The sequence below is a fragment of the Mytilus californianus genome, unplaced genomic scaffold, assembly GCF_021869535.1.
Source record: "Mytilus californianus isolate M0D057914Y unplaced genomic scaffold, xbMytCali1.0.p SCAF_15, whole genome shotgun sequence".
NCBI lineage: Eukaryota > Metazoa > Mollusca > Bivalvia > Mytilida > Mytilidae > Mytilus > Mytilus californianus.
In genome coordinates this window covers 4,840,141-4,962,036 of record NW_026262637.1, presented here as the reverse complement: position 1 = coordinate 4,962,036, position 121,896 = coordinate 4,840,141, and the positions used below count along the sequence as shown (strand labels likewise).

Here is a 121,896-nt window from a genome sequence, read left to right as displayed (position 1 = left end):
TGCTAATTCTGAATTTTGAATTTAGAATTGTGAAATTTGAAATCTGAATGATGCTTCATTAGACAATGGAACACCTGAGATCCGCCCACATTTTTGGTGGGGTTCGTGTTGCTCAGTCTTTAGCTTTCTATATTGTGTTGTGTGTACTGTTGTTTGTTTGTCTTCTCTTTTTTAGCCATGGCATTGTCAGTTTATTTTAGATTTATGAGTTTGAATGTCCCTCTGGTATCTTTCGCCCCTCTTTACAGATTTTTCTTACCATTCTATAATTCCCAGGTTTTTTTTACATGAGCAACATATGTGGAGCAGGATCTGCTTACCATTCCCAAGCACCTGAGACCACCTCCCGTTTTTGGTGGGGTTTGTGCTGCTCAGTCTTCAGTTTTCTATGTTGTGTTTTGTGTACTACTGTTTGTCTGTTGGTCTTTTTCTATTTTAGCCATGACGTTGTCAGTTTATCTTTTACTTATGAGTTTGAATGTCCCTCTGGTTTCCTTCGCCTCTCTTTTTCTGTATGTTTGTGACTTCAATACATACTAGTATTTCCATTATTGTGATAACATTTTTATATTATATATTTTTTTTTTATCTTATATGTAAACAGATGTATTTGCTTCTAAAATAAAATAATATAATATTAGCGGGATCGAGTTAATCTTACTTAATACTTTCCTGTAATATTAGCGGGATCGAGTTAGTCTTACTCCATACTTTCCTATAGTATTAGCGGGATCGAGTTAATCTTACTCAATACTTTCCTATAATATTAGCGGTTTCGAGTAAGTCTTACTCAATACTTTCCTATAATATTAGCGGGATCGAGTTAATCTTACTCAATACTTTCCTATAATATTAGCGGGATCGAGTTAGTCTTACTCCATACTTTCCTATAGTATTAGCGGGATCGAGTTAATCTTACTCAATACTTTCCTATAATATTAGCGGGATCGAGTTAATCTTACTCAATACTTTCCTATAATATTAGCGGGATCGAGTTAGTCTTACTCAATACTTTCCTATAATATTAGCGAGATCGAGTAAGTCTTACTCAATGCTTTACTATAATATTAGCGGGATCAAGTTAGCCTTACTCAATACTTTCATATAATATTAGCGGGATCGAGTAAGTCTTACCAACACTTTTAAATTATATTTACACAAGAATACACACGCTGAAATGTCTCGCCAGCTTACTGATTATGCTTTGCATTTAATGTTGAAAGTCCAACTATCACACATTTTCTTCAAGATCAATGACCATTATAAATATGTCAGATAGTCCCTGTCAGACGTAAATATACGCCTTACAATAATCCATCGGTATTTGGCACAACTTTCAGAATTTTCGGTTATTAATGCTTTTTAACATCGTAACATTTGATGTGGCTTTGCAACTGTTTTGCCTCGAGCGCCACTGATGCGTCTTTTGTAGACGAAACGCATGTCTGGCTTACCAAATTATAAGACTGGTATCTTTGATGAGTTTGTTTCTAAACACCGAATTTAGTTGACCATTTACTTATATTATCTGAGAATCCAGACTCATCACGAAAACTGAACGTTCACTAATGAACCATAAAAAATGAGGTCATTACCAGATTTTTATTGCCATGATTTTTTTTCGTTTATCCTTCTTTCAAATACTGAAGCTTATTCAAAAGTTGAATGTACTAGTATGTGGTTCAGTGTTAACTTTTGTGCAGTTTCGGATAGCACAACAGTTCCATATATTTACAGATAAAACCTTTCTTACACAAATTAAAACTATTTATTAGATGTGCTGGCTTATTTCGTTCGGATTATGCATTCAAAGCAGCTTTTAATCCTTCTATTTTGTCAGCCGATGTAACTTTAAATTGTAGTTGATTCCAATACCTAATGATCCTAATGACTGTCCATAGGCTTTGACGTTTTTTTCTTTCTTGGAAACGTCTTTTAAAGATTAATCTTGTTAATAGTATCATGAGATTTGAACATCTGTAAACTAATGTTTCCTGTAGTCTGGCAGTCGTTTGGTATTAACCATTGCTGGATGTCATTATCTTACAGTTCATGCTGTAAATGTTTAAATACCATACTAGGTCTATTGTATTATTAGTTCTTTAAGGCCTTCTCATTATTTGTTACGAAATGTTTGTAACACAGCCTGTCTTGTTCGTTATATGTAGTTGTTTTGTACAAATCTCACTGCTCGTTTTTTGTACTTTTTGTACTTAATCTATTATGAACATTCCACTATGGGTCTTAACATGATATGGGACTGAAATTATAGGTTTGGTTTGTGACCCGGATTTGTTTTCGCTTAATTGATTTATTGATTGATTGTTAGTTGCTTAACGTCCAGTGGCAACTATTTCATGCATATTCAGGACGATTTAATTGATTTAAGGCAACAGTAGTATACCGCTGTTCAATAGTCTTAATTGATTTAAGACTATTGAACAGCGGTATACTACTGTTGCCTTTATTTTTCGATCTGTTTGTGAGGATTTCAATAAAATAAATACCAATGTCCTATTTCCTTGCCTACAATGTTGTCAATTTGACGATCTCAGAATAAGTTATTACTGTTGAGTAACCCTAGGTATTTGATGGCTTCAACATGGTCTGATATATGTTCATGAATTTAGAAATAAGAAAGTGTGATTGCCAACGAGGCATATATCTTCCAAAAACAAAATGACGTAGATCTTAGTAACGATAGGTCAAAGTCAGGAGCCTGTAATTCAGTGATTGTCCTTGGTTCCTGTCTATCCTATTTGGTTTTCGTTTATTGTTTTGTACCTAATCAGGCAGCTGATTTTCTTGTTTGAAATGTTTTACATTTCATCATGTCGGGAACTTTTAATCTTACTACACTGCTACTTTTGCATAGGTACTATATCTGTACTAAAAATCTGTAGTACTGGAAATTTACTTTTAATATTAAGTACTATTTCTTTACTTTGAAATTCCTGTAATATTTAGGTACCTGTATTTTACAGTACTTGATTTGTACTTGAAATTTTTGGTACAGAAGTAATACCAACAGTGATAACAATATTCCATGTTTGAAAATCATAACTTTAAGAGATTTGAAATAGACAAACTTTCAAAATGCTGAAAATGTAACGGTGTAACCAAAATTTTGTAGTACTTAAATTTCAAGTACATATGAAGTACTGTAAAATACAGGTACCTAAATATTACATCTATTTTAAAGTAACAAAATAGTACTGAATATTAAAAGTAGATTTCCAGTACTATAGACTTTTGGTACAGAAATAGTACCTACGCAAAAGTAGCTGTGTATACGGTATTGGTTTTATTCAGTGTTGAAGTCCGCAGGGTTGACATGTACATATGACATGTGGCGGGATGAAATAGGTTTTCATTCGCTCAGCCGTCCTAACCTAAAACTTTATTGTAAAAGCAAAACATACAAAAAATATCTGTAAAAAATAGCTTAAAAAGGTTTTAATTGACACAAATCACAAAGCAACTGACAAAGAGACTAAAGACACAAAGAAAGACGGATTTATCTTGTTTCCAAACTCCTGTATAGTGTATATCAGATATTTGTTGAATTTTATTTAAACTGAAAGCACAAAGTATCGATCTAATAGTGCTCGCAGTTACTGAAAGCTAGTTCAAAACCAATTGCAACTTATGAATAAATAATTTTTGTCGGATTAAGATATTAATCAGTACAAATAAAATGGATTTGTATCTCAATTTACGGGCTCTATAAAAATATTCACGTAAAATGAAGATGTGTCATCCCGTTTGTAATAAGTTACATAGCGTAAGATAGAGCCATAGGAACATCACCGTCCAAAAAGAAACATTGTAATAAGTTACATAGCGTAAGATAGAGCCATAGGAACATCACCGTCCAAAAAGAAACATTGTAATAAGTTACATAGCGTAAGATAGAGCCATAGGAACATCACCGTCCAAAAAGTAACATTGTAATAAGTTACATAGCGTAAGATATAGGAACATCACCGTCCAAAAAGTAACATTGTAATAAGTTACATAGCGTAAGATATAGGAACATCACCGTCAAAAAAGTAACATTTATAATAGGGAACAAAAAAAAGCGTTTCTTTTGTTTTTACACCTTACCGCTATTTGTCCGCCATTACTGGACATCACAAAGGTTCCCGTAAAATTTTGACGTCACAATAGAAAATACCTGACGCCGCAATGAAAAAGTGATTGTTGTATGACGTCAATAGTTCAAGAGGCGCAGATTTCCAAATAGCGATCAGGTCTATGAAATATTCAAATTCTAAAAAAGGACAGATATTGATAGCCAAATTAGATTTGTTAAAAAAAGTTTGCTCCATTTGATATGTTTATAGAGATTGTAGAATGCTTTATATCTTGTCTGTTTTTCTGTGTCTCTCGAATTATTATGCATTTTTTTACATTGAAGCTCATTTGGCTTTGACAAGTATAAATAAAGCAAAAATTTATTTGTGTACTTGTTATTTGTACAATAGTTAGTTGATTGCAGAATAAATATTTATTTAAGGCGTAAAACTTCAACAGTCAATATACGGTAGGACACGTAACCAACTATAAGCTTTGTTTTTAAACAGTGAAAAGAAAGTCAATAATTATAATATCATGCTATGTACACTTACAGATATTATGCGTTGAAATACATATTTAACTACTGTCACATTTTCTGTCAGCAACTGTATATACAATAGCATGATCTTTTCTGTAGTCATTATTGATGCAGAAACTTATGCAATACAATTAATTCTTAGTAATAATTGATGCAGAAATTCGTGCACTGAAATGAATTCTTAAGTCATCTTATGTGATAAAATGAATTCTTTAATCATTATTGATGCAGAAACTTGTATGATAAAACAATGGATTTATTTCAGTAAAATATAAGAAGTAGAAACGGTGTTTTTTAATCACCACAAAGGAGATTTAACATTGTGCAATTGATATAATTCATTATCCCCGGCTTAGTATATTTCTAGGATTCTGATTGGTTAACGCACGTCGTTACAAAACCCATAGCCCCTGGGTGTTGCTAACCCATATCCCCGGACGTTGCTACCCATTACATCGGGGAATTTCACGCGCGTTTTCCTTAGTTCCATGGTTGTTCCTTATGAAATATCGAATTCTGTAGATTTTCCATGATGTCTGAATAATTAAATATTTAATCCACTAACGATTTTATCTTATTATATCGATTATTTGCACTCATTTTAGTAAATGCATCACTATGCAGCCACATTGTCAATGGATGGTACTACTGACCTAGCTATGCAAATGACCCACGTTGACGTCACACCGTTTATGATGTAACTCTCACAACATTGCGCGCCAAATTCGCCCCATTTCAGTTTCTCTGTCTCTAATTTAAAAACGTCTTATATTTGTCTACCTGTAGGGTTCTACCAAAGGTAGTACCCTACACCCCGTTAAAAATATGTCAAATTCCCAAATTTCAATAAAAGATATTTAAAAAATGAAAAAAACGTTGCTTTCACGTTTAACTTTGTGGTCGAATTTCTCTAAAAATCGCCAGATTTAGACTAAGACCGGGGATAAATTCGTTATCTACGTTCATATCCGTAGATATGGATATTTTAACACCCTTCAGTACCCTGTACACCCTTCGGCTGCGCCTCATGGTGTACTTGGATACTTCAGGGTGTTAAAATATCCATATCTACGGATATGAACGTAGATAACTTATATTGTTTACTTCCTTGTAAAATATGCATGTACATTATATACATGTATACATACTTATTAAATAGTCAGTTTTCATCGATCTAAGGACTCCGTTACACATAAGGTATGTTTAATCTTAGACAGATTGATGTTTTATATACTGGTATATTTTTGACAATGATAATCGATTTTTTAATATAAAGCTTTACAATTATCGTGTTGCTACAGCTCTCACGAACAAGGTACCATGGTATTAATATCTTTCAGGACAGGGTGTCTTAAAGATACAAGATGACTTTCTGATTGTTAGTTAATTAAATATAGATATAAATGAGAGACATCCTAATTACTAAATTCGTATTTCGGAATTGACATTTTCTTTTAAATCTATGGAGGTTATATCTCCCATGCCATTCGATACGATGGTCCAGAGTTTGCATTTCCTATCCAGATTTCCTCGATAGAGGGTGCTGCTAACAATGAAGCTATTGAAGAAGATTTTGCATATTTGCCAATCATTGCTTTTTGTAAATTGTTTTGTTATGAATTAGGCCGTTAGTTTTCTCAATTGAATTGTTTCATATTTTTCATGTCGGGGCCTTTTATAGCCTACTATACGGTATGGGTTTTCTCATTGTTGAAGGTCATACGGTTGCCTTTGATTGCTTACATCCACTTCATTTGATCTATGGTGGATAGTTGTCTTATTGGCAATCATAACACGTGGATAGTTGTCTTATTGGCAATCATACCACGTGGATAGTTGTCTTATTGGCAATCATACCACGTGGATAGTTGTCTTATTGGCAATCATACCACGTGGATAGTTGTCTTATTGGCAATCATACCACGTGGATAGTTGTCTTATTGGCAATCATACCACGTGGATAGTTGTCTTATTGGCAATCATACCACATCTCCTTATTTGTATACTGTTGGTGATATTCAATAAGGGATTTTCCGGTTTGAATTTTCCTTCAAGTTCGGTAGTTTTGTTGTTCTACTTTTTTATGTATTAGTTTGACTGGATTTAAATGACCACCCATTGGTGACCTCTGCATTGTGGTGATGTTAATACCCTCACAGTTGTGCACTGGTCCAGAAGATAACTTCTACAAAATAGGATAATTTTTCTCCCTTTTTCCCGAATTAAAGTACTAATATATTACTTGTTTTATTATTTCTAATCAATACATATTCTTAAAGCTACTAATTTGACAAAAAATTCAAATATGATTTGTTTTGTTTCGAACATTTATAAAATCGGAATTATGAAATAATATTTCGCTATAAGCAGTCAATTTTGGCTCAATTTTGTCAAAAACATCGATGATATGCTAAATCTTCTTAAACTCTGTATTTCTTCAAATATGTTAAAATATCAAAATATTTTTCGCAAAATAATTGGATTTAAAAGTCATATATGCACAGAATTTTCCTTCTAAATGGTTATTGAGATATTTTCCCCAATCTTTTAAAAGGAAAGTTGTAAGTTTTCTGTTGTCTATTGGTTTATTCCGGTCTAGGGATTAAGGATATTATTGATCAGTGAAATATGTCTCTGAGGAGGACATAAACCACGAGGGGTTCTTTGACTCTTGTAACTTCTAAAAGGCATCATGTAACAACGGAAATTAGTGTCCGATTTTTCTATTCTGTAATAGTATTTTGTTATTGCCTTCATGATGTCGAAATATGTTGGTAGTTTTCCAAACTCAGTCAACATTTCGAAGATTGTGCTTTTTGGAAAACCAAGAATAAATTGACAGAGTTTAGTCTAAAAGGAAGGTTTGATGATATGATCAAATACATGAATGCTCGTTTTGTTTACAGGATGCAAAGATAGCAATCTTTAGATGACTTAAAATAGGCCTTTAGAGCATTCTTATTTGTAACACCGTCCTGTTCCACTCTAAAGAAGACAAAAGGAGAAAAATGTGTACCCAAATGTTAATATGTATCAACTTTCACATCTTTTAAGATAAAATCATATTTGATAATCTATCTGCCTTGTTGAATAGTATAAGCTTTGTTTTGTTTGTATAAAGCCTTAAGAACCAGTCATTGCAGTAATTGTGGAATGTATATAACTTCATTTGCCAGCCGTTCCTTATTTGATTTGAGAAATAAATGAGTCTGCTTACTGAGAAATTTTTAAAATTAGTTTTTATTGGTCAAGTTTTATTTCAATCCCTTTGACGTTATTTTCATTTCTTGAATTACATGCCATAGTTTCTACTACGATCCTTAAGATCACGGCAGAACAGGGACACCTTTGACGAATCACCTATTCTAACTAAATGGTGAAGAAATCCATTCAGTATATAACGTCTTATTTTAGTTGATAAATAAGTTGCTGAATCCAACATGTTGGAGAGTTTGACCTAAAAGAACAAATACAATTCAAATAACTATTTAGGAAATTTCACTTCGACAGCGTTATCTATGATGTATTGTTTTTGCCTGAGATTTATGTAAATATATCGATTTTTATATGTCCTTTTTGGTCTGGGTTTATGACTAGATTAAGTATATTTTTATTGCAATTGCTTTTGCCTTTAAGCTATCGTAAGACTTTTATATTTATGACCAAGGTTCATGCCTAACCGGTCAAAGTAAAACTGAGATTCTTCTTCTGCTATATGTAAAATAAATATCCTCTTTTTTAATTTAATGTATTAGAATAGTTCAGTTAAAGACAATGGTAGATTAGTGAAGTTTCAAAACATTAATTTACCGATGTATTTTGCATTTTTATGTACGGATTGACTGTTTAATTTACGTTAGATCAGTGCCATTATTTCGTTCTTTAGATTTTTTCATCGACATATCGAATTATGTCATTTGTTGATTATATATTTTAAAGATACGAATGACAAATCTCTGATCTAAGTATATTTAGTTTAAACACATCTGTTTTGCAACAACATTTTATTAAACAATATTATAATCCTTGATCGGGCCTTCACACGCTTTGCTGTGAAATTGCATAACTGCATCACGAATACACTACTAGACTTGTTAAAATGCCAGTTGTGTGATAAAAAAAAATAAAAAACATGGCCTATTACATTTGAAGACTTGTCGTATGTTATTTCAAAGGAACAACTTTCTATGCAATGAACTCGAACTATTTTCTTTCACTATTGGCAATCGTAACTCGAGCGTTCATCAAAAGATTATAACTTTCGGCAAAATAAATGTTTTACTTCATTAAAACATGCTTATAAATCCTTGAGTTGACGTAGGAAAATTTACAAAGTGTAAACAATCTATGACGAGCAAGTTGGAAATGTATATGACGTGTTAATTGTTCTATATACTTAGGATTTCTACAACCGGAATAGATTATCGTAGCTGTATTTGGCAAAAGCTTTTGGCATTGTGGATCCTCAATGATCTCCAACTTCACATGTAAATTGCTTTTTAACTTTTTTGATTTGATTTGAGCGTCAATGATGATTCTTTAGTAGACGAAAATCGCGCGTTTGTCGTCTACAATTAATTCTGGTATCTATGATGAGCTTACTTATTTAGAGATTTTAGATAAATATTAAGTTTGTGCGAGTTCAAAGAAACGGAGATTTGAGGTTTATCCTAATGCGTAAGCATCCCATCTTATAATAAAAAAAAATGAAAACAGGTCACTGCCGGAGATCTTAGGCAGTTTTCTGTTCACAGTTTAAGAGTAAACAAATGCTGATCAACAGAGTATAATTGTATAGTTTAGTTTAAACATATTTTATTTGCTAAATTAGACACACGTAAATAATATTTATGAAGTCTTTTCCATAATACAATATGAATGTATGCAATAATAGTATGATGAGCATGCATGTAAAGCAAACAGTTTATAGAATATAATACGAGCAGGATCTGCTTACCCTTCCGGAGCACCTGAGATCACCCCAAGTTTTTGGTGGGGTTCGTGTTGCTTAGTCTTTAGTTTTCTATGTTGTGTCATCTGTACTATTATTTCTCTGTTTGTCTTTTTATTTTTGGCCATGGCGTTGTCAGTTTGTTTTCGATCTATGAGTTTGACTGTCCCTCTGGTATCTTTCGTCCCTCTTCTATAGGTAAAAAAGAAGAGAAAATAAAAATAGAAGGAAAGATTGAAAAGTCATTATTCGTATAATAGATATATAATACTATGAGACTCTCCATCAATTATATTTAACAATAATTTGAACGTTTTATGGTCTTCATTAAAATGTAAAATCAGGACAAATGAATGTACTGTTTTTACAGTAATATGGCAACACAAGAAATGGAATCACAGTATGAGAGTATCAACAGGACGCAAGAGAATGAACATCCCTATGACACATGTAAGGTCGGTAACAAAGAAACAGGTGACGATGCAATGGAAATGAAAACAAAAACGGATGGGTCAATAAAAATCAAAAGTGTAGACCAATCATGGAAGCTGTGGATTAAAATAATTCTTGTTGTGGCGATAGTGTCATTGGTGTTCTTTTGTATTTCTATAACAGTTACTGTACTGATGAAAACAAAGAACGGTAAGCTTTTCAAATAAGTTGAATGTAGGACTGCATTAATACTAATGTATCATGTATATTATATCAAAACACACAACATTTACCAGGTTTATAATCTCTAACGTAAGACGCGCGATTCGTCTTCATAAGACTCACCAGTGGCGCTCGAATCAAAACAGTTTAAGGATCATATCAAATACGCAGTTGAAGATATTAGAAGCGCTTTAAGTCAAAATGATTGTATTGAGGAGCTCCTAAAATATTTCAGTACCTTAGTAATTCGAATTCAGAATATCTATAAAGCATGGAGGACCTCCTGAAATATTTAAGGACCTCCATAATTGGATTTATGAATATCCTGCAATCGAATTGTGGAGGTCCTGCAATTTTAGACATTCATGAATATTAAAAGATATCCTGACATTAAATTGTGGAGGTGCTGAGGTATATTATAATTATGGACCTTCTTTAATATAAAGGATATCCTGAAATATTAAAGTACCTCCTTAAATGAAGCAATTTTGACCGATTAATTGAGGAATTCCTGAAATATTTTATTTATATATTATATACCAGGATTGAAATTTTGTATTTGCGCCAGACGCGCGTTTCGTCTACAAAAGACTCATCAGTGACGCTCGAATCAAAAATGTTAAAAGGCCAAATAAAGTACGAAGTTGAAGAGCATTGAGGACCAAAAATTCCTAAAAATTTTGCCAAATACAGCTAAGGTAATCTATTCCTGAGGTAGAGAAGCCTTAGTATTTCAAAAATTCAAAGTTTTGTAAACAGTTCATTTATAATTATGACCATATCAATGATAATTCAAGTCAACACAGAAGTGCTGACTACTGGGCTAGTGATACCCTCGGGGAATAAAACCTCCACCAGCAGTAGCATCGACCCAGTGGTTGTAAATAAACTCATCATTGATACCAGGATTGAAATTTTGTATTTACTCCAGACGTTCGTTTCGTCTACAAAAGACTCATCAGTGTCACATGCTATGCATGTATGCGAATTAACACTCAGTCAAACTATCATAATCGGGAATACACTCAGTCAAACTATCATAATCGGGAATACACTCAGTCAAACAATCATAATCGGGAATACACTCAGTCAAACTATCATAATCGGGAATACACTCAGTCAAACTATCATAATCGGGAATAGAACACGATCGGAAAATTAACAGACCAAACGACTACACTGCATTTTAAAGATCTAAGACAGCTAAAACATGTTAGTAGTGAGTTGAGACACCGACAACTCGGTCAACCAATTCGTGCTGGTAACCGTAAAAAGTATGCAACCTTAACTTCATTCTTTCAAATATACAAAAATTGGTTCGGAAGTTTGAATACAAATGTTCATAACCAAATAAGAACAAACTGTTAAATTCAATTGAAAAGGGGTTTATCTATTCATCGAATCGGCACTAAACACAAAAACGAATATTCAAAATGCTAACTACACAAAGTACCAGCCTAAGAGTACCCACAGGTACTAAACCTGTAAAAGATCATTCAAAGCCTAATTTAAGACCCGATTGAAGATAGTCATGTAGTAATTTTTTTTATTCGTGCCTTACCTTTAACTAAATAAGGGAAATGAGAAAAAGTGACAAATGTCCATTTATAAAGTCATATTCAAACCTACGTTTTAGGTACTAGGTAACGATATTGGCTGCTTGTAACTCCTTGTTTCTTTAAAATGGTAACAGAAACCTTTCATAACTTTTAAAAAATGTCAACTTGATTTGCATCTATTGATAACTTATTTTTTCAGTTGTGTTGACGTCATGTGTACTACACAATAAAACTTACTCAAGCTATGAAACAATAGTATTTCCATTGACGATAACTTCAGACGGAATTAGCAACATAGAAACCTTCGAAACTACAGGACAGTTTACATGTGAGACTCCCGGATTTTACATGCTATCGGTGTTCATCACGTCAAGCACAGCAGATGTTAGGTACAAACTGATGAGGAATTATGAGGTTATATCGAGAGTTTATATGATTGTAAACACAAAAGACCTGCATGACTTCCGCACAGGTTCAGCTACCGTGACAGTTAAACTGGCAGTTGATGACACTTTGTATGTAAAATCATCCAATTTAAATGTGCGTCCAAGCTCTGATTCTTGTCTGACAATCGTCAAAGTTGGATGATATCGTACGTCAATACAATACAAACAAAAGTTTAACTTTTTCAAAAAGATATGACTTCGGAGAAAGCCTGTACCCTGTCAGGAGTATGATTGTTGTTTTCCATTCGTTCCGTTCCTTGATATAGTCGAGCGTTTGATTTTGTCCGTTTTTATGGACTCCCCCTTTTTGAATTTACCTTAGAGCTCGGTATTTTCGTATAAAAGTTGTTTTCGCTATATAATAAATTCAAGTCAGCTTGTATTTTTTTTGGGGTGATTTTCAGAAGAAAAAAAAAGATATTTGTTTGATTCAGAAGTGTTTTTTATTTTAATGTTTTGATACTTTTATTGTGGTTTCAGTTTCATTATCAGTAATTTGATGTAAAAAACTACCTTCCCGTTATTACTGACTGAATATTTTTACTCTATTGAGTTGATTACCGTCTGACAGGTATCTTTCTGGTTGATACGCACGACTTCAACGTCACCTGAAGTACACAGCGAGAGTATCTAATAAATTGATGCTTTATTTTTTATCATGTTCCGAGGTTTAAATGTACAATGTTGACTTTATATACCTGTGTGTTAGTTATTTTCTTATACTGTTATATAAAGTGCCGTTTTAGGCTCATACTTTCTAAATTGTATTACCTGCTATCGTAACAAATAAAAATATAACAATTGCAACCGATCGAAATAACACACAAGGGAACAGAGCTATATCAATATCCTATTATATGTAATGACTTATGATGATATTAAAACCATACACAGTTATGCATAGGAAATAATGTGAATAAAACAAATCGTTTTATACAGATGAAAGCAAAGGAAATGCGTTATAATAAATGCATTAATTTTTACTATCAGCGCTTATCCAACATTATATGATCCAAAAGCAACAAATTCATCGTTCGGATCTCGAATACCCATACTGTGAGACCATCCGTATATAATTACTTCTCCCCTTCTTAATGTTTTCTAAATTTCGTAAATCATTCAAGCCCATAGAATATTAGCTACACCAATAAACAACCTATCAGAACGATTTTTGATTAGTTATGAGTCAAAGATGGCGTGTATATCGACTAAAACTAAGCAAAGCAAATATACGGGGACGATAATTTGATGATCAAGTGGGTGGCAGGATGATTTGAAAATGAGCGAGCTGAAATTGTAACTATCAAAAGCTAATAATCTTAATTAATGCAGCTTAAAACAATATCTTCATCCAAAAATCGTTGGAAAATGAAAATTGAAAATAAATAAATATGCATAATTTTCTAAAAAAATAATTAATTGTTCCTCGGAACAACCTATGCCCTGATACTTACAAAGGAGCATATTATCATCTTAATTTCCAGATCGAAAATTATTAACTAGCACTATAGCTAAGCAAACTACCATCTCAGGCAATGTGGATGTTTGACGATTTTGGCTATTCTTTTAATGCCCTTATGTTTTCTATGTTTTCGATTCTTTTATATTTTGACCTTTCACATTTTTATCTATAATGTATCTAATAGAGGTTAATCTATCAATATATACGTGCCATGTGCACATAAATAGGTAACATACATTCTTTTAAATTACACCCCAGTTCTATTGTTATACTTCATAGTTTCTATTTCTGAAACAAGTGTAAATTGAATAGATCTATTGTTACGAATAACAATGGATTTTGACAACAGGGTGTGACGAGCGGGGTTTCTGGAAACCCCTGCTTCTACATCCCGCAAACAAAGTCCATTGTTATTCGTAACAATAGAAATTGATTATTTTTTAAATAGCATGAACATAAGAAATAACTAATAGTGTTCACTACAAATTGTTTCAAGATATTTAAAAAAAAACACATTTTAGGAAATTCCAATAAGCATCTATATGGAATTCAAAAATAATCCTTTAAATACTCTTAATTTCTTAATTTTGCTTGAAGGTATTTTTTTTTATCCCAGCCATATGTCTCTATTCTAAAGCATTGATCTTTAAAAAAATGGGGATTCAAACTCCCGTACCCCCCCCCCCCCCCTCCCCCGGTTACCCAGTGGCCGATCCGGGGTTGGGGGTTCCGCGGGTTGAACCCGACTTTTATTTAAAAGATCAATGCATTTGAATGGTTGGACCCCCTTTTTCTCTTGAGTTGGGAACCCCCGGCTTGATCAGCCCCTGATTGCCCCCCCCCCCAAAGGGAGTTCCTCAATATTAAATATTGTATGTTGAACGTGTCTGGTAGTCGGGTTTCTAATGCAGACACACATATCCCTTAGTATGTTTGAATATGAATGTTTGTTTATTCTAGAGAAGAGGGGGTGCGGGGTTGTTTTTGATAAAATCGTAAGATATAAAATACAGTTATGATTACCTTTATTAAACTGATACAGGTAAGTTCTTTGGGTTATAATATTGCCTTTATCTTTAGTCTCTTCTACCAAATCCATCGCTTGCCACAAAATGTCGTCCGTCTTATACCCGTCCATATTGACAACTGTATACCAGGAGCATGATGTATTTTTTGTTTGTAATAAGAATACACGTAACACTCAACCTTGACCTGCTGATCCATATTAGCACATGGATTTAACGGGAATATACAAAACAACTTTACATTTGTAAAATATACTCACTTGTCAAAGTTTGAACGAAGATAACCAAAGAAAGGTTACTAGTGGGGTTTCATGTAAAAAATAAATATTCTAATAAATCATGGTTTGATATTGTCAATAAATATGCTATCGTTTTTTTTTTTTCGTTTAATAATCAATGTTAACAAATATAGGGTTTAGAATGGGGTGTAAGTTAGTTATACACCTCGGGATACGGCGTGTCTGGATAAGAAACCCCTCCGGCCTCCGGTCGACGGGGTTTCTTATCCAGACACACCTATCCCTCGGTGTATAACTATTACTGAAATCTCTTTCGACATTATATCCATCTACTATTATTCTATCAGCGGTAAACATCAGGCACTAGAGTAACCCTAAAGTTATGAATTTTATTTCATTTGGTGAGGAGAGGGGTTTGATGTTTAATCGGTTTCCGCATATCCTTATGATCCACAAGTACTCCACTTCTCATGTCACCAACAATACCAATACAATAGCTGTTCGGGATATATAGATAAGCAGCAAAGTCCGATGACATCCGTAGGGTAAGTGGGACGCTCTGTGTTCATGTTAAAGGAACTGTCCTACAACTCTTTGAGAGATCTGTAGATGGTCTGTTTCTGGGCAGAATTTTCCAAGTTTACCGTTCAATCCACTTAGAGAAGCTACCGATAATTTGTTTTATTGTTAATTTGTTCCTAGTATACTTTAAATATATTGGCCACTTGCATGTTCACAGCAATAAATCAACCAATCAATCAATCTTTAAAGTGTCAGTATTTCCGGCAAAAAATAATCTTAAGTTAATTTTATGTCACCGTAGTATTTATGTGTATAATTAAATGTTGATTTGTCATTCATCAGTTCATTTATTTCATTCATTCCATTTTCTGTTTCATCATACTCATTATGACGTTTGACTGAGACTGACGACATTTCTAATACACGTCACTGCACAATTTCATATACACGTCACTACACACCTGAACGGTTTAAATAGAATAAAATATAGTTGCACGCACGCGGGAAAATAAATGTACGCCTTATATATATAGATATTTAGTATTTCATTAACTGAATAACTGCCTTTCTGTGTGGATGCTTAAATGCTAAAGCAATATTTGCAGGTTAGTTAATTTTGTTATTTGAAAAGTTTTATTTACAGTTTCTCGATAGAATTTCATTCATTAAAAGTTATATGGAAATATTATGATAGTTTTATCATAAAAATCTACAATAAGATACTATACGGCTTTTCCGTACTTTTTACATAGTTTTATAGTAAGTTCAAAATTACTGAATTGCAGCTATAAATTGTCTTATTTGCAGTATTAATTCATGGCGTAATTTTGAAGTGTTTTGTTGAATTCATTTGTCCGTCAGTTCTTGTCTCTATTTAGTTTGTGGTTTTATATTTAGGTAATGAATGAATGTAATTGTTTTCCGAATTTGTTGAAAGATTTGTATATGTTGAAATAAATATGTATTTGCAGTTAATAAACGTGGTATCAAAGTCACTGTCTGATATTAGCCATCACGATAATTTGGTGTATGTCCGGTTCACTGTGACAAATGGAGCCTTCAGAGAGATAGGTTGTGTAGTCTGGCTGAAAAGCGACTTCATAATATCGTTCATCCTAAGATAGTATATTTTGTTGCCGGGATTCCAGATATATGTTCTTTGGTGCGTATCAAGAACGAAAAATATGAAGAATCATATCTTTATTTAGAGAAGGATCATGTTGCACTTATACAAGAAGCTATGTCAGATGTTGAGAAACGTATGAAAAATATAGGATGTAAAGTTGTTTTCGCAACTATAACAACAATGAGTTTCCAGAAATGGAACACTCAAAGGAAATTCATTGGTAAAACTGTCCGCCTGAAATATGAGTCTGATTACGAGAGAATGCAGGAACAATTAAATATAATTTTACACTCAGTGAATACATATATTGTACAGAAGAACTTAGAAAATGGTGTTGTAACCCCTTTCTTACACGCTTTTGTTCATAAGAGGTGTAAAAGTAAAATTCGTTATATTTATTTAATGTTAGTTGATGGAGTACATCCTACTCAGGCATTGAGATCCTCATGGGCACGTCAAATGGAAGCCACGATGGATAAAAATGAGCGTAATTTATAAATATTTTGTATAGGGTATTTGCCGATATACATTCTGCGATAATTCAGGGATGAATTTTTTTTTTGGTGGGGGAATATGTCACCGTCGTATTTATGTGTATAATTAAATGTTGATTTGTCATTCATCAGTTCATTTATTTCATTCATTCCATTTTCTGTTTCATCATACTCATTATGACGTTTGACTGAGACTGACGACATTTCTAATACACGTCACTGCACAATTTCATATACACGTCACTACACACCTGAACGATTTAAATAGAATAAAATATAGTTGCACGCACGCGGGAAAATAAATGTACGCCTTATATATATAGATATTTAGTATTTCATTAACTGAATAACTGCCTTTCTGTGTGGATGCTTAAATGCTAAAGCAATATTTGCAGGTTAGTTAATTTTGTTATTTGAAAAGTTTTATTTACAGTTTCTCGATAGAATTTCATTCATTAAAAGTTATATGGAAATATTATGATAGTTTTATCATAAAAATCTACAATAAGATACTATACGGCTTTTCCGTACTTTTTACATGGTTTTATAGTAAGTTCAAAATTACTGAATTGCAGCTATAAATTGTCTTATTTGCAGTATTAATTCATGGCGTAATTTTGAAGTGTTTTGTTGAATTCATTTGTCCGTCAGTTCTTGTCTCTATTTAGTTTGTGGTTTTATATTTAGGTTATGAATGAATGTAATTGTTTTCCGAATTTGTTGAAAGATTTGTATATGTTGAAATAAATATGTATTTGCAGTTAATAAACGTGGTATCAAAGTCACTGTCTGATATTAGCCATCACGATAATTTGGTGTATGTCCGGTTCACTGTGACATTTATATATACATCACATGGAGTTTGGACTTGTTCAAGGAATTATAATTAGCATTTATGAATTAAGTAAAGAGTTTCAACAAGTTATATTTTGTTGAGGGGAAAAATTGTCTTTTAAGTAAGTGGACGGTACCTTCAAATACAGCCTATAAATTACATTTCTTTAAGGATAGTTTTACCAAATTAGGTATCAATTGGCCGACGGTTTGAAATTGTTTTTTCTATTAATCAAATGTTCATTATGATCAATCGCCAGATTACGTGCGTGCGGACAATTAGCTCAAACTGACCAGAAAGGTGATCTAACATGTTTGATAAGAGTTAAAAGAATGTATCGTGAAAGACAGCAACAGAATGACAAAAATACACGAATTGTAATTCAGTTACAATCTTTATACCACCAAATAGAAAATATAACCGTTATTAAAAGATCAATCAGAAAAAAATTGTGTTAGAAATGCAGATCGCTATTCTTGTCACTGCTCTGAGTTTATTTGAAAATTTGTAAATGCAATGAAGTCATATTTCCTTCTTCACTCTCTCTCTCTCTCTCTCTCTCTCTCTCTCTCTCTCTCTCTCTCTCTCTCACCCGACACATACACATATTCACGACACCCTAACCCTGTCGAAACAGCCTTTTGGTTCTATACTTATTTACTTGAGTTATCTTCCTTAGAATGGTATACTGGTATCGCAATGATTATTGTTTCTTTAATTACCGTAATGCATAGTTTTTCATCAATGACCCATGTTTTATATCAAAGATTTTAAATACGAATTTAATACTTTATGATTGAACTTGTTATTATTTTAGTACAAAAGAAGGAATTTGAATTGTTATGTCTGTATACTATTTCTTATTGTTTATGCTTAGCTGTGTAGAAAGAAACGTTCAACGGGTTTAATGTTCTCTAAAGGTATTTGAAATTTAAGACGTTCAACAATCTTTTCGATTTAAATATTCCACACAAATTTGATTTTAATTGTTAAGTTATTCCATTTTTTCGGAATATAAAAGAGAACAGCTACCAACTCAACACTTTATTGAAATATGTTCTGTTTATAATGATCAAATGGCTTAAATAAAAAACATGGCTCGTTTGATTATGTACAATACATTATCGAAAGTGTTTATATGCTGGAGCATTGCAATTCTTTCTACCCAGCTCAACAATGAATATGTTTGTTCGGAACACATTTCCTCATCATTAAAAGTGAATCACTCAAGCTGCGAAGGTAGACCTAATGTCTCCCAATGGAATAAGGACAATTTTCCGAATCCGCAAACTGATACAAAATTGGACTACTGTGGACGGAACTGTAAATCCTCATGGATTTGTGATCCTGATCATATACTAAGTCAAGAGGAAGGTATGTGTGGTGACATTGTATATGATTTTGGCTATATTTTTCAGGTTCATTTCGACCACATAGCTCCTCAATGTATTTATACATCCCCGGCTTTCAAATGTTAGGTTTGTAGCGTTCCTGACGAAGGTTTATTCAGACAAGTATTTCGGATGCACCAAATTTGTAAACTGTTATTTTGATTTAATGTGTCTTCCCCACTGAAAATTGACCCAAAAGCCTTGATTTAAAACGACAAAAAGTTTGTAGGCCATAGTATTAAATCGTAGATTTAATTACTGTAACACATAATATTGGCTTACAAAATAAATGAGACCGAGACGATTACCGCAGTGACATGACAAAACAGGGTAAAAAATAATCAAAAGCTGAAATCAACAAAAGTCTGAGAAAACAGTCAACAGTCCAGACATACATGTATGATATTATAAGATTGCATTCAAACGACGAACTACAGATATTATTAGATTCTATTCAAACGACGGGCATAGGATATCATTAGATTCCATTCAAACGACGGGCACAGGATATCATTTGATTTCATATAAACGACGGACATAGGATATCATTTGATTTCATTCAAACGTAGGGAATAGGGATATCATTTGATTTCATATAAATGACGGACATAGGATATCATTTGATTTCATTCAAACGTGGGACCTACTGACTAGGATATCATTTTATTTCATCTAAATATATATTTATGTTCATTTACTCATATCACTATAATAAATAATTTAATTACTTACTGTAGTAGCAAGGACATTTTGAATCTACTTTAAAATTTATAATATATAGTTTGTTTTATTTTCTTGTTTAGTTAGTGGTCATCTTTTTGGTTGTTGCACAGTGCAGTTTTTCTTATTGAGTCTAATCGGTCGTACTTACACGTGCTTAATATATCCCATAAGGACATATGTGTGATAATACTTAAATTTTGTCATTTGTTACAAAAATTTTTTTTTTTTTGCCATTTTTCGACTGTTAAATTTCCATAAATATTCAGTATACTTTAAAGATATTACCAGTTTAAGCTTTTCAAATACTTCACAACTATTTTCAATCTAAAATCGTCTTTTTTTGTTATTCATTTTTGTACTCAGAGTACTTCTTCTTATATAAAAAAGGGTATAATGTTCTGTTGCAGCTGATAGCATAGATAATACCATAAATAAAACTGCACAGGACTTATTCCGTAACTGTTCCAGTTGTCCAAATGGCCAAGGTTTTTACAGTATATCCATAGGAGTAGTTAGACAGATAGGAAATGATAATATGTAAGTATTTTAAGTTAATTATTTTCTTACATGCAAAATAGGCAAAATATGCAAAATATATGCAAAAAATATGTAAATGAAAATAAGACAAATCGAAAGGTGAAAGGTGAAAACGTGTGTACGTATACATGCTGTTTAATGCTTTTTACAAATGACTGGATCTAGTTGGGAAATACGATAAAGGACTATGATGTGTATTTTGATTAACAAAACGTTTTTTTTTACTAAAGATTTAACCTGTGGCTTAAACATTATTTTATTAAGTTACTTTGGTAAAAGTTACGCTTCTTGTTTTTACTTATTTTCATACAGTGGCAACTATTCTTTATATATCATTTGATAATTTAGTTTATTGAAAAATGTTAAGTATATGGTAAAGAGAGAGTAACCAAACGCGCGAAATCTAGGAGTAACTTCAACATTCTGTCTTCAACTTAAGAACATGTCACGCTCTAAATTTACTCAATACTAGGCCTTACTGAATGTTACAATAATCATATACACGACATCGACTTATATGATGAATGTGGATGTACATAAAACATAAAATGTGTGACGTATACTTTAATTGATGTACATTCCCCTTATAGACTTTTTTCACGATAAACAAAGAACTTACTAATACCAAACAACTCGAAAAGACAGAATGAACGATTTATGTCATCGCATTTGACAAAGAGCGGTGTAGATGATGAAACTAAATGCACATTTTTCCACCTTGGAGGATTGTTTTATGTTCGACTTATGAGTTGGAATGTCCCTTTGGTATCTTTTGCCTCTCTCTGCCATAAAATGCAGATATAGAGGGACTTCCCAGTCAAACAAGGAGGATGACACGGGGTGCCCATTTCCAAAATCCGACTTATTTTGTATTTTTTTCCCACTTCCCACTTGTTTTCCACTTTTCCCCAGATCCCACTGTTTACCCCTATAAACCACACCCCTACTTTTTAAACCCTTTACCCAACACCCAAAAGTATGTCATACCCCTCTGAAATAAAAACCGACGGCATTTCACATGTTTTTTTTTCAAACTACTTACGTCATACAATACTGAATAAAGAAAATTCGACTATAACGAAGCGATAACGCGTAGATAATGAAGAACACAAATAACATAAAATATTTCTTAAATCTTCAGATATGAATCAGTTAGGTTACATTTTATTATTTATCAGGAACCTTTCCGATATAGATGAATTAGGCTCAGAGTTTTCAGACCATCTGAGGTTACAGAAATGGAAATTCAGCCCATGTGATAGTGACGTGGTTATTGTGTTATCACAGAAGGACAGGCTGGTGAGATAGTAGGATTATTTTTTAGGATTTTAGGAGTATAATGTATTTACCTCCAGAATCTTGATTTTATTAATTGCTTGATATAATTTCCAATAAATACAAATAGGCAATGCAGCTAAATTAATTTCGATTCTAACCCGAGACAGTTAACGCTACAATGTATCGAAAGGTTGGAACTTTATTTGGCTATTGTATTTATATCTCGCCACCTTCTTAAACATTCGTGGAGAAGAACACGTATACTAAGTAGATAAAAAAAATGATTTTCAAACAAACGTGAGGCCGCAATTAAAAATATCTTTGTTTCCCCTTACCCTACCCCCCACCATTTTGGAAGTGGGTAGGTAGGTAGGCTTTTTTTTTTTTTTTTTAGAGAAAATCTCTTGAATATATCTAACATACAGGAAAACACAGAAAAACAACAAATTGAACTTTATTGATACTAAAACAACATACTGTATAACGTATTATGCATGACTAGAAGACCTTACAATTTCAGACTAGAAAATGTTTGTAAATATCAATGTCTTTGTGACTTAGAGTAGACCACATATAAATTGAGACACGGTTCTATATCTTTCTTATAGTTTTATTAATTCAATTGAAAATATAAAACCCCAATGAGACTGCTACCTAGTAACATTCGATGCAAAAAATATGTACACTTGATTTTCATTTAAGGAAATACTAGACGCCACAAACCGTGATCCAAGCGAGTATGACTACGCCTATTAAGGCTTATTCTAGAAAACTATGAATTTATTTTTAACAATAAACTTTACCATGAAACCTTGGGCGTGCCTATGTGCGGATCAGCATTCGCTGAGTTAGCAGACCTTACAATGTTTGTTAATTCTTGAACACATTTTACAACGCTTTCAACACAGAGAAACAAAATGATAATGATAGTTGAAGTTCACCTACAAATTTTCCTGTAATGAAACAATATTCTTAGACACTGTCATAATTATACAAAGGAGAAAGATTCTTTAACGAAGGCATAGTATGATACAAGACATTAAAACCAATATCAAACCAACTGAAACATATCAATATCTGCACAGACACTGCTCACACCCAAAAAGTGTTTTCATTGAAAGGATTTATCAAGGGTGAAGTATTGAGGTATCTCAGAAACACAAGCAGCAAAACTGATCTTAAAAAAACAGTAAGAAGCTCAAACGAGGATATCAAATATCTGAAATCAACGATTTTTTTTTTATCAAACACAAAATACAGAAAGGGAAACCTTGCTAACACATCGCCCAGCGAAACGGGAGCAACCGCTTGTAATGTTAACAAAATTCAACCCATCTATACAGAAACTGAAAATATAATAATGAAACACTGGCATCTTATTTCACAAAACCCGGAATGTGTGACCATATTTAATCATCAGCCCATAATAGCTTATAAAAGACATAAGAACTTACAAGAACTTTTATCAAAGCATTAGCTGGTATAGTCATCTCGACTTTTCACAACACAATATGATGCTGAGCTCGAAAAAAAATCAACTACTATTTTATCCAAAGACAACTAGTGTATGGTCCAATATCACATACGAAATGAAACAAAATAGCATAAATAGCACGCCAATATACAACTTATTGAGTCAACCACTGATAAAGGCGAACTCAGGGATTTACCACAAACACGACAGAAACACCGGGCCTAACATTTTAAGCTCAAGGGTGAGCTCGGATGCGCAATCGTAACTACTCGGCCATTCTCGCTACGCATTTTGTTATTGGAGGCGTAGCTAGAATGGAATAGTAGTTAAGATTGCTTGGGTGCATTTATTTAAAACATTATTCCATTCCAATTTCAGTATCCTTGCATACGTTGTTTACCCTTTGCTGCAAACACACGGGCGACAATGATTTCGCGGAATGTTGAAAATACGGACCATTCAAGGAAACGAAATTAAAAAACGAACTTTTGAGCGAAACGAAAAAAAAAAACAACAACGTGATTTTCGAAAAAAATTATTTCAGTCGGCGGATTTTTAGAGGGTCGGTCGGGTAAGGGGAAACAAACTTAATTTTGATTTTGGCCTGAGTAAGAAATCAGAAGGCACCGTGAACGGAGCATTGAATTCTCGACATTATTTGTGTTTTTGACAAATCGGTTTTAGGCTTTCTCCGCTAACTGGCCGAGTCACATCGTATTAACACAGTCCTTTCTTCTGTCATTCATTTTTTTACGCTTTTCCGTACTACTGAAAATCAAACAGTTCTGTACACAAATTTCGTAATGCTGCAAATTGATTTTAATTTTAGTACATTAGAGTGCAATGGTGACTTACAGATCGAGATTGCTTTTCATTAGGGTTGAATGCCATTTCATGGAATGACGGTCTTTAGACTAAGAACATTTCTAAGAATACTTTATTTTTCTGTAATTTTTAGAATTATATGCAAGTCTAGAGTTTTTTTGGTAAAATGTGTATCATAATTTAAGACATAAGTTTACCTTTCGTTCAAGTTTACACACTTCTGGTAGAATAACGTCCCATGGACTTCTGAGAATTTGCTTGAAAAAAAGACTGGTCCGAGCTTTTTTGTAGTAACAAGAAAAGACTTAGACAAATACAATTCCATTTAAATAGCATTACATTTACTAATTACCGAATTTGTACTTCATTTTAACCACACTGGGAATGACACGTGTGGAGCTGAATCTACTTACCCATCAGAAGCATCTGAAATCAGCCCCGTATTATGTGGTGTTAATTTTGTCTAGTCATTAATAATCTATATATTTTTTTTTCTTTCTTTGGGGCATATATTTTCAATTTTTCTACGACTTATAATGTTTCAATGTCACTTCTGTTTTCTTTTTACAAACAATACACCCGTAATTATGTGTTAATTTGTCCAAAGTAGCATTTTAATAATTTATATCAAAATTAAAATAAAGTTTTTATGTTTGCCCCGGGAAGATGTACCTCATGTGCCTTAAGGACATAACTAAATCTTAAATTCAATTGCCGTGTCAACGAAGCTGTCTTAGGACTAGGACGTGTCTTAGGATGGTCTTAGGACACGTCTTAGTCCTAAGTCAGGTTAACGAAAGACTCCTAAGATAAGATATGTCCTAAATTTGGCCCTAATGTTAGTATATATTCCAAGGTGTCTTAGGATAGTCCTAAAATTACGATGTCCTAAATCGAAATAAAAACAACAAATATGGCCTTTAGTCAGTATTTGGAGAATTTATCTCTGTGTAGATACAATACCATGTCTTCTCCTTAATATTATTCGTCGCCACATTTGTTTGCTTGCTGAATAAAATTCCCCTATGCTTATTTACTTTGGCAAGCAGAATTTAATAATATTTTTTTTTTTTATTTCAACAGGATACCATATTTAGTCCAGAGACTAGTTTACAATAAGGTCCTGCATTATATACATGTATAACAACATAAAGTGTCTAATAATACTGCCCTTTTTTAAGCTTAAAAATTCTATCAACATTAGAAACATTTTTGCACCTGACCAAATGTACAATAATTGAAATGTGGAAAACATTTGAATTTCGGTTTCGGACTTCTTTTCTTACTAAGGCTGATTCAATACATAGCCTTATATAGCTTAAATTGCAGCACGGTGATAGCCTCTCACAAAGTTTTGTGACAATTTAGTTTAGTTGTTGCATATTTATAATTTTTAATAGTATAAATGATAATGTATCCAATTAGTATTACGTAAAAACATTATTTTGTGTTATTTTTTTCCCATAAAATATGTAACCTCTCACCCTTTACATATATACTGAAATACATAAAAATATATTTCATTTAATTCTCTACATATTTGTATTAATTGAATAAATGTGTTAGGATGGTCCTAGGACAATCATACTTAGAATGTAAAACAAAGACACCCTAAGACCAGTCTCAGACACGTCCTCAGACCATCCTAAATAATGTCATAAGATATATCTTAGGACATATCCTAGGATACTTTCATTGACATGGCCCCTGCCTTTCACCTTGAATAATACCTATGTTTTTGAGTCAGTAGTAATTATATAATTTCAAATAATGAATTCATTAGATATAATATTAAACGTTTCTTAGAAACTAAGAGGTGAACATAATTTTTTTTTTCATTTCTCATAAAAATAAGGAGATGTGGTATGATTGTCAATGAGACAACTATCCACCGAAGTTCAAATGAAGTGGATGTAATCAATTATAGGCAACCATACGGCCTTCAACAATGAGAAAACCCATACCGTATAGTCGGCTATAAAAGGCCTCGACATGAAAAATATGAAACAATTCAATTGAGAAAACTAACGGCCTAATTTATAACAAAACAATTTACAATTTATTTATTCTAACTTTTATCTAATCTAGATATGGCTTTCAATTGGAAGTATGGTAACACAAAATCTTTCAAGCTCTTTCTTGGACAGAATACGAAATGAAACCTCTAATATGTTGAAGTCTGGATTGTATGGTGAAGCCTTATTTCATGTTGTGAAGGAATTAGGGTATGCACTTAATATTTACTTTCTTTTCACGAGGTTTTGTAGAAAAAAAAATAACGTAATATGTTTTTTTTTTAATTTTTGTTTTAATGCAAGACAACTCTATAGTAAAAAAGCTACACAACCAATCACAAATATATCACAGCTTTCGAGTACGATTATTGTACTTGTGTTTCGAGCATTTTGTAATCCGAGTACTGCGTAATATCTTATGACTGAAAGGCTTGATGCGGATCTGAATATCTGTTTTCGAAAACTTTACATAGTGATTGTAAAAGCTTTGCTCATTAATAAGCTGGAAACAAGAAGACAGTAAGTGTATCGTAAAATTACATCAATTACTACACCACGGCACTGCACAACAGTACATTCAAATGTAGAGTTACATGACATCATTTACTTCATGGATGCACGTCATGACAATACGTCTTATAGTGAAATTACATCAATTATTACATATATAGTAGTACATGGGGTTTCTTGTATGGCGTATGAAAAGGAATTGAAATAAATCTCTTTATTTTCATTTTCCTCTAGGGAACTGTTCTCTAATGGTGGTCGAACTTTATCATATAAGTGGCATACACAAGAAGCACAAGGACTGCCATCCGAAGCTTTAATAGCAGGAATCGTTGTATTCATTGTCATATTTGTTTATGCAGCTTTCATGATACGTAAAGATTTAAAGAAAACCTACGAAAAAGAAAACCCATCTCATCGACAAAAGAAACGCAAAGTCTATCTCAAAAGTCGGAAAGAGAGAAACTTATCTCGTTTGGCAGTGGAAAGGGAAAGGTTGACTAAAATAGACACAGAAGAGACAACGGAGGTCAGCTCAGAGCAACGCCCTGCTGATAACCATAGTATTAATATGTCAGAAAGAGCGGAGTTCAGCATAGAGCAGCACTCTAATAACCCTTGTATTACCATTACAGTTACAAATGTCGATGGAAGTTGCAAGGATTTTGATGAGCATGCTTTATAGGTGAAACGAGAGAGAGAGAGAGAGAGAGAGAGAGAGAGAGAGAGAGTTTTAAATTATCAATCTGAACTTAAAAGTAGTAAAAAGACATCGTTGTCATAAATATATATATAAAAAAGAAACAATATAATGATAAGTCGCCAGCTTAAAGGTTAAGGAACCAAAAACAAATATTAGCTTAAAGATATTTACATGTAAATTCTGAATTCAAGATCAATCAAATAGTCTCTGTGTCCTCGTTTCCTTGTGAACTCTTTATTCTCTATGTACAATACCTCCGTTTGTACAAGACAGTGGCGGATTAAAAAAAAAATCATTTTATGGTTTAAATAGCCAAAAACAAAAGATCGCATCGCTACGCTCGGCGGTATTTTTGACAATATCGCCATTCCTCTTTCCCTGGATCCGCCTATGATAGATTAAATGTTCTTGTTTTATTGATATATCCCGGCTGTCTTTTTATTTGGCCGCTTACTAGTCTTTTTTCTGATTGCTTCAGCAGTGTTTAAAACTGAGTGTTGCTATTTCATTCAAATGGAATCCGAATTAACAGAAACTTATTTTACAGATATGATTTTTCAGTCATTAGATGCATAAAATAAGTACGAACGTTCATTGGAAAAGAATGAACATACTCTATTAGTTTATTCATCCATCATACAACTTCCCTATATGCAAAGCAACGAAAAAGCGCATTTGGTGCTGTTCTTCGTCTAAAAATGTGTTCTCCCCCCACAGGTTGACATATGAACCATACAAATGGATAAGAAACTTTAATGGCATATCTTCATTTTCAGAATGGAATCTTCCATTTCCCATAAATCAGAGGTCTTCGTTATATAAGTCAAGACATTGCTAACAATTAATTGGAATGTATATTATATACGGTAATTATTAATGTAGTGATGATATAATTTTAGTAAATTAGAGAATATTCAAACAACAGTATATTTTTATAAACATGTACATATGTCTCAAGTACAGTACAAAACAATGTACAATCATCATTAAAGGATTTATGCAAATCAATTCAAGTATCAAATAATAATATAAAATAACTAGTAAGTATTATTTCAATATCAAAGCAGCTGCTCGTTCCGCTATCATAATCGTAGCTGCATTTGGGTGATCTGTTATTTCGGGAAAAACTGAGGCATCCACTACTCTCAGGTTGAAGACTTCTTTCACCCTGTAACAAGAACGAATGTGCTGTATTGACATCTTTTGCAATGAATAACAAATAAATTCATAAGAAAGTTTAAGTTCTCTTATCATTAGTCCTTTATCGTGATGTGTACTTAACCATACATTATTTAATACCCAGGAAAAATCAAGAGAATAAATAAACTCATCATAAATACCAGGCTTATAATTTTGTACGCAAGAAGTGCATTTCGTCTACAAAAGATTCATCCGTGACACTCGAATAAAAGATGTTATAAAGGAAAAATAAAGTACGAAGTTGAACAAACGTTGTTTAAAAATTAAGGCATAAGTATTTAACCGACGTTCAAATGTAACGAATCGATTAAGAAGACACATAAAAGTAACAAACACAAACTGAGAGAATCACATGAAAGACAAAAGGAGCGAAACCCGGTGCGTCGACTAAGTAAGCGTGTCCTGTAATGCATGCACTACCCGCCAAACAAATCCGCATTCAAATGAAATTGTTAATTAAAAAAGTGTAGATGAAATTCAATTCTTAAAATCTAGGGGTATCAGAATCACTGTTTTATGATAGACGTTTTTATTTTATAAAGTACAAAAAGAACGAATGTGTCGACAGGGTACCTTATTTTGCTTTGCATTCCTTATTCAGCATCCAAATACAGTTCTTATATTAAAAGAGAGGCGAAAGATAGCAATGGGACATTCAAACTCATAAGTCGAATTAAACTGTCAACGCCATGGCAAAAAAAAAGAAAAAAGAAAAAGACCAAAACAGTACACAAAACACAAAATAGAAAAACTTAACTCTGAGCAACAAGAACACCGCTAAAAACCGGGGCTGATCTCAGGTGCTCCGAAAGGGTGAGCAGATCCTGCATGTGGCACCTGTTATGAGAACATCCCTGGTAATGAAGTTTCGTATAATGTAAAAAAACTATCAATAGAGATATGTAAACGCCATATGCTGGGGCAGAGAGTGTGTATCTACGATAAGTTGGTAAGGACGTTGACATTGAAGAATCTAAAATAGTAACGTTTGTAATTAAATCCTAAATTAAAGTCGTCCTAATACGAATTGCTTTCAAGAAAAAGATCCGGATATTAAGCAGGGACTTGGCAAATTTACCTGAGTGTATTGTCAACAACAGATCGAACGTCGTTGAGAGCACCCATTTTACAGGTGGAGACTGGATGATGTCCAGGGTCAGAGAAAGTTTGTATATAACATCTCCAGTACAGATCAGAATCGTACTTAAATTGTTTACATCCCTTAAAAGGTGGTTCCATCGTAGCTCCTATGGACTGCATTATTGGTGTTTCAATGATTGATTTTACTATTTTGATACCTGCAAATGTTAAAATAAGATGGTTTAAGGATTAAAGCATCGATTATGGTTGAATTTGAAAAAAGAGACGTAAAAAATTCATTAATAAATATGAAATAAACCATTTTTTAAACCACCTAACAAGAATGTATTGATTAATGTATGCTTCCTTTTAGGTGCGTGTATTCAGCACACAGAAGCAAAATAGAGGATTGTTCTATATATGCTCTGCTTAAATACTGCATGCCTTGAAATTCAGAATAGATATACATTAAAGTACTAGGTTACCTACTTTTGCTTGACAAATATATTCTTTGCAATATACACATATGGGTATTTACGAGATCATATCTTGGGGTCTTTGTCAAATTTACTACCAACTGCAACACCTTTTTGTTGGCGTCTTTGTAAGATGTATTTGTATGTTTGTATGAATTTTTTAGTCAGTTGTGTTTTGCGTCTGTGATGCATGTTTACTCAAGTACAGCTGCTGGATCCCAATTATGATCACATTAACTATTATATATGTTTAGTTTGCTCACCCATCTTGTCCATATAATAGAACTATTAACAACTGTCATACAAGTGGGAGGTTTAGCTAGCTTTAAAACCAGGTTTAACCCACCTTTGTCTTCGGAAAATTCTTCTTATAAGTCAGGAATATGACAATTGTTTTTCACTCGTTCTGTTGGCTGATAACGTTTGATTTTTTCAGTTTTTATAGACTTCCCCCGTTTTGAATTTACCGCAGAGTTTGGTATTTTTGCTATAATTATTTTCCTGTACTTGTCATGACGTTGCTGAATAAAACATGCTTTGAAAAACAGCCGACAATATCACAGTGCAAGATGTTTTTTTTTCCATTTGTATTAACATATGGAAACCCTAAAGGACCAATAATAAGTTTCACTTAAATAAATAAGTAATAAGTAACAATCACAACCAACTGACTAGATAAGACAACGCACAACTGCTGTAACACAGATTATATAGAAACAAAAATGATTTCAGTGGTCTCGCTTTGTACCGGCAAAACTGGTGCGTGTAACTAATTTTTTTTTCAGGGTTTTGAAACCTGTCACTTATCTTTCTCGATCATATGATACGAGGAATAAACAAATCATAAGTAAGAAAAAAATTCTACCTTCATTTAGTGTTTCAATATCTTCAAAATTTGACAGGTATTTAGGATCAATGAACGGCATTTCATTAGGATCCGTCGAATTCAACCAAAGATGACCTCGACTTTTCGGATGAAGGAGTTTGACGGTTAATGTTATGCCATCTTTCTTTCTACCAAAGGAATACCAGGATTTGATCAGCTGTAATAAATCAAGACATTATAATTATATTTACATTATCATCGTGTTATATGTATCAATAGGTAAAGTTGTGCATGTGAGCTTTGTAAAGTGAAAGAGCAAAACGTCAAATAAAGATTTTGTTAAAAATCTAAATTGTGAGTAAATTCTATAGATATAAAGTAATGTGTCTATTTCATTCATTAAAAAAAATCTTACGCTGAAGAAATTCTATGCTAATACCTGAATGTTTTGCTTTGATAAAAACGTTGTACTTGAAAAAAAAATTTACTCAGCTTAATGCTTGCATACTTTGAATATTCAATTGGAGTAATTAGCAGTGATTTTCGTCAAACCAAAACAAAATACTGTACAACATACAGTAATATTCCTATCATTCGACAGTGAGATTCCGTTTCGAAAAGCAATTACAGTATGACATATCAAGTACGCAAACTGTTTACATTTTGTTGGGAATCATATTGCGCGTATTTTGCCTGAACCATATCGGTAGTCTCATTGTAACAATTTCGCATAAATAACAGGTGTTTGTGAGTTTCATACCCGCTTATTTCAAGCAGAATATTTTTTTAATGATTAATTATTTTGCACGCAGCTTTTAGAAGTAGGAGAAACACTGATCGGGTAGAAGTAAGATTATTATATGTCATCAGACGACTTCATTATTAACTGTTTGATGAACTAGATACATGTTAAAATTGCCACAGGAAAGTAAAAAATCCATTCATTCATGATTTCCGCTTGCCTCTTTAACCCTTTTGTCCTGCTTTTGGACAATCATATGGACATTTATTCTACAAGCAGTTACCTTCTCATCTTTATTCATGATTCGTAGTAACTTGTGGTCATGGTCAGCTAAAGTAGATTTAAACGTTAACTGTATGTCTGGGTAGGGCAATTGTTTAGTTTTATTTGTATTTGCGAAAAGAAAAGCCTCGCTTCCACCAATAGATGCCATTAGACCTACATAATAGATAAAATAACAAGTTAGAATAACACAGGCAGCAGTGTTTACTGACGTTAAAAGAGGGTCTGGATGGGGGTCCTTCATTTCCGTATTCTTTAATTGTTAGGCCATTTTTCTCTATTATTTATATTTTGTGCCCATTATTCTCTAATCTTTATATTTTAGCACCTCATTATTCTCTATTCTTTATTTTTTTGTTCCATTGTTCTCTATTCTTTATATTTTTTGCCCATTATTTTCTATTCTGTAAACCCCATCCACACCCTCTTAAAAGTAGGACAGGGTAAGCGTCTCCAGATAAACCTGCTTCACCGCAATGCGAATCTTCATTCCATCATAATGTATAAACCATAGAGAAATAGGACTCAATTTGTAAATTTTCAAATCAGACGACTCTTCTGGTAACTAAAGATATAACCCGGAAAAATATGTCGCTGGTGAATTGAGACACGGACTCGTCGTACACGTCAACAAATTCTCATTTAGTAATTCGTAATTTAGTAAAGCCATCAAACAAATACATGAAGCACATGTGTGGAAAAATATATGCGGTATTATATTATATGCTTGGTGTATGCAAATAATCTGCGATGAATTTCATAAAAAATCTTACAAAAAAAAGAGGAACATTTCAGTATAACTTACGACCAAAAATTGTGTGAATATGGTTACTGTTTCTGTACTGAAGAGCTTCATGTAGCGTTGTGTCAAAGATTCTAATACTCTGCAACTTGTATTTTTAACCTTTACTATTTAGTCCATTTTTGGTAATATATTTTTGGCGTGGCTCGGTATTTATACATCCCGCCATTGTGTAATTGTGCTTTGATTATTCCTTGTATTTTTGTCTTTCATTTTTGATTGATTGATTGATTACTTGGTGTTTAACGCCACTTTCAGCAATATTGTGCTATTTTTTGGCGGTCGGTTTTTATTGGTGGAGGAAGCCGCAGTGCTCGGAGAGAACCACCGACCTTCGGTAGGAAAACTGACTATCTCAGTCAATAAAGAATGGAGTCAAACGTGCGGGATTCGAACTCACAACCTATGTTGACAGGCTAGTGATGTAGTAGTTCGACTACTTAGACAACTCGGCCAGCTGCCCCCCTTTTATTTTTGCTTATGTACTTTGTCTATAGAGTGTCTATATGCCTTTTTGTTTTTCTTTGTTGACATAGATGTTTGTTTTTATAGTGATTATGATTAAAACACGATGTTGACTGCTGTACCCCAATTTTTGACATTTTTACCAATCATGTCTGTTTGTTTTGCTCACACATCGTTTTCAATATAATGGAATTAGGTGCGACTGTCATACAACTGAGAGTTAAGCTAGCTATAAAACCAAGTTTAATCCACCATTTTTCTACATAAGGAAATGTCTGTACCAAGTCAGGAATATGACAGTTGTTATCCGTTCGTTTGATTTGTTTGAGCTTTTGACTTTGCCATTTCATAAGGGACTTTCCGTATTGAATTTTCCTTGGAGTTTGGTATGGTGTTATTTTACTTTTTAGTGTATTATAAATACATTATGTGAGTGTGACCCAATATCAATGATTATCTTTTTTGATGTAATTTTTTCAATAAAACTAAATTTGTTTCATTTTTCTGATTTCGGACATTCCCTATAGTACAGTAATAAAGGTAATTTTTGTTATATAAATCTACAACTTCACTAAGATGATGGCTATGGAGCACTTTTATTGACCCAGTTTTGTCTTTTGAATGCCTGCACTAAAAAGATATTCACCACAATGTCAACTCTTACCTTTCCTTTGATAGAAATACTGATCGATCATTAGTCTGTCAAGTTTCAAATTAGGTTTTATGGTAGAAACATTAACAAATATTCGGATGTCAACAGAGATATGATCTTGTAAATTTTCTCCAACAGGTAAATCAGCTATCACAGGAATCTGTAATATTTATTTTCTATTAACATAGTATTATCCTCAAAACGTAAAGAATTTTTGTGAGAATTTTGAACAAACTGTACATTCTTTCAATCGGTTTAACTGTGTTCTGGAGCTGGCATGTCAGTAACTGCTAGTAGTCCGTTGTTAATTTATGTATCATTGACGTTTTGCTTAGTTTCGTCTGTTACCTATTCTCACATCGGACTCGGACTTCTTTGAAACCGAGTTTTACTGTGTGATTGCTGTGTGTTTGTTTATTCTACATTGGCTAGAGGTAAGGGTAGGGTTGAGATCTCACAAAACATGTTTTACCCCGCCGCATTTTTGCGCTTGTCTAAAGTCAGGAGCCTCTGGCCTTTGTTAGTCTTGTATGTTTTTAATTTTAGTTCATTTATATGTTTCGGAGTTTAGTGTGACGTCCATTTTCATTGAACTAGTACACCTTTTTGTTTAGGGTCCAGCTGAAGCCCGCCTCCGGGTGCGGGATTTTCTCGCAGTGTTGAAGACCCATTGGTGCCCTTGTGCTGTTTTCTGCTCTTTGACACATTCCCCATTTCCATTCTCAATTTTAGTCACATTGAAGTACATATGACATAAGATCTAAGAGATATGTTCTTGTTATATAGTAAACTTAAGATTAATCTTTTGCAAAAACTTTTTAATAAAACCAAGCTTGTAATTTATTACGCTAGAAACGCTCGTCTACATAAGACTCATTAATGTCTCTCGAATCAAAACAGTTCAAAGGCCAAATCAAATACATTGAAGAGCATTAAAACCCGTAGTTTTAACAAATACAACAAAGTCAATCTACGAGCTGTTCAGTCTTCTAGAGCAGGTTGGCATCAAACTTTTTGTTTCTGTTCTTGCATTAAATGCAATTAGCCAGTCTTTTCTGCATAAAAATGTGTGAATGTCAGATAAAGGCATCAGTAGTATACCGCTGTTCGAAACTCATAAATCGATAGAGATAAAAACAAATCCGGGTTACAAACTAAAACTGAGGGAAACGCATCAAATATAAGAGGGGAACAACGACACAACAAAAACACAACATTAAAATGTAACACACACAGAAACGAACTATAATATAAGAATGGCCATTTTCCTGACTTGGTACAGGAAACATGTGCCAAGCGCCTGCAAACGGATATTTACTGTTCAGTTCATGTTACTATTAATGAGCCACATCCACTAATGATGGACTATCAGCCCTCAAGGGTAACATCTGCCAATTAACCGGAGCTTTTTTTGTTGTTGGTACTAACCAGATGAAAGCAATGTATACATTGCGTTTGTATAATTCCAGTCCCCAAATTGTATCCTTGAAAAACATTAGGGGTTATACGGCAAAGTTGATTTAAGAAGCGTTTGGTTTTCTCTTTTAAATGCTTACAAAAGTTTTTTTTCGATCATTTCATTTTTTGGCCATGTTATTGGTCTTTAGCGTGATGGGTGAACATTAATTCGTGAACTATAGTGTCGTATGCACGGAAATCGATATTAAATGTTTATTTTACTGCCATTTTGTTGGTACCACTGCACGTGGACTAGATATTAAATGTTTATTTTACTGCCATCTGGTTGGTACCACTGCACGTGAACTATCAATTTAAGTGAGAATCACTAGCTAGTGATTCTGAACTGCTTGGATTTATAGGATATTAAAAATAAATCCAGTTTTTCAATATAGCTGTACCTATATAATAATGCGGTCAGGAAAATTTGACGACCTCTTTTTACTGCCTTGAAACAGGTTATATGTACATTTTTTTCAAAAAATATTGGTCTATAATGTGTGTCCGAAATCGGAATTATATTTTCATTGTTAACAGTTTCATGGCATACATGTCTTCGTTCACAGAAAAACATGAACATATACATTTGATTTATCGTGTGTAGTGCATTTTTAAATTTAGTTACTTGCAAGTGGTAAAGTTGTTCTCTTGGTCCTATTCCAGACAAGAATAATATCTTTGGAGTACCATATGAGCCAGCAGATAGAATAACTTCATTTGATGCTAGAACTTGGAATGAAGCGTTGGAAAAAATGAATTCTATACCGACTGCCTTTCTACGGGCAATCAAAACCTGCAAATGAAAAAATATTCATAAAATCAAGTATGCATATAGTATACGTGTGTGGTGCTGTTGCACCACTGTCCCAGGTCAAGATGAGGGTTTGGCGCCAGCAAATATGTCTAACCCCGATACACTCTGTATGTGCCTGTCCTAAGTCAAAAGCCTATAAATCAGTGGTAATCTTTTACTGTATGTCATCTGTTGATTTCGATTATTGTTTTGTAAATAAATCAGGCCGTTTGGGTTGTTTTACATTTGTCATGCTAGGGCGTTTGTAGCCTGCTATGCGGTATGGGGTTTTCTCATTGTTGAAGGCCGTACGGTGGCCTAAATTTGCTGCTAACTTCTACGTCGTTTGGTATTTTGTGTAAAGTTGTCTCTTTGGCAATCATACCACATCTTCTTATCTTCTTTTATATATAAATGAAATACCCTGGACCTATGCTATCGAAACGATACAAATACACTTTTACCCGACAAACCATATGTGTAATAATAATTTGCATTATCCACTTGTAGCAACTATTGACTGACATGCAGCTTCAATAAAGGTCCTAATTAAAGACAACGTAATTAGAAACTTACTAACATTTGATTTATGCCATAAAAAAATCAAATTGCTGTTTAATCTTTTGGAGAAACTCTCTCCAGCACGCTACTACAAACGTCAGTAATGACAGTATAACAAACAAAACATTGAGAAAGCATGAGTTATGTAAGTTGGCTAACTTAAATTTACACTGAGACTTTTCCCTTTTAACGTAATAGTCGATATGCAAACATATCTACAGAGGCCAAAAAACGTGTATATAATTATTAATTGGGGAATTCGCAATTACAAACGAACAACTATATATATAGTGACATAATTTTTCACGTGTTATGGTGCTTTACCCTTTGTATATAAACAAAGGAAAACACATAGTCCTTAAACTGACTTACCCTTGACACCAATGCATTTGTGACAATATTTAAGTTCTGTCGTCCCCGTGCTTCCTTCAGATAAGCTTTAGCAGTGGTCAATCGTTCACCTCCTCGTATGTTCGTTTGAATCCGACATATTCCTATCAAGTTAAAATCGTTTTACTCTCAGTTGGATATTTACAAGTTTTAAACAAGAACATTCAAAAGTAACATTCAACTTTTTGTGCATTGATCATAGCGTTATGTTATGTTGATACTTTTGTAGTCAATTATTTTTATTTGTATAGTATATATCACATAAATGTTTGTTAATTAATATAAACAAAGGAGAAAACAGCTGTTTTGATGCATGCACCACTACTAAGTCTTGTTTAAATAAAAAAGCATCGTGTGCTTTAAATAATAGGCTTGGTATCTTTGGTGACCTTTTCTTTTAACAATAAAACAACTTATAAATTTCCCAAGAAAGCAAGATAACTTTTTTTGTTTTGATGCGTTTACTTTGGTGCCACATTTTCCACTAATACAATGTATTAAAGACGATTTAATATGATCTTGAATATGATGCCAAAACATGCATTATACATTATGCAAATGTGTAACGAAGTTACTTAATTTTGGATTCGAAAGGGTTGTATTAATGACAAGCTTTAGCACTTGGTAAGTGGTTGTTTCTTACGTTTTTCTTCTCCTTTATTCAGATGAAGGGGTTGATTTTTTTCGATCATTTGTTTAGTTATCATGGTTACATTTTGCACTATGTCAGCGAACGGAGCCCTTGTGTAATTTTAGAATGAGCACAAATTTGATTTTGTAGTGTGCCTTAAAGTGTATAATAATATTTGTGTTGATTTTGGATGAATACTTTTATTACAAATATTGGATTTACTCGAAATTATGTAACGACAATGTTTGATTAGAAGGGTTTTCCTCATTGTTGAAGGCCTATGGCTGACTATGATTGTTTCCATCTACTTCATTTGAACGTTGTTGGATAGTTGTCTCATTGGCAATCATACCACACCATCTTATCTTTATGTATAATGTTTTTATCAGTCAGAATACTTAGTATGATGTTGATCTACTGTTATTTTTCTTTTCGCCGTTTGTCTTAACGTGCACAGTTAAAAAAACCAATCACGTCGTTTTGATGCATGTCATAAAATTGTAGGACATGACCAGCAGGATATCTATGCATTTTTTCTTGAAAATATTCAAGTTTGGGTTCTGTGGTAATCAATTCATATTAAAACATATTTGTAGCACTTTTTGTGACAGAAACATTTCACTTAAAATTAAAACCTTGTTAGGACCTACTGACATTTTTAAGTTCAAGTTTGAGTTTTGTGTTAACTAATTCCTATTATCATTAGAGGATTGTTATAAAAAGATATGAACAGTTACCCTGATCTTCCTTTTCGTTACAATTGATGGTATCATATCCTAGACTTCTTGTTGCATTGAAATACACGTTTAACAATGAGGTAGGCTGTAACGTGGAAACTGTCATTGGTCCACAAGATCGGTGTAAATCTGTAAAATAATATTCAAGAAAAAGGGTGAAAGATAAAAATATGACGCCACCAAGGGGTAAAGCATAATGAATGATGGAGCATATAATAAAGTAGTCCAGAAAGAGCGATGCTACACGAGTTGTCTGTTATCGATAGTGCAGTTTTGGTCATCTTTACCTCCCATAAACTACTGAGTATATTTGAAGGGAAGAACCATTCAATGGTCAACTAGAGAGATGTTAATTATTGATAAATCCTCAATAATAATTATAATGGTGTAGGATGCATCGATGGAACAAGTGCACAATAATCTTTAATTGTATTTATTACATTTTATTAGAATTGTAATGCAGATATATTCAACATATCAAATGAATGTTATCGAAATGGTTTGTAGTTGGAAAGATCAGTCAATGGAAAATAAGAGAGTTTTCATCGTATATCATTAATTATGCTAAGCAAATAAGAGGGTTAACATAACACTGCCAAAAGTTAAATTTGTTGATGTCTTATATCACAATACTAAAAAACAAAACATTTCATCCAGAAATTGAAGAGTTTATAAAATAACCCTATCACAATGATCCCAATTTGTTTTTTCTTTGGATGTCAAATACGCTGTTCTTGAAATAAAGCATACTAAAATTAAAAAACAAAATCAAAACAAACATCAAATTTTGAATTTTGTTACTAGTAACTTGCCAAAAAATTCGAAGTAACTGCATGATCAAAATCTTTAATTTTGATATACTTATAATTTATTATTAAACCTGGCTGCTTACAAACTAAAGAAAAGTTCATAGAAAAAAGGAGTTATTTGTTTACTATTTAAGAGCTACAAAGGGCAATATTTTGATACTTATGGTTTATATAATTATCTTTGTATATTTCCATTAAAACTGATTTGTGTCAATTGCAAAATATAGGAGGAAAACCAACAGCAAGGGATCTTAATCCTATCTTATCATTATTATCTTTCAAGTTAAAGACGTTTTGAGACTTTGTCCGTTCATTGGTATGATAGTATCAATTTTGAAACATATATCTATACTTTGCATCAATTGAGATAATTTATTTTTACTTATTAACATACCTGATTTAGACAACTCTATCACTTTTGTATCTACAGATTTGCGGAAGTAAGGAGCGACATGTTTGAATCCCCATCCTTTAGCCCCTTTCTCCTCCCATTCATTATATATATCTGGACTTCCTCTCTGATAAATCATATCATTCATTGCAAACGTACCTCCTATTACTTTACCGCTAGGTAAGGCAGCTTGCTGGAAAAAAAGTACTGTAAATCTGAGAGGCAATTCCTAAAATATTCTATTGTATCAAGACAATACTGAAAAAATGACACGGAAATTCAACAACCAAATCATGATGGCGTCCATGAAACTGTTATTGAGATGACTCTTATTGAGATTACTCTTATTGTGGTGACTCTTTTGTCGGAAAATTTAGTTATCAAGCGAACGTCATGGTCAATTTTCAGTTGTAAAAGAGAGGCGGGGGATACCAAAGAGATCTTCAAATTCAAACAGAAATTACTATTGCCAAACATATCAACGAAAAGACAAGATACAGCCTATAAAACACTTCACAGACACCAGATTGAGCAACACGAACCCATCAAAAAGTAGCATTCGATGATGGTATTGTGGCTATAATTGGAACATTTCTGTGATCATCTGTGACACAGATATTACATAATAGTTAACCAAATTATGATGGCGTCCGTTAAACTTGCGAATGAATGAGTTGAGATTTACCATTAGGAACATTTAGTCAAATAGCTTCTTTATAAGCAGAAACCCTTCTAAGGAAATCATTAAAGAAAAAGTACGCCCTGGAATATAGTGTCACCTGGAAAATATGCGCCATACGTGGGCTCTGCTGTGATGTTACTAGTACATGTAAATGGGAAATTCACCATTGGAAAGATGATGGATTCCTTTGCAGTAAAGTTTTAATCTCGACCGAACATCACAGTTTCAATTCCTAGACGATTTTCAAGATACGAAGCAGCAGATTAAGAATTAATTAAGAATTCAACTGTGACGATCGAAGATATGAGATATTATTACATGTGCACTTCATCTTGGTGTGTTTACATATGACGATGTTTTCTCAATGAGGACATAACAACATCCTGAAAAACCATATGCTATATTAATGGGAGAAATACAAGTACATAATATAGTAAAAGGAGCAGCCTAAGGTCAGAATAGAACAAAACGCTGTAACTGGTCCATACTTTTTGTAGAATTTCTAACCAGCCGTTGTAGTTTGTATTTGAATTCCGAGGAAATAATACCTTATTCTTATAACCATACAATGCATTTTCTTGTGGATGTGTAAAATATTTCCAGTCTACAGAACTATTTCTGAGTTGTTTGGCTAGCCCCGGTGTAGTAATGAATGGTGTTTCTGGTCTGTCTGTGTCCTTGTCTCCAGCTTCTAATAATAACACTTGAACACGTGGGTCTTCTGATAACCTGGCCGCTAATACAGAACCGGCGGTACCAGCACCAACTACTCAATAAATTAATAAAAAATATAATTAAATGATTATGAAAATTAAAATGTATGTTTTTATAACGTAAGTGTGAAAGACCGTTTACACCTTTTAAGGACAAACGATAATATAATATAAAATCGATTTCCGTGATTAAAGCACCATGTCAGATCAATGTAAAAATATCTGGTGGATAATTGTCTCATTATCAATCATACATGATTTCCTTGTTTTATATTCTAGGGTCAAATATTGGTTTCTTGCTTTCATTTTGCACTGAATTGAATAACGAATTCAGATTTGCGATCGTGGCTAAATATCAGTGTTTTGGTGTATATATTAGATACACCTTGAGGGCTTTAGTCCAAATGGGTGTATATAATTTACTCCAAGATAATAGTCGTCAATGCACATTGATAATTTTAAATAATTTAGGAAAGGGGGAGGGGGGATGGGGGTTGCTCTTTCAGGGATTTAACCAAATGTTATTGAAAAGCATGATATCCAATTTCATTTAACGACATCTTGGTGTAAGCCTTGATATTTATGAATAGAAGTTTTCTTCGGTCTCTGTAGTCATATAAAAGAGCAATATATAGTTAAACATTGCCGGTATGCAAAAAATTTAACTAAAACTATATGATAAGTCAACATCAGGAAGTGATCATAAATATCTATAGTTAATATAAATGTACTAATAAATGATAATTAGATCTGTTTGAATTATTACCTTTATATTAATGATAGGTTATGTTATACTGAAATAAATCAGGTGATTAATCACTGGGGTCAACAAGGGTTGCTAAATTTTGGTTTAATTGGGTTTTTTTTGTAATTTCATACATTATAAAAAATAAGGAAATGAGGTTTGATTGCCAATGAGATAACTATCCACCAAAGTTAAAAAAAAAGTGGATGTGAGCAGTTATAGGCAACCGTACGGCCTTCAACAATGAGAAAACCCATACCGTATAGTCGGTAAAATGAAAAATATGAAATGATTTAATTGAGAAAACTAACGTCCTAATTTATAATAAAACAATTTACGAAAATAAAATATGACAGACATGAACCAACGACAACCACTGAACTACAGGCTCCTGAATTGGGATAGGCACATAAAAGAATTGTTCTCATTTGAACCAACTACCACATCTCCTTATTTTTATATTCTTTGTGATTTATTGAAATATTGACCAGACACCTGTCTACTATTGAAGACGACTGCCTTTTCCTTCTAGATGTCTTTTAGTTTTTCGTGTAGTAGGGTTGCAGTTTCATTGGCATGTGTCCCACATATTTTGTACTTTACCTTAGGTTCAAACAAAATTTGTATTTACTTGCCTATAATGTAATCATACTGGGTCCTCATATACTCTGGGCAGTCTTGTACTAATGTTAAATTTGCCTATAATGTAATCATACTGGGTCCCTATATACTCTTGACAGTCTTGTGTTAATGTTAAACTTGCCTATAGTGTAATCATACTGAGTCCTTAGTTACTCTGGACAGTCTTGTACTAATGTTAAACTTGCCTGTAATGTAATCATACTGGGTCCTTACATACTCTGGAAAGTCTTGTGCTAATGTTAAATTTGCCTACAATGTAATCATACTGGGTCCTTATATACTCTGGAAAGTCTTGTGTTAATGTTAAACTTGCCTATAATGTAATCATGCTGGGTCCTTATATACTTTGGACAGTATTGTGCTAATTTTTAACTTGCCTATAATGTAATCATACTGGGTCCTTATATACTCTGGACAGTCTTGTGTTGATGTTAAAATTGCCTATAATGTAATCATACTGAGTCCTACTATACTCTGGACAGTCTTGTGTTAATGTTAAACTTGCCTATAATGTAATCATACTGGGACCTTATATACTCTTGATAGTCTTGTGTTCATGTCAAACTTGCCTAAAATGTAATCATACTGGGTCCTTATATACTCTGGACAGTCTTGTGTTAATGTTAACTTGCCTATAATGTAATCATAATGGGTCCTTCTTTACTCTGGAAAGTCTTGTGTTAATGTTAAACTGGCCTATAATGTAATCATACTGGGACCTTATATACTCTGGATAGTCTTGTGTTAATGTTAAACTTGCCTATAATGTAATCATACTGGGACCTTATATACTCTGGATAGTCTTGTGTTAATGTTAAACTTGCCTATAATGTAATCATACTGGGACCTTATATACTCTTGATAGTCTTGTGTTCATGTCAAACTTGCCTAAAATGTAATCATACTGGGACCTTATATACTCTGGAAAGTCTTGTGTTAATGTTAAGTTGCCTATATTGTAATCATAATGGGTCCTTCTTTACTCTGGAAAGTCTTGTGTTATTGTTAAACTGGCCTATAATGTAATCATACTGGGACCTTATATACTCTGGATAGTCTTGTGTTAATGTTAAACTGGCCTATAATGTAATCATACTGGGTCCTTATATACTCTGGACAGTCTTGTGTTGATGTTAACCTTGCTTATAATGTAATCATACTGGGACCTTATATACTCTGGATAGTCTTGTGTTAATGTTAAACTGGCCTATAATGTAATCATACTGGGTCCTTATATACTCTGGACAGTCTTGTGTTGATGTTAACCTTGCCTATAATGTAATCATACTGGGTCCTTATTCTTGTGTTGATGTTAAACTTACCTATAATGTAATCATACTTGGTCCCTATATACTCTTTACAGTCTTGTGTTGATGTTAAACTTGCCTATAATGTAATCATACTGGGTCCTTATATACTCTGGACAGTCTTGTGTTAATGTTAAACTTGCTAATGTTTGTCATACTGGGTCCTTATATTATACCCTGGGCAGTCTTGTGCTAATGTTAAACTTGCCTACAATGTAATCATACTGGGTCCTTATATACTCTGGATAGTCTTGTGTTAATGTTAAACTTGGCTATAATGTAATCATACTGGGTCCTTACATACTCTGGACAGTCTTGTGTTAATGTTTAACTTGCCTATAATGTAATCATACTGGGTCCTTATATACTCTGGAAAGTCTTGTGTTAATGTTAAACTTGCCTATAATGTAATCATACTGGATCCTTACATACTCTGGATAGTCAAGTGTTAATGTTAACTTGCCTAAAATGTAATCATACTGGGTCCTTATATACTCTGAACAGTCTTGTTCTAATTTTTAACTTGCCTATAATGTAATCATACTGGGTCCTTATATACTCTGGACAGTCTTGTGCTACTGTATTCAGTATGGTTATCAATAATAAACTCCACAGCCAAATGATACACATCTCTGCTGATGAAGAACCTACAATTCAGCATAGTTTTTTTCAAATAGTTATCTCAAAATTCTAAAACATTTAGCTTTCATCTCCACTGCTTTAATTATAAACAAAATAACAACGGACCAAGTGCAATATGGGAAAAAGATATTATTTTATTTATTGATATATATTCAATTACGTGCGAAATTCAAATGATAAAATCAGACCACAGGAACTTTTTATTTTTAGGTAACAGCGGTATACAAAATGAAAGAAATAAAAAATATGAAGTTTTTAGGCAAGTGAAAAACATGCACTGAAGATACTGAACAGGTTCATATGCCATATGTTCATGATGTTTAATGTTATATTTTACGTAAATTGAAATATTCTTGAAATGAAACTTTAAAAACTTCCATATTTTTTAGATAAATAGTTCAATTTAAATTTATAATTAACAATTGACCATACATTAAAATGGATACACATTATCATTATAAATATCGTAAAAAATAGTGAGTTAAAATTCTTACTTTGATAATACCAAACTTCCGTTCACATAATCCAACAAAATAATTATCATAAAAACATGTAAAAACAATTATCTTTATCTAACAAGACAAGTGAATTTGTACATTAAATTAATTGTTTTACAAGGTAAACGGCTTCTTAAGGTAGAAAATGTAAAATTGTCTCACCTGTTGTGTTTTTGTAATCTTTCCTAAAATATTCAGTTAAGAAGAATAATGTTTAATTATACTGTTATTATATCAAGGTTTATAAACAGACACGTAATTGATGTGTGACATTAAAATAATTCAAATCTGGCATTTATAGCAATTTTTTTTCTCTTTTTTTAATTTAAAAATCAGAAAAAAAATAAATGTGTTGTGTTATAAAAAAGACAAGTCATTGTATTGTATCATGTTTTCTTCGCGATAAAGGAATTATACAAATTCTACCACAAAGTAACAAATAAGTTTATTATAGTTAAAACTGTATAAGACTGTGAGAAAACATATTTTATAAATATTGACTAATGTGCAAAGTTTTCAAGTAGTTTGTCATTATATGAAAACAAGGAAAGCATTATGACAGTTAAGGTTATATGACGATGATCGTGTTAAGTTTTAACCAGGGTTTTGGGCCTCAAGTGTATATTTAATTTATAAAAGACCACACATACCACTATCACCCAAATCCTCTGAAAAAGTTACAGATAAAAAAAAATAACCACAACGAGCAACACAAGATCGAGCTACTGCAACAAGTGTGTTACGATATTTCTCCACTCGAGACAGTTAAATTTTAATATCTAAAGCGCGAGGCTTGCCGAGGTTTTTCAAATAATTAAATTTTAACTGTTAAAAGTGGAGAAATATCGCAATGCACTAGTTATAGTGGTGGAATTTCTTCCCTAATGATGTTATCCTTCCTTTTCAAAGATTTGCAGAAAGTTGTGTTCTTTATATGTGACATAGCCAGAAATTAGTAGTACTTTTGCTAATTAATATTCATAATATGTAGATGAGAATTGTACCACGTGATAATAGTTTGAACTGGACTGGCTTGATATCATTAAAATCTTTAAAACACGGATATTATAAGTTGCCCGTCACAGAGTCCTTGTTTATTATCACTCTGATATTTCCGTAAAGTTGTCAGGCGGTCAAAATCAAAACAATGAACGCGAATTTAGTGAATTTTTCGTGTTTTCGTGAGTTTATTCTTCTTGAAATAGGGGCATTTTAACTTTACGTGGGAACCTAGAGTTCAACGACTACACATACAAGGTTTGGACTTGCTTATTCTTTGGACATTCAAGTTTCAAGTTTCATCCCCGCAACCTTTTTTTGTAATGACCTTGTTAGCCAATTTTCAACACGAAGTTTGCAAATTTGACGTTTCAGCCATTTTAGCCTGTATTTTATACTGCAATGTTAAAAGCCTCTCGCTTCGATTTTTAAAATAGCTCAGGAACCTTGTATTTTGCAACGACAGTCTTTATGTTTCGTTTAAATGGTGTATATTGTTGTGTATATTTATTTTCTGTCCCCGCAACCTGTCTATCACTTAAATTAAAGTTAAAACAGACATTTTTTTTCAAAATTCCCTATCATTTCAATATAATTTCCGTGACCCGTATCCGATTTCTTTAGTATAATATTCAAATAAGCAAAGTGGCGTTGATTTCTGGATATGACGTCATCAGACATGGTCGCCTTTTTTCATGACGTCACAATAGGAAATTCAGAAGAAACCAAGAAGATTTGACGTCATATTTAAATTTCGACTAATCATTTGCCGAGAAAAGATATTTCACTGGTGAGGAGAACAATTTTTTTCACAATCGGTTTGGAAACGTGAAAATAGAGAAAAAAAATAGAGAAAGCCTGACTTCGTACAAGCAAAACAACGCGTTTTACTTACGCACAAATTTCTCCCCCTGCTTATCTCACCTATCTAAACTATATGTCGGAAAATTTATACATCAATATATACCAATGAAATTTATCTTCTCAAACTTATCCTACTAATCCATAATCTGTACATAGATATAGCCGTTCCCTTGAGACTTTGTCTTTTCTAGATCCGTTTGTTTTATTGTCTACGATTCTTAGTTTGTACGATGTGCAAACAGTTGCAATTTCTCAGTTAAATTATTATTGTGATTTCTAAAAGATCTTTTTTTAAGGATTTAGTTAGGTGAAAGTAACTAAAAAAATCAAATTTAAAATTGATACTATAAGCCAGAAGAGCATTAGTTAAGGAACAAAATAAGCTTAAAATATTGATATGTTATGGAACTCCTTTTTGATATATTTGTTTTTTTTTCAAAAATGGCAGGAAAAGTCTGACTCGGACTTTTACCTTATATTCAGCATTGGCATTATTTGAGTCTCAAATCGTAAGAAAAAAATCTAGAATCTGCTTAAATTTTAGTAATGACCTTTGAATGAGCTATTGAAGTCTTCTATGAAAAGAAAAGTGGGTGATGTGGGTCAAAATATTTTATCCTGTATAGTAGGAAAAAGCCAAAGGAGTCCGAACATCTGACAAAAATTCGTAAACCTGATCTTACTACATCCTTACCGACTTTCACAATAATATTTGTATATCAATACGGAGTAATAGTAATTGGGTAAACATTTTGAAAAATTCTTTACTCTGATGCTATTTGTAAAAAAAATCGAGTTCAACGGCAGAATTTAAGAAAAAAGGTATTTCGAATTCAGCTTTTGAAATATAAATCATATTTCTTCAAACACTTTTAAACACGTCAGAGTTTGCACGGACCTGAAATATTGTCTTGCAAGAGTTGTTGCAAAAGTTCTTTAAAAGTGCTGAGAGCGTTGAACTCTCCTATCACGAGTCATCGGATTTAGAAATGTAAATATAAACAGTAGGAAGATGTGGTATGATTGCCTATGTTACAACTCTTTTCAAAGATTTGATATCAGTATTCACAAAATAATTTCAGATATCGTGAAACGAAAAACCAACATACCCTTAATCAGATAATATATTATTTTCCCGTGGGGGGATTTTGCTATCACAAAAAAAAATGCGCGAAAATGTCCCCGCCAAGAGTTTGTATACATCCATTATATTGATGTGAAGGACGAACGAAAAGTTTATGCATTGGAAACGTGAAAATATCCACATTTACAGTATCATTGTCTTATTGGCAGTACATTCTGGATTTTTCATAAATTTATATTTTATTTCCAACAATACGAAGATTTTTCGTTTGCATTCACATAAAAGCATTCTAGAAAATTCCAATAGCCGTAATACCCCACCACTTATAAGTTTTTATACACTTGTACAGTTGTAGGTTTGTTTAGCAGATTAAATAAAATCGCTAATTTACGGACTTTTTATGACCGCTCCTCATTCGTGGTGACACCTGGTACTTCATTTCATTGAATGTCCTATCAAAAACGATTTATTTTGATATATTTATGATAGATTTAAGTTAATTGTTCTGTTATAAAATTATGGATTACTGAAAAGAAAGGGATGTTGGCTTTTTGGCTCTTCTTTTCCTTTATATATGGTAAGTAAATAAACTTGGTATTTACATCATATGTATATTTACTTATTTTAATATAATAAAACTCCTCAACAAAAAATGCGAAACTGTGCGATGTTTATAAAATAGTTTTAAATAAATGAATTCTTTATACAAGTCTTTAATATTAGTTGTGTATTAGAAATATCTCATTCTTATCCGATGTATACGTTCTCCGACCGAATGAATATACTTTGATCAGCAACGTTCTTGGTTCTACATTAGTCAAAATTCAACATTTAAACGTCAAATATTCTTCCTCTCCTTTGATTCTGCTTTTGTGACGGCAAAAAAAAAGAGAGAAAAAAAGTGACCATTCTTGATGAAGTCTCGTAGGAATTACACAATCCGTTAACATGTCGTTAAAGTAGAGCACTTAAATTGGCCTGCATATTATTATTAGAGGAATAGATTGCACTTTCGTATCTGTTGCGATGTTCACCACTATGTATCCATTTTATTTCATTCGTACATTCAACACAATAAAACACAAAAACAAAAACATAAATTACTGATAATGCATGTCTACTTGCTAGTTAGATATGACGGGGATATCCCCCGAGAAATGCAGTTCAAGGAAACCTCATACTCCCTAAACCAAATATCCAATTGTTCAAGAAATCTTTTATGTATTCTGGACCATTCTTGTGGAACATTTTGCCTTTATCGTTACGAAATATTACAATTTTTAATTCTTTCAAATATAAAATACAAAAACAGATCGTTTATTGAAATCAACCAATTGAAAAAATATTGAATATTAATTATTTCATCATGTTTATTTTTTTATAACATTTTATGCAGTAGTATTAAACATTATCATTCTACTTGACTTTTATACTAATGTATCCATGTATATGTTTGCATATTTGTTTATGCTTTTCTATGATGAGGGCCTCAGGGAAGATTAGTTATATAGCTAACTGTGTAACCCTCTTAAAATAAAGTGTTGTTGTTGTTGTTATTGCTACAGAAGTTAACATTCGTTATCATGCATAAAAAAAAAGAACATAAACCAAAAAATATTATGACAACCGAAGGACAACTTGACAATGATAATAAGGATTAAATTGGACACAATTATAACTGAGCGACACCAGGACAACCGTTTTGTTTCTGGACTATCTTTCAAACTCACAAACCATGATGCTGAGACAGCAATAATATGTAAATATTTGGAATTTAATTACCAGTTATAGCCTTGAATGATTTTCAGATTTTGTCTTTGAATAAAATGTTTTAATTACAATCTGAGTACAGAGAATGTACTTTTATTAGCTGAGAACTAATGCAAATGTACGTAATAAATCACACTGAAGTCCAAAGATTATCCTGACTTACATTACATCAGCAGTGGAATTGATCCAAGATTAATGAATAAATTAAAAAGTGTAAATGTGTTGCCAAAAACTCTGCCTTCCTCTGATTAATTTAACGCCACTATCAGTCGCTATATCATGGTGGTCATGTTTTAGTGGTGTACTTAGAAATTTAGCAGGAGTACTGGGGAAAACACCGAACTTCGACAGGAAAACTAATAATCCTAGTCAATTAAGATTGGTCGAATCTTGAACGCACGTTACTACGAGCAGGATTCAAACTTGCAACCTCAGTGTTGAGAGGCTAGTGATAACTGTAGATCAACTACTGAGACTACTCGGCCACTGAGGCCCCTAAATAATGTTCGACGATGTACAATAACTATATAAATTTCTCTCATGAAAAGCACTCCATAATGTTAATACCCATAAATCATACCACTCAAACTGGTCGAAACGATTTAATGATTCCGCTCTGCATAAAATAATCTTTCGTTTATAAAATGTCGGAGCAATGACATGGGATAGATAAACACAAGGTCATCATATATGCCTACAAATTACATGTTAAATCTTAAGTTATAACGTTTTATTGTAGGTGTACATGCAGCTATAGGCAACAATGGGTGCCCGGATGATCCACCAAGCTGTTATACCTACTGTAATAAACAGAAAGGATGTTTGACCGGATACTGTTCCGTAAATAGCCTCTTCCTGATGTGTCAATGTCAAGGTTGTACACAGAAAAAAGACATAAGAGTAAGATAATCTATGAATGTTCTCTTTGGATCATTGTTGTCGTTGTGTTTCTGTCTCACTGACATTTCCTTTTCATATCTGTCAGGCTGCATCAATACACTATAACCGGACAAACATTGGTTATTCCTAATTCTATTTGTGTAGATATCAAGGGTGTATAACAACAACGTTTTAAGTATTTCGTTTTTCTGTGCCTATATAATTATGGAGATAAAGAGGAACTGAGATAAAATAATGTGGCATGTTGGCTTTATGTTTGTGCCTAGGGTTGACAATTAAGAAGAACTAAGATAAGATAAACAAAATTAACGAAAAAAGCTCTAAAATTGACACAACAAGAACCATGAAATTATGTTGTATTGTCTAACAACCTATGATCATTATGATAAATGATACGGTTTAACCATGTTTTGATTTGCTATTTCACACAAATCTATGTCATTTACCGTTAGTTTCGTATCTTTTTGTTTCAGTACAGGAATTACGGTTGCAGCAATGTGAAAGTTATAAAAACACCTGGAGGTAACATCACACACCAACTATTGAGAGACATTGTATATGGAAAACGTCTAAAGGCCAATATATGGCCCCACAAAAAGTAAAAAGAAATGGACTAATTCGCATTAATAAAATTGTTCCATATACTCGGAGTGATTTAGATCTTTCCATATGGTGTGGGAGGTTTCCGTAGTTCAAAAATGACGTTCAACCTATCAATGTCTTAATTCGTACACGACCAACACTTGAACAAATACGAACATAGTATTTACATGTTTTCAAGTGTTAAAACTTCAATTAATTTGCGTGTCTGTTACATCCATACATATAGGTTCAAAAACTTTATTAAACATCTAAACACACATTACATAAAATTGAGGATGGAAATGGGGAATGTGTCAAAGAGACAACGACCCTACCATAGAGCAGACAACAGCCGAAGGCTACATACATATAGGTTCAAAAACTTTATTAAACATCTAAACACACATTACATAAAATTGAGGATGGAAATGGGGAATGTGTCAAAGAGACAACGACCCTACCATAGAGCAGACAACAGCCGAAGGCTACATACATATAGGTTCAAAAACTTTATTAAACATCTAAACACACATTACATAAAATTGAGGATGGAAATGGGGAATGTGTCAAAGAGACAACGACCCTACCATAGAGAAGACAACAGCCGAAGGCTACATACATATAGGTTCAAAAACTTTATTAAACATCTAAACACACATTACATAAAATTGAGGATGGAAATGGGGAATGTGTCAAAGAGACAACGACCCTACCATAGAGCAGACAACAGCCGAAGGCTACATACATATAGGTTCAAAAACTTTATTAAACATCTAAACACACATTACATAAAATTGAGGATGGAAATGGGGAATGTGTCAAAGAGACAACGACCCTACCATAGAGCAGACAACAGCCGAAGGCTACATACATATAGGTTCAAAAACTTTATTAAACATCTAAACACACATTACATAAAATTGAGGATGGAAATGGGGAATGTGTCAAAGAGACAACGACCCTACCATAGAGAAGACAACAGCCGAAGGCTACATACATATAGGTTCAAAAACTTTATTAAACATCTAAACACACATTACATAAAATTGAGGATGGAAATGGGGAATGTGTCAAAGAGACAACGACCCTACCATAGAGCAGACAACAGCCGAAGGCTACATACATATAGGTTCAAAAACTTTATTAAACATCTAAACACACATTACATAAAATTGAGGATGGAAATGGGGAATGTGTCAAAGAGACAACGACCCTACCATAGAGCAGACAACAGCCGAAGGCTACATACATATAGGTTCAAAAACTTTATTAAACATCTAAACACACATTACATAAAATTGAGGATGGAAATGGGGAATGTGTCAAAGAGACAACGACCCTACCATAGAGAAGACAACAGCCGAAGGCTACATACATATAGGTTCAAAAACTTTATTAAACATCTAAACACACATTACATAAAATTGAGGATGGAAATGGGGAATGTGTCAAAGAGACAACGACCCTACCATAGAGCAGACAACAGCCGAAGGCTACATACATATAGGTTCAAAAACTTTATTAAACATCTAAACACACATTACATAAAATTGAGGATGGAAATGGGGAATGTGTCAAAGAGACAACGACCCTACCATAGAGCAGACAACAGCCGAAGGCTACATACATATAGGTTCAAAAACTTTATTAAACATCTAAACACACATTACATAAAATTGAGGATGGAAATGGGGAATGTGTCAAAGAGACAACGACCCTACCATAGAGCAGACAACAGCCGAAGGCTACATACATATAGGTTCAAAAACTTTATTAAACATCTAAACACACATTACATAAAATTGAGGATGGAAATGGGGAATGTGTCAAAGAGACAACGACCCTACCATAGAGCAGACAACAGCCGAAGGCTACATACATATAGGTTCAAAAACTTTATTAAACATCTAAACACACATTACATAAAATTGAGGATGGAAATGGGGAATGTGTCAAAGAGACAACGACCCTACCATAGAGCAGACAACAGCCGAAGGCTACATACATATAGGTTCAAAAACTTTATTAAACATCTAAACACACATTACATAAAATTGAGGATGGAAATGGGGAATGTGTCAAAGAGACAACGACCCTACCATAGAGCAGACAACAGCCGAAGGCTACATACATATAGGTTCAAAAACTTTATTAAACATCTAAACACACATTACATAAAATTGAGGATGGAAATGGGGAATGTGTCAAAGAGACAACGACCCTACCATAGAGAAGACAACAGCCGAAGGCTACATACATATAGGTTCAAAAACTTTATTAAACATCTAAACACACATTACATAAAATTGAGGATGGAAATGGGGAATGTGTCAAAGAGACAACGACCCTACCATAGAGCAGACAACAGCCGAAGGCTACATACATATAGGTTCAAAAACTTTATTAAACATCTAAACACACATTACATAAAATTGAGGATGGAAATGGGGAATGTGTCAAAGAGACAACGACCCTACCATAGAGCAGACAACAGCCGAAGGCTACATACATATAGGTTCAAAAACTTTATTAAACATCTAAACACACATTACATAAAATTGAGGATGGAAATGGGGAATGTGTCAAAGAGACAACGACCCTACCATAGAGAAGACAACAGCCGAAGGCTACATACATATAGGTTCAAAAACTTTATTAAACATCTAAACACACATTACATAAAATTGAGGATGGAAATGGGGAATGTGTCAAAGAGACAACGACCCTACCATAGAGAAGACAACAGCCGAAGGCTACATACATATAGGTTCAAAAACTTGATCTAAATACACAGTACAAACATAAGACAACATGATCATGCATTATTAGCAGCAATTAAAGTTTTTATGTAGACCCTTGTGGAGGGATATTAAGAGTAAGGCAGTTTAAATTCCATTTCCATTTATTATATTATTTCCATGACTAATCATAGACTATGCAAAACGCTACAAATAACATTTAAAGAAAACATTAATTGTACATTAACAGTTATGTTATAGTCATATAAGATGAAGGGAAAATAAAACAAAAAATAAAGTGAGGATATCTACATTTTTAAAGCAGCAAAAAGCACTTTCCTTGATTAAATAACGTCTACTTTCATTACACTTTTTATGAATTCACGACAGATGGCGCATTTACGAATGGCTGGTGAACAGTCTGAACAAGCACAGATATGTCCACACGGTAAAAACACAATGTTCACTTTATTTTCTAGACAAATTTTGCAAAGTTTACTTTCTTCAATCCGTCTATTTTCTTCAAGAATACTGTCTGTGTCTGAAAGTATGTAATATACAATTTATATAATATTTATTCCAAATGATAAGAAAAATAAACCTGGAAGCGTTAATCTAAAATTAAGTGATGCCTAAATACCTTTTTTTTCTTTAAAATGTTTTTATCTGTTAGTGATTTAGTCTTAAATAGATAGATAGTTAATCAAACCAGTTCAATTTATAGAGAATTATATCACGATAATGCCACACGAACGTACTTCCTTGACAAATAATCTCATTGGAAATCATATCATATCATTTGTATGACACTTGTGATGCTTTAATTGTCTTATATTCATATCCGTCAATTTCTTTCATTTCGTATAAGTCATTTTATCCAATTATTGAATGTTGAACTGTTCTTCAAATGTTCTCCAACCAGTTGAGGAAAGGAAAACTATACAATAAAAAAACATCCAACAAAAAAACCGACACAAATTGCTACAATTTCTTTCACTGAATTGGAAGAACACAACAGAATAGTCATAATTTCTTTGTATCATAAAAAAGAAAAACCAATAGACACAAATATCTTGGTTTAGGAAGGGGCCAATCATATCAAAAGTTTGTAGAAAACATTATTGTTCATACCTTCCTCTTTGTTAATAGGTATTCGTGTTTCTGGACAATCCGTTTCTATGTGCAACATCGATGAAGACGTTGAATACTGACTTTTATGTCTCTCCATAACTAATTTCAACAGATCTTCTGCACTGAAATTCGTGTGACCTGAATTATAAATTATATAATATTCGTCGGAAAAAAAGAGAGGTCGTTCTGAACATGCATGAAATATTTTACACTAGACTTAAGCAACCAGCAATCAATCAATCGGAAAAAGATTCAAAAAGAAAGATGACAAATGCGTCCGAATATCTATCCAAAGAATGTCAAATTCACAGCTCCAGAGATAAACATTGTAAATAAAATATTGGTTAAGAAAGTGAGACTGATATAAATTCTAATTTGAATTTCATTAAATGAAAATGAAGGTTAATTTCACTTCTCTAAGCTCGAAATATAGCCACTGTGCTTATAATTATCATACCATAGTGATATTTGTGTAGAAATTCCTATAAGTAAACAATTAACAAGATACAGTGTTGTGTGTCGCGGTCAAATAGATATAAGAAGATGTGGTATGAGTGCCAATGAGACAACTCTCCATCCAAGTCAAAATTTATAAAAGTAAACCATTATAGGTCACAGTACGGTCTTCAACACGGAGCCTTGGCTCACACCGAACAGTAAGCTATAAAGGGCCCCAAAAAATTACTAGTGTAAAACCATTCAAACGGGAAAACCAACGGTCTAGTCTATATAAAAAACGAAAAACGAGAAACACTTATGAACCACATCAACAAACGACAACTACTGAACATCAGATTCCTGACTTAGGACAGGTGCAAACAAATGCAGCGGGTTTAAACATTTTAATGGTACCAAACCTTCACCCTTTTTCTGAAACAATAGTGTAACATCACAACGTAGAAAGACACACTATAAAATATCAACTGAAATAGCTTAACTCAATCAAAGGACATATTAACACCATTGAACATACACTGAACAAATAAATTTGACCTATGAGACAATGTAAATACAAAATAGATAAACTAAGGGAAGAATAATAAAAGTAACATGTTATATCGGTAAGAAATATATATTTCAAGGTTATTGTTTAAGAGTTTGCCAAAAAATCAGGATATTATGAAATGTATACAAACCTTAATCATATTATGATTGAAAAGTTGAAAGAATAGAAGTTTCTAAAAGAATGTTATTCAAAAGATAAATTATGAAAAATTAAAATTCTAGAATGTTCTGTTTTGTCCAGTATATAGAGAGAGATTTAAAGAACACAAAGTTATCTTAAACTGAAAGTCGTTTCCACAATAACATACCATGTAAGTCGATAAAACGTTTAACAGCTTCCATTATATCTACTGTATGGTAATTATACTGCATCAGAGACTTGACGGCTGTGGTATGACATAAATCGTCAGAATAAAGAGCAGCCACAAATGGTTTATCTGATAAGAAATAAAAAGATAAATATTAATAATTATGATAATAATAAAAAAAAATATGATGATAATAGTTTTGTTGATGACAATAAAGATAGAAAAGTCACGACCTCGAATTCTGTTACTTATAACATAGCTTAAATCTAGAATGTAGTAATCTTTTGATCACAGATTTCCCGCTTACAGAAAAAAAAACAAATGTCACAATCTAAATAAAACTGTAAAACAATATTTCTATTGTTACCTAGACAAAATGTAAGGTTACTTTGTAGAACTCTAAAACAACAAATGCAAAAATCATCAAAATCAAACTTGACCTGTATTTTATGGTCCACTATGTCATTGTGTTCAAATTTCAAAAGAGGATCAAATAACTTAGGGCATAAATATTGAAACCTTTAAAATATTACTCCATGAGTTAGAGACTTTTGTTTAATGTTCAAAAATGACCCGTATTTCAGTCCATAATAATGTATGAGAATTTGGTTTTGAAATTAAAGTACAAGGCCGCCTAAATTCTAATTACAAACACATATTGTAGGTTATCAATATTGATGCCTTCAAGTCTAATCCTCTTGAATGCACCTGTTCAACTTCCCTATTCATATTTAACCAAACTGGTCATGTTATAACTGGTGATAAAGATATTGTCAACAACTCTTCGCTGACAAATATGTTAAACAAAGAGTCTAAATATCGTTAGCTGGAAACTCAACTTTAAAAAACTAACAAATTCAGTCGAAGATTACGTTAGAAGTAAAACGTAGCTACTCTTTTCAAATGTGTAACCGGTCTTCAACAATTGGCAAACACCATACCGTATAGTCCACCAACTTTGCTGACTTGTTTCTTTCTTCACAAGAGGCTGACTTCATACAGGAGCATCGCCGGAAAAATGAAAATAAGGTAATCATCCTTTAACTTCACGTTCCACTATGTAGAAACTTTACGACAAATAGGACGGTTCAGCTTTCCAATTGTTAACATTCCATTTCATCTATGTAGCAACATTCCAGCATCATCTGCATATAGGGTATATGTCTCCAAAATTGATACGATATCAAAGAGGATTCTTTTCTATCGTGATTTCCTTGATGCAAGATTGCTGTTAAACAAGGAGAGCTACTGAACCAAGAATTTCTATCAGTAAAGTTTAAGTCATTTCCTCGAAGGTTTTATGGACGTTTTCATGCGATAGTTGACCGTTAAGATACCACTGTGTCACCGATGATAACCGATAAGTTTCAATTGTCTTTGCAAAATCCTGTCATAATTTCCTTGATAGTGACATCACCAACATGAGACCTAACGCAGAATTTGTACTTGGAATGAGTAACACGATGGTTGCCACGTGTGGAGTAAAATCTGCTTAAGCTTCTGGAGCACTGGAGGTTACCTCTGGTTTTTTGTTGGGGTTCTAGTTTCTGTCTGTTTTTATGAAGTGAATTGTAGACTTTTGTTTGTCTTTCTGTCGTTTTTCTTTGTAGTCATGGTGTTGTCTGTTTTGTATATTACCCTGTATGTATTTCCAGTGTAAGTGGCAGTCTACTTTTTGAAATTGAACTGTCACACTCAATATATAAAATTATATTTCAATTGAGAAGGTTTTTTTGGTCGTAAATCAAATTCACTTTGCCACTTCATTTCCGCTATGATTTGTGTTGTATGGTGGTCTGTAGGTGTCTTTTGATTACTGTCTTGTGACATCCAATATATTCTTTCACTAATGTGTTTAAAGGGGTCATAGCTTTGTTTTGGTCGTCTCGGAGATTTATTCAGATGAGAATGATGAGGTCGATGTCAAATTTTATCACGGTTTAAATTATTAATTTATTTTAAGAGGATCGTTATTTTGTAGAAACATGGTAAATGTTACATGATTTAATTGAAGTATAGCCAAGATAACAGGCCAATATGATGACTTTCAAAAGTCGGACAGAATGTGCTTATTTTTTATACCAATTTTACACTTTCTTAACTTTCGTTTTCGTTAAGCTGACTCCTACCATTTGTCTTATTTGTTTTTTGTTTACTTTCCTTTAAGTGCATCATTTTCAGGAAATTTTAATGTTCAATTTTGCTCAAACATACCTTGAGTTTTCCAGGTTTTTCCGTATTCCATTATCATGCAGCAGACATCTACGAATGAGAAGTTCTGTTTATTAAAAATACACGTGGGGTTTTCCACAGATATTTATAATGAATACGAAAATTTTAGTTTCCTGTGTATAATTTGGAGTTTAGTATGACGTCCATTATCACTGAACTAGTATACTTATTTGTTTAGGGGCCAGCTGAGGGACGCCTCCGGGTGCGGGAGTTTCTCGCTGCATTGAAGACCCATTGGTGGCCTTCAGCTGTTGTCTGCTCTATGGTAGGGTTGTTGTCTCTTCGACACATTCCCCATTTCCATTCTCAATTTTATGCTGAAAGAAAAGATATAATAATGGTTTATAGAAAAAGTAACACTGATAATTCTGAAAATGGATCATATCATGGAGAAATTATTAGCACCCCCCCTGAAAAAATTGCACCCCTGGAAAATTAATCAAGTCATCCCATTGTAGACTTCTATAGTAAACTCCTATGTTCTAATTTTACCAATGGGGACCATGTTGGTTGTAGGGCAGGGTCATCGGATACATTTTCCAATGAAGATACTCTAATAATAATTGTGGCTTAGTTTTAATTCCATTTGGCCAAGTAGATTAAGAGGAGAAGATTTTTGTAAAAGATGAAAAAGATTTACGAAAAATAGTGAAAAATTGACTTTAAAAGGCAATAACTCCTTAAGGGGTCAATTGACAATTTTGGTCATGTTGACCTGTTGAACATTTTAACCCCGTTAAATTTGCTCTAAATGCTTTAGTTTCAGAGATATAAGCCAAAAACTGCATTCTACCTCTATGTTCAATTTCTAGCCATGGCGGCCATCTTGGTAAGTGGGTGCGGTCATCGGATACATTTTTTAATATAGATACCCTAAGGATGATTTAGGCCAAGTATGGTTTAACTTAGGCCAGTAATTTTGGGAGAAGATTTTTGTTAAAAGATTACAAACATTTACAAAAAATTGCGAAAAATTCACTTTAAAGGACAATAACTCCTTAAGGGGTCAATTGACATTTTGGTCATGTCAACTTATTTGTAGATCTTACTTTATTGAACATTTTTGCTGTTTATAGTTTATCTCTATCTATTATAATATTCAAGATAATAACCAAAAACTGCAAAATTTCATTAAAATTACCAATTCAGGGGCAGCAACCTAACAACGGGTTGTCCGATTTGTCTAAATATTTCAGGGCAGATAGATCTTCACCTGATGAACATTTTTATCGCCGTCAGATTTGCTCTAAATGCTTCAGTTTCAGAAATATAAGCCAGAAATTGTATTTTACCCCCATGTTCTATTTTTAGACATGGCAGCCATCTTGGTTGGTGGGCAGGGGCATCGGATACATTTTTCAAACTAGATACCCTAAGAATGATTTTGGCCAAGTTTGCTTTAACTAGGCCCAGTAATTTCAGAGGAGATGATTTTTGTAAAAGATTACAAAAATTTACGAAAAGTTGTGAAAATTTGACTTTAAAGGGCAATAACTCCTTAAGGGGTCAATTGACAATTTTGGTCATGTTTGACTTATTTGTAGATCTTACTTTGTTGAACATTTTTGCTGTTTACAGTTTATCTATATCTATTATAATATTCAAGATAATAACCAAAAACTGCAAAATTTCCTTAAAATTACCAATTTAAAGGCAGCAACCCAACAAAGGGTTGTCTAATTCGTCTGAAAATTCAGGGCAGATAGATCTTGACATGATGAACATTTTGCCCATGTCAGATTTTCTCTAAATGCTTTAGCTTCAGAGATATAAGCAAAAAGCTGCATTTTACCCCTATGTTCTATTTTTAGCCATGGCGGCCATCTTGATTGGTGGGCGGGGTCATCGGATATATTTTTCAAACTAGATACCCTAAGGATGATTTAGGCCAAGTTTGGTTTAATTTGGTCCAGTGGTTTCAGAGGAGGAGATTTTTGTAAAATTTAACGACGACGACGACGACGACGACGGACGACGGACGACGACGACAGACGACGGAAGCCAAGTGATGAGAAAGGACCACCTGACCCTTCAGGTGAGCTAAAAAAGCAAAACCAATAAAAACCTTTTGTTCGATGTTGAAAGTCTTCGCACCTCAAAACTACCCTTTCTTATAAGATAGTAAGGGTGAAGAATGGTAACTTCTTGTGTCATAAGATTTATTTTCTTATACCAATTCCAAAACCACATATGTTTAAATAAAATTTTACTTTATATCGATTCCAAAAATATAACGTTTCTATGTATATTCGCTTGAAATAATAGGGCTGATTTGCTACTTCCTGGTTTCATAATATCTCCTGGAGTCATATGAAACGCTATGTCACACTGATTCCACAAAATATGGCTTCTTGGGACTTTTTCATTAAACTAGGCCAAATCATGGCAAACTTCATTTTACACAAGTTCACTGCCGGTTCAAGGTCTGTAATATTTCTATTGCAAAAGACGTCATGTCTTTACTATATACTAATATAATGATATAACAAACTAAATCATGTATCGATTTTTAAAGGTTAGAAAACATTCCTGTAAGTTAATTTATAAATTCATGCGAACTAATAGCCAGGGTTGTTGTGTCAATGTGTATATGTTCATTCTAATGGAAGTTCATCTGGTAACATAATAATAACATAATATAACATAATTCCGAACAAATAAAAGTTTCTTCCAGCAGAAATAATATTGCAGAATATTTCTACCATTTAGAACTTTTATTATATTTTAAAGAAATTCTATTTCACGACAATAATGATGTCTTACTGAACTGAACCAGATCGTTTTGTTACTAAATTAACCCACAATGCAATAAAGAGGAATTCAGATCTTATATTGTTCTAGTTATTATACACCCGCTTTCTAAAGATCGTTCGTCCGCCCGTTTGTTCTTTCGTTCATTTGTTCGTCCGGTTCCTATTGTATCCGCAACTGCTCCTGAACTGCTGGACATAATTATATGAAAATTTCATATAATCTAATCTTAATCTTAATGTTCTTTTGCACTTTATATTTTTTTATCTGAATAATTTGCATTGTTTACTTTTAGATGATATGGACCTCGTCATATCTGCACACTATAGTAGACATTTGTGGTACCGGTACCTGTTTTGTATCCGCAACTTCTCCTGAATCCCATATTACAGTTTATTTAAACTTTTTTACACTCTTATTAAAGGGGCATACGAGATAAAAAAAAAAAACAAAACAAAAAACAAAAAATAAAATATGATTTTTTTTGTTCAATCATTAATGAAAGTGAAATAGTGAAATAATAATTTGCTTTTAGCAGCCAGTTTGGTTCAATTTTGTCAAAATAAGCTAAGAAACATCGCTAATGAATTATTCAACTTGCAAGTGAATAACCTTCAATTGAAACCCTTAGCTAGAGATGGGATACGCATAAACTCACGGTAAACTTATAAAGTATATAAGATATCTTACATAAAAAATATTTATAAGATATCTTATAAACTTTATAAGATATCTTACAATATCTTATAAAGTGTATACGATATATTATAAAGTTTTTAAAATATCTTATAAAGTTTATAAGATATCTTATAAAAACTAGATTTTATAAGATATCTTATATGAGTTATCTTGAATTTGGAATAAATAGTAAAACGGCTTGCCATATATTTCTATTACATTTCATTTTACAGGATTTTAATTTATGGATTTGAGCACTTAACGTTTAGAAATAGGTTTTTGAAATGCGCATAAATGCATTATGTAATCAGCATAAAAATAACCGCGCGGAGGCTTCTTTTTGGAAAATATAGCTGTTTCTACATTTCATTTTTGTATGGAACTGTTTTGTGTTTGAAGAAATTCGTTTTTATTAACGTCCGATTTGTTGTTCGTGTCATGCACAATTACCAAATATCAATTTATTTTTTAATACGGAATATACCTCATTTGGTTTCTGGTGGTAGTTGTCTCCTTGACAATCATTCCACATCTTCTTGTTCTTTAATTAACTGTATATACCTTCTCGTGTGTCATATAATTTCACAATTTCCTGTAAGCGACAGTTAAATATCTTAGTATGACACAAATCTTCAGAAATGAATTATTTATATAAAAAAGTATAAACAAAACTATCATTATACGTTTATTTTATTCTTTCTAAAAACAATGTAAAATCTTCGGAAAGTATTGTTTATTTCATTAACCTTTGTCTAAGGTATTCAAAAGCTAGAAAACTATTTCTCTAATTCTTCGTCAATTTATCCCTTTCTGCACCCATTGTATAAAAAAAATTTAATCAACGTGTGGTTCGTTTGATCTCAGTTCTCCATTGGTTAAAATCCGATTATGACGTCGAATTTTCTTGCTTTCCTCTGAATTTCCTATTGTGACGGCATAAAAAAAGGCGACCATGCCTAATGACGTCACATAGAAAGAACACATCTTTTGCAGATCATTCGAAAAGAAGGAATAAATGCCTGCGTATTGTTTGAAAATCATTAGAGAAACAGATTCCACCACCAAATCTCGTGTAATACGATATTTATCCACTCTCGACAGTTAAATTTTAAATATTTAACTGTCTCGAGTGGATAAATATCGTATCACACTCGATGCAGTGGTAGAATCTATATTTCTCTAATTCTTACTCGATTTATCCTTTCCCTGATCCGTTGATTATTTTTATTTAATCAACGTGTGGTTCGTTTGATCTCAGTTCTTCATTGGTCAAAATTCGACTATGACGTCAAATGTTCTTGCTTTCCTCTGAAATTCCTATTGTGACGGTATGGAAAAAGGCGATCATGCCTGATGACATCACATAGAAAGAACACATCTTTTTGCAGGTAGTTCGAAAAGAAGGATTTTAAAAGATTGTCTGCATATCGTCTAAAAACATTAGAGAAACAGATTCCACCATCAAATCTTATGCAGTACGATATTTACCTACTATCGACAGTTAAAGTTTAAATATATATAACGCTCGGTGAGCCTTGCGTTTTAAACTTGAAAATTCAACTGTCTCGAGTGGATAAATATCGTATCACATTCGACATGATGCAGTGGTAGAATCTATATTTATCCGATGTTTCCTATAGCATGCAAAGTTTTTAGTATCTCTTTTTTTTGTCAGTTTTTATACAATACGACGGTGCAGCAAGTGCAGACTATTTATGTCTCTACTTGATATCCAGTTCCCCACTTGTACACCAACAATATCAGGTGAATAGTCGATTATTATATATTTGTAACATAAATCTAAGGAAAATACTAGTTGATATGAAACCTAATCAGATTGTTTTTGAACTTATACGCAGGTTCAAGTTCAACTTGTATAAGACAAAGCAGACAGTGTATTTAAGGTATTTATTCTTTTTTTATAGTTGAATCGATCATAGTTTATAACAAAGTATATACGTATATTGGCTTCTAGATATCTTCAGTCGTTAGGTTGCTACATGTATCATTAACACCTTACATTGCTTGTTTACAGTATTCCAATGAATTGTGTGACACGTGTAACCAATGTAATGATTAGATTAAAAGTATGTTATGAAAGTAGAGCGCCAACAGACGCAGATCTACCAAATGAATATACCACACAGGTTTGCCTATTCTAACGCAAATATATCATACTCATTCGGGACTAGAACATATTACTAACAATTCCAACTTCATACAAAACAGAAAAAAGAGGGCACACTGGAAAGGATCAGAGATTTTGCATTGCAGCGACAACACACAAGAAGAAGATGCATTGGTTCATAAAATCTGAGTACAGAGTGGCACTTCCCCTGCACGAGACATCATATTTCGACTGGACGTGGTTGTGCACTTATGCATCCCACAAAGCCAAACACCCTTTCAGCATAAGTTTTGTTAGTGAACAGGAATGAACGTCCTTGAAGGCGACCAGCTTATAAATCGATATTGATGCATAAGACAATAAATTTGAATTTTCTTATTGTTAATTTTTGAAATCTTACCTGAATAACTTTTATATTTCGTTCGCTATTAATAGCACAATGAATCCACCCTTAAATAGAACATTGGTTTTAAGTGTATAAAAATAACAGATAAGTGTATAGAGATATGTTATGCTTAACCTACATTAAAATATTCAAGTTATGCTCTGGGTTTTTTTCGCTCATACAGTTCCCACATATTTTAGATGCCATTTATAATTATGCTAAATATGTCTTTTAGAATTCATATTACAAGGCTTTATATTAGGAGTGCGATTTGTAATACCTTTTATTTATAAATGAAAATTTTTAAATGCTATTACTATGGACACAATCGTATCAATTGAAAACACCTACATAAGGTGAAATCTATAGATTAACTTACTACATAAGGTGCCATTAATTGATTATCTTACAGGTGAGTTTGTTTTTGCTTCTTGTTTGTTATCTTTGCACGCGTACACTAATAAACTATTATTTATTGATTTAGCTGAACACAAAGTCCAATTCTCCATTTATTCATTCATGTATCATGGGACAAACTGCTCAGATATAATCGCCGGTATTCCTTCACATGTTATCAAAAGTCCATAACTAGGGTAATGGACTTCCGATATTAAGTTTATTTTATTGTACATCATGACAGTGACTAAGATGAATGAGATTGTCTTGAGGTAATTTGGATTATATGATATTTGTTAATAAGCAAAACATATGTTGTTTTTTAAACGCGAAGGTGAAAAATAAATAAAAAGATAAACACCCGGATTTAAACACTTACTGTAATGAAAAAAAGAATTGATCTCTGGTAAGGTATATAGGAGACAACAAAAATACGAAAATAAAAACAATCATATTAATAAGGAGCAGCGCTTTAATTTGTGGTATTTCTGTGTCTATTTAAACCCTTGGACCCATTCCATGTATTCATTGTTATCTGAACTTTATGTGTAAAATTAGACATTCAAATTCCGTTGTCTAATAGTGGTATCAAAGGTTTTTGCAACTCTATATTTAAATAAAACAAACAACCATCGTGCATGCGAAAGCATAAAGACATAACATTTATAAATGACGTAAACAAAATACCCAAGGTAGATGTTGGTATTAATGGCTCATATCGTACCATGCTGCATTATGTCACATGCTGCCAGGTGCCTGCTAGTCCAAATTCCCAATTTAATTTTAATCATAAGTAATAGGAATAAATATAAGCCGATGTCATAAGGTATACATAGATACATCAGTTCAGTTTATTGCTATTAAAAGTAAAATACCTATATGAAGGTTGTAATCAAGAAGAGGAATGCAACTTTAAATACGACATAAGGTTGTATGATACGATTTTATGTTTGTACATGTTCTATAATTTATGTTATGTAAGTTTGAGATTTAATTACATATTTATACTTGAAAATTCCTTGAATAAAAGTTAAATTTAAAAAGTAGATCTCGGTCGAATTAGTTTTGGACAAACATTAAATTTACGTGGTATCTTTCCAATTGGAAAGACTATATTCGACGTGGAAAATTTTCACGGGTACAAATGCAACTTGAACATAAAGTATTCTGGAATGGAGAAAGAAGAATCAAGATTAGAAAATTTATATTTATACTGATTGTAGAAGAATTCTTAAACATCCTAAAATAGCATGTATTTTTGTTGTTGTTAAGACGTCAATAGAGAGTATATGAAAATGGATAAATAATTATTTACTTTTCTTTAACAGAAAATGATTGGAAGAACTAACTATCACCTGTCAAAAAAGTTAGTTGTTATATGGTGTCTTGCTTTCAATGATCCGTATGTTAGTTCCGCACCAACAGGAAATGCTGAAGTAGATAAACATAAACTTGTTGAAGTGGTTCAGAAATTTAATCTACTGAATCCGCCTAAAACTTACAAAGAGTCCGAAAAGAAGGCTCTTCAATTTTTTCCGCAGAGCAAATCTGCGGCGTTACAATTCTTTACATTCGACAACACAAGTGCAATAACATGTTTAATAACTGCCGTGATCGATATAAGAATTGGTATCACAGTGAATACAAGAAGAACTGTCCCAACTATATTTATGGTAGAATTAAGAGTTGGAAAAAATCGACCGGTGTACACACCTGCTTTGTTCCCGCCGGGTGTTGTACAGCAGGTACAGATGAATAGGAAATTTAAAGTCACACCTGGGGATAAAATAACCGTTAAAGCTAGAGGTACACCATTTATTGACAGCAGACAAATTTATAATTACATGGAGATATCGTGGATCGACCTTACGTAATAGCTTGCAAATAGTTTTTAACATGAAACTATAAGCCGTTCGTCACGGTTGTACCGTTACCAGATCGTACACCAGTAACGCACACAACAGTAAGGCATTGCTGAGATTACTCGATACTGGTTAAAGAAGCTCTACAACCAATACACATGTACATACAGTCGTCATACCATTTCATCATAACGATCTGTTTTATAGACGTTTATAATGACTGTAGAATGTGACAAAGATTAGGATACACTAGACATGATAAGAGGTTTGTGTGTATATTCACAATTATAGATAAAACACAACATCTTATCTGAAGATATATGGTAGACACATTTTAAGTGAAAAAATAACCAAAATTATAGACAGACATTAGTGTGTGTTTAGAGACTAGTTGAATTAATAAAAATGTTGCTTAAAACTGAATGTTGACCTTTTTAGTTTGGTATCAAACCCTTTCGATACATTCTACGTACAGGTAATAAATAAAACAAACAAAAGCCTAGATGAATTAAAAAGTCCCAGCAAGAATTCACACAATAACACCAGTTAACAGCCTGCTCTATAATAAAACAATTAAATACTCAAAATACTCAAAAACAAATATGGCAGACAGCAATACAAGGCAACCCCTGAATTAAAGGCTAGCTGTCATGTTAGATAGTTTTGAATGTTTCAGATTTTTTTTCTGAGCGGACAAAAAAAAAAGATATATCATAGATCAGTCAACCTCTCGAAAATGTCTTTTTCCTCCAATTTTAATTTTCAAGGTCCATTTTTTTTTTAATGTCCCCTTTTAAGTTACAGAAGAGAAGATTGTTTGCAGTTTTATGAAGTTTATCTGTATTTGTTTACAGATTTGTCCGTGCCTCAACTGATTACTTAAATTATGTAAGGTACAGGGCAAATAGAATCCTTCAGTAAACATTTCTAGAAAAATTCTTAAAGGTGAAGTGTTGGCGTGTGCTTTCTAGGGATTAATGTGTTATCGAATATAGAGGTTACGTTTCCTTGAATTCAGTACCATCAGTATGAATAAACCGATACGTTGGATCCATTCCAATGAGAGAGCAAATCTTATAAACAATTAAACAAGAGCATGCAGCTTACTCTTCCAGAGTTCTTTATTGTTCAAAGCTATGGCGTGTAAACACATGCAACAACTGCACTGAAAAGTATTTTAAGATGAACAAAAAAATGATGTTCGATAAGTATCAATGATTGTTTGTTGGTTAAGGACTATTGGCTATATATTGCGGCGGTGAGTTTTTATTGGTGGAGGCAGCCGGAATTCCCGGAAAGAACACACTCCTTCGGAAGGAAAACCGACAATCTGCGTCAATTAAGATTGGAGTCGAACGCAACTGCCACGTATCGGATGACAATGTTGGAAAGACATCCTCATAATTTATTTATATAATCTATTGAAAATTTCTTCACATAGTTATCTTCAGAACATTTACAATGATTATGCCATCGTTACATAAACAACACTTAAGATCTAAGTCAGGGGCTGTGCTTTTTTTAATTTTTAATTTGCTTTTTTAGAGAGTAAATGGGAAATTCAAATGTTTAATCAGAACATTTACAATGGTTGGTACAACCATGGTCACAATCAAAACGAACATATTGGACCAAAGCTGGATATATGAATCATGGAAGTACGACTGAGTATGAGGGCATGATTTTTATACCCTTAGATTGAGTAGATCTAACCTACTTTCAGTGACAGCATTGACTGCCATTTGTTAGTCCCTGTTTATAGTTATATATGTGTTATTGTCATATTCAGGGTTTTTAGTCAGTTTTGTTGTATATCTGTGATGTATATGTACACAGTTTTGGCTGTTGGATCCCAATTATTGTCGCATAAACCTATTACGTCTGTTTGGGTTGCTCACCCTATTTTGTCAATATAACGGAACTATAAACAACTGTCATATACGTGGGAGGTTTAGCTAAGAGAGGCGAAAGATACCAAAGGGACAAATTTTAGACATTCAAACTCATAAGAAGAAAATAAACTGACAACGCCATGGCAGAAAAAGACCACTGACAGACAAACAACAGTACACAAAACACAACATAGAAAACTATAGACTGAGCAACACAAACCTAACCAAAAACTAGGGGTGATCTCAGGTGCTCCGGGAGGGTAAGCATATTCTGCTCCACATGCCAGCTGTAAAACCAGGTTTAACCCACCATTTTCGTCGGACAATGTCTGTTTCAAGTCAGGAATATGGCAGTTTTTTTTTTCGCTTGTTCTATTTAATATTGTTTGATTTTGTCAGTTTTTATGGACTTGTCATTTTTGAATTTGCCTTGAGTTTGGTATTTTTGTTATACTCTTTTTCTGTACTGAAAAAAAAAAAATGTTCCAATGACAGAGATAAAAAAGTTAAAGATTGAGAACTGAGAAAGGTTAGTTAATATCCAGCCAAAAAACCGACCATGAACCTCGTTAGTGTTGGTCTTTGTTTGTATATTATTGTTTTCATCGGTAAATGAATGTTGATAATTGCAGGTCTTGTGTCATCTCTGTTCAATTCATTTATAAATTTATATAAACTTGGGGCGATCTACAACTTAACATGTTAAGTATCCATCCATATAAATGTGATTCACACGAAAAAAGGCTACGCATTTTAAAGTTGTATATGTTGTACTAATCTATCAGTAAACATGGCGAAATGAATATTTATTTACATACTTTCTGATCACGAAAGAAATTAAATTTGATATTGACAACGGAATACACTACAAATTATTAAGGTATCTCCCTGTTTAGACATTTAAAAGTGCATTACATAATTTTATGATTTATATCTCCTCTGACGATGTTGTAGGATTTCCACAAATGAATCACCCTTTGAATGACTATTAGCAATTTTGGTACGTTAATTATTATTCTATAGGTATGTTGATATTGTTTACGACCTGTAGACTCGTGTTTTCTTTGTGTTGTTGGGTTTCTATTCCATTGACGTTTACCTTTACCTCCTTGTATTCTTATCTAATACTATATTCATTTGAACCTCGTTTAATTCTACAAACTTAACTTCAACTCATAATATATACATATAAATATATATCGCCTTCACATAGTGTTAACACTTGTCTCTCAAACTGTATCTCTAGTGAAACCTCTAGTCTATTCCTTTTCCTGTCAATACTGGTATTATAACTGTATATAAAGAACAACTGTGCTGGGATATTACCGATTATTCAGTCAATTTACTGTCACTGTATACGTCTTGTTTTCTGAGTATTGACTAATATACTAAGAAACCTCCGAGTCGTTTGAGTTGGAATTACTCCTACCTGAAATAAAACAGAAAAAATACTTGACCTTATTATGAGTTTAACCTACATGAATAGCTTACTTATGTTCCATTGACCTTGCAAAGTCAGGAATTATAAAACTGAGAATGCATTGTAGGTAACATTGGCAATGTCAGGTCAATATACTGCCAGTCAATGACAGCGCCAAGTCAGAAAGTTTTATTTAATTATTGCCATTTACATCATCTAGTTTGTTTGATATGACATATTGTTTAACGTTTTTCGTTCATACCAAGGTTGACTAAAATATTGTACACAGATACTTTGTAATGCTCATTGATGCCTTACAATTCACAATGTGAGATTACGTTTTTTTTATTTTTTCAGTTTGTACATATATATTAACACGTTTTTTTTTTCGGTTAAACAGATAACATTCTTTTTCAGCACTTGGAAAGATCATACATATTAAAATATTGAGTAGATCAGCTAATTGAAACTTACATAAATATTAATTCATACGAAGAGGACTTGAAATGAGATATATGAAAGTCCTTACTTTGTAGCCACTATCGAGTCTCAAATAGTTTTGGACGTACCTTTTGTTTGTCCAGAACATAGTTTCATCTACACGAGCTGTTTAGTAAAACAGATAAAATGTCTGTTGCAGTAAATTCTAGTGTATCTGGAAAATTAAAACACATCTGTGCATGACTTTTTGTGACTATAAAACAAGGTATTCTGCAGATTTTAGGTTGACTTTTTATTGTAAAACGATTTATAAAGGTATATACAGATCCAGACATGTACAACATTCGATACCATAATTTTAAAGATGAGATTGTTATATATTTAAAATCAAACCACCATTAAGGAGAACATTTCATTGCTCAAAATTCAAATATGACGTCGAATTTTCTTGCTTTCCTCTGATTTATCTATTCTGTAGACATTTGCCTACATATCGACTAAAATATCGGAGAAACAGATCCCACAATCGTATATCGTGCGATCCACTATCTACGGTTATTTTTTTTTGTATTATTCAAAAGCTCAGCAATCCGATTTAAATATTAACATTTAACTGCCTCAGAAGAAGAAATATCATATTACAACAGATGCAGTGTATAGAAATATTATTTTTCGGGATGTACTTTAGTTATTTGCTTGCGGTTATTGAATAAATGCTGTTTGTTCGATATCCAGTGGCAAATTCTTCACACCTATATATATATATATATAACGAGAACAAATGGATAAAAAGGTTTATTAATTAAACTGAGTGGTATTAATACGCCTGCCACGGATTTTTTGTTTTGTTCTAGTTAACCTTATTTTGTCATACCGAAAAGTATTAATTGTAGAATTTGAGAAAACAAAAATATAAAAAAAACAAAATGGGGAATGTGTCCATGGTACACAGATGATTCCCCAGCTTGCATATAAATGTTATAAAGGGACATAACTCAAGAACTGTAAAAGTGACACTACCCAAATTTTTACTTGATCTGAGTTTGGTGGTAATAAGCATTGCGTATACGTTTCATAACATTTGATTGAGGCAAACTTAAGTTGGAGAACGGAAACGAAAAATCCAGCAACTTTTCCATTTGTAAAGGGGCATTACTCTAAAACGGTAAAATAAACGCCACCAAAATCCAAACTTGATCTGTGTTTTGTGGTAATAAGCATTGTGTATAATTTTCATATCATTTGGTTGAGGCAAACTTAAGTTAGAGAACGGAAATGAAACATTTAGCAATTTTTCCATTTGTAAAGGGGCGTAACTCTAGAACGGTAAAAGTGACGCCACCAAAATTCAAACTTGATCTGTATTTTGTGGTATTAAGCATTGTGTATAAGTTTCATAACATTTAGTTGAGGCAAACTAAAGTTAGAGAACGGAAACGAAAAATTTAGCAATTTTCCATTTGTAAAGGGGCGTAACTCTAGAACAGTGTAAGTGACGCCACCAAAATTCAAACTTGATCTGTGTTTTGTGGTAATAAGCATTGTGTATAAGTTTCATTATATTTGGTTGAGGCAAACTAAAGTTAGAGAACGGAAACCAATTTTGGGACGTACGGACGGACGGATGTACGTACGTACAGACGGACAAGGGTAAAACTTATGTCCCCTCCACTACGGCGGGTGTATAAAACGGATAATAAATACATCAAACAATATCCTCCGGATGTTCAAAAGACGTGATCCGGTCAAATATCCGTATTTACATGATATATATTTATTTTATATATGCTGATTTAAAATTTAAATCAGAATATATGCCAAATTGCCATACTATGTTTATTTTATATGAATTTAGACATGTCTATTATGTTTAGTAGTACATCGAAATCATAAAGATCAGACTGAAGTATCAATAACATTTACATCAGTTAACAAGACCGGAATTTCGATGGCCAAATAATTGCTCTTACTACTGTGCATACATACATTTTTTTTTAATAAATGATGTATAATTTGATGATTTGTGAACTTTGTTTATTTTTTTCATAATGAATTCACGTTAACTAATGGGTTTTCTAGTATTCTACGGTACCCTTTAAATTAATATAAAAAATCTTTGCATTTAAGTCAATAGCTCGAAATTTTTAAACGATATCAATTCGTTCGCCTGGTTTTATACGAAAAAAAATATTTTAAGGAACACTTATTAAATCTCCTTTAATTAAGTAACTTCGTTTGTATAAAGAAACTGTTATCATCATACCAGGATTAAAACTTTGTCAGCCAGACGAAGTCTCTCATTATTTTTTTTTAAGTTCGGTGCATACATTGTAAATGTTTTAATTGTTCATATGTTATTCTGTGAATCTTATTATATGTTTGTACGTGGTTAGACTCCTATAAAATATTGAATCGTAAATTTCTACCTTTTTCTGCTACAAACAATTTGATGGCGTCCATAATATCTTGTTCCTTGTAACATCTCATACTGAGTAGAGCCTGGGCTGCTGTTGTACTGATCAAATCATCGGAATAAAGGCATCGATTTGTAACTGAAATAATTAAAAAAAAATCATAAAAAATTAAAGGAATTAGAATATCATATATGTAATCATATTAAAATATTGTATTTAATGAACTTTCCTCAATGTGTTTATATATGTATTTTCCGTTTTTTGTTGATATGTAAAAAAATATATAAAAACAACACTTTATAAATTACATTCGTTCGAAGCGCTTTTCTTCTTTTTCACTCATCAGGCGATCAAAGCTGAACAGTTCAAATCCAAGGATGCACAAGACCGAAAAAAGAAACGCTAGGAATACCTCTGAAATGTTAAGGACTTCTAGTGTCTTTGAGCCGACAAACAGTGATCAAATAAAGCACTTCAATGTATAGAATTTTGTGTCATGAATTATAATACATTATATCCCTTTTCCATATAAATGTATATAAAACAAATATACGATCTATGCAAATAAACTTATAAACGTGTATATTACCTGGTTTAGTTACAGGTCCATCCTCTTCGACCTAGGGTAAAAAAACCAAAGCGATGATTTATTAGAAAACAACCACAATATTTGCAAGTATCGTTTATTGTGTCAGTCACTCTGTTGTTGTTGGTGTGTGTGTGTGTGTTGTCACTGATGAGGAGTCTGGTTTGGACATATTAGCGTGTATTCCTAAATTGGTATTTAATTTAGAGCAATACAAAGGGCGAAAATATCAATCAAGAATGATACTTTGACACATTCCCTATTTCCATTCTCTATTTTATTATTCCATTGTTTTTGCCAACTGCAAAGAACCACATACTTGTACGTCTCGTGATCCTTCAAATCCACCAGGGAAGAGTGTTGATTGTTGCTTCAGTCTGATGTGGTGCCCAATACTTTTGTTCTAATCCTTATATTTCTTATAGAAATTAAAACAGTGGTAAATGGTTCATCGACAAAATGTTTATTTTTTGTCCTGTTAGCTTTATTTTTTAGAGAGAGACCTGATTACAATTCACAAAACTTAAATCAAATGTTAAAACTAATCCTTTAAACAAACTTATTCTAAAAGGTTACAAATTCAACACTGTAATTAGATCTTTGAAAATTGTTTTTATTGGTATAAATATTGATTTTGTTATCAGTAAATTAAAATCATGATACTTTAATAATAGTTTTGTTATCAAATATGCACTTTAACGGTACTGCAATCTGTCGATACCTTTATTTTGGCATTGCACAACGTCATGTTTTTCTCTGACTGTTAATGACGTCTTTACACTAAATCCATTGAATGTTGGATGTGTACTGATTGATATTTTAGTCTTCGATACATGATTTTTTTATTAGTTGTTATTGGCTTTGATCTGGCTGTCAGCAACTGTCTATATGTTTGATGTTTTTCTGCTTTGTATCGATCTGATGATGTTAAACCTTTTTCAACTGATTTTTATAGTTTGTTCTTATGTTGTGCTGTTACACCACTGTCCCAGGTTAGGGGAGGGTTGAGCGCTCACAAACATGTTTAACCCAGCCACATTCTTTATGTGCCTGTCCCAAGTAAGTAGCCTGTAGTTCAGTGGTTGTCGTTGGTTCATGTCTGTCATATTTGTTTTTGGTAAATTTTGTTATGAATTAGGCCGTTAGTTTTCTCAATTGAATTGTTTCATATTTTTCATGTCGGGGGCCTTTTATAGTCGACTATACGGTATGGGTTTTTCTCATTGTTGAAGGCCGTACGGTTGCCTATAATTGCTTACATCCACTTTATTTGAACTTTGGTGGATAGTTGTCTCATTGACAATCATACCTCATCTCCTTATTTTTATAAGAATTAAAACCACTTTCGTAAAATCATTATTACATAAATAATATGAAAAACTAATCGGGGTTGTATCAAAATAAAATAGGATTGAAACTTTCATATTTTACCTGATTTATCTGTTTATAGAACTGATTTCCTTTCACATTACTGACATGAGGGCAGTTCTTCCCATGTCTAGCATGTTCAACCCAAGGATTATCGAATACATCCCAACTTTTCAGTTTTAATCCGCAATAAAAACACTGGACTACATCTTCTGGTCCTGAAATAGAATTGAAACTTATAAAAAGAAATTCTTGTTTCCCTTTAAAAATATTATATCAATACAATACTTTATTTTGAAAAATTAGATATCAGTTATGTTTTTTATTTATTTATTTATTAAAGAAATGCACATTTATTTATACCTCGAGGGGTTGAAGGCATATAAACAAACAATAATATACACAATGCAAAAATGTTGGTATTAATACACAAACTTGGAACGACTGTATCAATTAATACCAAAAGACAAAGATGTGAACAAGTAACAGTTCATTGCATAGCATTCAACAATGAGCAAAACCAATACTGTATAATATGTTGTTAAAGGACTACTATTAATTTCTCGTTAATCCTGTATTTTTTTTGTGGATTCCTTTCCAACAGAAATGGTGATTTCATAAATCTTAAAACAAATAAAAATGATTTTAGACCTTTACTCATCAATGTGTAAGAAACTTCCGAACAAACAGGTACTATAAAATTGAATTATCAAAAACATTACACGAACAAAGGCAAATCTAAACCAAGAAGACGTGAACACGAACATTGGCAAACGTAATCAAGTTTTGGACAACATGACTTCATTTAAACCTGATTATAATACCGAGAGCTCCGAAACGGAAAGAATAAGAGATAAGATACGATAAATTTTATTTCCAATAGAGGAACCATTATGGGCATAAATTAATCAGTACAGTGATTTTTTTTTATATTAAACAATTGCAATATAGACAATACACAAGAAAAACAACTCAAACATGAAATATAAATTGAGTTAATAATATAAATAGCCATATAAACCATAATGTTTAGTGTTTATTGACCATGCACCAGAAGCAGCATCACATCCATTATAAAAATAGCTTAAGTCCTTTCTCGTGGATGATGCATATGGACAAATAGTGTTGTTGTCCATATGCAGGAGTCACCAAGGGCAGGTGCTTAAAGGACACTCAATCAAATGCACACAAATATGAATATTTAAACACTGTACAACACAAGCATAAATTAATACTAAAAAAAATATTATATAGCTGAGTTATATAGTCTTCCTCGTGGTTAATGCACGAATGAATATATATTAGTCGTCGCATCGCCCAGTATCCAATATTGACATTGGGTAAAACTCTGTTGAAATAAATTGCAACAGAAAGTAATATACGATTAGAAGCCAGAATAGTAAAAATAAAAGAAGATATGCTTTCAATGAGGCAGTGACCTCTGTATATAAAAATAGAATCGAAAGATCACCATTCCGTAATATGGAAAATGTACAATTCCTTTTTCTTAAAAATAAAGTATAAATTTATGCTTTGTTGCTGAAAAATGATTAAAAAACAAAGATGCCCATTAAGCTTACCTGCATAAAAGAATCCTGCATCAGACAGATCTACTGGCCTTGGAGAAGTTCGTGTCCAATTTGAATATGACCTTATTCTAGCTGCAAGTGTTGCATATGAATATGCAAACGGTTTCTTCAAACAAATTCCGAGATTATTTTCTTTCTCGAAGTTCTTGGAGGAACTGATTTTGGACTGCATTTTCAGTTTCAAGCACCAAACTTGTATTTATATTATTCTGTTAGAAATCCACAGCTGGCTCAAACATGTCACAACAAAATGCGCCGCGGAATTGAATAAATTTCACCTGTTCTATTTATAGCCGTTGGATTTTTTCATTATCTATTTATAGCTTTGTATCTAAAATGTCTATAAATAATTTGAAAAATATACAAAACTTTTTTTAAATATTGCAATCTAAATATGACAACTTGACAAGAAATAAAATAATACTTTCCTTAAATTTCTTTCTACCGCAATAAATAATATCGGGCAATAAATTATAAATGTTTTTCCAAAGTCTATTTATACATTAGTCTACAGGTAACAAACAGGTGTAAATCGTGTTTGAGAACACTGCGGTACAATACAATGTTGCTGTACAGATGGAATAGTGACAAGAAAACAAAATTTATAGAACACGTAAGAGTAAATGAAGCAAGATATATTAGAAAAATAGAAACTAAATTGGGTGGGTTACTCTCAAAACCAAAATATTACAGTCTGATATTGATACAGTTGTTAATAATTTGTGTGATGATATGTTCAAAAAATCATTACATGTAAAAGTATTTGGTATGGCATGTAAAAATTCTAAATATAGGAAATTTAAAACAAACCTTGGTATAATACAAAATGCGTATCTAAAAGAAAGATTTTTCACAGACCCAAAAGAAAATATATGGGCATTTAAAAAGTCAGCTTAATAAAACCTGAATGAAGAAGGCAAGTAGAGAGCGCAAAAGAGAGATGAACGAGCACTTTCAAGATTATCTAATAAAAACTGCTTATACTCTGAGACAAAAATCTAAGACTGATCCTAAAGGCTTATGGAAAATTTTAAACAATACTGACAAATCCAAGTCTAGTTATAATGACAAGGTTACTTTGGATACTTTTTATGAATATTTTGAAAATTTAAATCAGGATGTTGATGGGTATTGATTTCGATAAAATTCCTCCAGAGAATATTGAGAATATTCTAAATTCGTCAATTACAGAGGACGAAATTCTGGCTGTTGTGAAAAATTTTAAAAACAATAAAGCCTCTGGGTATGATAATATTGTAAACGAACATATTAGAAATACTGTTTATTTTATGATGCCAATATACTGTAAATTGTTTAATATAATATTAGATTCAGGGAAAATACCAGACTCGTGGTCAGAAGGTATTATCCTACCAATTTTTAAAAATAAAGGTAATATACATGACCCAAGTGCATATAGACATATCACACTAGTGTCTTGTTTGTGTAAGATAGTCAATGCTATCTTGAATGAAAGACTAGTAAATTGTCAGATGAGATAGGCATGGGCGTAGCTGGACTTACATAAAGTGCAATCATAGCAATCGCCGAGCGAAGCGAGGGGAAAATTTTTTTTGGACCATTTTATGCAGAAAATGATAACTTTTTTTCGGGCATTTTCCCGGTATGCCATGCTTATGAAATTCACATCACATTCACGCCCAAACTCCTATTTTGTGAATACTTGTGAACTTTATAGTGATTCGGAAAGGGAGGAGGCTATGGACCACTCAATGTCCCCAGCTGGTCCAGGTTAACACCCTAGTCGGGGATCCAGTGCAGCACCGTAGACGGTGGTCCAGGGAAGCGAATCTCCATGAAGCTCCGGGCATATGAGTAATTACAGTGACTGCTTTGAACATGAAAAATACCCTATCTGTTTCTTACTATACCATATTTTCATGAAACGATAGTAAAAGTCTAGTGAGTTCCGTAATTTGCTGCTTATATTATTAACATGGTTATTTTCAAATATAAAATAAATTTTATAAAACGGGAAGATCAGGAAGAGTCGACAACCGAAGCGTTAATCAATGGACAATTGACAAACCCGGGAACAGATAAGACACAAAAGGAGAAACAAAAAAATTCAACATTGAAAACTAAATACAGATGAAAAACACGGACCCAGAAAAAAATGTGGCGACCTCCGGTGCTCCAAAAGGGTAAGCAGTTCCTGCTTCTTGCAAGACACCCGTAGTGTGTCTCACGAAGGTCATTCTCAAATCAAAGGAGAGGTTTCTACGACAACGGTAGAAGGTCATTTGGGACACAGATACCCCAGGTGAATCAATAGTCTTTTGGACGAACGGACAATGGGAATTCGAAATATAACGGCCACTTTTAAGTCTTGACTTATAAGTAAGGGATATAAATCTAAGATGTTTTCAATGTGATTGTATTGAGCCTGTATTATTAAATGTTAATACTGCATGTAAGACTTAAAGTATAGTTAATATCGAAAGTCCATATATCTATTTTTTGCCAAGGCAAATGATCGCAGAACTCTCTCGGTGTTGATACCCATTTCTTCGTGAACATGTATGAGCGCCAACGAAGATAGTCTGTCCTGTACCATGGTTGAACGGAGATAAGTTTTCTGTTGCTTTAATGCACTAAATGACCGTTCAGTAGTTGATGTAGTTACTGGCATTGCAACTAGAATTGAGAAGATTGCGAATATTGAAGGATATATAGTTCCTTATTAGTCACTGCTACAGACGACATCAGAGATTTGGGCTTTAAACACCGCCCGACACGATAATCTGTAAAGACTAAAGACTATCCGTTATTCAATTTCAGAATTATTTTTTTTTTGGTGAAAAAATGTGCAAGCAAATGATTTTTTGCGTAAAGGCAGCTACGCGCCTGATAGGATTAATAACAGAAGCTCAAACAGGTTTTAGAAAAGGCTATAGCACAACTGATAATATTTTCACTTTGAATGCTTTAATTTCTATCTACCAGTCACTTGGCAAAAAATATACTGTACCTTTGTGGATTTCTCAAGGGCATTCGATACAATACCCTCATTGTGATTTAAGTTACAAAATGCAAATATAACTGAGAAAATGTTCAAAGTACTGCATAGTTTGTATGATAATGTTAAATCTTGTGTTAAATGTCTTAAATGTTCTGCATTCTTTAGGTGTGACATAGGAGTAAGGCAAGGAGAGTATCTGTCTCCTATCTTATTTGCACTTTATTTAAATGGCCTAGAAGATTTCTTTATTCAAAATGATAATTGCAGTTTAGAAAAAGTTGAAAGTCTATGTTTTGATAATCTGGATATTTACGTCAAAATATTTGCATTGCTTTATGCGGCTGACACCATAATTCTAGCAGAAACGCTGGAGTCTTTACAAAACGCTTTGGATATTTTTGAAGCTTATTGTACGAAATGGAAGTTGAAAGTGAACTTAAATAAAACCAAAGTTGTATTTTTTTGCAAGAGGAAATCCAAACATAACCCAACCTTTAAACTTTTTGACCATGATCTGGACATAGAAGATTCTTACTCTTATTTAGGAGTAACTTTAAATCATAATGGTTCTTTTGCTAAAGCTAAGAAAAACAAGAATGTGTCTATAGTACACGGATGCCCCACTCGCACTATCATTTTCTATGTTCAGTGGACCGTGAAATTGGGGTCAAAACTATAATTTGGCATTAAAATTAGAAAGATCATATCATAGGGAACATGTGTACTAAGTTTCAAGTTGATTGGACTTCAACTTCATCAAAACCTACCTTGACCAAAAACTTTAACCTGAAGCCGGACAGACGGACGAACGGACGGACGGACGAAAGAACGGAAGCACAGACCGAAAAACATAATGCCCCTAGATGGGCAAAAAATAGTCGAGCAAGCACAAAAAGCACTATTTAGTTTATATAGAAAAATACGTATCATATCATTACCTGTTGATTTGCAGATTAGTTTATTCGAAACCCTCATACTTCCCAGCCTGACGTAGGGGTGTGAAGTGTGTGAGATCGAAAACAATTAGATGGTAGAAAAAATTCACCTACAGTTCTGTAGAAACGTAATTAGGTTAAGAACAACTACGCCTAATTTCATGTCTTATAGTGAACTTGGCAGAGCTCCAATTGAAGTAGCTGTTAATTTAAAAATGGTTAGTTTTTGGAACAAACGTGTTGGCAACCAAAACAAATTAAGCAGTGTATTATATAGAGTAATGTATAAGCTTAGTCAATCAGGTAATGCTAGTTTTAAGTAGATCAATCATTTAAAGTCTATTATTTTTGATAACAAGGGACTTAGCTATGTATGGACTCATTAATTTCCAGTACATTCAGTCCAATTAAAAGTTACTGTAAAACAAAGGCTCATAGATCAGTTTATCCAAAATGGTATAGTCATTAGAATTTAGTCTAGAAAACTACCTTCTAAAATTATTTCCAAGAGAACGACAATTATTAACAAAACTGAGGTGTTGTAATTTAAAAATACCAATAGAAACGGGAAGATGGAAGAACTTTCCAAAAGAAGAAAGAATATGCCACTTACGTCATATAGGAATTACCACTGAATTTCATTACCTTTTTGAGTGTCAGTTTCCGACAGTCGTAGACATACGAAATAAACATATTCCCTGTTACTTTACTAGATATCCATGTTATCAAAAAATGATTGGCTTATTATCACTACGTAATGTAAAAGTTTTAAGAAAATACTGTATTCTTTTTTTTTTTTTTTTTTTTTTTTTTATCTTTTTTTCATACCAACCATTGTTTTGTATTTTTTGTATATATGTAAATATTGTATTCCTCTTGTAACACGTATATAATGTGTCTCAGTGATCAAATAAAGTTGAAAATTGAAAAATACAATACAATACAATACAATACAATGAACGTAATTATTACATACTATTTGAAGTGACAGGCACTTGTTTCTGAAAAAAAATATGTCCTATATACCTTAATAATATAACGAGTAAGGTATGTAGGATTTTTTTTCGGAGACAAGTGCCTGATGGCTTTCACTTGGAACACACAATTTGATATAAGAAAGGACAGCTCCTACGTCACTCATTAATAAGAGTATTTTTTCTGTGGACAGATGCTTCAACAATTTCCTAGCAAGTCTTTTTAATTTATTTGTTACACTCAATTTGTAGAACGGGAGAACTGAATAGTGTCCATCTGCACACACTTCTAGTTGTTCGTTTAGAATGATCATTCTTGTGCTAAGATCCCTAATTCATCTTGTCCAATGCCACCAGCAAATTTTGTCGCTTTGAACAACATGACACTGGACAACGAAAATATTTTGTCTGAGATAATAGTCAAAATTAATCTGTTTGCCAAAATAAGCGACCGTGCACTTAGTAGGATGTTACAGACGAAGGGAAGGACGATATTAACATGTTTTTTTCATTCAGCACCGAACGATGTCTTCACGTTTCTCCAACATTTGATATTTTTGTAGACGGATAAATAATTTCTCGTTGGAGAAATGTGATTTTTTTGGCAATAGGGATAAATGAATTTTACCTGTTATTGGAGTTACAGTGAATCCAGGTAATAACAAACTTTTGAATGATCTGACGGATTGATAGCTGAAAAAAAACACAAACTTAGACATTATTAGAATAACAAATATATGTATTTCACCAAAGTGCACTCATATACAACGAACCTATTTTACAATCATATAAAATAATCATCAATATTAACACTGATGGAAAAATACACTATAAAGTCTTGAAATCATTAACCGGAAAATACTGTTGTGACGTTTTGGATTTCAATTATTTCTGGTAAATTATTAAGTTAGTCATTTTGTAATACATGATGAGTCGAGCGTCTTTTCGTCTTGTTTATTATTTTTTCGATCCTAATTCATTTATTTATATTGCTGACACTTGATATATTTCCATGTCTGATGGTTACATATCGTGCGAGCTAGCTCGTCTTTGTACTTTTGCAATTCTATCTATGTGGTTTTGCTGGTACGGGTCCTATACTGTCGTTGCGTATTCCATTTGTTGTCTTACTGATATTTTATAGGCATGCTCTTTGATGGATTTTAAACTGATGTGGGGGTTTCGATCAATGCATGTCGATGTAAGAACCAAGGATTCGGTTGGCTTTTCCTGTGATATTGTTTATGAGTTATCCCCAATCTAGATCATTTGCGATGGTGCAGCTCAGATATTAAGTCGATGTTTCATGCTACAGAGTATGGCCGTGGAGTTTGTAGTCCCACTTGATTGGATTTTTCTTTTTCGTGACTGTGAGGACGCTGCATTTTCAGGGTGGTATTCCTTTTTCTAAAGTTTTTCCCATTTTGCAAGTTTATCCAGGTCTTCTTGGAGTTTATGGCAGTAATTGTCTGAGGAAATGGTCAAATAGACAACAGTATCGTCCGCAAACAGTCTCACTGTTGAATGTGGGCCTTATGGTATAGGTCTTTAATTTAAAAAAGAAAGAGACTGGGTCCTAAGACTGATCCTTGTGGTAGTCCAGATTCTACTTTCACTTCGTCTATGTTTCGCCTTCAACCATTAATACTTGGGTTCTGTTGGTGAGAAATTCCTTTATCCATTTGTTGGTATTACTTCGGATGCCACAATGGTGTATTTTATGGAGGAGTAAACTGTGAGACACTTTTTCAAAAGCTGCCATATGTTATTTATTTCAGATTATAATTGAACAGCCAGTATTCTTTTGATTAATTCTTATAATTCCAATTTATTTTTGAATTTTTCTGAATTTATTTATTATTAACATTTGTTATTAAAAAGTTTAATAAGAAAATTATATACATTGTATACAGGTCTCACTATAACTTCCTGAAACAAACAATGTTAATTTCTATATAAACACCAAGCCCATCTATTGTTTGACACTTGTTGGATAAACGTCAGTTTGATTTTTCAAATGTTGAAAAACCGTGAATAAACTGAAAAAAGAAAACAACAGTGCTTTCGCGGTTTAAGGCATTTTGTCATCGAAGAGGTGTTCGGAGCGTTTATTCACGGTTCTATTTGATGACAAAATGCATTACACCGCGAAAGCACTGTTGTTTTCATTTTGTCACGCGCTGATCTTGTGTTAATGTCAGTATATATATCTTCATAATTACATAATTGTATATCTAACAGAGATTAAGGTGATCTTTGTTTGTTTTGTTTATCTGATATCAACTTTAAATCAATCAGAAAATGTTGTGTATAAAGTATGTGTAGAAGTCTGTTTGTAGGTGGGCTTTTATTTATGGTAAGATAAACATTCCTCCGCACATCCATTTGTTTTTGCCAAAAAATAACTAAAATTGTTTAGATTTTGAAGGAGGTAGGGAAAATTTCCTTATCCTTTAACACCAATCAATTAAATTCTTTGTTGTTGTTGATTATTTTCACAATATCAATGCTTTATCTTTGCACTCTAAGGCTCTAACAACATTATGTCATTAATCATTACGTTGTACTATTCATTTCAATACGAACTATATTTTCATGTCGGGGCCTTTTATAGCCGATTACAGATACGGTATGGGTTTTTCTCAATGTTGAAGGCCGTACGGTTGCCTATAACTGCATACATCAACTTCATTTGAACTCTGGTGGATAGTTGTCTCATTGGGAGCCATTCCACATCTCCTTACTGTTATATAGGACATTCTGCAATTCAAAATTCAAATTAAAGTAATGCTTTGGTTTTTTGTCAGCTACAAGTCTATTGATTTTCGTTCTGCAGCTTCCTGATGAAGGTAAATCCAGAAAAGCGCTTCGGACGCATGAAATTATTAAACGTGTTGTTTTCAATTTTTTACATCACTGGGTCGATACCTCTGCTGGTGGACTATCAGTCCCCGAGGGTATCATCAGCTCAGTAGTCAGTACTTCGGTACTGACATGATTTATAACAAACTTTTCTAAAATTGTCCGTTTATAAATTTTGAAATTATAAAGAAACTAAGGTTTCAACTCCCTCAGGCAAAGTTGACCTTAGATGAATTTGACCATTTGTTTTAGGTATTTTTGTCATATAGCTCTTCAACTGTTTCGGTACTTATACATCCCTCGGATTTCAAATGTTTGGCATTGAGCGTTCCTGATGAAGGTAAATCCAGGAAAGCGCTTCGGACGCATGAAATTATTAAACGTGTTGTTTTCAATTTTTTCCAAGCTTAACGACACACAAAAAATGCATGTCAAAGTTGCTATGTTTTATAATTTTTTCTTTAAACTTCTGCATATACCTTCCAAAGATGACTGCTAAACTATCTAATATTTTTCAAGTTTGTTATTTATACATTTTAATTTCCAAAATTCACCAGGTTTCGTACGATTTCCATTGATGTCTATTTGTGTGAAACAAAAGTCATCGGAAAGGCAAACACCTCTTTCAGATAATCCCAAATGGTAATAGGTATATATGTTGTCAAGCACATGCATGACAATTACTAAAGAAAAATCAACCTTTGAAACACATGAAACTTGGACACGGTTACCATTCTTATTTATTGTATAAGGTGAACATTGAAAATATATACAATAAATTCGAATCTGACTGAATAAGTAGAACAGGTAAGTTTGTCCTCTTTTACAAAAATTCTTTTGATTTAATGAGTTCTTATCTAGTAATTTTTTTTTAATTATTTTTTTCAGTGCTCATATACACAAGGTAGGACGTTTTATTTTTTTATATTAATCTTTACCGTAAGAATGTCATTAGAATAACTCATCTGCTTGTTGATAATAATGAGTCATTGAATTAAATTTATAACTCATTACAATACTTAGGACGCCTCCGGGTGCGGGAATTTCTCGCTGCATTGAAGACCTGGTATTTTCATTTTCATTTATTTAGTGCTACACTTAATGACACGTGTTAATATCTGAACCAATTTGTGATTGGACTCTAGTTTTTTGTCTTTTTTTTCAATTTTTTTTCGTTTTTTTATTTCTAAAATTGAATAATAGATGTGCAAATATTTATCAAAGATACAATTTTTGCTGCTGAACTTTTTTGCAATTACATATATAATTGTCCTTTTGAAATTGACAAAATATAAAAAGGAAATGTAAAAAAAAACCCTGGCAGAAACACTGTTAAAAGATTTATATGTGAATTCATTTCATAATTAAGATATAAAGCTTGGTGGTCTATGCACGGAACTAAATGATCACTGTTTAGATGTTGATGCTAAATGTGTGGATGATGGCGGAGGAATCTTCACATGCCGGTGTAAATCGGACTTTCGTCAAATAAATGGAACATGTATTCATCTTAAGAATTTATTTATTAAAATATAATGTTGACAAAATAAACAAACACGCAAACAAAAACAATAAAAAGGAACCAAAAACAAAATGAGGAAACATATATACTAGCAATAAAAAACAATTGCAAAAGAAGGCATACTACCAAATATACACGCTATATAATCTATAAAAGAGTAAAGTAAAAAATAACATATTAATCAGATTAGAACAGCGTGTGTTCCAAAAGAAATTACATAGGTGTCAAAGGGTGGTCTTAGGATAGTCCTAAAGGTTACGATGCCCCAAGTCGAAATAAAAACAACAACTAAATATGGCTTTCCGTCAGTATTTGAGGAATGTATCTTTGTTTAGATACTATCCCATGTCTTCTCCTTAATTTTATTCGTCGCCACATTTGATAGCTTGCTGAATAAAATCCCCTATGCTTATTTACTTCGGCAACAGAGCTTATTAATAATAATCATTTTCTTTATTTCAACAGGATAACATATTTAGTCAGAAGTCTAGTTTACAATTAGGTCCTACATTATATACATATACATGTAGTACAATATAAAGTATAAAATTCAATAATAAAAATACTAATACAAATATTAAACTTTTATACTGTTATAAGAATTAAACAAAATATTCTTTAACATATGTTTTTTAAAGATCGAATTGTGTTACATTGTTTTAAATTTGTAGACAGATTGTTCCATAAAATACTCCCAGATATCAACAAGGAACGTTTATAGTATTCAGTTTTAGTTTTTGGCATAAAAAGCATATTACAAGTACTTTGTCTGGTTTTTGTAGAACTAACCTGATGCACATAATTAAATTCATTGAGATATTCCGTAGTCATTTGGTGATGTTCTTTAAGAACTAAAATTGCATTTCTATATACAAAATAATCTGTAATGGGCACCCATCGCAACTCCCCAAAAAGTATGTTTGACGATGTCATATTATTACGCCCATTAAAATAATTCGTGCTGCTTTTTTTTTTAAGCTGAAAAATTCTATCAATATAAGCAAAATTTTTGCACCTCGGTTTTAGAAAAATTTAGACTTTTTTTCTTTCTAAGTCTGATTCAATAAATGTAATGAAATCGAGTGGACCGAAGGACAAATCTAGTTTATATAGCATAAAATGAAGCACGATAACAGCCTCTAACAAGGTTTTTTGACAATGCAGTTTTGTTGTTGCATGAAATTTATTGATCCTTTTTAATAGTATATAATAATGTTTCTAATAGTATTATGTTAAAACTTTATATTGCGTTAATTTTGTTTTCATAAAAGATGCAACCTGCCGCCTTCTATATAAGGAAATGCCTGTACCAAGTCAGGAATATGACATTTGTTTTCCATTTGTTTGATGTGTTTGAGCTTTTGATTTTGCCATTTGTTAAGGGACTTTCCTTTTTTAATTTTCCTTGGAGTATTTTTTGTTATTTTACTTTTTACATATACTGAAATACATTAAAATATATTTTATTTGATTCTCTACATATTTTTATTTATTAAAAAATGTGTAAGGATGGTCCTAGGACAATCGCAGTTAGGATTGTACCAAGATATCTTTGTTTTAAATCCTAAGACATGTCTCAGATACGTCCTAAGACCAACCTTAGTAATGTCCTAAGACATATCTTAGGAATGGTTTAGGCCATATCATCGGAAACTTTCATTGACATGGCCCCTGATTTATATATTGTTTCCAGGATGATAGCAATTGTACAAATTAAACACAATGTCAGGAATAAATATATACGTGACGTTCGAATTAAACAGTAGACAGTTATGATCATTCAAAAGTTATGCTGAGGGTGGAGAATCTGTGACCATAAAACCACATGGTTGTTGTATTACATTAATAGAACAGATATTGAATGTTTATTTTTACAGTTACTGATTGTAAATCAACTATACCTCCTAAATCCAGTAAGTAGAAAAAGAAATGTTTGATGTTTTACATATGTCAATATTCTTGTGCAGTGGCTAATATAAGTTAATAGAAATGTTTGCAAAAATACAGCAATTTCTGCATTTTTAAAATATATAAATTTTAATCTGATTATAAAATCATGATTTAAAACTTTTCTTCACACTATAAAAAGGTCGAATTATCAACTTAATGGCCATTGAAAGGGAATCGAGTACAACAATAGATCTCCTGGCTGTTTTCCGTATGCAGCCTAGTTAGACATATTTGATATACTATATTAAGTACTCTCAAGTATTTTCATTTTCATTTATTTAGTGCAACATTTAATGACAAGTGTTAATATCTGAACCAATTTGTGATTGGACTCTAGTTTTTTTTCTTTATTTTTCAACTTTTTTTTTCGATTTTTTATTTCTAAAATTGAATAATAGATGTGCAAATATTAATCAAAGATATAATTTTTGCTGCTGAACGTTTTTTTGCAATTACATATATAATTGTACTTTTGAAATTGACAAAAAATAAAAAGGAAATATAAAAAAAAACCCTGGCAGAAACACTGTTACAAGATTTATATGTGAATTCATTTCATAATACAGATATAAAGCTTGGTGGTCTATGCACGGAACTAAATGATCACTGTTTAGATGTTGATGCTAAATGTGTGGATGATGGCGGAGGAATCTTCACATGCCGGTGTATATCGGACTTTCGTCAAATAAATGGAACATGTATTCATCGTAAGAATTTTATTATTAAAATATAATGTTGACAAAATAGACAAACACGCAAACAAAAACAATAAAAAGAAACCAAAAACAAAATGAGGAAACATATTACTAGCAATACAAAAACAATGACAAAAGAAGGCATACTACCAAATATACACGCTACATAATCTATAAAAGAGTAAAATGAAAAATCACATATTAATCCGATAAGAACAGCGCGTGTTCCAAAAGAAATAACATAGGTGTCTTATGGTGGTCTTAGGATAGTCCTAAAGGTTACGATGTCCCAAGTCGAAATAAAAACAACAACTTTGGCTTTCAGTCCGTATTTGAAGAATGTATCTTTGTTTAGATACTATCCCATGTCTTCTGCTTAATTTTATTCGTCGCCACATTTTTATAGCTTGCTGAATAAAATCCCCTATGCTTATTTACTTCGGCAAGCAGAATTAATTAATAATAATCATTTTCTTTATTTCAACAGGATAACATATTTAGTCAGATGTCTAGTTTACAATAAGGTCCTGCATTATATACACATACATGTAGTACAATATAAAGTATAAAATTCAAAACTAAAAATACTAATACAAATATTAAACTTTTATACTGTTATAAGAATTGAACAAAATATTCTTCAACATATGTTATTTAAAGATCGAACTGTGTTACATTGTTTTAAATTTGTAGACAGATTGTTCCATAAAATACTCCCAGATATCAACAAGGAGCGTTATAGTATTCAGTTTTAGTTTTTGGCACAAAAAGCATATTACAAGTACTTTGTCTGGTTTTTGTAGAACTAACCTGATGCACATATTTAAATTCATTGAGATATTCCGTAGTCATTTGGTGATGTTCTTTAAGAACTAAAATTGCTTTTCTATACACAAAATTATCTGAAATGGGCACCCATCGCAACTCCCCAAAAAGTATGTTTGACGATGTCATATTATTACGCCCATTAAAATAATTCGTGCTGCTATTTTTTTTAAGATGAAACATTCTATCAATAACAGCAACATTTTTGCACCTCGGTTTCAGAAAAATTTGGACTTTTTTTCTTTCTAAGTCTGATTCAATAAATGTAATGAAATCGAGTGGACTGAAGGGCAAATCTAGTTTATATAGCATAAAATGAAGCACAATAATAGCCTCTAACAAAGTGTTGTGACAATGTAGTTTTGTTGTTGCATGAAATTTATTTATCCTTTTTGATAGTATATAATAATGTATTTAATAGTATTACGTTAAAACTTTATTTTGCGTTAATTTGTTTTTCATAAAAGATGCAACCTGCCGCCTTCTATATAAGGAAGATGCCTGTACCAAGTCAGGAATAAGACATTTGTTTTCCATTTGTTTGATGTGTTTGAGCTTTTGATTTTGCCATTTATTAAGGGACTTTTCGTTTTGAATTTTCCTTTGAGTATTTTTTGTTATTTTACTTTTTACATACACTGAAATACATTAAAATATATTTTATTTGATTCTCTACATTTTTTTATTTATTAAAAATGTGTAAGGATGGTCCAAGGACAATCGCAGTTAGGATTGTACCAAGATATCTTTGTTTTAAATCCTAAGACATGTCTCAGATACGTCCTAAGACCAACCTAAGTAATGTCTTAGACATATCTTAGGAATGTTTTAGGACATATCATCGGAAACTTTCATTGACATGGCCTCTGATTTATATATTGTTTCCCGGATGATGGCAAATGTACAAATTAAACACAATGTCAGAAATAAATATATACGTCACGTTCGAATTAAACAGTAGACAGTTATGATCATTCAAAAGTTATGCTGAGGGTGGGGAATCTGTGACCATAAAACCACATGGTTGTTGTATTACATTAAAAGAACAGATATTAAATGTTTATTTTTACAGCTACTGATTGTAAATCAACTATACCTCCTCAATCTAGTCAGTAGAAAAAGAAATGTTTGATGTTTCACATATGTCAGTATTCTTGTGCAGTGGCTTATATAAGTTAATAGAAATGTTTGCAAAAATACAGCAATTTCGGCATTTTTAAAACATATAAATCTTAGTCTGATTATAAAATCATGATTCAAAACTTTTCTTTACACTACAAAAAGGTCGAATTATCAACTTAATGGCCATTGAAAGGGAATCGAGTACAACAATAGATCTCCTGGCTGTTTTCCGTATGCAACCTAGTTAGAAATATTTGATATACTATATATAGTACTCTGAAGTATCAATTTTCATTTATTTAGTGCTACAATTAATGACACGTGCTAATATCTGAACCAATTTGTGATTTGACTCTAGTTTCTTTCTTTTTTTTTCAATTTCTTTTCGATTTTTTATTTCTAAAATTGAATAATAGATGTGCAAATATTTATCAAAGATACAATTTTTGCTGCTGAACGTTTTTTTTGCAATTACATTGTACTTTTTTAATTGACAAAATATAAAAAGGAAATATAAAAAAAAACCTGACAGAAACACTGTTACAAGATTTATATGTGAATTCATTTCATAATACAGAGATAAAGCTTGGTGGTCTATGCACGGAACTAAATGATCACTGTTTAGATGTTGATGCTAAATGTGTGGATGATGGCGGAGGAATCTTCACATGCCGGTGTAAATCAGACTTTCGTCAAATAAATGGAACATGTATTCATCGTAAGAATTTTATTATTAAAAAATAATGTTGACAAAATAGACAAACACGCAAACAAAAACAATAAAAAGAAACCAAAAACAAAATGAGGAAACATATATACTAGCAATAAAAAACAATTGCAAAAGAAGGCATACTACCAAATATACACGCTATATAATCTATAAAAGAGTAAAGTAAAAAATCACATATAAATCAGATAAGAACAGCGTGTGTCCCAAAAGAAATTACATAGGTGTCTAAGGGTGGTCTTAGGATAGTCCTAAAGGTTACGATGTCCCAAGTCGAAATAAAAACAACAACTATGGCTTTCCGTCAGTATTTGAGGAATGTATTTTTGTTTAGATACTATCCCATGTCTTCTCCTTAATTTTATTCGTCGCCACATTTGATAGCTTGCTGAATAAAATCCCCTATGCTTATTTACTTCGGCAAGCAGCGTTTATTAATAATAATAATCGTTTTCTTTATTTCAAGGTGTAATACAACCAAATCATATTACGTCACATCCGGTTGCATACGAAAATAGGTCGAAAAAAAATATTCCCTTGAATTTGACAGTTGTAGGTAATTGATCCTACATTTCATTGCAGTAAAACATTTCTGAGTCATAAACATATATCTTGGGTATTTCAAAGCACCATTATTTCTTTATTTGGGGTTTCTATAGAATATTTTGGAAACTTGAGGTTACATGGTTACTAAAGCTTGTACACAGGTTAAAAAAGGGGGAAAATTTGATTGGTTAACTTCCAGTGATGGTTATTTTCTTATATGCAATGAAATGTTACGTGAAATTTTTTCTATAGTACTGGACAGGATAAAACTTTACTCATGCCAAGTATTTCTTTATTTGAAACAAAGATAAATTCTGCACAATGTTTTGAAAAGTGCAAATTTAACAAAGACTAATAGGGGAAAATCAATGGTGGTATTACACCTAATATGGGAAGCTGTACATGCACCTTTGACCTTGTGAGTACTCTCATGTGTTAAAATTTCTTGCTATTTAAGTGAAATATTACAAATAATGAAATATTCTGAGTGGATTGAGTCTCCAAAATACATTTTATGAGAAAATTTCCTTGAAATAGGACTTTACCATGAATATTAGTTGACAGAACAAGCCATACTTAGAGTCTTGGGGAGCTTTTTCTCCTTATTTCTTATATTCTGCTATACTAGAAAATTTTTCCTAAGAAATACTTTAATAAATATATAGTTTTAAGTAAATGAAATTATTTTTAAAGCAGTAACAACAAATTAATCACCAAAAGAGAAGTTTTTTATGTCCCTCTCTGGAACGCGGCGTAAATTTAAGTTTTACGCAAGGACTTATTGAAACCTCCTTTTGAGACAGGAAACTTTTATACGGATAGTTCAAGCAGCTTGAATACTTCAAATAATCATTTATAATAACATTCCTATCATAAATGAGTGAAAGTTACCCCAAAATTTTTATTTATTGGCCTAAAAAGTAGAAATTTTGAGGAAATGAGAGGTATAAATGGACCAAAAGAGACTTTATAAGGAAGAATAAGAGGTCCATTAGTAGTATTTATCATCCTAAAGTCATCTTTTGTATCATATTCAACTGTTTGTAGGCAGATGAGATAAATATTTGATCATTTATTGGTCCACACTATATTCTATCATGATGCGGCTTGGTTTGAATTTTTCGAAGAAATTTTGCTCGAATCGCTGTAGATGTCGTCTTACATTATACTAGATTTTTCTCAAACTATTGAACTGATTATGACAAAACTTGACAGGAATGCTTGAAATAACCAGTATTACAAAGGAAAAAAGTCACATTCAGTTTATTCAACAAAAAAGTCTTCTTTAGGTGTAATACCACCAAATCATATTACGTCACATCCGGTTGCATACGAAAATAGGTCGAAAAAAAATATTCCCTTGAATTTGACAGTTGTAGGTAATTGATCCTACATTTCATTGCAGTAAAACATTTCTGAGTCATAAACATATATCTTGGGTATTTCAAAGCACCATTATTTCTTTATTTGGGGTTTCTATAGAATATTTTGGAAACTTGAGGTTACATGGTTACTAAAGCTTGTACACAGGTTAAAAAAGGGGGAAAATTTGATTGGTTAACTTCCAGTGATGGTTATTTTCTTATATGCAATGAAATGTTACGTGAAATTTTTTCTATAGTACTGGACAGGATAAAACTTTACTCATGCCAAGTATTTCTTTATTTGAAACAAAGATAAATTCTGCACAATTTTTTGAAAAGTGCAAATTTAACAAAGACTAATAGGGGAAAATAAAATGGTGGTATTACACCTCAACAGGATAACATATTTAGTCAGAAGTCTAGTTTACAATTAGGTCCTACATTATATACATATACATGTAGTACAATATAAAGTATAAAATTCAATAATAAAAATACTAATACAAATATTAAACTTTTATACTTTGATAAGAATTAAACAAAATATTCTTTAACATATGTTTTTTAAAGATCGAATTGTGTTACATTGTTTTAAATTTGTAGACAGATTGTTCCATAAAATACTCCCAGATATCAGCAAGGAGCGTTTATAGTATTAAGGTTTAGTTTTTGGCACAAAAAGCATATTGCAAGTACTTTGTCTGGTTTTTGTAGAACTAACCTGATGCACATATCTAAATTCATAGAGATATTCCGTAGTCAGTTGGTGATGTACTTTAAGAACTAAAACTGCTTTTCTATATACAAAATAATCTGAAATGGGCACCCATCGCAACTCCCCAAAAAGTATGTTTGACCATGTCATATTATTCCGGCCATTAAAATAATTAGTGCTGCCCTTTTTTTAAGCTGAAAAATTCTATCAATATAAGCAACATTTTTGCACCTCGGTTTCAGAAAAATTTGGACTTTTTTTCTTTCTAAGTCTGATTCAATAAATATAATGAAATCGAGTGGACCGAAGGACAAATCTAGTTTATATAACATAAAATGAAGCACGATAATGGCCTGTAACAAAGTTTTGTGACAACGCAGTTTTGTTGTTGCATGAAATTTATTTATCCTTTTTAATAGTATATAATAATGTATAATAATAGTATAACGTTAAAACTTTATTTTGTGTAAATTTGTTTTTCATAAAAGATGCAAAAGAGGGACGAAAGATACCAGAGGGACAGTCAAACTCATAGATCGAAAACAAACAACGCCATGGCCAAAAATAAAAAGACAAACAGACAAATAATAGTGCAGATGACACAACATAGAAAACTAAAGACTAAGCAACACGAACCCCACCAAAAACTGGGGGTGATCTCAGGTGCTCCGGAAGGGTAAGCATATCCTGCTCCACATGTGACACCCGTCGTGTTGCTTATGTTATTACAAATCCGGTAAATAGTCTAATTCGGTAGGTCACATTCGTTGAAAGGGAAGGGTATTGTAGTAACGACATAAGGAACATATCCGATATCATCTGTGAAACGGTTATTCCATAACGGTCAACCAACTCGTGATGTCGTCCGTAAAATTTACGAAGGGATGATTTCAACTTCACCATTTGGAACTCTTGGTTTAATAGCTTCCTTGTGAGCAGCAATCCTCTATCAAGGAAATCATGATAGGAAATACAAGCCCGGGAATATCGTATCAATTGGGAGATATATACTCCGTATGCAGGCGCTGCTGGAATGTTGCTACATATAAATGGAAAAATTCACAATTGGGAAGCTGAAATCATCTCTTTTGTCGTAAAGTTTTGTTTTCAACCGACCCTCATTGGGAATTTCTAAATTTTAGTTTAAGATATGAGGCAGACTTAACTATATCTGTAGTATCCGTTATCTCTAGTTGGATGGGATAGATTCGTTCAACATAGTCACCAAATTTTGTATTATTTAGTGAGAGAACATCATCTATATAGCGGAACGTAAAGTTAAAGGATATTGCTTACTTCTTATCTTTCTTTCTAAGAAGTTCCTGTATGAAGTCAGCCTCATAATAATAAAGAAACAAGTCGGCAAGAAGAGAGGCACAATTGGATCCCATTGGAATTCCGACAGTATGTTGAAAAACACGTTCTCCAAACGTAACAAATATGTTGTCAATCAAGAAATCAAGCATCTTGATAATGTCAGTTTCAGAGAATGTTTTGTTTTAATCAGAGTAATTCCTTACAAAGTAGGATTTATGCCTCCCTAGGACAACCTGCCGCCTTCTATATAAGGAAATGCCTGTACCAAGTCACGAATATGACATTTGTTTTCCATTCGATTGATGTGTTTGAGCTTTTGATTTTGCCATTTGTTAAGGGACTTTCCATTTTGAATATTCCTTGGAGTATTTTTTTGTTATTTTACTTTTTACATATACTGAAATACATTGAAATATATTTTATTTGATTCTCTACATATTTTTATTATTTAAGAAAATGTGTAAGGATGGTCCCAGGACAATCGCAGTTAGGATTGTACCAAGATATCTTTGTTTTAAATCCTAAGACATGTCTAAGATACGTCCTAAGACCAACCTAAGTAATGTCCTAAGAAACTTTCATTGACATGGCCCCTAATTTATATATTGTTTCCCGGATGATAGCAAATGTACAAATTAAACACAATGTCAGGAATAAATATATACGTCACGTTCGAATTAAACAGTAGACAGTTATCATTCAAAAGTTATGCTGAGGGTGGGGAATCTGTGACCATAAAACCACATGGTTGTTGTATTACATTAATAGAACAGATATTAAATGTTTATTTTTACAGTTACTGATTGTAAATCAACTATACCTCCTCAATCCTGTAAGTAGAAAAAGAAATGTTTGATGTTTCACATAAGTGTATATTCTTGTGCAGTGGCTAATATAAGTTAATAGAAATGTTTGCAAAAATACAGAAATTTCTGCATTTTTAAAACATATAAATTTTAATCTGATTATAAAATCATGATTTAAAACTTTTCCTCACACTATAAAAAAGGTCGAATTATCAACTTAATGGCCATTGAAAGGGAATCGAGTACAACAATAGATCTCCTGGCTGTTTTCCGTATGCAACCTAGTTAGAAATATTTGATATACTATATATAGTACTCTGAAGTATCAATTTTCATTTATTTAGTGCTACAATTAATGACACGTGTTAATATCTGAACCAATTTGTGATTTGACTCTAGTTTTTTTTCTTTTTTTTTAAATTTTTTTTCGATTTTTTATTTCTAAAATTGAATAATAGATGTGCAAATATTAATCAAAGATACAATTTTTGCTACAGAACGTTATTTGCAATCACATATATAATTGTACTTTTGAAATTGACAAAATATAAAAAGGAAATATAAAAAAAACCCTGGCAGAAACACTGTTACAAGATTTATATGTGAATTCATTTCAACATACAGATATAAAGCTTGGTGGTCTATGCACGAAACTAAATGATCACTGTTTAGATGTTGATGCTAAATGTGTGGATGATGGCGGAGGAATCTTCACATGCCGGTGTAAATCAGACTTTCGTCAAATAAATGGAACATGTATTCATCGTAAGAATTTTATTATTAAAATATAATGTTGACAAACACGCAAACAAAAACAATAAAACGGGACCAAAAACACAATGAGGAGCATATATACTAGCAATAAAAAAACAATGACAAAAGAAGGCATACTACCAAATATACACGCTACATAATCTATAAAAGAGTAAAGTGAACAATCACATATTATTCCGATAAGAACAGCGCGTGTTTCAAAAGAAATTACAGAAAATAAACGCAATTTAATACGGATGTTAGAAATAAATGGGCAACATTTACATTATTACAAATCACTTTATATTTGCTGGTTAAAATTCTGCGTTTATATCACCAATTAGAAGCTAATGATAAGATTACACCTTTGCGATAATGGTGACACATACTAATGCATCAGTCATTGTATCTAAAAAACGATTGAATGCTTAATATATCATGATGACTTTACAGGTTAACTTACACCAAGATGTTGTTAAATGAAATTGGATACCCTGCATTTATCATGCTTTTCAATAACATAGGGGCAAGTCCGTGAAATATCCCCTCCTAAATTATTGAAAACTTTCATTCTGTATTGACAATAAAATCTTGGTATAAATTAGATACACTAAATCGGGATAACGCCGTCGAGGTGTATCTTATACATACAGTTTAGTTTTTCCAAGTACATTTATAATGTATCGATAATTCATTATCTGTGATATATTTTAGCTATGCCAATGGTTGATCTTGGTGTAAGATTGTAGCATCTTTTGCATAAACAATGTTCCAATACATTATCTGTGATGTATTTCAGTTATTCCAATTGGTGGTCTGTGTATGGGATTTAAGTATCTTTGTGAAGATATTACCAATACGTTATCTGTGATATATTTCAGTTATTCCAATTGGTGGTCTGTGTATGGGATTTAAGTATCTTTGTGAAGATATTACCAATACATTATCTGTGATATATTTCAGTTATTCCAATTGGTGGTCTGTGTATGGGATTTAAGTATCTTTGTGAAGATATCAATGCACACTGTGTTGCTGATGGTGGTGGTGTTTTCACGTGTCAATGTAAAGAAACATTCATACCTTCCAATGGTAACTGCTTTCAAGACAGATTATATTTTGTATAGATAGAAATAAGAAGATGCGGTATGAGTGCCAATGAGACAATATATAAATCCGAATAAAGGATACATTATACCCTATCTTTGTTTTAGACCTAGAATGTATAAACCAGAACAATTGATGTATCTCATCCATCTTTATTTTGTTTAAACTACATAGTTTATTGTTCATTGCGTATTACATATGGTAGCATCTTACTCTCTCTTCTTAGCGGGTTTTGGTAGATATCCAGATATTTTGTGATTTACTTAAAACATATGTAATGACTTTAGAGTTTACGACTGCAATATGAACATGAAATAATCATTTGAACTTTACTCGAAATGATGCAAAACTTTCATAGGCGCAATATAATTTGCAGAGTGTTATGCACGGAGCTAAATCCGACAAAGATTTTATTCAGTATATCACCATTACTCCATTTCATACATAACACAGGAGAAAATGACGCTTGAGAAAGTTAAAATTGGTTTGACTCATCGATATATCCGTGTTTCTTTCATGTTTTCCTTTGTTATTTCCAGATCCACCAATATGTACAAGTACTCAGTCGACCCCGCAACACAATTCAACACGTAAGTCTCGATCAATGTGAAAGTAATGCACACATCATTGCAAATGGACGTCCATTATATCGGGAGAGTTAATACCTGAAATGATGAAATGAAATGAATTCGTATTGTCCCTTTGGTATTTTCCACGAATTTCCCCCTATATTGATGTACCCGAGGATAATATTTCAAAGTGCTTGTCATCTTAGAATCATGTTCTTGTTTCCGTTACAAGTAGAATACCTTTTGACCTTTTTTTAGATTTTAAGACAATGTCATGTCACATTAACTTATAAAGATCTAGTTCGATTTTGCAAACTTTTACAGTATTTAAAGAGATACGCCTTCAGTATTTAAAATTTTTGATCACTTGATCATCTTATTCTCGTTTGTTTTTTATTTCAGAAAATGTATATCAAAGTTAGTGATTGTGAACCAACGGTGCCTGCTAAAGCCAGTCACTAGAAAATATGCTTTATATATTTGTAAAATAAACGATCTGAGCAAATTTTGTGGCTGAATGTTCTCAGCCAGTAGAACATCTACGAGTTTGACTGTCCCTCTGGTATCTTTCGTCCCTCTTTTCTAATTAAGTACTTATAATGTTTTGTAAAATAAACAATCTGAGCACATTTTGTGGCTAAATACTAGCTTCTTTAACCGTTTTTTTATAATTCCAATTCATAAAGTTTCTTAGATGCATTGTAAATATTAGCACGTTTCGTCTTGATATTTTTTGTTGATGCACTTATTGTTTTGCAATCATAAGCATAAATATAACCATAAAAAATAAAATACAAGTATACAAAATCACAATTACCACATTGCTATGTCATTTTATTTCATGATCCAGATATTCCGCTTTTTGGTGAGTGTTCGGAATTAAATGATACCTGTTCAGATAGTGATGCCGAATGTGTGGATGAAGATGACGGACATGGCGGCGGACATATGTATATGTGTCAGTGTAAATACGACTTTATAGAAATAAAAGGAACTTGTGTTAAACGTAAGATTTTATTGCAAGATCATGTTTTCTAGATCCACCGAAAAGTAGACAATAAATGATAAAAAAGACACTTTGAAACATTTAATCTTCACCTCCACCACTCCAAAAAGAACAAATTAAGATAGACAAAATAAAAATAAAAACAGAGATTAAAAAAATCCACAGAACTAACAAACCAAATAAAAACAAAACCAAACATGACGTGGACTATAAAAATATCCGATAAGAACATCATATCACAAGGAAAACAACCAAAGAGAAATATTACGGATATCACATATAGGTGAATAACGACAGCAGTGAATAACATAAACATCTCAATAAAAGGTCATATATTACATTCTAAGATGTCATTGTTGTGTTTCGTTTGTTAAAATTTGTATTTCAATCAACTATGGGAATGAAGGATATGATTCATTTGCGTAGAATGACTGACGCATGACCATTTTCTTCAGCTTTCTAATTTGTGATCGAGGTTCATTTCACCATGCTATATCGTATCAGACGTTTGTCACATTTCACCATGCTATATCGTATCAGACGTTTGTCACATTTCACCATGCTATATCGTATCAGATGTTTGTCACATTTCACCATGCTATATCGTATCAGACATGCTATATCGTATCAGACGTTTGTCACATTTCACCATGCTATATCGTATCAGACGTTTGTTACATTTCATCATGCTTTATCGTATCAGACGTTTGTCACATTTTACCATGCTATATCGTATCAGATGTTTGTCACATCACTTGACTGCAAAGTTTACCGAATTCTTTATATTCTTACACATATTGGCCATGGATAAAAGTTTCGTCCTATCTGTCAGAGGAATTACAAATCAGAGTTTCCTTAAATTTGGTATCAAGCTGCATTTGAGAATGTTATATCGTATGAGGCGTTTTCAGATCCACTGTTTAACAACCTTCTGTATTCCGAATACCTATATATTCTAACACATACTGGCCATGTGTAACATTTTGGATTTCAGTATCTCTGGGGAAAGCAATGCACCGATACTATATCTGTCATATATTTCAGTTATTCCTATTGATGGTCTGTGTTTAGGATATGAGAAACTCGGGCTCTGTGCCGATAGTAATGCGCACTGTATTGATGATGGTGGAGGGAGTTTGACGTGTCAGTGTAGAAAACCATTTATACCTGCCAATGGTAAATGTAAACAAAGTAAGATAATTTTCTGTAAAGAGAATTTATAAATCGGAACAATTGATACACCATATCGTCTCTTTTCATTAAATCTATGTAATAATAAAAAAGAAACGTTTGTAGTCTGTTTTACACTGCGTATTATATAAGCATTTTAAAAAACTCTTCTTACCTGTTTATTTCTTCTTCAAACATCTAGATATTTTGTGATTTGCTGACAGCATTTCAAATAACTTTGCAACATAATCATGTGATAAACATTTTAAGTTTCTGATTCTCATGAAATTTTATCGGGGTAACATATTTTGCAGACTGTTTCTTTATGAGCCCTAGATTAATTAAGTACTTATTAAAATTAATAAGATTTTTTCAATAGCATCATTGCTACGTCCACGTTGCTTGGGAAATCCTACATAATAATGTTAAAATTGATTCTTGAAAAAAGTAAAAAATGGTTTCAGCTACTGTCAGTGTTTAATTTATATACATGTATATATATATTTTTTTAATTAATAATGGAAAATGACGGATAAGATTCATTTCGTAGATCGACTCACGCGTTACTATTTTTTTTTTGGCTTCCTTATTTAGGATCGAGCTTCATTTCATCATGGTATCAGGCGTTTTGTCAGATTACTTGGTTTCAATATTTTGTTTACCGAGTTCTTATATATTCTTACACTCATTGGTCATGGATGAAATTCGTCATAGCATCTTGTTGAAGGCCGTACTTTGACCTATAATGGTTTACTTTTACAAATTGTGACTTGGATGGAGAGTATCTCATTGGCACTCATACCACATCTTCTTATATCTATATATGTATTTGTCTGAGGAACTAAAAATCGGAGGTTCCTTATATTTGTTGATATATTCTTACACATACTGATCATCTATAAAATTTTGGATTTTACTATCTCGTGGAAGAGTAAAAGATTGATACCATATCTGTAATATGTTTCAGTTATTCCTGTTGGTGATCGGTGTGTAGGATTAGAGCCTCTCTGTGCCGATAGTAACGCACATTGTATTTATGATGGTGGAGAAGGTTTGACGTGTAAGTGTAGAGATCCATTTATACCTGCCAATGGTAAATGTATTCAAGGTAAGACAATTTTCTGTAAAAAGAATTTATAAATCGGAACAATTGATACACCTCATCATCCCTTTTTATTAAACTCTCATTATAAAAAAAGGTTTGTACTTTGTTTTACATAGCGTATTATATAAGCCTCTGAAATACTCTTCTAACCTGTTTTTTTCTTCTTGAAATATCTAGATATTTTGTGATTTGATGACAGCATTTCCAATGACTTTGCTACATAATTATGCGATGAGTATTTTAACTATTTTATTCTCAAGAACTTTTATCGGGGTAATGTAATTTGCCGATTGTTTCATAATGAGCAAAATGAATTAATTCATATCTAGAGTCATATTAAGTATTTATGAAAATGGATAAGATTTTTTCAATAGCACCATTGCTCCGTCAACGTTGTTCAGGAAATCATACATACCAATGTTTAAACTAATCTTTGACAAAAGTAAAAAAAACGGTTTTAGCTACTATCAGTGTTTAATTCATATTTTTGTCTCTACTTCAAGGTCCACCCAGTAGTACAAGTACCCAATCGAGTACACATACAAAGACTTCACGTAAGTCTCTATCGTAAAGTGGTTATACTAAAACAGCATGTATAGAATCAAAGACGTGTAAACAGAATGAATTGGTATGGATGACTAAAGAATTGATAACGTTATAAGTAAACGACGCAAGACACAATAATACAGCGTTATTCTTCTGTATGTGATTTCCAACATTCTCCGTCCCAAGAAAAATACAACTTTTGAAATAAAAAAAAATACTAGTTTTACTTCCTCTTCTTTATATATTTAGTATAAGTGAGATGGCCTAGTAGTCAGCGCTCCTCTGCTTCAGTTAAATTCAGAAATGTAAATTGTAAAACAAAGTGCATTACATCAAAATTAAGTAGTATTCTGCTCACTTTTTATCTCCTTATTCAGTTTGAAATGTCAAAAGTTGAATCGAAGTTGTATTTATTCTACTTTCAGACGTCAGCATCACAACAATGACAACTACAAAACAAACAACAATAACATGTACGTATGTTAGTGTTCAGAGGAAGTAAGATGGTCAAAATTGATAAATTATACTAAAAAATTAGACAAATATGAGAGTAAATAAAGAATTGTACCTACCTGTTTGACATATATTATTTCCCACATCTTATTCTGTGTTCGTGTTTAAACTTATTTTATTTGCTAAAAACCAGCAAAATGGAAAAGACACAAGTAATTCATACTTATGAAGTCTTCTCCATAAAACAGTATAAGTAATAAACTCAATAAACGAGAGGAAAAACTTCAAACTCATAAGTCAAAAACAAACTCACAATGCCATGGCAAAAAACAAAAAAATAAAGAAAAGACAACAACAGTATAGGAACTAAAGACTGAGTAACACGAATCCCAACAAAAACCAGGGGTGATTCGGAAGGGTAAGCAGATTCTTCTTCACTAGTGGCACCTGTCGTGCTGCTCAAGTAAGTACAAACCCGATGATAAGTTTTATTCGGTGAACAGAGGACGGGATTGTGATTACGACAATTGTAACATATCCGTCGTCATCTGTGAAACAGATATTCTATAACGGTTAACCAACTTGTGATGCAGTCCGTAACATTTTCGACGGGATGATTTCAACTTAGCCACTTTGAACTCTTGGTTCAATACATTAAATCAAATTGGTTAAATAGATTAAATCAAATGTATGCTCTTTTATTTATGATTCAGTAATTCCATTGGGCGAATTTTGTTACCCGGGTTGGTCAAATGGAGTTTGTTACGACCCCTATTCTCGTTGCTTAAGTGCAGGAGAGGAAGTATATTTCTGCTCATGTATATCTAGATACCATGACATAAATGGAACTTGTGTTTTAGTTCAAGGTATTTCATTTGACTATATATTACATGTAATTAATAAGAAATGAAATCATTGTAATTTTTATTTAATCTACTACAAACGTCCATTGAACTAAAAAAAAATGTATTAAATCCAAATAAAAGGATTTCTGCGAAATTTGTTCTTGATTAAAACATTGCCAAAAGATGATGTCAGGTTAATTTTGCTAGTTCGTTTTCTTTTGCAAAGAATGTGTCGTTAATTAAATAGAAAAGAAAGGATGTGGTTTGCTCGTGTGTATATATTTTTGTGATAAATTTTATACTTATGATTCTCTGTTACTCAATGCTCAATAGACACACATGGTTCGAACGGACTGAAATTCAAGCAGGAGTTAAATCCATAGTTATCGGTAAGAACGACACACTGAATCAGCTGAAATGTATGTGCTTGTAATCAGAAACTACGATAAACTATAATATTGTATTATACTTTTATAATACAATATTTGTATTAACTGAAAATGCTTCAATTATATTCAGTAAAGATAATTGTTTTAAAAACAATGCATTTCATCAAAAGTAAGTAGTATTCGTCTCACTCTTTATCTTCTAAATGGGATTTAAATGTAAAATGTTGAAAAAAAAATGATTTTATTCTACTTTCAGACGTCACGACAATGAAAACTCCACCATCAACAACAGTAACATGTACGTATCTTGGTGTTTAGATGAAGTAAGATGGTAAAATAAGGTATACTAGTACTCAAACCAATCCTAAATATGAGATTAAATAACGAATTATACAATCAATGCCCGTCAAAACTCATTTAAAAAATCTAATTGTCAATATGATCACGGATATGTACTACAGTAAATGAATAATAAAATATTCTTTTTTATGTATGATCCAGTAATTCCATTGGACGGATTTTGTTACCCGGATTATTCAACTGGAAATTGTTCTGATCCAAATTCCAGCTGCGTGGACGGAGGAGAAGAAATATTTGTCTGCTCATGTATATCTGGATACAATGGCATAAATGGAACTTGTGTTTTAGTTCAAGGTATTCCATTTAACTGTATATATATAAGTAAGGAATGAAAGCATTGTCATTTTTATCTAATGTACTGCAAGTTTATATTTTGAACTCAAAAGAAAAGGCATTACATGAAAATTAAAAGACTTCTGCGAAATTTGTTCTTGCTTAAAACATTGCCACAGCATGATGTCAGGTTAAGTTTGTTAAGTACGTTTTGCTGTCGAAATACTCGTCATTAATTTGTTGGTTACATTTGCTCGTGTTCACAAACTTGTGTGCCCTATTTTATAGTAATAAAATTGAGAATGGAAATGGGGAATGTGTCAAAGAGACAACAACCCGACCGAAGAGCAGAAACAGCCGAAGGCCACCAATGGGTCTTCATCACAGCGAGAAAATCCCGCACCCGGAGGCGGGCTTCAGCTGGCCCCTAAACAAAATGTGTACTAGTTCAATGAAAATGGACGTCATACTAAACTCCAAAACATATAAATGAACTAAAATTAAAAAACATACAAAACTAACAAAGGCCAGAGGCTCCTAACTTGGGACAGGCACAAAATGCGGCGAGGTTAAACATGTTTTCTGAGATCTCAGCCCTCCTCCTATACCACTAGCCAATGTAGAATAAACAAACACACAGCAATACGCACAGTAAAACTCAGTTTAAAAGAAGTCCGAGTCAGATGTCAGAATAGGTAACAAAAGAAAATGAGCAAAATAATAATGATACATAAATTAACAAAGGACTACTAGCAGTTACTGACATGCCAGCTCTAGACCTCAATTAAACTGATTGAAAGATTCATAGAACAAGTATGGTCGGGATGGACTGAAATTCGAGCATCATTTAAATGCATGGTTCTTGGGTAAAATGACGCGTTGAAGCAGTGAATGTAGTTGATTACTTTGTTTTAAATTTGATTTATTGTGCTATTTCGTAGCGGTCAGTTTTTATTGGTGGAGGAAGCTAGGGTGCCTGGAGAAAACCACAGACCTTAGGCAGGAAAACTAACAATCCTAGTCAATTAAGATAAGAGACGAGCTCACCTGCCACGTGCGGGATTCGAACTTACAACCTGAGTGTTGACAGGCTAGTGATACAGTAGTTCGATTACTTAGACTACTGGGCACCAAGGCCCCTTTTAAATTCAGAAATTAGATGATAGTATTGTAATATTAAAATTGTATTTCAAATGTAGGTTCTACAGTGAATCATGTTACAACAACGTCAAGAACAAGTGCCCATAAGACTACGATGACTTCTCCTTCACAAAGAAGTAAATCTCAACATAAGTAGATTTATATATAAGGCAATTAAATAAACCAATTAAGTCTCTTTGTTTTGATTTTAATCTGTATGATAAAATCATTCATTATATATCTTGCAGCATTAAAGCTGGAAATAGCTATCGATTTGTAAGCAACTTCAAATCTATTAAATCAAAGTAAAAAACTTATGAGCGCGATATCTCATTTTATTTCTTGATAAAAGATCTACATGGACGTAATGATAGACATGATGTTATAAATACACCAGTCGGTTCGGAATAAAAATATAAAATGTGTTTATATCAATCTGCTGAATTTAGTAATACAACTAATGCAACTGATGCTAAAGAGAGGCGAAAGATACCGAAGGGACATTCAAACTCATATGTCGAAAATAAACTGACAACGCCATGGCTAAACAAGAAAAAGACCAACAGACTAACAATAGTACAAAAAACGCGACATAGAAAACTAAAGACTGAGCAACACGAACCCCACCAAAAACTGGGGGTGATCTCAGGTGCTCCGGAAGGGTAAGCAGATCCTGCTCCACATGTGGTACCTGTCATGTTGCTCATGCTAGTACAAACCAGGTAATAAGTCTAATTCTGTAGGTCACATTCGGGTAAAGGGGACGGGATTGTAGTTACGACATTGGGAACATATCCGCTATCATCAGTGAATCGGATATTCCGGAACGGTCAACCAACTCGTGATGGCGTCCGTAAAATTAACGAAGGGATGATTTCAACTACACCACTTGGAACTCTTGGTTTAATAGCTTCCTTGTAAGCAGCAACCCTCTATCAAGGAAATCATGATAGGAAATACAAGCACTGGAGTATCGTATCAACATACGCATTTGAACACTAGCAATTGAATGAAGTACAAATATGCTTTGTTTCTCTCAAGAATCTACAAGACAACATCACGGGCAACTTCAACAAAAACTACTACCATGGATAGACTAATGGATTTTTTTGTCTTAATTTGTTTATATATATATGTTCTAAGCAGAGACAATATTATTCAAAACACGGCATTTTATGAGTCATGCAGTTTTGGGTAAATTTAACCATGTAAATGTTTAATTAGTTTATACCCCTGATATACCTTTTATCGAATACTGATGATTCACAGTGATTATTGCTTTTTTGTTTGTATTTATGAATGTTACCATGAATCAATCGACATAAATTACAAACAATGGATGAAAATCAGTATACATTTCTTTTTATGGTTACTTTGCCGCTTTGAACATGCACATAATGTCATTTTGTATTTTGTAGCAGATAATTATTACGTGTACGGAGGAAAATATTTTCATATTCCTTTTTCATAACACCGATTACTATGCATGTTTTTGAAGAAAACATTTTACTTTCAGCACCAGAAAATCCTCCAAAATTTAGCTTAGACAAAGTTCATGCAACTACATCCATTCAGGGACGGATTTTATATCCACAAGATTCTTTGAGTACTGCTGTCACAATATTAGTGGACGGTAAACCGACTCCAAGCTTTCACATTTATGGGACTTATTTTTCCATCAATCATCTTTCACCTGGTATCTGTTATGCCGTACAACTTGCTTTGGTAGTTAATTCACTCAGCAGGAAATCAGGGATACAAACAGGATGTACATGTGAGTTAACAAACTACGTAAAATAAAAAGGATACTTCATCAATTTACATAAACTACATCAGAAAGGCTCTAACCCAATTATGCGAAACACATGAATGTATAGCTTTTCCATTATGTGAGGAGCTTAATTTCCAGAATGGACCTCGCTTGCAAAGCTCAATACATCAACTTTGCATGAGGTCTTGGAAAGTTCAATAACACTTTATTGATTTGGTATCTTTAAAAATATGATAATATATATGTGTTTAAATGATGTTAAATATAGGTCAATGTAACAGTAATCCAACGAATAAAATAGCTTTAGACACCACCAGGGAAATTTGCAGTTGTATATATACAATGTCAAGCGTTTACATGTCCCGACTGCATACAATTTGTGAATAAAAATAAAAAGCAATAAAAATCTGCCATCAACACTAATGCCGTTTACTAAAAAACCAAAAGGCATCCAAAAACCCCATTCAGAAATAAAAATGAAAACAACACCTTATAAGTTTCAAGTGTCCGAAGCGCTTTTCTGGATTTAGCTTAACCAGGAACGCTCAAAGCCGAATATTAGAAAGCCGAGGATGTATAAGAACCGAAACAGTTGAAGAGCTGGATCACAAAAAAGGACCCAAAAAAGCCAAATACATCTAAGCTCAACTTTGCCTGAGGGAGTTGAAACCTTAGTTTCTTTATAATTTCAAAATTTTTTAACGGACAATCTCAGAAAGGTTTGTTATAAATCATGTCAGTATCGAAGTTCTGATTACTGAGCTGATGATACCCTCGTGGACTGATGATAGTCCACGAGCAGAGGTATCGACTCACTGCTGTAAATAATGAAAACACGTTTTTGTTACATTTCATATTTAAATACATACGACAACCACCGACAAGGCTATGATAAAAAAATATAATCAAATTAAAAATACCCCCCTTAAAAAAAAAACAAACAAAAACAAAAACAAGGATCAAGAATCCATGCGAAAGACATATTTTTCGGAAGCGGATTTTTGTATGAAACAACGTACCACAGAACATATCGTGACTTTCATTACTAAAACAACTATTAGTCATTAAAACATAAATACGGGAAATGTTATCATGCATAACATATACAATCTATTACAATTATTATTGGAATTTGATGCGACTGTCATACAAGTGAGAGGTTTAGCTAGCTATAAAACCAGGTTCAATCCACCATTTTCTACATAAGAAAATGCCTGTACCAAGTCAGGAATATGACAGTTGTTATCCATTCGTTTGATGTGTTTGAGCTTTTGATTTTGCCATTTGATTAGGGACTTTCTTCTTTGAATTTTCCTCGGAGTTCAGTATTTTTGTGATTTTACTTTTTACGTGGTCAATTATCTGGTATTCTTACTTTTTTTAGATCCTGATGCTCCGAACAATTTGAAATCACTACAACAAACTACAGAGAAAATAGCACTTAACATTACAAAAGGGTTAGGGCATTTTGACCATTTCATAGTTTACGTAAATGGCAAACAACAGGGTACAATTCAAAATTTAACAGGGCCATTCATTTATTACGTTATAAATGGTTTAGATGCCGGAATGTCTTACACGGTATATGTTGTAGCAGTGGCCAATGGGTTAAATAGTGCAGCATCTAATACACTACAGACCCAAACATGTAAGTATTTATGATTCTGTTTATAAGAATACTTAGATTGATTGATTGTTGGTTGCTTAACTTCCAGGGACAAATATTTCATGCATGTTCAGGACGATGGAATACTTCGACAAAGTATGTATATGAGACAAAATATAAATGAATTAAGGTTAACAAGATATCAAAAAAATAGGTGGAACACTGCTGTTATTGTCAATCATCATGACAGGAATTACAAGGTCTTCGACAACAATTTATAATATTTACCACTTACAGCTTGAAAAAGGAGAAAGCTATAATGTGTGACTTAATTACCCTGCGATACATATCGGAAACCTCCAAAAATGTTATTGTGAGGAAATGTATTAGGAAATAATTTCGTATATTATTTGCGGGAAAAAAATGTTCATTCCGAAAAAGTAAAAATAGTCTTAGTATCTAAACCCGGAATACCGGTATATGCTTCTTTAAGATAGTGTCTAAAATGTATTTTGTATAATATAAGTATACGTATATATATATATATAAAAACTCATCATTACATATGAAATCGGCAAGGTTTTCGTCATTCGCACTATACTTTCTGTTTACATGAGACAAAGACTTTTCTGCTTTCTTGATCACTTGTGTTGTTGTTAACTGTTGTTAATTTGTAGGATGTACTTTTTATTTCAGTATCATGATGCCTTGACCGAGTATAATGAATGATTTACATGTTTCTGATATCTGTTTAATATTCAGATCCGTTTCCACCATCAAAGATAGTGATGATAAGACATGATCACAATTCAATTGATGTCAACATCTTCAAAGGCCATGGACATGCCGACTATTACAACGTTTATTTAAATGACAAGAAGGTCAAACAACTTGGAGTATGTAAATCCACAATCAATACAGTACTATGTCATATAGATAGCCTAAGTCCACATACATTCTACAGTATTTATGTTATAGCTGTATCAAATGGGTATAATAGCACTCGTTCTCAAGAACTTCACATACAAACAGGTATGTCGGAATTTTGATTAAGATCGCAGTAACATTGTTTAAGCGAACAAAATCTTTCTTATTAGCACCATAATAAAACTTACAAATAATATAACATAGTTAATGAAAAGTGAATTATCCATAACCATTTCAAACTAACTTAAACGGTCATATGCTTAACAAGTTAATATCAAAAGCCATATAAACGCCATAAGAATAAAATGATGGCTCATTTTGCGGCTACATTTCTAGTGAATATTTCAAATCCGATTTAAACAATCGAGCATACTCTGCACTAGCAAAACGATTACGAAAAAAAGTCTGGCAAATCATTAAAATTGTTTTGTACAAAATTTGAAATACATATAAGTCGATGCAGAAGTGTCTGTTCTTACTTTTCCGACGTCGCCAGTGCGTCGACTTTTTTTTTTATTAAAGGCAATATGGTAGAATAAAGGGACAAAATAGGCAATATAAGGTCAACGATCAGAACAGTATATCATACAATTGCACAATTGATATTCTAATGAACAAATTTGAGGTACATTTGCATGAAATATAAGATTTATCATTTGTATAAGTGGAGCAAAAATATTTTTAGACTTTAAAAAAAAAAATGTAGAATAAAGGGACAAAATAGGCAATATAAGATCAACGATCATAACAGTATATAATACAATTGCACAATTGATATTCTAATGAACAAATGTGAGGTACATTTGCATGAGACATAAGATTTATCATTTGTATAAGTGGAGCAAAAATATTTTTAGACTTTAAAAAAAAATGTACTCTTATTTCTATTCTAGATGTAGCGGCATCAAAGTCTCATTTTTCGGCAGGTGTGATTGCTGGTATCTCTGTTGCTTGTATTGTAGGGATATCTATACTATTAGCAATATCGTGGTTTGTTATCAGGCCTAGACTCCTGAAAAGACGATCAGGTAAGAAACAAATCATTTATTGGAATTAGTAATCGTTAATTTTACCGCTAAATTGTATTTTTGTATAATTTCAGGTTCTTTTGATGTATAAAAAAATGATGCTAAATTAGAAACAATTTTTTTTTGTACCGAACACCTCTTCCGCATTGCACTATAAATCAGAGCATAAAACTATTACGTTTTATTTGGAAGCTTAAATCATTAAAGGACTATCATCTTCATCAGATTCGACAGTGAATAAAACTTATAAAGACAAAAGCCTTAAAATCAAAAAGCGTAAGAATCAGATAGCGTCTAAAATAATAGGAAAATAAAAGAAAAAAAAACCACTAATAGTATACGTAGATATTTTAAATAAATGTCCGGAGTAAATCTTAGTTTACGTGCAATAACTTAATTCTGTAAATGAAATGTAAATTGTAACATCATTCCCTGGGGAAACAGTGAGGTACCAGAGGATAAAAAACCCCATTAAAACCAATGAAAATTTATTAACTTAAATAACTTTTTCACTTTCTCTTGGATTTGAGAGTTTTTAATGTCCTCTTGGTATCGTTTGCCTCTTGTTTTAACAATGTTTTTTTTCTAATAACAGACAACCGCACAATCCCAATGTGTTATAAATAAATGGGATATAGATACACTTCAATGAATCTCGCTCCCCTGCAACAAATACTAGTAACCAAACGACGTATAGAGCTTAAAATAGTCACAAAAAATGCTCAAGTGTCTATACAGTATAGCGAGCTTTCAATCGCGCCAAACTGACAACGGTTTTGAATAAATCAAACGAATGAATATCCACACGGAAAAAAAATTAATGTAGAAAGCTCATTTATACTTATAATTATCATGAAAGTAAGAAGATGTTGTATGATTACCAATGAGAGAACTCTCCAGCAGACATTGAAGTTAACAACTATAAGTCACCGTACGGCCTTCAACAATGAGCAAATCCCATACCGCGTAGTCGGCAGTAAAAGGCCCGACATGACAAATATAAAACAATACAAACGAGAAAACTGATTTATGTACAAAAGAAAGAACGAAAAACAAATATGATATACAGAAAGAAACGACAACCACGATATACAGACTCATGATTTGGGACAGGCACATACATAATGTGGCGGGGTTAAACATGTTTGTGTTTGCTCAACCCTCCACTAACCTGGGATAGTGGTGTAACAGTTCTACATAAAAACAAACTACAAAAATCAGTTGGAAAGGGTTTAACTCATCAGATCGATACAAAACCGAAAGACATCTACCTCACACATAGGCCGGACGTGGCAGGGTTTTTATACATCCCTAACAACAAAAAAGACACTAAGTACAGATCTGAGAGTACTCACAGTTACTGACAGCTAGTTCAAATCCAATAACAACTTATAAAATAAATCTAAGACTAAAATATCGATCAGTACACATCCAATGTTCTGAATAGTTAATTGATTGAAATATTATATTTTTAACCTTTGTTGAAGCTTCATAGCAAAGATAGAACACATTGAGTATGAAATTGTAATTTTCAGATCAACAGATCTTACTTGGCAGGTATGACTAAACTGTAAAGATAGATAAGTTCAAATAAAAGTAAATTAGAAATGGTTTACATAATCGTAGAATGGTTTGTTTTTAATAATGTAACATCAAGAGAGACTTCGCAACAAAAAAACTTAAGATTAGTATCAGAAAATGTTTGAATTATATTGATAATTGTGCTTCAACAGTATACAGTCCTATTTACAAGTTATGAATACGATAAACACTAGGGATGACTCTGACGTTGGTCACGAGTTGAATATTCTCTTATTTTATCTTTGAATTAATTATTGATTTTAAAATGTAAAGAAAATGCAAGGACAATGTATATTTTTCTTTGCATTCTCATTTCGCTTTGATGAAATGGCATTTGCTTATTTGACACAGAAAAGCCATTCAAAAAGACAAAAACACACAAGCTACAAATATGAGAGTACAAACTCGCAGCTAGGAAATGCTAGATCAGAGCCAATTCCCCCTAAACATTAATCATGTTCTCCAAGACTACAATTTTAATCAGTTAAGTGTTAGACGTCATAACCAGGCTGAGGAAAAAAGAGACTTTTTGCAATACCAAAATATAAGGTCTTGATTGAAAATATATTGAATTGTTGATTTGTCTTTCACATATGAAATCACGGTAATCTTTACATCCAATTTAACATTTTGAATTATTTGATTCAGTTGTGATAATTTGAACATGTATGCAATCTATTAGTTGCCCTTTAGTGTTAGATTTGCATTTTACTTTTCTTTTTATCATTGATGTTGAAAGTAACAAATTACAAATGATGCATTCTTTTATAAAATGCGCCACTTTTAACTGCTTATCTGAAGGACTACATTTTCTTGAAACCTAGATGTTTTTAGCACATATTTTGTTGATACATTGAATTGCTTTATTCACAGTGATAATTTATTAAGAATGAACGAAGATCGTTTATGATGGAACAGAACAACATTCATTGCCAAGTTTCTGCTATAGATCTGAAATTCAACGAAAAGACGTTGTTTGAAATGATGACATTAACAGGACAAGTCGTGCCTGTTTCGCACGAGAAACTACTATGAACTTCATTGTAATAATGTGTTGCTGGAATCAATCTGAATCCTGTTTTTCGTTTTGATTTAACCCAAGTGTTCTGTTGATGAAATTCATTTGTCTGAAAATGCTTTTGTGTTATTATTTTATCTTAAGATTGAGAATGGAAATGGGGAATGTGTCAAAGAGACAACAACCCGACCAAGGAGCAGAAAACAGCCGAAGTACACCAATGGGTCTTCAACACAGCGAGAAAATCCCGCACCCGGAGGCGGGCTTCATCTGGCCCATAAACAAAAATGTGTACTAGTTCAATGAAAATGGACATATAAATGAACTAAAATTAAAAAGCATACAAGACTAACAAGTGCCAGAGGCTCCTGACTTGGGACAGGCGCAAAAATGCGGCGGGGTTAAACATGTTTTGTAAGATCTCAACCCTCCCTCTATACCTCAAGCCAATGTAGAATAAAAAAAAACACACAGCAATACGCACAGTAAAACTCAGTCTAAAAGAAGTCCGAGTCCGATGTCAGAATCGGTGACAAAAGAAACTAAGCAAAATGACAATGATACATAAATTAACAAAAGACTACTAGCAGTTCCTGACATGCCAGCTCCAGACCTCAATTAAACTGATTGCAAGATTATGTCTCCATCATATGAAAATCGAGCACAATCCCTCCCGATAGGGGTTAGGTATCATACCATCATTAAATATATGAGAAGAACATACTCCGTATCATGCCAACAACTGGTTTTAGAATAAATGTGTTTATTTCCGATGAAAAGACCCTATGAGTGAATCAATATTAAAACCAAAATATGCCATCTTAAATGACCTGACAACAGTTTCGTAACTATATCCCGTCTGAATAAGTCTGTTTAAAGGTTTGGTTAACTTTTGAGGTGAATATCGACGTTTTTGTGCTTTGTATATAATATTATCATAAAAGATTGGATGTGAAATACCTGAACCTATAAGATGTCTGCATGTTGATTTATATTTACGAATGATGTCCTTGTACCGATGATAAAATTGCGTAAATGTTTTGATTAGTTTGTGATATCGAAAACCCTGGTGTAATAATTTTCAGTAATACAGAGGTGTCTTACCTTTAATAAAAAAGTGAATAAGAATAGTTATGACGATTATCAAAAATTTGACACGAATTATATGACGAAAATGAAAAGCTGGTCGAAATGATAGAAAGTCGGAAAATAAGGGAATATTTCATAAATATAAGTATGCATGTAATTCTTAATATCTTGTTCAACTCAACATAATCTTTTAGATATACAGATTCTAATTCATACACATGATTTATATTCACTAAAACAATCTGTCATCTGTTAATCATTTAGCTTCTACAACCAAAGTAACTAGGAAAAAGAGACACTGGATTGATTTATGTGATTAATTCCTTTTGACGGATGGAATCAATCTTTTAACCAACAAGGGACAGAGGTTGTTCACGACTTGACTCAAATTTTGAGTACATTTCATTGCAAAGAATATTCAACATCACATTTGTAGGTAGTGGGACGTTAAGCAGTCACCAAAAGATGCCAAAGTATAGTTAATCGCATAAGTCGAGAACAATCTGACAACGCCATGGCAAAAAAAAATAAATAATAAAAACGAAAAACAACCAAAAGACATACAACAGAAAACACAACATAGAAAACCAGTCAACCAAAGTATTGAATTTGATAGATGTCTATAGTTTTATATAAATATTATGTTTTTCTGAGTTACATAGTTTTTGACATCTTTCAAAGATATAAACGCATTTGAGTTAATCAAAGGGTTAAACGTGAAAAATGATACGTCAATACTCTTTCCAAATGGGTTGATGCTTTAAGGTCGTTAATATGAATTAGAATTAAAATACTTACTGGGTCTATGAACACTCATGATACATCTATCTTCAAAAGACAAAACTCCTCCATGACAAATATGCAATGTCCGGTTAGCCCCGAGCAAAAAAAAACGGAATTAAAAATCCATCCGATACAGTTCTTTTCTAGCAGATGCACTTTGATAATATTCACACTGAACGGCAAAAACACTACAAGTAGTTATAATCGATTTTGTGCAAAACCAAAAGTAAATGTGTATAGCAATTCACTATCCAAAAATGGAAAACAAACTTTCTAGAATTGATATTAATGTCAGAAAATTACCGAGATAATAACCCAACAACAGTGTTATTCTAACATTTATTTGTAAGTTTATTGATTTAAACAGATTATCACACAGCCTTCATTTCAAAGTCGCTTGCTGTCTTTTGAAAATTTATACGATATAAAAGCAAGTGACTATCACATTTTCAACAATATCCCATGAAGCGCAGATGCGTATCTTGCTAAAATTGTGACTATTACTTGCTTTGATTTCGTTTAAATGTTCAAAAACACAGCATCCAATTCTAATATTTAATGATTTTTGAAATAAAGAAACTAAATGTTATGACATTTTGAATCTGAAAGACAAACTTTAAACACAAAACTTTTGCAGAAAATTGTCAAGTGAGACGAAGGCATTATCATTCCAAATGAAGCAATTAATATACGTCATATAGCTGAAATTGTCAAATTGAGAAGTCGATTTGAAAGTAGATTGCATGTAAAATATTCAAATTTCAATTATTATTGTAAATGCATATGTAGGATAATGATTCATTTTTATATATTTATATCAATTATCCATACATATTTCATCATTTTTTTTCAATAATTTATTTTAATGAATAAACTTTGCGATTTTTTAATAGCATAATCGTGTACAATAAGTACACAAACAATGCGAAACCAATTGCTGTTTACAAGATAATATTTCTATGATCTTGTGATGCACAGTGACTCATATGCATACGTATTGAATTCTTTCCCACGGCATTGGTTTTGTTTTAAACGAAATGAAAGTATATGCCCGAATCATATGATTAGTCTTTCAACCAATAAAAGAACAACATTTGTATGAATTGAACTCCTACTGTAAATAATTGACAGTAGAATTCAAGTCATTAAAGAAGGATAAATCAACCTTTTTTGTCACAGTTGATTCTTCAAATTTTCCTCTTTATTCATAAGATAATAGTTAACGAAGCTATTGTCTTTAAAGGCTTAATTGGCGCTTTAATAAAATTTTGAAACATCGTATCTAAAACTATGGTGTACACAATATGCAAAATTCAAATAAATCAATAGTTTATATTTTAGGAATTAGGAATGAGTGCATTTTAGAACTAAAATATAACTGACATATGCGGACAAATATATCAACAAATAAATACAGTTCTTCAGCTATTAGTTACATTGCTATTTCTAATGTCTCGTAAACGTTTGCATCTGTTTCTGGTGAAATATCTTCGTATTGTTGACTTCTGCAAAAAAAAATTGTAGTGTGTTACAAAATCCTATAAATGATTTCAAAATAATTGTTTTTATTTTAAGAAATAACAGTGAACAATATAAAATGAATATTAAGCATAAAGAGCATGTACAGTATACAAAAATATGGAACTTTTCATCTGAACAAAAATGTTTTCTCTTTTAACTTTTCATTTTTTTTAAATCTCGGAAATAGTACATTAATTTTCGGGACTAAATATGTATACATTAAAGAAGAACTGCGCATTCTCCCAATCAATATTGCATACAAAATCATGTGATACATACATATGTATATCATATGTTATTGGTATCATGCTTCATCACAGATTATGACTTCACCACCTCATTTTTTTTAAAGAGAAATACGACGTGTGTCACTTGTGAACCAGCAATGGATTACCGCTCGTAGATTTGTGACAGTGATATTTTCGATTTACTTCCAGTATGAAAATATAGAAACTTTTAGATTCATTTATCTTATTTCATTTATCTTTTAGACAATTCTCCTGTTTTCTTTCATGTAAGTCATTTTAATCTTAAAAGGAATTTAACTACATCTATGTGCTAATTACACCGTTTTTGGCATTACGTACTTTTTAATCCATTTGTCATTGTCCATTGTCTAAATACTTTAACGATCAGTTTAGCATCTTAACACTTAGGGTGCTTTTGAATTTTGTTGTTTATAGCTAATGATGTAATATTACATGTAGTAGATAATTCAAATATGATTAAGTGTGAGCTTAAGTTTGGAACCCGACAGACTAAGGCACGGACGTTGAATTTATATGGATACAGAAACCCGAATGGACAAACCATTTATACTGGACTTTGCCGTGTATTTAAATGTATGATTTATACTGTGTTTAACATTAAGTGTGGTTGTATTTGAAATTGAATTAATATAACATTTGGTATCCGAATTGATATTTTACTTATTTATACTGTGAGCTACTCCCCAGGACATTTGTTATAGCAGTTGTCGTTCCAAAACCTCTGTTATAAATTGGTGCAGATACCCGGGACAGTTTGCTTAGTTTTACATTTGTCAGACAAACTGTTGAGAAGATTCGTATCTAAGCTCTACCAATAATAATAAATTATAAAATGAGAACGAGATTTAACTGGTGGTATCCGCCGGAACTAAGGAAACAGTGTCAAAGAAATTTTACAAATTCGACTGGAAATATTACCGGTGAGAACAGTGACTTTTCGGATAATTTATCTACAAATTATCGTCCAAAGAATCTGCTTAATCAAATCAAATGTTATCGCTGTACAGAAATAGGACATTTTGCTAAGAATTGTACGTGTTACAGGAGTATTAAGTCTCAGAAAAAGATATAGAGAGAGACCGTCAGAGGCTGATTCAGTTCATCCAAGGAATAATTGTGCTGACTTTCCATTTGCCAAATTAGATAATGCAAAGTTCTACGGGCTCTTAACCATTCAAATCCGTATTGTGCTGGACAAAATATTTCTTCAATCAATACAGTCGAAACTGCGTTGGAGAAGGAAAGAGTCATGAACACAGAAACAGAAACCGTTATCAAAGGATTAATTCAAAGAGAGGAAAATTTACAAAAACAGTCTTATCAACTAAAGGAACTACTTGAGAAATTTATGATAAAACTGGAAGAAGATCGAAAGATAATTTGCTCCTCTGAAAAAGAATTTATACGTTTAAAATAAGAAACGGAAAGACTCGCTGATTTAATTCAATGCTTCAAATCCGAGCTAGAAAAGACTCCACGCGAGGAAATTTGTTTTGCAACTATTGTACGGGACCTTGAAACTTATATCAAAGAACTTTAACAATGCATCGTAGACAATAATGTTAGCTTCCTCGGCAAAAAGGGCGGATTTCTCAGACTATGGGACGAAGCAAAATATTTTTCTGACGTCAATAAAGGCAAAATTATAAGAATTGGAGGACCTCCTCATTTCATTCTTTTCACTAACATAGGACATGACTTAAGGGAAGAGTTTCAAAAAGGAAATGTGAAGCCGAATTGGGGGCAGTAATACGCAGACTCTGGGGACAGAGTCTAATTCGATCCGGAAGGAAATTTGTGACAGTGATATTTTCCATTTACTTCTAGTGTGAAAATATAGAAACTTTTAGATTTATTTATTTATTTCATTTATCTTTTAGACAATTCTTCTGTTTTCTTTCATGTCAGTCATTTTAATCTTAAAAGACTTTAACTACATGTATGTGCTAATTACACCGTTTTTGAAAATTCGTACTTGATAATCTGTTTGTCATTGTCCATTGTCTAAATACTTTAACGATCAGTTTATCATCTTAACACTTTGGGTGCTTTTGTATTTTGTTGGTTTATAGCTAATGATGTAATATCACATGTAGTAAATAATTCAAATATGATTAAGTGTGAGCTTAAGTTTGGAACCCCACAGACTAAGGCACGGACGTTGAATTTATATAGATACAGAAACCCGAATGGACAAACCATTTATACTGGACTTTGCCGTGTATTTACATGTATGATTTAAACTGTGTTTAACACTAAATGTGGTTGTTTTTGAAATTGAATTAATATAACATTTGGTATCCGAATTGATATTTTACTTATTTATTCTGTGAGCTACTCCCCAGAACATTTTTTATAGCAGGGTCGTTCCAAAACCCCTGTTATAGATTTATACACAGATGAATTATGCATATTATTTGCTATTTAATGTCGTATAGATCAATGTATTGCAAATTTCTACTTAACATAAGTCATCTTCTAACAGAGTGAGTGTACATAAAAGGCTCATACTTTATATAAATTGATAGACTAAAACGCGTATATTAAACATTTCGAAACCATGTTTGGTCATTCATGAAAATTTTTAGTTATATGCCTGAAGTTGGTAGATGATTGTATTTTGTTTACCTTCCATCGGGTTTTGTTGTGTTTCCTGGAAAAAGAAAGCAGTTATGGTAATAAAACAGGATTAATTTTGTATCATTTTAGCATAAATTTGTATCACTATGACTTGCTCGCTTCGTTGTAAAAAGGTTTGTTCAGGTGTCTTATACAATGTGTTTTGAGACAATAAAGTTATCAATTTGATAGATGATAGGACGAAATTGTGTTGTTGTTCATGGTTGAGACCAACACAGTTGCCTCTTTGCTATGTATATTTGTTAGTGTTGCTTTTAATGGAAGAGTTTATATATTTCCTACTAATCTTTGCAATGCATTTATTTCCGAGTTCTTTCCTATAGTCTACTTTGGAATTATTAGTTGTATTAGTCATTGAGTTGCTATTTAATTGACGTATTCATGAAAAAATTAACATGTTTGTATAAGAAAGAAAGTGTGGCAACATGTGTTTTGTTAGATATATTACCACAAACTACGAAAGTGTGACCTTCCCGAGTTTAAATTCAATGCAAACTATGGTTGAAGTAAATAAAATTGCGATTATTATTTTGGACAAGTAAATAATAAGCTATTAGTTGTAATTGGCTTTGAAGTATTGAACATATACTCTTTACTAGTTGTTTTTTGTGATGAGTCGAAATTCTTCAAACTTTTAGTCTATTCGTAGGTTTTGCATTCACATTACTGTCCCAGGTTCGGAAGGGTTGGGCGCTAACGAGCATGTATACTCCCGCCATATTCTTTGTATTTTCTCGTCAGGATCTTCATTTTTCTTACTCAGTGGCCTTTGTGTGCTTATATACATGTCCGTTTATTTTAAGTGGATTGTTTTCTAATTGGAAATTCTTGTTTTTTTTTATAAATCAGGAAACGTTACTTTCAATAAATATGAAGTTTTCTTATACAAAACACTTTGAAACTCAGTCGATTATAATGGTTGTGATATATTTCTAGTATACTGACATTGACCTATTCATATAACGTTTACAACACTCAATATTTGAATTATGTATTTAATCTGATATCATTTGTTAGTTTTACTGTAAAAAAAAAAGAAATTTACAAACGAATGAAATTATTATAAGATATTTCTATATTGCATGAATTAAAACAAAATCTTTTTATACCTTTAACCCGCCTATAATACCATGTGTAAACAAATTTTCCAATAACTAATATAATTACTGTTCCAAAATTACTGCCAACAACAGCTCCTGCAATTATTGGTCCACAAGATGAAGATTCGTATGTGTGGCCTACCAAAAACAAAAATGAAAATAATAATTTATAAATCGAATGCTCCCGAAGCGTTTTTCTGGATTTACCTTCACCAGAAAAGCTCAAAGATAAATAGTTGCAACGAGCAAAACTAATGGATCAGTTCCTGTTTACACTTTCCACATGAATTCATTCATGTTAAACTGCAACAAATTATGTCCACTTTTATTGGTTATAGGAGTTATGGGGCACACATAAATTATCCAGTGACCCAACACGTATAACTTAATGACCTTTAGTGTTAATGTTTTGGTGAATATTGTTTGTGTTTGCAGGACGCCTATAGTGTTTACTATTTTAGTTAATATGATATGCGAGCCTACACTGTTGACTGCTGTTTTTCTTCTCATTTATATATTTTTGGAGTTTATCAAAATGGGGAACTACAATAGGAAGGTACACAGGGGTACGGTCCGTTGCTGCAAAAAGGATTACGTGCAATAACTTATGAACCGTTCAACCAATGTTTGTTTTTCAAACTTGAATATGTTTTTATTGATGAGAAAATAGAGCAATTTTCACTTTTGCCATTCAAGAGAAATGTTCATTGATAGATTGGAAAATGGGACTTTATGTCGTTTCTTTGCAATAACTTATGAACCGTTCAATCAATAGTTTTGAAATACGGGTGACCAAATAATAGCTCAATTGTTATTTTGACGATTTTTACTTTCGCCATGCAGGAGTTATGGCCCCTGCTATATTCAAAAATGGCACTTTATGACGTTTCCATGCAATAAATTACAAACCATTCAAATTTTGATATGTTGTTTCTGATGACAAAATGGAGGTCAAGATATTGACTATTTTCACTTTTACATTTTAAGAAATAAGATCCTTGATAGACTAGAAAATAGGCACATAACGTGGCAGGTCAAACAAACATGAAAGGGCCATATATCAGAATACATCAATTT

General features: G+C 32.5%; 5 protein-coding genes and 2 long non-coding RNA genes across 9 annotated transcripts; 4 read left to right on the top strand and 3 right to left on the bottom strand.

The window, feature by feature from the left end:
* Window positions 1-5,719: 5,719 nt before the first annotated feature.
* Window positions 5,720-13,509, top strand: LOC127725243 (uncharacterized). The gene is made up of 3 exons (XR_007992881.1): window positions 5,720-5,815; window positions 9,940-10,211; window positions 11,982-13,509. It is a non-coding gene; the product is annotated as an uncharacterized LOC127725243 (long non-coding RNA).
* A 5,316-nt stretch (window positions 13,510-18,825) lies between these two features.
* On the top strand, window positions 18,826-28,425 carry LOC127725242 (uncharacterized). The gene is made up of 5 exons (XM_052232099.1): window positions 18,826-19,305; window positions 20,453-20,582; window positions 21,761-21,881; window positions 26,248-26,384; window positions 26,919-28,425. The coding sequence occupies exons 1-5, from the start codon at window positions 19,026-19,028 to the stop codon at window positions 27,364-27,366; spliced, it is 1,116 nt and encodes a 371-aa protein (XP_052088059.1). The 5' UTR covers window positions 18,826-19,025; the 3' UTR covers window positions 27,367-28,425.
* LOC127725240 (glucose dehydrogenase [FAD, quinone]-like) lies at window positions 28,425-41,124 on the bottom strand. The gene is made up of 10 exons (XM_052232098.1): window positions 40,910-41,124; window positions 39,683-39,872; window positions 38,480-38,608; window positions 37,094-37,215; window positions 35,993-36,160; window positions 33,922-34,069; window positions 31,992-32,146; window positions 31,006-31,183; window positions 29,663-29,882; window positions 28,425-28,552 (listed from the first exon to the last, which is right to left on the bottom strand). The coding sequence occupies exons 2-10, from the start codon at window positions 39,825-39,827 to the stop codon at window positions 28,432-28,434; spliced, it is 1,386 nt and encodes a 461-aa protein (XP_052088058.1). The 5' UTR covers window positions 39,828-39,872; window positions 40,910-41,124; the 3' UTR covers window positions 28,425-28,431.
* Window positions 41,125-53,990: 12,866 nt separating this feature from the next.
* Window positions 53,991-64,691, bottom strand: LOC127725238 (baculoviral IAP repeat-containing protein 3-like). Of its 3 annotated transcripts, none has more exons than XR_007992877.1 (6): window positions 64,478-64,691; window positions 62,434-62,541; window positions 58,503-58,837; window positions 56,289-56,417; window positions 54,976-55,113; window positions 53,991-54,385 (listed from the first exon to the last, which is right to left on the bottom strand). XR_007992877.1 is itself a non-coding variant. In XM_052232097.1 (5 exons), exons 2-5 carry the CDS (start codon window positions 58,537-58,539, stop codon window positions 54,189-54,191), a joined length of 501 nt encoding a protein of 166 aa, XP_052088057.1. In that variant the 5' UTR covers window positions 58,540-58,550; window positions 64,478-64,671; the 3' UTR covers window positions 53,991-54,188. The 3 variants fall into 3 exon arrangements, 1 of the variants encoding a protein (XP_052088057.1); XR_007992878.1 differs by having other exon boundaries at window positions 58,503-58,550; window positions 64,478-64,682; XM_052232097.1 differs by lacking the exon at window positions 62,434-62,541 and having other exon boundaries at window positions 58,503-58,550; window positions 64,478-64,671.
* On the top strand, window positions 63,768-67,143 carry LOC127725239 (uncharacterized). Its single transcript, XR_007992879.1, has 2 exons — window positions 63,768-63,853; window positions 66,187-67,143. It is a non-coding gene; the product is annotated as an uncharacterized LOC127725239 (long non-coding RNA).
* A 2,601-nt stretch (window positions 67,144-69,744) lies between these two features.
* On the bottom strand, window positions 69,745-76,702 carry LOC127725236 (E3 ubiquitin-protein ligase XIAP-like). The gene is made up of 6 exons (XM_052232096.1): window positions 76,422-76,702; window positions 74,905-75,059; window positions 73,477-73,507; window positions 72,900-73,025; window positions 70,602-70,687; window positions 69,745-70,041 (listed from the first exon to the last, which is right to left on the bottom strand). The coding sequence occupies exons 1-5, from the start codon at window positions 76,600-76,602 to the stop codon at window positions 70,626-70,628; spliced, it is 555 nt and encodes a 184-aa protein (XP_052088056.1). The 5' UTR covers window positions 76,603-76,702; the 3' UTR covers window positions 69,745-70,041; window positions 70,602-70,625.
* An 8,373-nt stretch (window positions 76,703-85,075) lies between these two features.
* Window positions 85,076-113,472, top strand: LOC127725235 (uncharacterized). Its single transcript, XM_052232095.1, has 23 exons — window positions 85,076-85,088; window positions 87,584-87,619; window positions 88,223-88,363; window positions 90,876-91,016; window positions 95,764-95,799; window positions 96,398-96,538; window positions 97,490-97,615; window positions 98,170-98,220; window positions 99,050-99,205; window positions 100,250-100,396; window positions 101,343-101,483; window positions 101,984-102,034; window positions 102,452-102,499; window positions 103,193-103,345; window positions 103,970-104,011; window positions 104,215-104,367; window positions 105,546-105,623; window positions 107,003-107,260; window positions 108,642-108,905; window positions 109,626-109,895; window positions 110,684-110,818; window positions 112,354-112,375; window positions 113,273-113,472. Exons 7-23 carry the CDS (start codon window positions 97,513-97,515, stop codon window positions 113,307-113,309), a joined length of 2,109 nt encoding a protein of 702 aa, XP_052088055.1. The 5' UTR covers window positions 85,076-85,088; window positions 87,584-87,619; window positions 88,223-88,363; window positions 90,876-91,016; window positions 95,764-95,799; window positions 96,398-96,538; window positions 97,490-97,512; the 3' UTR covers window positions 113,310-113,472.
* The last annotated feature ends 8,424 nt before the right edge of the window (window positions 113,473-121,896 follow it).

Coding starts and splice junctions, on each gene's coding strand:
- LOC127725242 (XM_052232099.1), top strand. CDS start 19,026: ATGGCTCGTTTGATTATGTACAATACATTATCGAAAGTGTTTATATGC. Junction 21,882..26,247: donor TATCACAGAAGGACAGGCTG/GTGAGATAGTAG, acceptor TATCTAATCTAG/ATATGGCTTTCAATTGGAAG. Junction 26,385..26,918: donor CATGTTGTGAAGGAATTAGG/GTATGCACTTAA, acceptor ATTTTCCTCTAG/GGAACTGTTCTCTAATGGTG.
- LOC127725240 (XM_052232098.1), bottom strand. CDS start 39,827: ATGAATGATATGATTTATCAGAGAGGAAGTCCAGATATATATAATGAA. Junction 37,216..38,479: donor TAACGAAAAGGAAGATCAGG/GTAACTGTTCAT, acceptor TTAACTTGATAG/GAATATGTCGGATTCAAACG. Junction 34,070..35,992: donor AACAACTTTACCACTTGCAA/GTAACTAAATTT, acceptor TAAATATTACAG/ATTCCTGTGATAGCTGATTT.
- LOC127725238 (XM_052232097.1), bottom strand. CDS start 58,539: ATGATAATGGAATACGGAAAAACCTGGAAAACTCAAG. Junction 56,418..58,502: donor AAAAACCTGGAAAACTCAAG/GTATGTTTGAGC, acceptor ATTTCTTATCAG/ATAAACCATTTGTGGCTGCT. Junction 55,114..56,288: donor ACGTTTTATCGACTTACATG/GTATGTTATTGT, acceptor TTTATAATTCAG/GTCACACGAATTTCAGTGCA.
- LOC127725236 (XM_052232096.1), bottom strand. CDS start 76,602: ATGCAGTCCAAAATCAGTTCCTCCAAGAACTTCGAGAAAGAAAATAAT. Junction 73,508..74,904: donor TCTATAAACAGATAAATCAG/GTAAAATATGAA, acceptor TTTTTACCCTAG/GTCGAAGAGGATGGACCTGT. Junction 70,688..72,899: donor ATTGTTTGTAGCAGAAAAAG/GTAGAAATTTAC, acceptor TTAATTTTCCAG/ATACACTAGAATTTACTGCA.
- LOC127725235 (XM_052232095.1), top strand. CDS start 97,513: ATGGGATTTAAGTATCTTTGTGAAGATATCAATGCACACTGTGTTGCT. Junction 97,616..98,169: donor AACATTCATACCTTCCAATG/GTAACTGCTTTC, acceptor TGTTATTTCCAG/ATCCACCAATATGTACAAGT. Junction 104,368..105,545: donor AACTTGTGTTTTAGTTCAAG/GTATTCCATTTA, acceptor TTTCAAATGTAG/GTTCTACAGTGAATCATGTT.